This window comes from Conger conger, chromosome 18 (assembly GCF_963514075.1).
Source record: "Conger conger chromosome 18, fConCon1.1, whole genome shotgun sequence".
NCBI lineage: Eukaryota > Metazoa > Chordata > Actinopteri > Anguilliformes > Congridae > Conger > Conger conger.
In genome coordinates this window covers 24,842,611-24,986,789 of record NC_083777.1, presented here as the reverse complement: position 1 = coordinate 24,986,789, position 144,179 = coordinate 24,842,611, and the positions used below count along the sequence as shown (strand labels likewise).

Here is a 144,179-nt window from a genome sequence, read left to right as displayed (position 1 = left end):
ATAGAAAAAGGCACCCAGCTATTTTCTTTGTGTGTGTTCTCACCTCTCGCACTCTAATCAGAAAACAATCGACGGGCTGACTCATTTTGCCACCCCGCCCCGTTCACAGACCGTAACCGACGTTTTGGCAGAATGGCCGTTTGAAAACAGGGACCACTGCTGTTCAGCCGCAGGAACCTATAAAGTCAACACAATGCCAAAATGGAGTTTATATTACAACTGAGGAATTACAAAGCTTTTTTTTAAAATATGGTGTAATGGTGACTTGACAAAGTGTTCAATGGTAAGATGGACCAATCAACCTGACCCCAGCTCTGATCATTTTATTGGACAGAATACAACCATTACCTTATTCCAACTTAATTAACAAATATTAGCATAAATGTAGTACAACATAATTACTCATTTGCTCCACAAGGAATTTAAATTGCCGCACTCTTTATGTCCACCTTCTCAAAAATGTTCATCTTAATCTTTGAGAATCTGAGAGGGCCCTCCATCATCATAAATCCAACTTGTAAAATTGTACAAAATCTGCCAGAAAAGTTCATGAAGGTTATGTAAGAAAGTCATGAGGGGCCTAGCCCTGTGATAAAACTTTGTTTAAATTACATACAAGCCGTGGACCTTAAGATTACTGGTGAGAGGCATCATGAAACAGACAAGAAGACAAGTAAAGTCTGAAGGTGGGAGTGAAGATTTAAAAACAATCTCAGTTCAGGAGTGTAATAAAACAAGGAAAGTCTAAGCTGTGCCTGAACACATGACGACATTTTGCGAGCTGTGATGAAAGAAGTCTGCGCCTATTTACGAGGGTGGTGCACAAGGTCCTAGCTTTTCCATTTGCTTTACTGCAGCCAGTGTACAAATCTGGTTTCAAACTTCATATGGTTTGAAAAAAATGCACGATTTCGCAATTGGAACAACACAGAATATATTATTTTTCAATTGAGTTTTCCATGATATGGACCATGCTTGTGACCATGGCTCAAATAGTAGCATTCTATAAAGCAAATTTAATGAAGTATGTTCCATTGCTGTCCACATGCAAAAACATCTATCGAGCTGGACTTGATCCACAACATATCAGAGTGGGCAGAATGGATTCTTCTTTATGAGACAGAATCCATCTGGTTCTTTCATCTCTTTGGTTCAAGAGGACATCAAACGCAGCATTGTGACAAGCCACTATTGTGGATGTCCCTGTTTTCACAGACAAGCACAGAGGGTGATGAGCTTTGGTCTTAACAAGATCCTTGTTTTCAGCAAGTAATGGACGTGTTAAAAAAAACAGCTGTCCTTGCTGGCCTGTTGATTTAGGATGGTGTGATGCTACTTGCTATACGGATAGTTAATCCTCTTAGGTTTGTTTATTCTTCTTGCAAAGTGATGGACAGGTTAATGTTAAGAATGTCTGAGGAACAAAATGCATGTTAAAATTCAGTTGTCATTAAAAGAGATCATCTGTTGCACCAACAGTCAACAGACAAGAGCTCTGTTGTTCATAAAAGAACATGCAATGTTCACACACTTCAATGGAGTTAGAGTCCTATTTTGCATTGAATGTAGAAATACTTCGCATACATAGGATGAAAATATTATTTTACGATGTTTGTCCTATGGGCTAACAGTACAATGTTCTTACAAAATGTAAGTGCCTGAAATGGAAAAATGCTATTGAGAAAGTTATGAAATGAGACAAAGTGAGCCAAAATCCTGGCATGCTTCAGACAGTAATACATTGTGTCAGATTGACAGGTCAAAGAGGGTGTAAGGCTAAAGGCTACAGTTGTACAGTGAAAGTCTCTATTACTATATAACATTATAGACAGGCATACACAGTATTTACCCTTGGGGTAATTGTTCCTGTGTTTGGACCTGGGCCTGCTTGATATATTTATAATATTTAATTTAATTGAATTACATTTTGTTTCCCCAGGTACATCAGGCGAAGTCGAACCCCCTGGGGTCTGGCCTGGGCTACCTGGAGCACATCTGCCAGCTGATCGAGAAGATCGGGCAGCTCCAGGAGCATAACCTCCGGCTCCAGAAACAGATCTGCTGCCTGCAGAAAGAGGGCAGGACCCGGAGGACAAAGGAGGTGCGATGAAAAGAACAAAAAAATATTCATTATTTAATTTTTTTCATGTTTATTTGAGTTGAGTTGGCAATGCCAAGAGACACAGCACCATTACTGCCAGTTTACACCAGGTTCATGTAGCTGGTGTCCTGCACTCAGAGATTATGGCTATTGCTAGTTTCCAACTCCTGTCCCGAGTTAGGCTTTTTTATGAGAAGAAAGTAAAAAGATTACAAATAAGACACAAAGTGTTAAATGGAAGATGTTATTCCCAGACATCCGTATAGAAATGGAATATATTGAATATATACTGTATATTTATCAGGCTATACTTAATGCGCAAATTGCCATATTTGTAGATTAAAATATATGCAAGATACTATATTTATTGTTGCTTTTACATTCCATTTTTATAAGGAACCCCAGCAGTAGTGTCAACCTGAGGACACATGTGGATTCCAATGAATCCAAGAATGTTTGTTTCACTTGGATAATCATCATTATTTAAACTGGACAAGTCAAAAAGCAGCAAATAGAGTTCATAAGCATCTTATAGTTTTCAAAGAACTGCCTTTGGTTCTCTTTTAACATACAATTACAGTACAGTACACTGGGCATCAGTGCTGAACGCGTAGGTTCACTTTGGGGAGAGGAAAGCCTCAACATTTGTTGACTGGCTGTCTAGGTGGGCCAATGTTTTACTGTTTTACCCTGGAGCGAAATGGCCATGTTGTTGCCTTATACACCCAGCTGCTTCTTTAAAGTGGATTCAGACGTCGTGAGTCACCCCAGATGAGTGTCAGTCAACTGTACAGCAGTCAGAGCGGTTGAGCTCACCCCACTCCCAGTCGAAGCATGTGGCCTGCACATTTTGGCCGTCCATATTCCCAGGCGGTTGTATAGCATGGTGTTGAACAGAAACAAGCGTTTCTTGTTGACACCAACCGGTCACACATAGCAAGCAGCAGGGTCTTCATTTCCCTATCTGCTGAGAGAGGGCCTCGTAGGGGTCCTTGTAGATTTCGGCCAAAACCTACAACCAACGCAGGATGCTCAATAACAATAGCGGAAAAACCCTCCAGAACACAGCTGAAATAAAATGATGTCATCCCAGCTGAATCGCTTTGAAGAAGTCAAAGTCTTGGTTAGCTAATGGAAATGTTGTTTGTCAGCCGTGGCTTCGCATTGGATTTTAGACTTGTTATCATCCATAATCAACGGTATGTTTGAATAATATGGAATTAGTATTTCATTATTTTTTATTATTCTTGAATTGTCACTTTCTTGGCAACATTTTGGTGTGATTTTGAAGATAGCTTGTAGCATATTCAGCATAACAATATGTAACATACAAACAGAGTCCTAGCTCTCCTCACATATTGTTTTTCTTTTCAAAAACAGGATGAAAAAAAAAAAATCAGTCATCCAAGCAAAGCCAAGAGTGAAAAAGAACATTGGCTTTTCATCACTTTTGTGAAGTTATGGCAGCTTGTCGCAGGCCATATTGTTTTCAGCGGGCACATTTCAAGTGTCAGAGGGGAACATTTTAACACTTCTGAATGGGGACTGAACGCCCTTCGATGCGATTGAGCTTGGGCCGCTCACAAACATTTCTGTTCCAGTTAAGATTAACAGGGGTGAGATGTTGGGTCACGATTCACGTTGACCGTCCATTTCCTCAAAGATTTTCAGTGGTAGGCCTCAAGAAAACCCAGACCATGAAATTAGATTTTTAAATCTTTGATTCGGGCCTCCTTTGAGAGCTACCTCAGGTGTCCCGCTGTTCTGGATTAGACCGCACCTTTTCACACGCGGAATTGGCAGGCATTCCGCACCTTTTATCGGACAGCGTCGTGCGGCATTCACCACCGACGACCCGTGCAGATGTCTCCCTTCCGTTTTTTAGAAGAGGGCCTTGTTAAAATACTGTGTAAAAAAAAAAAACCCCCCAAAAAAAACGCTCAAGGTTTTCAAAATGCCTTTCAAAACCGGCACTGTCAGATGGGTCCAAGCACCGGAAAAGCTTTCCCCCTGAAGCTGTGGGTGAGCCCAGCAGGATTCCTCACTTCAAAGATTTCAAAGAGAAGGGGAAAAGGAGGGAGAGGGAGAAGAGAGAGGGACAAAAAAGAGAGGGATGCCAAAATGTGCTTACTAAGACAGCCCGGGCCACTCCTACGAGAAAAGGCTTTTGATTCTCAAGCTGCACCCTTTTTTCTGAGAGCTCAAGAATCAAAATACACTAGCCGATCTTCAGCTGCACACTCCCACAGCCTGTGGAATGTTTTCTTATACTTTGAAACGACTCTGAAAGTTGTAACTTTGAGTAAATACTAAAATTCGGGCAGCTTCGACAGCCTTGGGTCTCCTGTAACAACAAGCAATAGCAAGAGATTGGCTATCTCTCTGAAGACTAAATGTTCTACTTCTGAATTTCCACTATTTTTCCACTGATGTTTTTGTGTACATCAATTAATTTACACAAAGGAAAATCCACCAAGGGTCGAGGCAATGAGTTATCTTGTGATCTATGAAATCGCATGTTAAATACGGACATTGCAAACACTTCTAATAAACCGAATTATCCGCTTCTGCCTCAGCAATAAGATAAGGAAAATTAAAAAATAATAACCTCTAAAGCCCTGTGCCTAGAATGTTTGCATTTCCTTAATTCAAAACTACTATCAATACCTAAGATCAAAAGAAAATCAGGCCTGATGTATTTATTTGTTTTACAGAGAATTTAAAAGGCCGGCCAGCTTGTCTTTTAATTGTTTCCACGGGCACGTGAAAAGCGGGGTGGAGGAGGGCTAGCCCAACAAAGGGTATTAAAGCAGGAAAAAGCTGCCGAAATCAGACCACACATCTTGGGCTCCCCAGGGCCAGTAATTTTACCCCGCTGAGAGTTTGTTCAATGATCGACCCTAAAGCACCAAGACACAGACGACACTTCAAACACGGGGAAACCCCACCAGAACTTGTCTAAGCTCGTCAGTCGACCTGTTTCCGACGCTCAGCGCTCTCATCCTTAACCCTTTTATCTCTGGGGTTTTTACCGCCCGCAATTACCGAAAAATAGCCCTCGGACACTGGACAATAGCACCCGCACGACCCCCGCCCCACCGCTCACAGACCCCACTGATCCCGTTCCTTCAAGGGTCACCATGTTTTCATTCTTCTCTGCCACTGAATCACACGCAGAATGTGCAGAGACTGAAGGCACTTTTAAAGAGGACTGGTGGTCACCGTGCTGGTGGAGACTCAGTACAGAAATGTCTTTGGGAGCCTATTGAAGGCCTCGCAGTGAAGTGGCCTGCTTCCTTGATTAACTTGTTTGACTCCACGGTAGGTTGACAATCCCACGTTGGGATGTCCGTACCTGTGGGATTTTTCGTGGGAATTTCCACCGCGGTGGGAAGGCTTATTTTGGCATCGACGCTTAACCTGTGAATATGAAACTATGAATCTTGCTCCGGTGGAGGGCAGCCAGGCAGTATGAGTAATGGAAGCACCTGGCTCGTGATTCCCCCCCTCAGCCCCACAGCGCAGACCCACCCCCGCCCCCCTCTCACAGGAACTGAGCAAGGCCCACTGTTGCTGGAGTAAGGATTATTAATGAACGGGATGTGATCGAGTGAACCCATCCCAACCAGAACGGCAGGACCCAACTCTACTCCAGAGAGAGCCATGTAATGCTTCCCCCGGTTTTAATCGTTGATCCGAGGATTCAGAAAATCCGGCTCTGTTGGGTATGGGGGGCGACCTCACTCTCGCGAAGGTGGAGTGCCCCCTTTGTGCGCTAAGCACACGCAGATGGGGAATGCCCAGAGGAGAGCAGGACCACACTGTCTACCCAAACTAAGGCCCGGCCAATACCCAAACCCAAGCCAAAAAACCCCCTGTGTGGACCGGCCATGGCTTCTCAAAGGTTACAGCTGGGTCACTGTTCCAGCAGGATGCACAGATTTTATCCCATGTTCCCTAAAACAAAAACAACCCTGGGGTGTCAACGGTCATCGTGTTCTGTATACTCCTGCTCTTTTTTTAAAGTGAACGCAAACTCGACAGCACAGTTATGTAACCAGAGGGGGCCAGTTTTGAAACAAACCGTGGAAATGGGGGGTTATTACATAAGATGTACAGTGGCAAAGGGGCTATTTTGTCTTTATATTCAGCATAGCCATGGCCAGGCCAATTGTATATCCCACCACTGTGAGGTCCAAGTTGTAGGTAGCCAATGACATGGCAGAGTATTCAAACTGCACCAAATCAGCAGTAAAGGTCACATCTCCTTGTCTTTAACGCAGATCTGTTCTGCGGCACGTGAGAGGTAGCCTTTCTACAAAGGACGAAAACAAACAACGCGCAGAAAAGGAAATGACTTCACACCATCCTCAGTAGCCATTTTCAAAACCCGCCCCCTTGAAGTGTGCAGATGGAGGTCCGTTACCCCCCCCCCCGCTTAATGGAAACCCCTCACAGTTAGTCAGAAAGTGCCTCTTTCATCCCTGGGCTGGTAACAATGGAACCGGAAAAAACATTCCTCCCTTTCAACTTGTTCCCGTTGCGTTGGACCATTGTATCTGCGTCACCGGAATGAAACATCCAGAAACTAAGCGGGATGTCAGAATTTCCCTTGGCGGGTGGAACGGACCCGGTCTTTAACAGCGGTTCAAAATGCCTGCACAGCTGCTCAAGTGAACTCGTACTCATTCGTGAACCTGACTTGGGTCTTGGAACGAGGCGGATTTTTGCATTCCTTTAGACCCGTAACTGTGATAAGATTTCCCTAAAAGTAATCAGAACCACTGAAGCCATGACCTGTAACGATGACAGGCAACAAAATATAATTAAATTCTGTGCAATGGACCTGAAAATAAACTTTCATAACACTGATTCACTAAAAAAAAAAAAAAAAAAAAAAAAAGGAAAAGTTTTCCTGGCATTCTCCATCGTGGTCCATGCCAAATAATACTAGTGTATGATAGCCAAAGGGCCTTTTCACTACTTCTGCTCGATAATTTACAACAGATGCTGGATCATGACACCAAGTATGTACTGTTATAGGACATTCCACTGAGACAATAGAGGGAACAACAGCTAAACAAACAAAATGCTTAAATAGGCAAAAGTCATTTGTATTTGTGTGCTCTTTTCTAAATGGAATTATGCAGAAGGTTTGCACCAGTTTATTTTGAATATCATAACTGTCCCTTGTTTGACCGCCCTGCAGGAAAAAACAAAAAACAGCTGAAGCTAAGTTTTGAAACAGCTGGTAGCTGGTTGATCAGTTAAGACCAGCTCCATACTCAACATGGTTTGACCAGCTCAAGCTATTGAAGTAATTCCAAGCTGGTCATAGCTAGATTTTACACTAGGGCTTTGCTTATCGAAGTGCTTTGTCTTTTTGGGAGTACTGGTAACATGGCAACACAGGTCCTCACCCCATCTCTCTCCTGATGTGATTTGAGAGAAAGAAAGACAGACTTTGTGCATGGATTACGCAATCTGCTCCCTGGGGGAAATTTGAGCTGATATTTAATATTTGATTTACATTTAAACTGTTCTGTTTTTGCTCTGCTGTTCACCTTTGGTACCCCCGGGTTAAATGTCCAAATAATAGATTGTCAAAACCCTAACTCTCCCCTCTCCCCCCCCTCCTCTCCCCCAGGACTTCTTCCTCCAGCACTGCTGCTGTGGAGCGGCTAGCCTGGCCTTTCAGGAGCTGAAGAGACACTCCAGGAGCGAGTTCTACAACCTGAGCGCATCCAACGCCACGCTGTCCGACCTGTCCACCATCCCAGAGATCACCCGGCAACCCCTCGGGACGGGTACGCAAGGTTCGTACGACTGACCCGGCTTATCCTCCTCATTAATTCACGCCTATAAAAATGGTAGCAATTTATAGTCAACGTGTTTGACTTCACTGCAAATTATGAATAAATGCCAAAGTTATTTTTTTTGAGATTGGTGAGTTCACCAATCGAACAAATTAAAACACCAAATGGTCTTTAGGCAGAATGGTCTCACAATGTACCCTGTTTAGTTGTTTTTGGTTGCCCTAATTATTTGGCTTCCATATTGTTTGACATAATGACCTTGTAGGTTGTTTTTGATAAAGGTGTTTGTTACATCTCGGCTATCCCTCAGTCACCGATAACAAAATCGTACCATGAGAGGTTCTTCGTTTTCAGTGTGGTGCAGCCTAAGTTTCTAAGGTTACCATGTGGGGATGTTTATCATTTTTGTGAATTGCTAAATTGTAGACTAAGCTGTGGCAGATGACTTATTTAAGTCATATGGATGCACTGCATTCTCTTATACTTACACAACACCCATTTACATATTTGTGTGTATATTTATGTATGTGTAATGTGTATGTGTGTGTGTGTGTGTGTGTGTGTGTGTGTGTGTGTGTGTGTGTGTGTGTGTGTATGTGCTTCTAAATGAACCATTGTAACATACCAAGCTCACTTTCACACAAACATATTAATAACGCCCTCCGGAGAGCTTTGGGTGTTATTTCACCTTACGTTCACCTCTGGATTCACATTCTTCACACCAGGTAGTCCCACCAGCTGTCCCTCAGCTCCCAGTAATTTCCCCCCAAAAAAACGCTTTCGGCCCACTTGTTTTTCGAAGCGGCTCGTGTTCTCCTCAGGTGGGCGGACGAGGGCAGCGCGTCTCGTGGGACGGAGAGTATTACCTTTAGCGAGAGGGGAATTCCTGGTATTCCGCTTATTGAAGCAACACATAACATCCCACGGATTCAGGAATTCCTTGCCCCCTTCAGATTGGCAGGAAACCAGAGCTGAAGAGGAGTGGTCGTCCCTGCGCTAAGATAACAGCAGGGTTTTTTTAGGGGGAGGGGGAGCACAGGGAGGGGTGTGGAGAGGAGTGTAGGAGGTTATTCGGGTCTCCTAGGTCCACTGATTCATATCACTGTATATCATAGTCAATTTTCCTTCTGAGAAAAAAACCCCCCCCGGAAATTTCCATACTTCCATCCATGCTCATCGCTAACAAGATGCTATCTTCCATATTGGGCATTTCAGAGGGGGAGAACGGATGCCACCCCGCCGTGTCGCTGTCGAGGAAAGGCTTGAATCGCAGGAGTTATGCCGAGGGCGAGGCCCGGTACCTCTGCGACAGCACGGAGGCGCTCTCCGTCCCACACAGGAGGGTGAGTACCGAACCCCGCTGGGCTACGTTAACTCGCACCACGATAAGCCATAGCACATACAGGGCCAAAACAGCTACTCCCGAGAACATCTGATTCCAGATCCCAAAACAGATACCACTTCTATCTTCTAGCAGCCATTGTTTATGAGGGAAACGGTTCCAATGATCAAAATGAAAATCTACAGTATTCGTTATAATGTGGTGCAGTAAATCCATATCACTTAAATTACTGGACGCAATTTGCCAAATTTAGCATGTGTGATAAATGGTGCATCTCCGACAAGAACTAATTTGTCCTTTGGGACTCCTACTGGAAAAGGCTACATTTCGCAGAATCCATTTAGGATGTCTGTCTTTCAGCTTGTGAATAACGGCGTTGTGACTTTTTCATGGTTTCTGCAGCTGAGTGAGAACTACACGTGGGGCAGGGTGAAGGAGTTGGTGAAAAAGACGAAGCTGAAGAACCAAAGCAGGCTTGGCCTGACGTCCAACTCCCTCAAGAGGTCCTGTCCCCAGCTCTACCGGTATGTTCCTCAGCCAGTACCGCAGTCTCGTTCCTCGACCCACATTTTTGGGTATTTTCGGGGCGGAGAAAATGGTATGCAGTCAAAACATTGTTGTGAAAAACAGACTTTGTTTTGTTTGTCTTCAACAAGCACACCATGTTCACCAATGTGTTTTCACATTGCAAGCATATTTAACTTTAGTCTCCCTTACACTCTATTTTTGCCACTCTGGCAGTTAGTGATTTTGTGGGCAGCAGAACAACAACGAAAGACAAAGTAAATAAAATCAAAACGGTCAATGATATACCACTGAAAATGAGCCAGCCTAATTTCTCAAGCTATGGAAAATGGTAGGCAACCATGAGGGGTTTAAAGCCTCTCTATGCTGTAAGCCAAGGAAGGATTAAAATCAAAATGGGGCTTTCTGCATTTACCAAAAAAATAAATAAATAAAGAAAACAGGGCACCACAAAGATTAGAGCAGTGTTCCATGCAGCTGAAACATTAGACATGGAACCACTGGCAGGGGAGATTTCTTTGGCAAAGGTTTTTCGGAATTACGTGGGCAGCATTTGCCTGAATCCAAGCGGACAGACTGTCTCTCCCATTGTTTGAGGTTTTGGGAGCGGGTGGAATCTTGTGGGAGTCGGGGCCGATTGCAGAAACAGCCATCCCTCAATCCTCCGACCCTTAGGACGGTGAGATACGGCCTTCTCGCGGAGAGCCTGGCCGGGGTCCAGAGGAGGACAGGGAGGGGGTTGCAATGTCAGTCTGGAGGTATGCTCGGACGGGTTGGGAGAGTTCCTGAGTATTTTAGAGCAATCAGCGCAGATATGGCAGCTATGCGGGCTCTGACACAGGAAGGCTCCTCCCTGCACTGTACGGAGCCGCGAGAGAGCGGCGGGGGAGGAAATCCTCCGAGACCGTCACGTCGAACACGGCGTGCTGCCCAAACTTCTCACCTTCCTGCCCGCCCCTCGCCCGACTCGACAGGAGGTTACTATACGGGCTTTTGTTTGGCTTGAGGGTATTTAATACCATCATCCTTCAAGGAAAGAGGAATTTGCAGCTGCGCCGCTGAGCTCCCTGCCCTGAGACGGGGCTACACCTCTTTATTGGACACTAAAACTTCCAGTGCTGTACGTGACTCTGAACGAGCTCTTGGAAGGAACACAAGAAACTTTGTTTACAGTTTCGCGATGGAAACCAACTCCCATTTTACGCACTATGGGACGCAGTGTAGCCCAGTGCAGTCAACACTGATGGGATCAGGTGCACTGACAACTGCTTGTGTCCCATGACTACCCTGCCTTTCCACGCAAGAATGAAGAATAGCGATAATCCAAAGAACTCGCGTTGACCTGTTGAGAAATTAGCTCCTATCCCTATAGGAGTTTGTACAAACTTTTGCTCTTAAAGGTACAATAGGTAATTTCAGACTTCTAACGGTCAAGAGAGGAATTGCAGCAACAAACACGCTCAAACCACAACACTGTTTATCCCTCCCCCTTCTCTGTGAACGCGCTGATGTTGAAACCCCATTGGCTGTGGCAATTAGAACCAATTTTCAACCAATGAGCTTGAATTATTGTACAGGTATACAATGCTTTGGTACAGAGTGCCGGCCTGTCAACTACATATTTCGAAACCTGAATTTAAGGATAATACATGCTTGGCTGGATTTGGAGTCACCTGGGAGCTATTTTGTTTTATTTTAGTGACCCTTAGTAGAGCACAAAGCAGGGTCTATGGGTTCCACACTGTTTAATAAGTGTCAATATTTGATCTTGCTTGAAGAATTTCAGCTCACTTCTATGCAGCTGTACTTCACACAAAGGTGTCCCTTTGCCTCCTTCCTGCACCCCCTCCCATAATCAGCCACTCAGATTCCTCTCTCTCTCTTCTACAGACCTGACCTGGGACCGGTGGACCTCCCCAAGAGAGACAGGAACTCCATGATAGCGCTGGGTCACCAAAACAAAGCTGACTTCAGTTGGCCTCAGTAGCACCAAAAACAGGTGAGTTACGCCACGGTCACAACCCTCATAACATCAGTATGTTTCAACGCCTGCCTCCCTTAGATGCTTCATATTTTCAGCTTTGCTTTATTTTGAACGAAATGAAAGGAAAGCCAGGTAATGAATTTAGGAATGTATTCATACTGTTGAGCCACAAAAAGGATATTAAGCCACATAAAGAAAGCTTAACCCTGCAAGTATTACATCACATAATATTACATCCCAGTATTATTGTTAGCAGTAGATTAATGTATCCGACACAGTTTTAAGAGGTCATTACTGAGAGCGTATATATGACAGCTCTCAGGCTCTTCTATATTGACCCTAATTGCCTGACCTAGCACCCCCAGAAATGTATTTCATCTTTCTGGCCATTTAGCTTCCTCCATTTTGACAGAACCATCTCCTAAACCTAAAATGGATGTGTTTTTTTTATCTTCATTGCCTTTACAAATACATAAATCGCCTTTATTATATACATTCACAGAATAACCGAGAAAGCAGACTCAGAGCAAAAGGGTGTGAGCAGTTAAATGTAAAGACTGATAAGTGCCATTCAGCTTCTAGATTTTTCCCTCAAAAAACATTCTGCTTGGCCTTTATTTTTTCCCACCAGACAATGAAACAGAGTGCACCATTATCCTTTAATCGACTTGTAGAAACAGTAACGTGCAGGGCACCGCAAGCTGTGCTTTGAACAAGTGTTTACCTTCGCCCCAAGCAGCGGATTTATAGCCACGGGGTCGCGTTTTAAGGTCTGTGGAAATAAAGTGGTGATACGATTCGGGCGAAGCTCATAACCTCTGCTTTCTTTTTTCCTCCATCGCACGCAGAGCGGACAGGCCACCGGGGAGTGGGGCGGCTCAGAAGACACGGACCAAGTCAAGTCGTACCGAGGAGGGAAAGCAAAGAAAGGACAGAACGTGGGAGTGATGGAAAATGTGTAAAGTCACACGTTTTAGAGAATGAAAAATATGTAAAGTGTACAAAGAAGAGTTAACGCAAAGCCAAGCGTGAAGAGGGAAGGGGGCTTTCAAAAACAAAGACCTGTTCATGAAAGGTTTTATTGTTTTATATAAACAGGGAAATGTAGAAGGTATAAATACATGTATTCCACTTTTTAAAATGATGTTTTGTTTATAAAACTTACGCCAGTATTTCTGGACATCCAGGATTGCTCCACAACAGCATCCAGTCCTCAATATTGAGTACATGTTTTTGTTTTTTTATTAAAACTGCTGTGTTGTGTTACACAAGTCTAAAATAAGCCATAGAGCACAAGGTCTCTTTTATGTCTGAGCCATTTATTTTTATAGTCATACTTTTAATCATGTGTGTAGATTGTGTGAATGTGTTCAGACATAATCTGAACAAACTTCTTTTCATAACACTCATGTCCAGTCTATCATATGCATGCACTTTCCCTCTCAGTTGTCATTTCCAGAAGACCATCTGCCGTCCATAAAGCAGAACAATAAGAGATCCACTAAATCCTGCCACATTTGTTAATAATTGTTGATAATTTACAGATCTGATTCTATATTGACCTTTAAGGAGCTTCCATACCACTAGTTGGGTCATGCACTTTATTCTGTGTATTTTTTTCATTTTTTATGCATCTGGCAGCATATTTCTGCAATCTGATGTTTTGATCTTAAGATCAATGAACTTTCCTTCCCGAATTCTACGAGGGCTCAGATACGCATTAATGTTTTGGACCGACTGCAAAGAAAAACAGACTGCTTGTACAGTGCTAACGTGTATCTTCAGAACAAATGTAAAATCACACCAATGTATGATACCATAATAAGTGTGTCCTTTACAAATGTATCATTTTATAAATGCATATTTGGAGAATGATAAATGTGCTTGTTTAAGTGTACTATGTCTTGATGTGGGTGGCTACTTGCCTGCATGAGTGTTTGCAGTTTGACATACACACATACACAAGCATGGAACGGGGTTTGGAAAGAACACACCTGTACGTTCCCTTGTGAGAGGAAACATAAAGAATGGAAGCTGAGATCACATATTTAACCACTCAGCCCTTTAAGGGTTGTGGTCACCTTTCTGGGATGAATACACTTATTGCGGCCCCCAAGGCTTGATTGCAAATTTCACAATACATTTTTCTGTCTCTCGTTTGGTTTAAAATTGAATTAAAGCTCGCAGAAGGGCAATTCTTAGAGGCCGTGTCTTCAATGGTTTTTCCAAAGCTAAGGGTTCAAACTATGAAACTGATAGTGACTAAGAGCAAAGCAAGCCTCAAGGCCTGTTCCATTCAGACAAATCCACTTTGTGTTTCAGACTTACAGTCTGAAAGTGCATTTTTATTTTCTCGAAAATAAAAATGTAAGCCATACCACGTACAGATAAGACAGCAGATGTTTCGAGTTTTACCATTTTAACCATTAACCATATCTTAAAGTTGGACAAGAGTCATCCATCCAGATACGATTTTTTTCTTAAAACCATTTACACCCGAAAGGCATTTCTCTCACCAGGTTGAGCACAGATTAGCATCAGAATGGTTTACATGTCGGCTCTCCACATGAAATCCATTAAGTCCCACTAAATCCAGTTTAATCAGGCGTGAAATAATCCGTGTTTGCTAAGCACAATATTGGAAACTAGCCCCATTTAAGCCGTCGATACAACACCCAGAGAAAATTACCCAGAGAATGACCAAATTACTTAGTTATTAGATAAAATGGAAGAGGAATGTCTTAATTTTCATGGGCTACTTTTGGCCTCAAATTCTGCTTTGCTTTTGTCTGGAAAACTCAGTTTCAGCAAATTAACTGAATCTTTCCAATATACAACATATGTTTTGAAACATATTGTCTCCCAAACTCTCCAAAAAAAATTGCAGTTTTTTTTCAGCATTTCTGCACCATGATTAATTTGAGATATGTGGCACCAGTGGGAGAAATGGCAGGTGTGGTATGGAAATAATGGAAAGAAAGAGCTGGTTTGTGGGGCACAGCAGGCTAAATGCTCTGAGTGGAGATTTTGACTGTTATCCAGATTTCACTTTGTCACTGCTTTTTTGGAAGGGGATTGTCTTGCACAATGACTAGACTTTAATTATGGGCAATACTAAAAGTTGCCTAGGAGCTAAATCTCCTCAAATGCATTCGATGAATTATGCCAGTCTCAATAACCTGCCAGTGAGAACTTGGGTACAGTAGTCTAGGATATAGCCAATGAGTACATTCCAGTGTACAGGGTTGATGGAGCCGTCAACGACCACTGCAGAAATGCACACTGAGCCCTAATCCCTGTTAATCAAGGCTTGTATAACACGGCAAAAGGGTTACATGCCCTCATATGGCATTTCACACAATACTATTTTAATAACAGTGAAAAGGGTAAATGAGAATGAATGTGAAGAGATCCGTTTTAAACTGTAAAATGATATTACTTATATATGAAACCGGCCTGTATTGTTAGTAGGGGTACAGTGTAACACGGGGTTTCAAAAATATTAAATATTAAATATACATCATACTGATATTTATCTGCGGTAACTTTTTCATCCCAGCAGATGGATGAAAAAACGCCATGTTTCCTATAATGTACACTCAAGCTAATGAACGGAAGGTTCCAATGTGCATATTGCGCATTGTTATTTTTAATAAATATTAAAGTAAGTAGAAATATTTCTTAACTGCATGTGTTCTTCCATCTTCTGCAAGCATGTTTTTGAAACACGTCTTCAACATCAAAAGCACTATTTAACAATTAGTACAAATTGTTTTACAAGCAACACTCTCCATTACGCGAAGCTTAAAATAGGCGATTTTATTTTTTAATAGGCTTTAAATTGCCCAAAACTACTCTAAAGCACCGTTCCAATTTTATCACACTTGGAACGTTCCCCGGGAACCCCTCTATAAAGGGACTTGGAACACCCCATGTCTGATCCGGCTGTTCGGAGTTTAAAAATAGAAGATTACTAAACTGAGAAAGAGATGTAACAAACAATTGCAGGAAAAAGAATGTATACAACAGCATTTTCTACACAATTCTGTTGAGTGTTTAGGTCATATACTCAATAAATGAACATTTTCAAAAAAACTGCTGTTAATATTGCCAAAAATCCAAATTTGCGCATGTGTAACGTACCAAAGGCGTATTGAGCATGATATTTGCTGGTAGGCCTCCCGCTGCAGGAAGCGACTTGTAGCATGGCCAAGCGGTGTCTTGAAAAATCACACTATTAATTCTATTTAGTAGGCTACTCGCTCTTGTTTTTTTTTTGTTGTTGTTGTTGTTGTTGTTGTTTTTTTTAAATGCAAGTGCAAAACCAAATCCTTACTTCTTCGATTGCTCTAGAAATATACCACCCATAAACTGGCACTACGACAGACCTGCGTCTGAGGATATGTAAGCCCCACTCGCAAGAGAGGTAGCGAATAGGCCTATCTGGCTTTAGGAAGATGAATGAAACGACGTGAAAGAAACAGTGCCACCACGAGTTACACACCACGAGTAAGTCAACATGATCTAGAAAAGAACTACTCCGAGAAGGGAGACGATGCATCCACAGAGTGTTTGAGCCTGCATGTCTAAGTAATCCTTCCACTAAATGCTTTTGTTTATGTTAAAACTCTATGAGAACAAGCCTTATTTTGAAAATGTTGAATAGAGATTAATTGATCATTTAATTTTCTATATTTTAATTGTTTTGTCATCTATAAATCATTGGCATCACAATTTGCTAATTTCATTTAGTACTGTTGTTATACTGTAAAAATATCAGTTCATGGTGAATAACATGCATCGGTCACTGTGTAATTCTAACATCTCTTGTTTAGTTAGACTGGTTTAAAAACCCTTGCGATTTGGACAGTGGTTTTGTGGTGAGCACATTTGATTTGTAATCATTGGGTTAAGTTAGGGGTCCAAGTTCACTTGTAGACCATTCATCTTTACTGGTCTTCCCTTTCCTTCACTCTCCATGGGATTTCAGTGGGTTAAGAGAGATGGACACATTGAATTGCACCTATGGAGATTCTCTGCTGTGAAAAGTCAAGATTTCTCACTAAAAGTCAAATTTGCATATATTAATGCTGAATACCGAAATGCTAAATTTGTAGATTTAATTGAACAGGCCTGGATGGCCTAGTGCTAACTGTACTGTAGCATGCTATATGACCTGCATTGTTTGAAAACTACTGGCTTGTGAGTGAAGGCTTGTAGCAGGGCATGCAGTCTGTTTATGCACCATTCATGTTGTAAATAAAATAAAAGAAAATAATTTTATATTTTTGCCTTAGGTGTATAATCATGATTTAAACAGTTCTCATTTAGGTCTGTGAATCATGTGGATTTTCTTTCCAGCTGTAAAAATATATTGATTTATTTTTAAAAGCATGAATATTGTCCATGTCAAATAAACACAGTAATAAACAAATAGATAAATGCTTATTAGAAACCCCCTGCAGGCAGCCACACTCTTTGGTCCTGCTCTGTGGTCTAAAAGGCCACCCACAACTACACATCACTGGATTTGTGTAGCTGGACAATTTGTACAGATGGCAGCAAAGTTCACGGGGTTCCTGTGGAGTAATTGGGAGCCATATGTTAAAGCTAGGTCCAGGAGTGCATGCAGGATTCACGGTTCCAATCACAAAAGCTGTGGAATTAATCTTTCGTTAAAGCTTCAATAAAATGTTGTTACCCTGATGGATTTCATTTTGGACTCTACTAGTCGTATATAAATGTTTCCTGTTTCTAGAATTTGTAACACCATAGCCGGTAGCCACTTCATCTTTACGCAGAAGCTTTCGATCAGTTATTTCTGGTGGTGTTTGGTCGACCGTGTGGTCCTTAGTGACGCCTTCTGAGAAGTGGTGGTATTGCACCATTTCAGGTGCTGGAATTAGGGCATCACAGATGCATCAGATGCTTAACCAGATGCTTTTGAAAACCGAAGCCTTGATCCACATAACACCCCTCAACCTCTTATTTCCTACCTTATATCAGTCGAGAATGCACCGTGGATATTTATCATCCAGAGCAGCAGTGAATTATTAAACATTAATAGCAGCGTAGATGACATCCAAACCATTAATTGGAGGCAGTGTTAAAATATAAATATTCTTTCCATTTCATGTTTAGAAATGTTATGTTTTGAAATATTCATTCATTCATTCGTTCATTATCCTAACCCGCTTATCCTGAACAGGGTCACAGGGGGGCTGGAGCCTATCCCAGCATACATTGGGCGAAAGGCAGGAATACACCCTGGACAGGTCGCCAGTCCATCGCAGGGCACACACACCATTCACTCACACACTCATACCTGTGGGCAATCTAGACTCTCCAATCAGCCTAACCTGCATGTCTTTGGACTGTGGGAGGAAACCGGAGTACCCGGAGGAAACCCATGCAAACACTGGGAGAACATGCAAACTCCGCACAGAGAGGCCCCAGTCGATGGAGATTCGAACCCAGGACCTCCTTGCTGTGAGGCGGCAGTGCTACCCACTGCACCATCCGTCCCGCCATGTTTTGAAAATATTACATAAATATTTTCTGTTTAGAATCGCAATTCAAATATGCAAAAGTATGAATTGATATGCTTCTAGTGTACAGCAATCATTCATGACTCAAGAGTATGGCATAACACCTGTCGTAACCAGTCATAACACCGTACTGCAGCTTTCGACAGATAGCATAGCATTCATAGTGTACCGTATGCGGTGAGAATTTTGTAATGGCTATTTTGACATTTGTTTTGTAAAATTCACGGCATAACTTGCATTATGACACTGTTTTGACATTGCCGTGAGCTGTGTGTCTGGGTATGGTCTTGGGCGGTGGACATGCCTTTGGCATTGTTGTGTCAGATGTATGGGGTACAGTTCTGCAAGTTATGCAAGTAGCGCTTTGAAACCCATCGGTTATGTCAAAACTGGCATGTTTCTGGGTAAAAAAAAAAAAAAAAACAACAACTTTTGTATCAGTACCCTTTCATTCTCGGTCTTTATTGCATTTTGAAATACCGGACACACGGAAGAGGACACATTTGTGTAGTAAAGCCTGTGGTTTCCGTGTGCACCGCGGTCCGAGAGGGCCGGTTTGCAGGCTAACGGCACGGGCTCGCCCCCTCTCATCCTTTGCACAATGAGCCCATTAAACATGTCACAGAAGCCTAGGGCCTGCGTGTGCAGATAAAAACGGCCAGGGGCTCTGGGGCTGTGCTGCTGTGATATATGGGGCCCCATTGTTCTGATCCATGATTTACTGCAGGGCCCCTCCGTCTGGCTCCTGGAGGGTCGCAATCTTGCAGGTTTTTCGAGACCCTCTTATAACCACCAACAGTTATGAAATTTGGCGGAGAAGCACAAGATGGATGGCTGGCCAGCTGACCCTCCTCTACGGTGGGGCTGAGGGGCCCCGGTGTGGTGGTTTCCTGCGCCCATGCCAGAGACTCTCACTGGACGCAGTGGTGCTGGGAACTCAACATTTACAGGAAGTGCGCAATCCGTGATAGATTTTTTCGCAAAGGCGGTACAAATTGTGAGAATATTTGTGCTTCGTTGACCTGTATATGCGTTGGGGTGACGTTAACGTGAACGGGAAATATGCAACAAGAAATCTTTTGTCAGAACACAATGTGTAAGGAATTGTTTGCTTTTCCATGGACCAAATGGGGTTTTCCTCTGGACAAGGCTGATCTCACGACCTCTATGAATTATTAACGGTCATTCCAATCATTATTCATATAAATGTACAGAATCGTTTGTATGGGGAATTATGCAGAACTGTTTGCGTCAGCAAGAATCTCCAGCTGGATGTTTTAAAGTCGAGTTTGTCAGGAAAGTGGCTGAGTCCAGTCCTAGCGCTGGGCTGAGAGGCCCCCTATGGACCCCCAGGAGGGGGGTGTTTCAATCCTGGCTGTAGAGCGGGGACAGAGGAACCCCCCAGAGCCCACCCTGAGGAGGTCTCCTCAAACCCCCGAAGGAGACCCTCCGATACGGGCTGGGAAGGACGGCCGCAGCGTGAGCAAAATGAGGAAGAGGAGAGGTGGATGACGAGTGCGAAGAAGCAGTGAGCAACAACGATGAAGCTGAGCAGTTTATAAGGGTGATTTGCTTAAAGTGATTTGGTGTTGGAAGAATGTAATGTTTTCTTGGGTCTGTAGGTGTACAACTTTCGCCATGGGCAGGATGCTACACTTTGTGAACCAATTTTAATTGGTATAAACATACACCATTCACTCCATATATTACCCAATCAGAATGGACATAACATACGACATTCACTCCATGTATTACCCAATCAGAATGGATATAACAGAAGCCATTCACTCCTTGTATTACCCAATCAGAATGGACATAACAGAAGCCATTCACTCCATGTATTAACCAATCAGAATAGACATACGCCAGTCACTCGGCGCATAGCACCTGTCCTCACCTGGTAGGCTAGCGTACTGTGAGCCCTGCGTACTGCACGGCTGCTTAATCTCTCCTGCTTACTGTGCGCTTGGCCTTCTGTGGGAGGTCCGTGCGAGATCGCCATCCTTCCCGGCCAGGACCGGCGGGCTTCCCCGCAGCCAGTCTTTCCTGTGCTGTTCCGGAAACCTCCAGACACCGCGTGTCTGCCGATAAGCTCTGCCAGGCATTCGCAGAAAGGCCCAGGCCTCTGGGATGCCTTAGTCTTGGCCGACATTCACAACTTGACTGACCGTGTTTACCCTGACCTTGAGGTTGGCGTTCTTCCTCTTCACGGTCTGGCGGGCTGTCATAGGAAATCCGCTGAGGCTCTCACAACACCTAAAAATACTGCATACTGCCATAATATCCGTTAGGGAAATTTATAGATATTTATAGATATAAACATATAGATATTTATTTGTCAATTAAACTATTCTCAATTAAAGGTTCTTAGAGCTGCACACATTGTGGTTTGTATTTTTGGCCGAATTGCTTTCAGACGCCTCTCCCAAATCATTAAAAGTTAGAACATAATCTTCTGTAAGGTCATGAAGGAACAATTGAAGTGCAATATCTACATTTGCAATACATTGATACTGTAATGAAATGTGTATATCAACTTAATTACAACCATTACACCAAATCATTAAAAGACCTCATCTAATTAGAGGGCATTCTGTGTTCTATGTCTATTCTGCCTTTCATCCAGCAGTGAAATGTAATGGACAAACCTCTCAAGTCACTCCATATGACAAGTGCTTGGTGGGTTGTACAATGCTGGGGTAACGCACATCATCATGCACTAGCGCCCCCTGGTGGTGTGTTGGGTGCCTGCATGTCTGTCTGTGAAGCTGCATGTTTGTAGTACTGTGACTGTTCACTGTGTTAGCCAACTTCAGATCTGAGGTGTAATAAGAAGCGGTGTTTAGTATTTTTTTAGTGTTTTTTATTTTAATTTTATTATTTTATTTTATTTATTTGCTGTTAAGAGCATGGCTGGTCAATAGCAATTGAATTCATTATATTTGGGAAATGTATATTTAAGTAATGAATTGAAAAATAGCCATAATATTCATGAATTTAATTAGAATTCAACAATGGTTTAAAGCATATTTACTGGTTTCCTCTATAATGTGTGTTTATCCTGTGAGTTACCACAAGAGGGAAGCCTTACTCCATAAGACATGAGGGCTTCACTGACTATGCTCTGAAAGCTTGTCTCTAACTGCATCTAGGAGTGATGCTCTGTAGGAAAAAGTAAGTTATTTCTAACATATTAGAAATCAAAAGAAAAATAGCTAAATTCTCGTTTCCTCCTTTGAAGGGGGCTCATATAAAAGTATTTTCTGAAAGCGTTCATAAAATGTGCCTCAATACATATCAGTGTTTACACTCATATATTACAAATATTTAAGCTGATATTATTTCTACGGCTGTGAGAGTCCTACGGGCAGATTAAAAAATAAAAAATAAACATAATCATCTGGGTCCACTTTAGTAAAACGTTTGGTTCTTTATTATAAATACAAAATATTAGACGTGATGTCGATGGACATCTCATATTTACAAAAGCACAACAAATGCCACGGCCCAACATTACAGCAATTTCCGCTGTATTTGTAATATAACGTTTCAGTGTAAACCGTGAATCAGTACTGGTGTTTAAGGAAATGTATTGGCTGCCAGTGCAAGTTCATAAGGCAAAGCCACTGAAAATCCTCCGTTAAGATGCAAACGGGAGAGAGTAAAATATTATCCAGGATTTGTTTCCATGGTCTCATGGTCCATCATCCAGTTCCCAATCCACTGCCTCATAGATCTGAGTGTCCAGGAGAGAAGGAGAGACAAACCGATTATCTGCTCCACTAGTCGGTGGGAACTGGGTGGTCCATATCTATATTCTATTACACTACACATAATTTTTCAGTGTTTCAGGGTTCTGGTGCTCAGGTGCTGTACATTAGAACACAAGACTGCTCGATGAGCAGGCCCTGCTGTCCACCTGGGCTGTCCGTTTGACTACAGGACTCCGCTAATGATTTGCCATTCAGTGCAGTAACAACTGCATGTAGAATAACTAGTATGAGTCCAAAATGGATCCTACTATGCCTGAAATGTCTCTTATCCACATAGAAGTCGATATTATCATTACTGTACATAGTAGTGGTCTCCTGGAAACCCAAGTATTTAAGTTTTTATCTAAATTTTATCTAAAATTCAGCATAATAAATAGGTATATGTTTCAATTCAACCAGTTTCAGATTTGACAGACCTGCGACGACTAGCTGCGATTGTAACTAAATGAGTCACACTACATCGCTAAACATGCAACATCAAAGCTGAATTAAATTAATTCCATTACGGATATAAAGCCATTGCAATGATATAATATTAGAATATGAACACGTATAAATGCCAGTGGTGGTTTCTGGGCCATCCATATCAAGCTACGAAAAACTTCTGTACACATAGAAATATGCACCCATATGTGAAAGAAGCCTACTGCTTATGAGGAAGAACTCATTTTTGATCTTGCAGCAACTTTAGACGCATTTCACTTCAGAGAGTCACGGCGCCAGGACCCAAATAAAGGAGAAAGAGTGCCGCCACAGAAATTTTCCGATGCTGGCGATGAGTGTGATCCGGTCCGTTTAATGCGGTACCCGTGCCAGAACTCATCCCATACGGCCTGTCCTGAGGCTAGGCATTTGGATACAAAACCGTACTCAAACCCAAGAGTCTCCGATGCCGGGAGTGGTTCTCTCTTCTGCTCAGACTAAGAAGCCAGCGTCTGCTTTATGAATGGTCCGCCATTGGTCCTCCCAGACAGACAGGCCCTCCGCGCCGGTCCCCGTCCAGTCAGACGATGACGGGAAGAGGTGCTGGATCGGAAGATGAAGGCTCCTTCTCTGGATCGGGCCCCCTGTGCTGGCCCAGCTCTCAGAAGTCCTTATCCCAGCCAGACAGTTCATCCGGGGGCTCCTCCACCTCCGGGGGAAAGATGTCAAAATGGCTGTGGTCCAGCGGGCCCTTCAGCTGGAACAGACGCCACAGCAGACTTCATGTTAAAATGCTGGCTTAAATAACAATTGTTCATTTAATATAACCTTATTGTATAATACACATTCACTTTTGATTGACAACATGAGCTGACCAAAAAATATTTTTTTTACATTGGATTAAAAATCAGTGTGATTCTATATGGCTTTATGTTTGTGTATATGGTTTCACTTTAAGCTCAGAACTGGAACGTAAAGAGAGGAAGCCGGCTTTATGTAGCTTAGTGTAAATGCATGACTTAACATGAACACTACATCCATGCTTACGTATGACTAATAACATTATCTGGCTAAGGTACATGGTCTAAGGGCCAAGGTTCCTTCTATGCTGTGATGAGTTCTACAAGTTGTCATAAACATTTTTTGGTATTCAGGAATTATGAATGGCATAATGATATCACTGCTAAATATGCTGCCATCAGAGCCCCTTGATATACAATAACTATGTGTTTAATCGATCTTTATTTGATATGTGGCATTTCTGTTTGAGGGAGCTGGGTAGAAATCCTCTATGCAGAATGAAAATGGTTCACATCTCTCTTTAGAGGGGATATCAGCTTCTGGCATCTCAGTCCATCCCAGTTGAATCCCTGGAACCACCTAGATGAAGCATTAACACTGTCAGGATCCTGGTCTTAGCCCTCACCCAACCATCAAATTGCACCCCCCCCCCCCCTGCAATTAATTAATGCAGACAGCAAAAAGAGTAGCACTGTACATGACCGGAGAGAAGCACTATGGAGTGTATTTAGCAGTCGAGGCTAACGCGTTTACCATTATTTTAAGAGCAATGTCATTAGCGAGTGATGGGAAGCGTTTTCATCTGGGGAACGTGCAGCTGTCCATTGTTGTGCCTGTGTATTGTTCGGTGACACGGACCGTGTGCTCATAGTCCTTTCTCTGTTTTGTATTCTGCCCATCAAACCCACTCAACACATCCTGTCTCGCCAGGTAATTAAATCTTGTTTTATTCCTAGAAACATCACAGCTGCCGTATTGCATACAAAGCCCATTACACACACAATGTGTCATTGTTACAGAGATTTCAAAACCCACATTAAACTGAATGAAACACCCTTTGGACTCGCAGGAGCTGACCAGCTGAGCACCAAGAAAACATTATATTTTCACTGAGCAGGCCAAATAATATTAGGTTATTTACCTTTTGATAAATTACTAAAATGCGTATACCTCCTGCTTTTTACTACAGTTAATAGTAGCACAAAGTTTTGCATTTGAACTGCCTGGTATCGAAGCCTTTTTCAGTAAAACAAGTTATAGTAAAAATAAAAATAGACAGTTGTGGGACTGATAGGATCTTTTTCCAATCTTCATTCTACAGATTGTACTACATGGCTAAATGTTATAGCCATGTTATATTGACTGACAATATACAATATAATCACATCAAATGTTTGTCATTCCATGTGTATGTGCCTTAAACACAGCCGTACGGCAGCTTGTCGTGGGTGCCATACGGCTGATTTGGCGGAGCTCAGACACAGGGTGTGGATTGTAGGGGGCCTTGAGGTGAGCATTTGGGAAGCCGTGCGTGGAGTGGTCTGGGTGATGCGGGCAGGCCTGTAGCATAGTGGTTAAGGTAAATGACTGGGACATGCAAGGTCAGTGGTTCTAATCCCGGTGTAGCCACAATAAGATTTGCACAGCCGTTGGGCCCTTGAGCAAGGCTCTTAACCCCACATTGCCCCAGGGGAGGATTGTCTCCTGCTTAGTCTAATCAACTGTATGTCACTCTGGATAAAAGCGTATGTCAATAATGTAATGTAATGCAGGACGTACTTGTGCTTCTTGATGTCGATGATCCCGTTCTTCTTGTTCCCCATCCTCTCTGCTGGGTTGAGCCTGTGTGTGAGAGAGAAACATTTTCAGCAGCACTATGTACCACTAAGCCTATGTGTGTGTGAGAGAGAGAGAGAGAGAGAAACACAGCACTACTACTATAACACCTGCCCAAACCACTGTCTTTTAACCTCTTTCGCTTTGGGGTTATATTACTGATGGTTCTCTTCGTGACTGTGGTCCCAACTGCCTTCAGGTCATTAACAAGCTCCTCCTGTGTAGTACTGGGCTGATCCCTGACCTTTCTCATGATCATTGATATCCCACGAGGCGAGATCTTGTGTGGAGCCCCAGACCGAGGGAGATTGGTGGTGACTTTGTGTTTCTTCCATTTTCTAATAATTTCTCCAACAGTTGTTAACTTCTCACCAAACTGCTTGCTTATTTTCTTGTAGCCCATCCCAGCCTTGTGCAGGTCTACAATTTTGTCCCTGATGTCCTTAGACAGCTCCTTTGTCATGGCCATGGTGTAAACGTTGGAATCTGATTGATTGTGTGGACAGGTGTCTTTTATACAGCTACATAACGATGTAACAAGTTGACACAGGTGTTTTGGGTAATTGAGATTAGGAGTGCTTCTTAATGGAAAACGAACTGGTCTGTGGGAGCCAGAATTATTGCTGATTGGTAGGGGATCAAATACTTATTTCATGCAAAAATACGATAATAAATTTATAAAATTTATATTATGTTGTTATTCTGGATTATTTTGTGATATTCTGTCTCTAAATGTTAAAATGTACCTATGATTAAAATTCCACACAGTTCCATTCTTTGTAAGTGGGCAAACCTACAAAATCAGCAAGGGATCAAATAATTATTGCTCCCACTGTAAATCAATATAATTCAAGTTACAAGCTTTGCCCTTTTCGTTGATATTGTTACACAATGCTATATAACCACAAGTGGGCATCATGCTGGCGAAAATACCACAGAGAACAATCAGTGTTTGAACATAAGAATGGCAATGCCACATTACGATAGCATTGTATTTAACATGCCTGTTCATGTTCAAACAATATTAAGATATTTATATTTAAATACATTTTTAATTAATATATTCTGGTTTAGATTATTTGAGAGTTTGCAGTTTGCTACCAGGTAACATCACAGAACTAAATTCCATGGAGATACCTACTTCCTTTGACCTGAACTTGCTATAATTAGTCACCCAACACTGTTAAATCAACAGGGAAATTGAACAGCATTTATGGAGAAACACACTTGCACAGTCTTCTAATGAGGTCCTCTGAGCGCTTGCTGACACGCTTGGGAAAGTCCACTTTCTCGATCCCCTGCAGAACGGTGGTGTAGATCTTAATGGGGTCTGAGCCGGAGAAGGGGGGGCTGCAAGGCAAACATGCAAACGAAAATGGGTTAAACCATTTGTGTTAAACCAATTGTAAAATCCTTGTCACATTTAGAGGCCCATCGAGACCATAGATCTCCATAGACTGTGCAGTCACTGCTGTTATCAACCTTGTACTCTATAGTGTTTACGTTACATTCCTGTTGTGGTCTGACCCTAGACTGGGTTGTATCACTGCACTGGATGAGTACTTGAGCGAGGCTGGTGCATGCAGAACGCAGTAGCCCAACTGGCCACGGGGGTCAAGCCCCCTTCCTTGTGTAACGTTAATAATGTGTGACCCTGCACACTCAGCACTGACCCATGGGCCTCATACCTGCCCAATTTCAACAGGAAACCCACAGAATGTATTTACAAAATGAGAAAAAACGAGAACTATCCAATTGTTATTTAAGCAAGAATTCCTGTATGAGCTCCCGTACTGCACATTCAAACATCTAGTGAAAATTGGTTCTTTGATATTAATAAGGTCAAATATATTTTAGGTTTAACAAAGTTTCATGAGGGAAAAACCAATGTTGATTGATTTCATTCTTGGCACTAAGCTGTGAATTCACTGTTTAGTATAATACATAGCAATAAAATGACTAAAATAATCATCTTGGGTTGTTGATTGGGTTCTTGGCTCTAAACTGTATTCACTGTTTAGCATGATTCATTGCAATAAAATGTCTTACTGACACAATATGTACAGAGACTTTTACAGTCTGATGAATAGGTCCTTATTAATCTGGCTCTAGGAGAAAATCAGAGCCAAAACAGGCCCAGAAATACAATATCGAGAAGAGGCCAAGGCGTTTTGTGAGGGGGACATCTATTAAATGCGTATTCTCAGGACCGTGGACACACAATAGGCCAGACTGATTGACAGAGGAGACGGTAAAGTCCAGTACACTTCACCGTCTCCTCTGTACACGTTAAACCCCGTTACCGTGGCAACCTCCTGTGATCTCAGCTGCACTGGTCATGAATGGTGTTCTGATGGCTCATTCCAATTGGTTCATTTCGTCTGAAGGGCCTGTACAGACCTTGTCAAAAGCCTCTCAGTCATGCATGCAATTTCAGAGCGTTGCTCTTGCCGCTCCCCCGTGCTTCCGTTGACTTTCCGCCGCCCTTGAATTTTTGCTTTAAAAAACCCGGCGGTTGCTTGTTTATTCTTAACTGTTATTCTTAACTATATCAATCTTCATAATGAATCAATTCCCATGCTTCCTTATAAGAATGACACTAATCTCCTAATTCTAGGACCGGCGTGTCTATGCTGTGAGGGGTGCTTTCCTACCTGCCGGTGAGCAACTCGAAGATGAGGATCCCCAGGGACCAGCAGTCTGCCCCGAAGTCGTGGCCCTTGTTCATGATCACCTCGGGGGCCACGTACTCGGGCGTGCCGCAGAAGGTCCACGTCTTCTTCCCCAGGCCGATCTTCTTGGCAAAGCCAAAGTCTGCCTGGGAGAGACCAACACGGTGAGCACTTCCTGAGACATCCTGATACCACACCGAGTATTCTCACAGAACGCCTTAGTACTTCTTACTCACCTGTATGCACATAGCCACAAACTCTAGCGCAAGCTGTTTTAATTAATGGTGTAACGCATCTGTACATTTTGGAAATGGACAATTCTTGTCGGTAAATATTGCGATAGTTAATTGCAATTATTCGGTAATAAAAGATTCATGGGTTCCCTGATCTGTGAAAACATTGAGCGTTAATTAAATTAACATTAGATATGAGACCAGAATAAAAGTCTATCAGATTTTCCCTATAGGCAGTATCTGCTGGTACCATTTTGACGTAGCCCTGACTGTCCAATAGCAAGTTCTCTGGCTTGAGGTCCCGGTACACCACCCCCCGTCCATGCAGGTAGTCAAAGGCCTCCAGTACACAGCCAATGCAGAACCTCGCCACCGACTCCTCAAAGAAGCTCCTGCAAGACAAACGGACAGCAAGGTAAGTTTTATTCAGAAATACCAACGCGTTACAGTCCACAAAGCCTGCGGTAGCCCTTACGGGATCTCAGGGGTGCCCAAAACTGGCCCTGAAAACCCATACACTCCGGTTTGATGGTCTGGGTTTCATCTTTAGATCTGCCTCCGGTCTAGAATTAAGAAACCGAACGTGGCGGGTTACCTGTGCAACCAGCTGCCGTAATTAATCAACCAAGTCCTTGAGAATGAGGAAAAGCAGCACACCTGGCAGCTGTTTAGGGCCAGGGTTGGAGATCTTTTACGTTTCGGGCCTTTAGTAGATATTCCTATCCAGAGCAAATTTCATGGATTGCATTATATTTATACAGCTGGATATTTTTTCTGAAGCAATTCAGGTTCAGTACCACGCTCAAGAGTGCCGAAGCAGTGCTCCGGCCGGGGATATAAAATCTGTCCCCTTTTGAGCCGCTGCTCAAACCATTATATTACATTGCCACTCTGACTCAGTGTGCTGTCAGGTAAGAACGACATTGAAACCCCAATCTTTGAACATGTTTTTTTGCGTCAGTTAAAATACAACCTACAGTACAGTACAGATTGATGGGCAATTCCGCAGTAATCAACGCTTAAACCGCAGGGTATCTGAGTGGTAAAGTCCAATACGACTACATAAGAGACCAACATGCTTGTATAACCCTCAGGAGTGAATGACTCTCATCATCCTCTATTATGTAGCTGTACTGGGCCTTACCACCCAGATATCCAGCCGTTGTCACGTTGGTTACCGTGGAATTGCCCTGATGTGTTTTTGAGTCTCAGAAAGCATTCGCTTAATGGACCACCATTAGCAATAGCTGCCAGAACTCCAATCTGCCACTCCAGTGGTCCACTAGTGACAGGACCATTAGCAGGCTATTTTCTGCTTTCAGCAGCCTAGCTTTGACTGTGTGTGAGCAGTCCACTGAAGTGTGGGGCTTTAAAAACACGGTTGACTGACAGTCGCACGAGCAGCGGGCTGCTAATGGGCCATTGCATGCAGGCTAGCTGCGGTCTGTCATTCTGAGAAAATGCTCTTTATAAGGTTTTTAATGGGGCTTTCTGTCAGTCAAAACATTTTTTTTGCTTTATCTCGTCTTGTTCATTTAATTAATTGGTGTACTCCGTAGATGTTGACCACTTTTTCAGTGGTATTTAATCGGGTTATTCCCAGTAGGAGGTCCTTAAATTCAAAGAGGGCTGGCTTCAATGTGAAATCACACAGATTAAAGGAATTGCAGCAACAAACACTTTCAAGCCACCACACTGTTTATCCCACCCCTTCTCTGTGAACGCGCTGACGTCGAAACGCCATTGGCTGTGGCAATTTTTCAGCCGTTGAGCTTGAATTATTGTTCAGCTATACAATGTTTTGGTACAGAGTGCCGGCCCGTCAACTGCATATTTTGAAACCTGAATTTAAGGACTATGAACACAGGCAGAGGGTGAGTCAACATGTCAGTGAGCCTTTTTCAATGATAGGAAGGGATTTACAATGGTCTTGTAACAATGTTTTAACACAAAAATCGTATCAATTGTACCTTTAATGTAATTTTCAATCAAGTGTGTCATATTTACATTCTGACACTGCACTTGTAAAACGTAACTCTCTGACTGTAACCCAAGGGAATCGATGTCCACTGCGTGTACGCGTTTAGTGCAGTGTCTGAATATAAGAAAATATCTATCACACACCTGATTGAAAATGACAGAATGATTAAATGCGTACGTATATGAGTGTGTCATACTTATTTTCTCACATTCAGACACTGCACTAAAACGCAACACTCTGACTGTAGCCGTAGCGAATGGTTGCCCGCCGCATGTGCGGTGGTCTGAGCGTGTGTGTCTGAAACAGACCTACACTCACATGTCCCTCAGCGTGCTCCAGAGCTCCCCGCCCAGGCAGACCTCCAGCAGCATGTACACGCACTTGGCATCTCGGAACGTCCGGAACAACCTGGAACGGGAAGCCGCGACATCGCGTTTACCCGGTGGAACGGGAACGACGGCAACAGACTGAAGGTTGTCGCGTAGAGAGGGCGGCGATTCAAAAGTGGAAAAATAAACGCTGTGTGTTAAGCAAAATTAACAATCGAAAAGTAATCCGGCAAATTTAAAAACCTGAAAATTGCAAATGGAGTAATCTCTGGGAAGGTGATGGCATGATATGAATGCTTGAAATTTGGCACAGACATTATTTGATGTGTTAGGACAATGACTTTGTAAGGAATTTAAACTGTCAGTCCAGGGCTACATATACGGTATATACTGTACCTGAAATATAGGAAGGCAAGTATATGTGATATCCAATTATTAAAATGTTGCTCACAAGACTAGATATTGAGCTTAGCCCCTCTGTAATGGTTCTTTATTCTCACAGAATGGGTATGCGTTAGGCCTTGTATCTAACATCTTGAGCATACCAACTTAATCAGCTGCAAGCTGATCCTACACTGCTCACTTGAAAGATCAAAGCTGTTGAACATTTGATGTTCTGAGGAGCTATAAGAAAGACAGTGACCCTAGAAACAATTCTGTGATATGAGGCATTCTCATGACACAGAGGAAGTGACAGAGACAGAAAGCAAGACACCGAAAGAAAGAGAGAGACACAGAAAGAGAGATGGGGTGGAGGGGAGTTCTCCTTTCCCCTGAGTGCGATCATGAGAAGCAGTGGGGCTCCTTTGTCCTGGAATGTCACCTGTCAGATAAATCATGGCTGTAAGAATGTGACATCACTGCCTTCTAAACTGCTTAGCAACGCCCATCTGGTTAGGCTTCCCTCGGGTGAGGGAGAAGTGGTTATAACTTTGTGGTGAATGCCCTCTTTCGGTGCATAACGTTAACTGCTGTGAAAATGTAGCTTAAATGTATAACTATAGCCGTGCCGGAATTACACAAATGTGTGTGTGAGAGAGAGAGAAGGAGAGATACAGCCATGTAGGACTACTTAAATACGAAACTAATGTGCAATCTACTTCAGCAGTGGATTGTCACGTCCTTGCATGCCATGCTCGGGTGTGCAAGGGCCCAAGGGCCCAACTCAACTACACGTAGAATACAACAGCTCCGCTTCAGTGAGAATCAACCTATGGGAATGCACATCGGCCTGTCACTGTGCCAACCAGTAATCAATCAGACATCCTGCAGCTCGGGGGATAGCTGTTCCTCAGTCCCATGGTATTTCGATGTATGGAAACCGACACAGACCACTAAACATGTTACAGACAGTATTTTACAAGACAATGCCAAATGTAGGAATAGAATTACGGATGTTATTTCTGCTCCGAATAAAACTATGAATATTGCCCTGCTGAGTGACTGATTCATTAGCGTATTATCAAAAGGCAAACTAAAAGGGATGCAAAGTGTCCGGCTACGTTCACCACCTCCATTTACACCACCATTGTCTGAAACGGTTGGAGATCACTCTTTTAGTCAATGTATTATTCATGTGTTCCAACATTACAATAAACAAGAATTTTGATTATAACCACCGACATCCTCATCACCGCCTCCGCGATCCACATAACAATCAAGTCCTCCTTTCCTAAAACACTCTTTTATGCTTTGTATGGATATTAATGAAAACTTGTGTTCATTACACAATGCACTCATTGTTTGTATGCCATTTTATATAATGGTATAGTTGTATAAAGTTTATCTAAAACGCAACCCAAAATCAATAGCTAATAATGTAATATAATAAAAAACCTTTACTTTCCCTAAGTGTTGAATGTGCAAATGACAAAGACTGTGAGTAGGTTGAATTAACCATGGAAATCTCACTGGAAGAACAATCTAGAGACATTTCCATCTGGCTCCCTTTAAGTTATTGTTAGACTTGTCACCCATTGTCACTCCTTAATATTGACTTCAAAATGGAGGGTACTGGACGTAGTGAATTGCAGGTTCAATTTACAAGGCCTTCAATCCTAATTGCTTCTCTAAGTATCTTGGAAAATAACAGAGAATGTGCAAGTAAACTGGTATGACCTGATGATGAAGTGTGAGTTGGTCTGCTGCAGAATGTTCTTCTCGGAGTAGATGTGCTCCTGCTGTCTGGTCTCCACAATGTGCTTCTTTTTGATGCATTTCAAGGCGAACGTTGTGTCTTCGTCCTTCAGTTTCACCTTAAGTTGAAATGAGTACTTTGATAAGCGACAGGCAATATCTGAAGTCAGTCCATTTTCAGTTCAAAAAGTAGTTTACCTTTCAGTTCAGTTCAGGTCATGTATAAGTAAATTCTGCTCAGAAGCTGAGGATATTTCTGTGGATTGTATTTGATTATAAACTTCCAACAAAACCCAACAAAATACTTTCCTGGAGAAGCACATGATATTAAAATATATAAATATTATTGGCATTTGGCAGACACTCTCATCCAGAGCGATGTACGGTTGATTAGCAGGAGACAATCCTCCCCTGGAGGAATGCAGGGTTAAGGGCCTTGCTCAAGGGCCCAACGGCTGTGCGGATCTTATTGTGGCTACACCTGGATTCGAACCACTGACCTTGCCCATCCCAGTCATTTACCTTAACCGCTACGCTACAGGCCGCCCCCACATGAAACATCCCTTTAAAAAGCACGGCTAGCGGAGCGAGGGACAGGCTCACCAGCTCCACACGGCCGAAGCCACCCATGCCCAGCGTGGCTACCACCTGCAGCCTCTGGAACGGGGATCCGGCTGGCAGGAGGCACACCTTCTCCCTCAGCTTCTGCAGCTCCCTGCCCTCAGGGGAGCTGTCCGCATGCGGGGACTGGGGCCTGTGAACAAACAACCCAGAACAAAATGCAAAAATGTGAAGTCAAGGTATCATAAAGCTTTTTGTGTAATTTGCAGTTTTGCTTCTGTAAACCGGTAGATGACTAGATATTGCTTGAGGCACCCCCGTTGCATTAGTATTATTGCTGTATGTTCACATGTTAGGTAGAATAAAGCATGTCTGTCATTCTCAGGCATGAAAAGCAAAAAAAAAAAAAAATTAAGCAATGGTCAATGCTTCAATACAAAATATATAAGAACACCTTTATATTATTATCCATAACAACTGTCCCAAAGTCCCTGTTTATTGAAGGCACTAATTGTGCAGAAGACTCATGAAGTTATGATCCGTGGCAACAGGACAGACAGGATGTGTACAGTTCTGCACTCGATGCATTCTGTCACGGACTGATGGATCCCGTCATTAGGAGCTCTAGAAGGTTCCGTCTCGGTACTGCGCTCACATGGCGTTCCTCTGCTCGTCGCTCCGGGAGAGCTGCTCCACGTACTCCTTCAGGTAGGCCTGCAGCTCCTCGTAGGTCCCCACCATCTGGTTGAAGTTGCTGCAAAAAAAGCCATCGTGTGTGAAACTAAGAATGAGCCTTGGCTCTACAACGTAAACTTCACTCTAGCTCCAACTCAAGAGACACAGTGCTTTTTGTCCTACATTCTGAGATGCCTTTGCTTTTTTTAGATGATTGGTATTGCTTTTGTAATTATTAGCATATTTGTTTGGAAGAAAATGAACATTGTTGTTGAATTTTTCTGATGATGTACACTGTGCATAGGGTGATCTGGAGCAGTGTTGAGTTGCACCAGGGCATACATTACAATAAGTGAATAGAAGGTGATACAGGCACTCACTCTCTGTCCACCACCAGGCACTGTGTGTCGTTCTCCTTGGAGATGATGTTTGCCGAGCGGACATCCTCGCTGGAAGAAGAATCACAACCCCAGTCACATTAACATAAGTAAATAGCAGGCTTGATTATGCAGTGGTATGCCAACTATGGGTGACATTGTGGTCAAGTTGCTAAGGAGCTGCACTGCGTGCTTGACCTCCTCATGAGGCTGTGAACTTGAATTGCATCACAAAAAATCCATCGGCTGACAAGGTTAACAGGCAGAAATGTTTTATTCACTCTGGATACAGGCCTCTGACATTCTGTCATAAAAATATAACTGGATATTTTAGTAGCTAGCACAAAACTTTGAGCCAATCATTTGGCAGTAACTAAATTCATAAAAGCAGTATGCAGAAGAGCATCTCTGAACACACAATGCGACAAACCTCTAAGTCGATAGGCTACAGCAGCAGAAGACTGAAGTAAAAAAAAAAAAAAAGTAATAAATACCTAATAAAGTGCTCAGTGAGTGTATAAAAAAACATATAGGGTGTACTCTGCCTTTTATGCAGAAATAGAATCAGACTAGATTAACAGTGAGTCCCTCCGCTCCATAATGCTAAAGTTACAGTACCTGATGAGAGCTTTCTCCCCAAAGTAGTCCCCTACACCCAGGGTCTTTATCTCCTGGGGTTCCAGGTTCCCCTCTGTCGTTTGGGTAACAGACACCTGCCAAAGAAGCACAGAGACTGGGTTTATAACTCACAGGTAGGACAGTCCCAGAGGGGGCAGTACTACTGTTCCTTTTATAAAACGCCTGATGAGGCTGCATCAGTAGAATACCCTACTGTTTTTCTCTGCACAAAGGTGTCTATTAAGGGCCAAGGAGGAATGCTATTTAAATCAATTCTGGTGGTTTAGATGGTATTTTTTACCCAAGGAAAGTATTTTTCTGGATGTACACATGGGTGCTGTAAGTGGGTGGGGTGGGGGGGAGTTAAGATGATTCCAAGGGTCCTTGCTGACACGGGCCTCAATAAATATTAGAACACAGGATTTTCTTGAGTGGTGGGGACCAATGTGAGACCCCTTCATGGGGCCCAAAACCCAGAGGGCACTGTAAGGGCCACTGATTTCTGCTTTTGTTGTGCCAAGTTGTCTTACCTGTCCTTTGGCTATAATGAAGAATGTGTTCCCTTCTTCTCCCTCTCGTATGATGTATTCCCCTTCATCAAAGTAGTCCTGACGGTAGCGCATGGTAATTATAGTGCAATATATACATATACTCAAAGATGCACAAACACACTGAATAATTAGAAAAGTCACTGCATCATCATTTAGATTTTTTAAAACGGTTCTTAAATAAAGAATCATTATATATTCTCTTAAATTAAAATACTTACCACTTCTAGACAGTCCACAATCTTTGCAAGCTTCTCCTCTGGCAAGTCTTTGAGTAAAGATACACTATAGGATCGAGCCACAGAAAATAGCAATTCATTGCAAAACGGGTGTAGCTCGAGAGAAAATCCTTAACTGCTACTATAAATGTGAATGTCAGTCTATATAATAACATATATTCAGGAAAAAGAATGAAAAAGCATAAAGTATTACAAAAAGGCATCAAGTATTACACTACAGGAAATGATAAACCAAGGGATATATTTGGTTAGATGTACCAATAAACTATAAATCATCCATATAATTGCTATTGATTTGATATGTGCTTAATAACATCAAACAAACATGGTGCCCTCTCTCCTTGGTACAGAATAAGTATCTCTGCATCGATTTACCTGCGCAGGAAACTGAAGTATTCTTCATGTCGGGCCTGTGTGGATCTCATCATGATACTTTGAAACATCTGTCTGTCCAAGGCCCAGATGTGGGATTGGTAAACGGCTGTTAAGAGAGTTAAGCATGCCAAAGACCACAAACATAACTTTGACATTCTATGTTGTTTTCCCAAAAGGTCGGTTATACATTTTAACATAGCTGATGCGCCATACAGTTACATATTGGGAGACATTAATGGCAAAATGAAAAAGACTTGAAAGACAATTCACATTGCATGAAAACTATATTCATCAACCCTACATAGAAAAAAACTGTTGGCGTATGCTGTTATGCACTGCATAGTCTTCGGTGTCTTTTAGAGAATCTTTAGGGACATGTCTGCGCTCACTGTTCTTTGAAACACAAAATTTAGTATTGATTAGTGGGTCTTCAAATATCCACATGAGTGCTTTCATGAGCTGTGTGCTGTCGTGTTTCACATGGATAAGCTATAAAAATGCGAATGCCTCAATTCCCCTACACAGCAATCAAACACAGGGGATTCCTTGTTCAGGCATTCTCGCAGACAGGCTACAGCTTTAGTTAACCACTTGTGTTTTAAGTGAAAACAACAGATGTTGCATGTATTTATGTTACAGTGTTATGTGTTTATGTTATGTGTTTGTGTTGCTAAAACCAGTGTACGTGGCTGTTTCCGCAAAAAACCTTAAGCAAAAGTCATTTCATTTCCATAAAATATTCATTTCAATTAGCAGCAAATGTAGGCCACAGGTATTTTAATTGGTGAAATACCTGCACTTAAATAATTGTGTCAACAGGGGGATTTATTTTTAAACAAAATTCCATTGTTGGTCCCTCTCACCTTTAACTGAGGCAGTCCTCTTGCAGTTGTACAATATGGCCAATTCCCCAAATGCTGTCCCTGGGCGCATCTGCCCAAGTAGCTTGCCATTCTGTATGACTTCCAGCAAGCCATCTACAGTAATACACAGCAGTGCTCATCACGAATTCAACAGCAAAATAACATAATGACTTGTGTATAAGAAATACAGGCCTTTCACAGTAATTTAGTAATTTAAGAGTAAACAAGAGTAAACAACTGCAACAAGTAATAAGAGTAGTAGTAGTACAAAGTAGTAGTAAACAATAATATTATTAACCCATAATAGACACATAAATGCAATAGTAAATGCTAACTATAGCAGTCCGCTTGCATTTATCCCAAATTAAACACTAACCCCTGCCATTAGTTGCCTCTGTATTACAGTAATCTGTTTTGCAGGCTATTTAAAATATAAACAGACATTTTTTAAATGTGAAATGCTAAAGAAGCCTTTTGAAAGTTAAAACCATCAAAAGTTTTTTCTAAGTATTTTCTAAATGAATATTTCTATAGCATGGTACACAGCAAACAAATGCAGTGTGAATATAGTTTGGGCATATGTTTTGAGTGAATACCTAAAGCAACCTTCAAGTTCATATAATTTTAGTTGGCTGAATCATCCAACCAATCATCCGTGCCGTTTTTTGGAACTACATGGTGCCCACCTTTCTGTAAGGACTGCCGTCAGCAACAGCTGTTGTAATGACAGCTGGTGGACCAACGGTCTGATATGTGGTCGCTGGCTAGCACCACCCAGACCCGAGCATTATTATAACGACTCTTTACCCGGACGACTTCACAAGGTCTAGCCCAAGATAAGCCCTTATTTTGGGCTAGTCCTTGTAGAGTTGTCTGGATAAAGGGCAGCCTGTAACATAGTGGTTAAGGTAAATGACTGGGACACGCAAGGTCGGTGGTTTGATTCCCTGTAGCCACAATAAGATCCGCACAGCCATTAGGCCCTTGAGCAAGGCCCATAACCCTGCATTGCTCCAGGGGAAGATTGTCTCCTGCTTAGTCTAATCAACTGTACGTCGCTCTGGATAAGAGCGTCTGCCAAATGCCAATAATGTAATGTAATGTAATGATAAAGAGTAGTTATAGCTTGATCGTCCTGGCTGCTGAGCATCCTTTTAATCTTCTTTTATTTAGATGGCCTAAAGTGTGTTGGGCATCTTCCTTTTTCCCCAAGCACCAGGGAGAGCTGTGTGAGAAAAAGATAAGAATGCTATATGGCTGTGCCACCCATTGGTGTTCCTGCCATCACTCTGCGTGACCGGAGTCATCTTTACTTGGACTTAATAAATTTGGATTGGACATCTATGTACTATAAATCATCTGTTTATACGTAGTACCATTTTTCACAACAAGCCGGTGTCAACCCGCGGCAGATGGGTTCCCCCTCTGAGTCAGGTTCTGCTCAAGGTTTCTTCCTGTTAGCCAGGGAGTCTTTCCTCGCCCTAGCTGTACTGTTGGGGGCCGGTTATCTGTAAAGATGCTTTGTGACAAAGCCCCTTTGTTAACAGTGCTACACAAATAAAAATGGATTGATTGATTGACCTGCGGCAGCACGGATGGTACAGTAGCACTGCCGCCTCACAGCATCCCCGTCGACCGGGGCCTCTCTGTGTGGAGTTAACATGTTCTCCCCGTGTCTGCGTGGGTTTCCTCCGGGTACTCCAGTTTCCTCCCACAGTCCAAAGACATGCAGGTGAGGCTGATTGGAGAGTCTAAATTGCCCGTAGGTGTGAGTGTGAGTGTGAGTGTGTGAGTGTGTGAGTGAATGGTGTGTGTGCCCTGTGAAGGAGTGGCAACCTGTCCAGGGTGTATTCCTGCCTTTCGCCCAATGTATGCTGGGATAGGCTCCAGCCCCCCTGCAACCCTGTTCAGGATAAGCGGGTTAGGATAATGAATGAATGAATGAATGAATGAATGAATGAATGAATGAATGATTGACTGACCTGCCAGCACGTAGAGGTGGTTCCCGGCCTCTCCTTCCAGGATGACCACCTGGTCCTCAGTGTAGGTCTTCTCATACATGCAGTCCACCATCTCCCGCATGTGCTGGGGCTCCAGCTTCTTCAGGAAGTCGTTGTTCATGATGGCGTCGTTGATCAGCTTTTTGGTGCTGGTACCAGGGAGAGCAAGAACACAAGACCCACGATGCGGTCAAACTAGAACTGTACCAAGGGAGTTGCCTGACTATTTCGTGTTAAAATAAGAGAGATGTATTCAGACTGCTTTCTTACTGAAGACTGCAGAATGTGTATTCTAATTCTGCCAAAAAAAAACCAACAACTTCACAAGTAATCAAAGTATTACTGTGCTTGTATGCCATGGTTATTCTCAAATTTACAAACAGCTCGGAAAACTAGCAGTTAGACCCCAAAAGATGCACACTTCAACCAGAATTGTAATAATGTTACTTGACTCAGTATGAAACGCAAATCGAAAGCTCCAGTATATGACATGAAAAGCTCAAAAACATGAACAAATATGTGTGTGACCCTTTAAAACCAAGTCATTTCGTTCCCCCAACGACGGGCATGGTGGTGTTCACTTGGCATCTTTAAGGTGGCCTGCCTTACACCGTGGTCCACGGCAGTAGTAGGCTTCTCATTTGCACATCTAAAAGAAAGAGGAAAAATCCACGAAGCCGCCACTTGTGAATGCATTAGTCTATAAGAGTAGTGGGAGGGCAGTGAATGCCTTGTTAATTAAAGCTGTAATTATCTCCCCTATGCATATACATGGGACTGGCTTTTGTCATCCCTTCTACCTTTTTATTCCTCCGGGTTGTATTATGTTAATATCAGCTTTTAAATCTTCTCCTCGTTGGAGCCACAACAAAGACTTACTGGGATCGTTTTTTTGTTTTTTTTCTCAGAAAAGGCAATCACCCCAGGTACCCCAGGTGAAACTTAATGTTGTGATTGTAATGTTGGGAAAAACCCCTCACAATTTCCTTCTCAAGTTCTTTTATGTTTTAATTCTTGTCGAAGCTCTGTGGTATATATTTATTAAAAATCAAAAATCTTATGTTTTGAAGTGCAGACCACCACAGGAATTTTTTATTTATTTATTTATTTTTACATTTTAGTTATGTGCTGAGTAATGAGTAATGGAGCTACTAACAGCTAACAACATGCTAATATGAGCATATGGCATGTTCGGGGTCAACATATGGGCACATGCACCACTGCTCCTAAGTAACTAGGATGGGTCTGAACGCAGAGGTAAAATTCCCCCCACACGTATTTAATAACAAAGCATGTGTTCTCCACACGCGGCCCCCTCACCTGGAGTCCTTGCGGACGCGGGCGCGCTCGAAGGACAGGTGCTGGGCCTTGAGCCCGCCGCAGTAGCGGGCGGAGGTGGGCTCGGCCGACACGCCCTCCTTGGCCCTGAGGCGGCGGTGCACCTCCGCGGCCACGCGGTGGAAGCGGCTGGGGCCCTGGTCGATCGCACTCGGCGGGCGGCGGCAGGGCCGGTGCGGGGCGGGCGGCGAGCGGCCCGGGGCGGGCGGCGAGCGGCCCAGGCCGTTGTAGCCGATGGCGTCCTGGAGCTTGTCGATCTGCGACACCTTGGCCGCCAGCTCCTTCTGCAGGGCCCGCAGCTGCTCCTCCCTGGCCCGGAGCTCCTGGTCCCGCCGGCCGAGCTCCTCCTCCAGGCGGGCCACGCGGGCCCTCAGGGGCTCTGCCCCCTCCCAGGCCCCCGTCTGGGGCTCCCTCAGGCCGGAGGCCAGGCAGCTCTCCTCTAGTCGCGGGGTTTTGATCGAACCGTTGCCCATGGCACGCAGGTGGCTGGACACCATAGGAAAGCCCTTTAAGGAGGCACGGTTAGAATGTGTGTGAAGCAGGCCTACTGCAGGTATTGAGTGCTACTGTTACCAGTGATAGGGAGCAGCCTGTAGCCTAGTGGCTAAGGTACATCACTGGGACCTGGAAGGTTGGTGGTTCAAGTCCCGGTGTAGCCACAATAAGATCCACACTGCTGTTGGGCCCTTGAGCAAGGACCTTAACCACGCATTGCTCCAGGGGGATTGTCCCCTGCTTAGTCTAATAAACTGTAAGTCACTTTGGATAAAAGTGGCTAAATTCATTTTATTTATGCAGTGAAAAATCTAAGTTTGACTTATTTGGACGATGTAGTTCAATTTAAATGTATCCTAATTGATACGTTCAAACGTTCAAACACTACCGCTAGTTTGCCAAAAATTTCAATTCATTCAGTGTGTTCTTCAGTCAACCATGTGTCCGTCCCCCCCCCCCCCCCCCCATGTCGCACACAATTCATATACACTGTGAAGATTTTAACATGTACCCCTTTTGAAAAACTATTGCTAGAGAAATAAATGTCCACTAGTTTTTATTCCAGCCATTTACAGTTAATCGTTTGTCATGAAATACCTTAGCAACTGGAGTTCATTTTTAAGATCCCAAATATAATTTAGAAATAATAATATTTAGTAATAAAACGCTGCACTATAATAATGAGCTCTTGAGGTACCTGCAGAAAAATTGAAAACGGTGCTTATCAGTTGAGCGAAATTGGCTCGCTTATTCGTTTGTTTGGAAATTATTAAAAGTTGTAAGACCCGCGATACTAACGTGTCCAATCGAAGGCATGGCGAAGGTTTCGGTTGCAACAAAACCTCGGGGTACCTCATACCCTCTAGGATCGGAGTTACCAACCTGCCTAATAGGCAGTGTTCAGATACATGACAGGTGCTTTTCTACTACATCAAATCCTGCATTTCACGAACACAAATCTGAAGCCAGTGTTGATATAGCCCCTGCATGTATACTCACTGTAAAAAAAAAAAGTAAAAAATAGTGAAGTAACATTTTTTAAATCGATACACTTACGTCCTCCCGTTGTCGTTCACAAATCCTGTTTAGAAATCCATCTGGCAGTGCTGCGACATAAATAGTCAACACAATAGTCAATGAAGGGTCAAGTATTTTGGAGAGCTTCTGGTAAGGAGCCTATTTCCACTATTCCAACAAGTAGCGTCAGCAGAGCCGTGAAAGCAGGTGCATATCCAGCTATCTCTTTCTCACGCAGGCGATTTTCTGCTGGTTTGCCGTCTCGAAGGGAACAAAATCCAGCGAGCTACATGGACCATCTAGCAACCCCTAGAGGAGTGAAAAGGCAATATCACGTATATTTATCTCTGGTGTTTTTTCCACAACCCACCTCCGATATTTCGTCAGATACTTTTAAGTCAGAGTTCAACGTACTGCATGTTTTTTCAAGCAAAATACAAAGACACCCAGACTCCATTTTTTTGTAATAGGCTTCAAATGAGCATAGCCATATTGCATCAAGTGGAGTAACTTCAGCTAAAAACATTGTCCTTTTATTGGGCAAAATTTGAATGATTAAAATTCAAATACATTGTCAACGTTTTTGGAATTATCAACATGATTTTTTAATTGCACATTGCATTTTTATGTTTATTTGTTTCAGAACTTGGCATTCAGTGATTTATTCAGCTGCCTTGTCTGGTTAAAAAACACATTAGTAAAGAAAATACATTTCTGGAAAGGAAATAAAAATCTTTCTATGTATATATTTACATTGGATTCGTAAAATAATTCAACATGCATCTTACAAAGGTAAATTTACACTGATTGAATTTAACATATCACTTTCTTTCTGATCCTCTGCTTACCACTAAATTTGAATTGGTTTCATATCTAAAAGGTTCCATTAAAACTTATTTTGCAGTACTGAGGAATCAGCAAAGTCAAAAAGAAAGCAATTTACAAGGAAATCATTGTTGCTATGTTGACAGGGCTTATAAAACCTTTGGTTGAAATAAAATCACTGTCTGAAATTTGACAGTTTTTAAAAATGTAAATACAATGAATAGTGCACTGTTTTAAATAACATAACATGCAAGTGATCAGCTGATCAAGAAATTGTCATCAATTGCATTGAAATAAATGCCCTCTTATAGTTTCTCAGTCAGTAATACTGAAAATAACAGTAATAGAAATCATCACAGACATGTTCACAATATTACACATCTTTATCACAACACACATATTGTGTAGTCGACTGATATTTAAGATCAAACAAAAGGTATATTTAGACAGCGGATGTCCTATAATGCTTTGTTTTAAAATAGTTTACTCTATAGCTGTCGATATTATAGCAAAAGTACAATAAATGGTTTTGATATACAAGATCAACAGCTCATTCCATTAAAGGTTAGAATGCATTGAACAGACTGGCTTATAAAGCACATTTCAGGCAGGAGATTGTCTTCCTATCATGAAGTTTGCATAAATTATGTCATTAATCTAGCATTACAGTGATTATTATACATAAAATATTTTTTTTAAAGAAAGCAGTATGTTCTTCATAAAACAGAGCTTTAAGTCCATGTATAATTGCTACATTCAAGCAAAACAACTTTGGGCTGTGGGTAAATCGTTGCTTTTCATGTTCAACATGCAAAATGTATTTTGCATACAAAAAGTGTAATTTTGTCATTTCAATGCAATCTTCAGTGTAATTTTTGACAGCTGATATGCATACCGACCTCTGCTCAAATGGACAATTGGCAGAAATACGGTGCAACATAACTTCCTGTCTTTCAACATGCAGGAACTAAACACATGTAATAGATTCCTTGTGAATATTGTATATTTGTTCTGCACATGTTGATGTTGTTCTTGATGCTATTGGATGACTCATGCCAATTATAAAATCAAAATCCAGAATAAAATGCTCAAACCACATTGTCTGATTTGCATTCAGAGAATATTTGTTGACTGTAGAACTCATGTTACACGAAGAACACACTGCATACAAAACAACTTCTCTTGTCCACAGTACATTATTTACAGAAGAAAATAAACTCTAAATGCCTATTTGCTAGGATCCTCCTTAGGGACCTGGCAAGGAACTGGATGCTGCTATTGACATGGAGATATCACTCTCAGCAATAGGCAAATACACCTTCATGCTTTCTAAAATTGCAAAGATGTCCCTATATAAATTGCACAAAGGTGACGGGTGGCTGCTTGACTTGCTAAATACATTAATATAGGATACATCCAAATGGGTCACTTGCACTTGCTGGACTTCTGCAATAAGTTATGTGTTTACAAGTAAAATTAACTCTTGTAATATATTGACTGAAATAAAAATATTTTTGCAGGGAAGAATAGTGCTTTGTACATTTACAGCATGCACTGCTCTGCATTGGGATGCATTGGGATGATATTAATTCAGTGAAATTATAGGCAACATATTATAATGCGGCTGTCAGCATTTTTCAAAGCCCTTTTACACCAGTACAAATTAAGTGATTGCGCACAGACATACGTTAACTAAAGACATGCGATTAATAACCATTTTGGATGCTTGAATAAATGTCATATCCAGTAGGATGATGTTGGAGTACACTGAAGTGTACCTTCTCAGGAATATCATATAACTAATATAACATTGAAGCCCTTGTGATACTTTCAATTAAATGTACAAAAATATCCAAATACATTCTCTAAAGATATACCACCAAAATGGACAAAAATTGCATGTGGTGACCTTTGTATGTACTGTGAAATATAATGGAGTGTGGGGGTGGGAAATGAACTACAAAATCAGAGGTGAAGCTTTTTTTCTGTAAGTGAACTCTACTGACAATATACAATTACTTGTAGAAAGAATTTGAATTGCATTTGAACTTTCCAAATGCTGGTATTTGGAAAAGGTGCCCACCTTGCTGTATTCACTGTTCACACAGTTCTGTGTGGGTCCCTTGGAAATGTGGAAATTAATGCCAAAAAAAGTGCATCACAACTTGATTTCTATCTTAAAAACATACATGCATTTTAGTATTCAACACTGTTTTGGCAGAGAGCGCAATTGTAGAAAATACATTTCTATCATTGGCTACACTCTCCGAATTCTATGAGAACTGAACTTCCATAAGATCCACATTAATGTTTACAAACGATATAAGTTATCATCATTCATGCATCATTGTGTAGTCATTCCTTTCTTTGCCTACCTCTTAAAGTGATGTACTGTATGTGCTTTGATGTTCTACTGTAACACGTAATATTTGTGGGGAAAATGGTTAATTGTGACTGAGAATGTGATTTTTGTTATGTACAGTTATGTACAGTTTTCCTTGTTGCTGTGCACCATGATAAGTTATAAAGGTTCAAGATGAAATTGTCATGACATCAGGAATGCTTGTATGGACATCTATTAATGAATTGGCTTTTTAAACAAAAACTGACAGGTCAAGAAATGAAAACTGCTTAGAGAGATTGTCATTGCATATGAGGTAGGCAGGTCATTCTCTAGATTTATCCTTGCATATTATTTATAGACATGCCTGAATGCTTGTGTAAGTTATATTTTGGTAAAAATGTCATATATATAAACTCGCTGATGGTATCTAGTTTGAGACAACTGTCAGATGTGTTCGGTAAGCACAATTTCATAACATTTCTCTCTTTTCCAACTGATAGCTTATTCCTTGCTGTGATAAGGTAGTTGTTTTTTGGGTTTATAAATAGGGCTGTATCTATGCCCTATTTGAGTAAAAATATGTTTCTGATCAGTAAACTGAATACTGAAATGAAATCCAAGTATACTATATGAGTATGGTGCTATGTTACAGGGACATTGGACACATTATAAGTGTTAGTAAGCACAGATAACAATGATGTGTATTGTCTACAGTATACATGTATATGTTAGAGAAGAACAGCATTGTGATTGAACCTTCATGTCCTCTTCACTTATATTTAAAGCCCATCAAACTCAAATAATTAACTTTCAAAATAAGCTTTGATAATGCAAGCCCACATGCGATTATAAAAACGGTAAATTTGGTAAATGACCAAAAAAAAAATGTAATATATAATAAAGTAAATGGGGCTTGTTATTAGATAGCCCTGAGACACATACATGCTGTACATGATTGTGTGTCTGTTAATGAACTCACATGCATAGTAGCTGCCTTTCGTAAAAATTCACAACATTCCAGAGCACTCGTTTCATAATGGAATCATAGGGGTCAATAACAGGGGGAACTAGAATTTTCTAAAATATTGAAAAAAAAAAAAAAGCTCATTAAATAAAGGAGCTGGTAAACTCATAATAGCTATAATACTGTACAATTCGCTGCAAGTTAAAATCATTATTATGCCGGAGTGTCACCCAGAGAGCCTTTCTCCATTACATTGCAACGAGTTTCCAAAAAATATAATTTACACTGTCACGATAGCAAGGGAAATGCCTGCACACAAGCAAGTGTGCATGTGAATGTACAGTACTGCAAATATAAACAGGTAAAAAAAAAACCTCAACTGTATGTTATGCAAATAGCCAAAGTATCATAGTGCACATTTTAAACACCTATATATGTATTAATTCCTCGGTGATGTATATATGCATTTATACTGGTAGTTTCCCGGCCATGTACACTCAGTGAGCACTTTATTAGGTATTTATTAGACTTTTTGGTCTTGCTGCTGTAGCCTATCCACTTAAGAGGTTTGACACGTTGTGTGTTCAGAGATGCTCTTCTGCATACCACTGTTGTAATGTGTGATAATTTGCATCACTGACACCTTCCTGTCAGCTTTGACCAGTCTGGCCCTTCTCCTTCGACCTCTATCATTACCAACACATTTCTGCCTGCAGAGCTGCTGTTCACTAAATGTTTTTTTGTTTTTTGCACCATTCTCTGCAAACTGAAGAGACTGTTGCGCGTGAAAATCCCAGGAGATCAGCAGTTTCCGAGATACTCAAACCACCCTGTCTGACACCAACAATCATTCCACGGTCCAAGTCACTCAGATCAGATTTCTTCCCTATTCTGACATTTGGTCTGAAAATCAGCTGAACCTCTTGACCATGTCTGCATGCTTTTATGCATTTAGATGTTTCCACATGATTGGCTGATGAAATATTTGCATTAACATGCTGGTGTACAGGTCTACCTAATAAAGTGCTCAGTGAGGGTATATACATACGCATTTCTGTTGGTACAATATGACATCATGTCCTGAAATAAAGGCATCAAGTTACGGCCTGATGCCCCAGGTCAGTCATGGATGGCAGTGAGAGAATCAAGTCAGGAATCATCAAAATCAATTTCTGGCGAAAAAACTCACGCACTTACGCCACAAGGCGTTTGTGTTTTGTGAGCCGCACAGAATTCTGGGATCACAGTCGTTAGTGTTGAATAAACACTACAGGAAGAACACTATAAAAAAAGTTCAGGTTTCTTTCACATAGTGAATAAAATAAAAAAGCATACAAAAACTCAAGAAATGCATCTGTAACGCCGGTCCTCGATCCCTTTTCATTTGTGATGTCTTCAACAGCCAAATGAATATAACAAAAAAAAAGTATTGTTGAAGTCAGTCTGCCCTCTGCTGCCATCCTCTGGAGTGTCCAGAATTACAGGCTCGTACGTCCACTGGGAACATTCGAAAATCTTCAAAAGGGCGCCCGCAAAATGAAAATTCAACGATATCTCAGAATTTCTTCAAGTTTCCACACGCAGCATTATATGAATCTTTTCCGAGCAGTTCTTCCTTCGCCGTTACTTGGCCAACAGGAAAGGATGCTGAGGGTCCGCCTTGTGAGGACAAAAGCAGAGTTTATTTTGTAACGCCATCAACACTTTCCAAATAACCATCCTTTGGGGAAAAGCTTAAAGCAAATGAGTTTCTGATTTTTCCGTATGTGTGGGCAGCGTCTATGTAAGGAGGAATAGCGATTGAGATATCAATCTCTAACAGGTACCACTATAGGTTACTGTATGGATCAAAACGGGCTACTGGGAAATTTATAGCCTGCAGAAATATGCAAGGAAGAAACACCTTGAACTTAAGTCATCATCTTGATAATAAGCTTTGCCCCTCATTTCACACCTTAATACAATTTCATTTAGATCCATTGCATGCAGTTCGGGTGGGACTAGTAACAAAAAACTTGTGCAGGCCATATGCAACACACACAATCTTATGGAATTTCCAGTGAATAGCTAGTTATATTGTTAGCTTTTGCTAGCAAATATCAGAATGTTTGTTATTAAGTAAAAATGCAATTCATGTTCAAATAAGACACCCATTTTATCAAGCATTAACTGTTTAATATAAAACAATAAAAATATTTGAATGACTGTTCTTTTGTGAAAGATTTCTTACTTCATGTCATGCCGTTGTTAACTTCCCACATGTGCATGCTAGTTATTGTGATCATATCTCACATACATGTTTAATGCAAAATAATGTTTTAGTTTAAATGATTATTAAGTTACATCAAGCAGGATTTTTACAAACATGATAAAATTTTAATAGTGTGATTCTGAAAACATGAACAACAAGGCAGATTAAGGCACGGGTACAGGATATTATATTAAAGCACTCGTAAACAGCACACAGTGATAGTCTGACATTGTCATTAATGCCACTTTTCACAAGCTAAATTAAACACTGGATGGCAAACGGAACTTTCCACAAAAATCAGCGTTACTGCATTTCTGTAATATTTCAGCAAGGGACAAAAAAACAAAAAACAAACACATTTCCACAAACATTTAGTAATTTGGAACCATTAACATCAGGGGACATATCTATTGTGCCCCCTGGGAATATCAATAGCTGTGAATAAGTCTGAACTTTTTTAAAACTGATATCAGCGTGTCCATAAATAGTTTTTAATCTGCTATATCTAAGATTTAAATAAGTCAATGAGGTACATTTGCAGCAGGGTAGAAAAACTCTCCACAGCCGGCCTGAAAGCGAGCAGCAATTCCTGTTGCTAAGTTAAAGTTCAGATTTCTTTTGCAATAGGTTAGATTCATGACAATACTTCAAAAACAAAACGGCAAAACATAGCATTGGGAGAGCTTGATTGTTAAAAAGCAATACGTGCACAGTATTTACATTTGACCACAACATAAGAGTAGCATCTAAAAAACGATTAGATATCAAGCTAGAGCTTATATGATTTTTTTTGCATTAAAAATAATTGATTTTACTGTCAGATTTGAAAAAACAAAACAAAAAAAAACAGCCAGAGAAAGAGACTGTGACTGCTAAAATCCTGATTCAAAAAAACGGATGTCTACTGATAATAAAGGACTTTGGGCTGATTTTATGTAAACAAACAGGTAATTATACATCAAGTGTGGCATTCTGTTGAGATGGTAGGAATGAATTCCTGCATACCATGCGCACACTTTATAGTAGTATATGTGTGGAATTAGTGGGGTAGAGCACACAAATGCCAATCGCTCCTCAACCAGCATCCACAACAGTCAGCCATTTTGTGGGCAACAGGCAGAACGCAGGCTCCCGTGCATAGGGTGAGCGTATCGCAACGCCACAAAAGATTTGCAGTCGCCTCTTAAGTGCAGCCCGTATACTACGTGTGAGCACGTGACACCAGGTCGACCTTCATTTGTCCTTCAATGCTTCGATGAGGGTTTGACAAAGACAAACTGAACCTTCATCTCTCCAGCCCCACAATTCAGTGCAGCGTGGTCCATAAATTCAAAGGTACAAGCCAAAAACACTATGATACAATAAGTTAATAGGCTTATGTCCCTTCACATTATGCACAAATATCATGCAAATGCAGTAACAGCATAGTTCTTCCTTTAAACAAAAACATATTAAAATAATGTATAGGCATATTAAAAAAATCAATTACACAAACATTATCAGTAAGAAAAGTAAACGGTCTGTACAAAAAGTCCTGCACATTTTTTAAATGTTGTTTTTTTCTTTTTATTATCCATAAAAAGGAGCACAATATAAAAGTACAAAAATAAATATTCTATGTACAATCGCTTATGCTTCTCCAGAATTAGAGTCACTGCAAAAGAAACGGGGCAAGAGAAAAACACACATTAGTTCATGCGATGGACACAGGACTGAGGGATGTACAGTTTTCAAATATGCACAATCTGAGCTGGACTTCAACTTGGTATTCTTGAAGAAAAAATGACAAAACTACAACTGCAAAGGCTTGGTAATTGCTATAGCAATATTCTATACAATACTGTCAGTGTGAAACACTGATAGGCACTTTTTATATATTTTATATACTGAATTGAAATCATTTACAAGCCTCAAGTGTCCGGCCAGGCAAAAAAAGCATTGTAGTCGTTAACATTAGTATGTTGAAATATTATGACAATTGCACTCATTTAAAATATGACTCATTGACATGTTGGCTTGGGTTAGGTATTATGAAACCAAGCGAGTCAAAATGCTGGCCCTTTAGGCACATGTCAACTCAAGATGCAAATAAGCACACTGTGTAAGATGCAATGCAGGCTTCACTTACTTTATTCCAACAGCCGGGTACAGGTAACCCATCCTCACCCTGCAGAGAGAAAGGACCATCAGTAACCAGTTATCATTCATCAACAGCAATGGCCGTTCAACACTTTCTGTCCTACCAATGAATACAGCCTGGATTCAGTCAATATTAATTTAATTGTGTGTGTAGTGTGTGTGTATATGCGTGTGCTTGTGTGTGTACAAAATGTGTATGTGTACTGTATGTATGTGTGTATGTATACATGAAGCAAGTAAGGATGTTTGTCAACATATATTAAAAACTCAAACATTCAAACAAAGCAGTAGTCACCATGCGTATGACATGACATGATACGCATCTTATTCTGTAAAACTTAGAGGCAGCTAGAGTGAGGTAGAATGAGAGAATAAATCCCAGGGAAAAGTATACAATACATATTATTACATACCAGTGCCCTTACTATGGACTAGGTGTGGGCTACCCTGGGACTACGACCATTTCCCTGGGACTTTTCATTTTTATTTTTCAAGCTGCTTGATGCTTGATGTAGTCGACTGATAACTTAAAATTTGACAAGAGAGATGTAGGCACCACTTGCTCACTATAGTCTGCTCCTTACCTGACCACAAAGATCATACAGGGGGTGCCTCCATCTTTGTCTATACCGGGGGTGTATTCACACATTTTTCCCAAAATGCTCATGTTTAAATGGATGCTTTACCTATGATTTAGCAGCAGTATGTGGACCTGTCACAGTTTGCCCTAAACCTGTTATATTAACCCTGGTAACACTGGGGTCCATACTTTTCTGAAGCCCTCTTTGGGCCTTTCATGAATCTCAACCCCGACCAGGGTGGGTAACTCCTGTCCCGGAGGGCCAGAGAGGAGGTAGGTTTTTGTTTCAATTCCCCTGGCTCATTGCAAATTAGACATATTACACCAATGCTGGTTCATTTGGTAATTAGATCACTGTCAACCATTTTGTGTAGGCGAAAATCTGACGGTCAATGGGAGAAATTAATTTAAAAATCTTTTAATTTGTTTGTATATGAAAAAAAGACTGCATTTCATCCCATTTTTATAGTCTAAAGTGGTTAGCATCCTATACATTTTTTCCATTGAGAAATCGTGCTTTGATCGGGAAATCCAGTGGTGGAAAAGGTGGTATGAAATACAGAAACGGATACAGTCCTCCTCGCAATTCGGTGTACGGGAGAAAATGAGAAGAAGGAAATTCTAGTCAGAGGTACAGTCACGATGGGTCAGCTGGAGGAAGCACATTATAGCCTTCTCAAATATGAAAAAGAGGGTACTCAAATATGGACCTTGAGGCGAGTAGTACAACTGGTTTTCTTACCCGATAGTACATTTATTGATTAATGCTGCTGATTGGCCAGAGAGACTGAACTCATCTGGTGTCCCAGGTTTGAATCAGTCCTCATTAGAGGGGAAGAATGAGAACAAGCGGGGCCAGATTTGAGTATCCCTCGAATAGGGTACGGAGTGGCTGTTACGGTTTCATCCGAGGTTAGGGAAGATGCTTTGCCACTTGTGACTTTAACGTAACAGTGGTTATGCGCCATTGGAGCATGCAGCCATATCACACACCCCTCTGGGTTCTGTGGCTACCACGGTGCCAAGAACATGGTGTTAAATGAGCCTTTAAAATGTACTGCAGCCATGCTAGAGTTTTATATATATTACTTGTTTGAAGCGTAAAGAGTTAGGATAAACTAAGAGACAGTCCAAGCAGATATCTAAACTCTTACTTCTAACTTCTTGTTCGTCACTTTGGATTAAAAGCGTATGCTAACTAACACAATTTTTAATGTAAATTATTTAGGTATAAATGTTAAATATCCATTATAGATGAGTGCTAGGTAAATAGTTTGAAATTAGAATTCTAAATGGGACTGATTATATATAATATATATATATATATATATATATATATGTATATTTCTCATGAAAAACAATGGGTAATTCCAACACTGCCCATTCCTCCTAGCCTCTGGGTGGCACTAGAGAGCATGAGGTGTCAAGGAAGCCATGCTTGCGAGAGAGAGGGAAGGGAGAGAGCACCATACCACAGAGCAAGGGGCATCCAGCCCATCCAGGCCTGGTGAGCCCGGGTCACCTTTGTCCCCCTTAAAGCCACGGAAACCCTGTTCGCAAAATCAACCGACGTCAAAATCCACCCGCAGCTCCCTGCAGCCAACCCGCCGTCCACCGGGAGGTGCTAAAACTTCTCGAGGGGGCAGGGCCTGTGGTCAGAACATGCACAGACCTGTGGGCCAAGCCCCCCCTGACTGACAGGAAAGAGGCTCACTGGGACCAGGAAGTGGGGATGTCAAGGAGAAGGTCAAGCCAAGGCCTGGCTTTGGAAAGGAAATGGCCGACACGCTGAAGTCAAAGGCTCGGAGCGTGGGAAGAAAAATCAGTAATTTTGAATTCATGATTTTGACGGAAAGTCAGCTGTGGGTCTGCAGTGAAGCTCATGTTCCCATCAGTCTTTTCCTGAAAGGGAATCCCTCAGATCACGGTTCCGGGTGCTGATGTATTTCTCAGTGCAATCCGGTATCACTAAAAAAATGAGCATACTAATAATAATAATGTCTAAATGGCTGCAGAGATGAACTCTTTAAAAGCCACATTGACATATTTATTTGTAATAACCCAAATAAGTATTTAGTGTCATCTCTTTTTGTCTTCCTAGACTCAGCACTGAAAAGCAATCGGTACAGCACACACTGGTACCGCGACCTTCTTGGGTCAATCTCGTTAGTTCAACATCAGGCACAAAACGAAGGACACTTCAGTAGGGAGACTTTCAAAAAATATATGTTGTTTGAATCGACCAGATTTATCCAGATTAGGCTTTAACAGGCTGCTTAAATTCAAATAAGAAATATACGCAAATTTGTGTGGTATCTAAAAAAAATCATTAGATGAAAAACGTGGTTATATTTCTAATTTTATACACCAATAATATTAATGGTATATATAATATATAATGATATTTGAAGAACAAAATGTTGGCCATGTTCCCAAACCTCTGTTTCAGATGTCTATGGTGGTTTGATTTTTCATCACAGTGAACAGCCAGCCTGCTAGTACTAGAAGTCTACTGAGCACTTAGTACTCATGACGTCTACTGAGCACTGTCCTTCCTTTTGTCTCTGCAGCGCACACTGAACGAAGGACATACCAACGGACAGGGTGCATCTAATCCAGGCGCTCCTTGGTCTCCCTTATCCCCTTTGGCCCCCCTGTTGCCTTTCTTGCCCCTCTCCCCCTGCATTCAAAAAGACATGGTTTAGTCCTCCTCGCTCACTAACACATACGCAAGAAAATGTAGTGAAAACAAAGATCCATGAGATCGACTCAAGATCTGAATATTGTTTCAATGTTCAAAAACGATATGGAAATACTAAAAAAACGCAATGTAGATGTGCTTTTCTTTTGGACGGAATAAAAGGTTTTAAGGATAAGGAGAGGGAAGGAGAAATATTGTAAGAATTTAGTGATCAGGAGGATTAAGTGGTGGGAAGCAAAGATGGTTTTAGTTGGGGGGGATACAGACCAATGCTATTGGTGAGTGGATATTTGTGATGTCACCATGATTGTGACAAAGCATGTCTGACAATCAACTGAGCTAATCTACAAGATCTACACTGACCACTACACTTGACTCTAACCCAGCTACTGTTCATCGAGGGAAAACAAGGTCAAACAAGGGTTCTGTTTCATTTTTTTAACTCTTTTTCTGAACTCCTAAAAAAATCCTATTTCATTTGTGATTCCTATTGATGTGTAAAATAATTTTAACAGGTTTTTTGTGACATTTACTCAATTTTTGCATTTGTTGTCCACATCTGATTAACCCCTTAGGGGCGGTTGCAACCTGCATGTTGCATCTCCCTTAACAGACCGATGTGACGCCAGCGTTGTATTAGATCATACGACCGTTTCTCAAGACACATGACCGCTGAGATGCGTTGCGATTCCTCGGCCTCTCTATGAGTTTTCTATAGGGCACCTCAGTCCATAATGGGTTAACATCAGGCTAGTTTGATGTGGTCCACATTTATTGTGTTCATGAGAAACATCTTGCCCTTTTTTATGTCAGACACATAACAAATTGCCGTGTGCCGTTCGCTTAAGAAAAAGCGCTGAAGGGGCACAGGGCCTGCGCTTTTACTTCACAACAGACTCCTGGAGAGTTTTGTGGTTTCTTCTCAACCAGCAGCCATTTTAGGTCTCGGAAACAAGTGGCGAGGATCCATTAGCTAATAACTGAAGTCACACCTAAAAGTAGAAGGAAACATGGCCAGGATTGTAGTCTAGTACCTCAACTCACTAATATATGCTAAATGCTCTCACTAAAATATTTTAGCTACATAAAATATGAATTTACACATTAAAAGCCAGCCAGCCCTATTTTCTGTCATCACTTGTATATAGTGCATAACATAATTATAATATGGGAATACCAAAAAATTGTGACCACTGGCATGATCAGATCATACAATATTATATAATTTCAGGACTTTTATTTGTCAGTACTTTTTTTGTACAGATTATTGTACAGAGTTCATGAGCAGAATCTTATTGAGACCAATTGAGATTATTGTATAAAAGCCATTCGGGATTGTTTTCAGATTTAATTGTTTCAACTATTCATTATAGTCACATCCAAAGTGCACCATGGTTAGCCTAGTAAGATAGGAGAAATTTTGTCACTAACTTTCACTATTCACAAATTTTAGATCCCTCAATACTGAAAATGTACTTTCTTGGAAAACCAATAAATACAACCTAAATCTTGGAAAACACACAAACAGGAAGAAAACAAGAGTACCCTCAATCAATTGTCAGACAGCAAGAGATCCACTCATCAAGGGCAGAGGTTTCTTTGGGGTCCAGATTAATATTGAAAATAAAAAGGGAACTGATAGGACTTAGGATAGGATAGTATAATAAACCCAGCTCACGTGTAATTCTCTTATGACACTGATTTAATGTTTCTTTAGTAAAAAATTTTTTTCCAGAATAAAGTGACGAGAACATTACACGTCAGCTGGGAGAGGAGATTAGGGCAGGCTGAGTGGGAAGGGAGTTTTAAGGGAGAGGAACGGGAGGAGGAAAGGAGAGGAGAGGAGAGGAGGATTAACCCAGACTACACATTAGAATGCAGAGGTGCAGGGCAGGGAGAGAGGAGCGACCCCTTAAAGAGCCAGGTGACACACAGCAAGGCTGAGGGGAGGAAAAGGGGATAGGAAGACCTGCGGAAACAAAGGGAAACAGGAAACAGGAAACAGGAAGAGAGGAGTAAAAACAGCACTGCAGTGCCACAGCCCGCAGTCAGCGACAGCGTCTTCAACTGGACACCACTTCCTTTCTCCATTTCTCTGCTTTGAGCAGAGCTCTTTTTTGACCTCCAGGGATGTTTCCTCAGATTCTGGAACACTACCTGGTGCATCTCTCCCGTTTTTACTTTTCAATTGAATGTATTTGTTTACTTGCTACTGTGTCTGTTTTATATTACGGAGACACTTTTTTTAAAGCTGTGAGGTATTTGTATAATGCACTTTACAATGAAGGATAATTACATTAAAGTTACATTACAGACTGGTATTATGCTATGGAAATACAATATTAGCAATGGTATAATTTCAGGAGTCTGGGAGAATGTTCACTTTGTGCTTTACACCCGAGTGGTTTAGTGTAGGTGGAAATGAGAGGGAGGCCAGTTGAAGCCGCTGACGTATTCTGACTTTGCGAGGTGGGAGGAGCATTAAACCGATTAAACGTGTTAATAGGGGGAGGAAATCACACAGGTTTCAGGGAGAAGTGAGTTTCTAAATACATCATCAATTATAGTCCAGCAGCTTATCAAAAGCACACTTTTTATTTTACAGGACCATTTCATCAAATTAAATATCAGTGACAAATAAAATGTGTAAAAATGTTGTTACAAGTGTGTAGAAATGTCAACAATCTAGTCAGCAGGTATTGTTTTCAGCATTGATGGTCACATAATGATCATAATGGTCACTGGAAAATAAAGAGTGACATAACATAAAGTTCACATTTATGTATTTACAAAAAAGCACCTCATGAAAACTCTGATTCAAAACTAAACTGTCATTCTTTCACACAGGCTATAAAAGCATATTTTCACTGACGTAACGAGACATCAAGTTAAAAATATGTATTCAGGTTGATATGAAGGTGTAGGGTGGGCTGCAAATCCCCAAAAAGGGACCTAATATTTTGATTGGAATTGGAATTGGAGACCATCCCATATCTTCATATGATCACCCCAGGACCAGTACCTCAATTTACCAGTTGAGGTATGACTACTAGTGACGCCAGCGGTCCTATTTAAATGAAAACATTAATATTTGCTACTCAATAAAACAAATCCACTATGCTCCCGTTCATTGCTCAAGCAAAATGCTGAACACAACAAATGAATGGGCAATAGATGTACACAGATTATTTATTTTCAAAAGAAGCCCTTCATAGATTTTTAGGAGGAATGCCAAATAAAATAACTGCTAATGCAATGTGTTAATTATGCTTTACATGTCTTTCGGATATATTAAACTATACATTTTCAAATAAAGAACATGTCTGATAAAAATGTGCAACTAAACCTCTCATAAAATGCAACATTTGGAGCATGGGGGATTAACTGCATTTCAGCTGTCAATTTCTAGTCATCATGTTATTGATCCACTTGAATGAACAATAACAATGTTCTCGACTAAGGTATTAAATTAAAAGAACAATGCATATTTTATCTTACCCGGGTTCCTTTCAATCCATGTGGTCCTACTAAACCCTTGAAGAAAGCAATGATAACACATTTTATTATTATTCTGTTTAAATATGAACACAACATTAGACTATTGGGCTGGGAAAAGTTACATTGCTGCGATGTGGGGGCCCTGAAGCCTCTTATAGCCATTTACATTACATTAATGGCATTTGGCAGACACTCTTATCCAGAGCGACGTACAGTTGATTTGACTAAGCAGGAGACAATCCTCCCCTGGGGCAATGCAATGGCCCAACGGCTGTGCGGATCTTATTGTGGCTACACCGGGATTAGAACCACCGACCTTGCATGTCCCAGTCATTTACCTTAACCACTATGCTACAGGCCGCCCCATTTGCACTGGACTGCAGTGTGCATTACAAAAATACTCCACATAATGTCGAATATTCCGTTTCTTCTAGTCATGTCCAAATTTGAAGTCAGGAGGGACTTACAGGGAGGCCTTGTGGCCCAATTGGTCCTGGAAATCCTGTATCTCCTTTGTCACCCTGTATTAGAGACAAGAGGACAATATAATGGATCTACTGAGAATGTACACAACTACCACAAATAATACAGAGTTACTGTATGTATGTCTGTGTCTACATAAGTGCAAGTGAATGTGCTGTACTGACAACTGACGTTAAATGATTGTGCTAGTCATTGGGGTGACAGGTGGTAGTCTGGCAGTCGGAGGGTTACCGGTTTGATCCCACCCTGGGTGTGCCGAAGTGTCCCCGAGCAAGACACCCAAATGCTCCTGACGAGCTGGTTGGTGCCTTGCATGGCAGCCAATCGCCGTTGGTGTGTGAGCGTGTGTATGAATGGTTGAATGAGAAGCATCAATTGTACAGTGCTTTGGATAAAGGCGCTATATGAATTCCAGCCATTTACCATTTACCATTTAGTCATGATAACAGCTAGGCATGTAGTGACTGAACAAAGGCCTTGTGCACAATTGAATATGGTGGCAGAAGAGATGCTGAGATGCAGCACTGCTGTGTCTCTGATCTGGTGCTCACCCTCTCCCCCTTTGGTCCTGCTGGCCCTGAAACCCCCACCGGTCCAATCAGACCCTGTAAAATCAGAGAGAGAATGCCCACAAATGACCTCAGCACAAATTGGAGGGATCTGAACAATGGAACTTGAATGGAAATACAGTATATGGAGGAATACTTCAACATTAAGACCAATACTGCAGGTTAACAAGCTTCACTTTGGGTGCTGTCTAGAGCATTTGAGTAATTGCTACTTTCTAGTGATCAGCAGCATTTTGAAATGCACCACAGACAATCTCCAAAAAAACACCCAAATTGGTTGACTTATATTTTCTGGCATTTTTGTTTTCTGTCGGCATATACCAGCAGGGGAAGATTGTATGTCTACTGGGGTTTTCAAGCTTGTTGACCTTATGCCAAAATAATGAAATAAAACTTGCACTGGTTTCTCCTTGTTGACAGAATTCAGTGACAGAATATTATACATTTCACCACTGTTCTTATATCACTGATCCTCAGGCATATAGTTGGCATGGTGTTAACATGACATGTACTTTGAACATGCAGACATATCCCAGCATGCTCCATTCATGGGTCATCGCAAGGTCAGAGGTCAAAAGCTTCAATGGTACGCCGATGTAAAGTATTCAACAAAACAGACACATTTTGACACATCTTGAATGGACCTGCAAAGGCATGGTGTTCGTATTCTGACTTTTTTTGCTGACCAAATTCGCTTTATGCGCTTGTGAGCTAATGTAGTCCATTGTGTTTCCAGCTTTCCCTTGTAAGACATTGGAAACCACTTTGGACATTAACAAAGAAGTGTCACTGTATACAAATAATGGACCCCAAGGTGCTCCCAGCGCTAGAAGTAGACCGTGCCATTGCATCTCCATAAAGAGTGTGTCCATAGAATCAGACGTACAGTATATCCCGGTAAACCAGGACTCGGATGGACCAAGCTGTAGAGAAGGCAAACTGACATGCACACAGGCAGACAGGCAGCCAGGCAGTAGAGGGGGGGGGGCGGAGGAAAGAGAGAGGAGGTTTGGGGGGGGGGTGGAGGTGGAGGTGGAGGTGGAGGTGGGGGGGGCGAGGTATGGGATGTGAGCCACTCACCACTGGACCCGGCCTGCCGTCTAGACCGTGAGCCCCCTGCACAGCGTGTTCAGAGTTAGAGAGCGGAGAGGAGAGGAGAGGAGAGGAGAGGAGTGGAGAGATGGGCAGGGGAGGATGGGGGTGTGGGGGGGGTGGAGGGGTTGAGATGGAGGTGAGTGAAGCAGTGACTTGTGGGACTCCAAAAAAAAAAAAATCCAGTTTTGATGAGGAGGCAGGGGGTGATGGTATTGTGATGGTATGGGAACGACAGTAACTCCTTTTAATGTTGAATTAGCAGCTGATCTGTTGGCTGGACGAGTGGACAATATCGGGTTGTACTTAGCGTCAGTGGTCAAACATTTGCTTTCAACTTGAAATGAGCCACCATTTTAGGCCAAAGAAACCAGGTGAGGTGGGTTAACTGTGTAATCCTCTGCTTTAAATGTAACAGTTAAAATGGCTGAGTAGCAAGGAAAGGTACATAGCCATAAGCTACATTTTAACCTGTGGGTCACACTTCAGGATAGGACATTTATTTTGAATGGTATTAAAAGACAAAATATTTATCAATATTATATATTTGTGTGTGATTCGCATTCACACCTATGTTGTATGCACGCTCTGTCTCTGCCGGGTAAGCTACAATGTTTGTTGATTGATTGATTGGCTAAAATTTAAATGTCATCTCCATTAATGAATTAATAAAACGTTTGCAAATTCCAATAATATAAAAAAACACTTGTGTTACAAATGAATGATTGTCTTAATCAGTATTTTTTGTCGAGCTGTCATGATAATCTTGGCCAATTTAAAAGGAGTTACTGTGCCATTGATGATGTGGCTAGTACATGTTTATCACCACAATGATAAAACCAGACATTAGGAAAAGAAACTCCCTTTGATTCACTTTAGGCTCCTCTTATACCATGCAACTATACACCACACACACACACACACACACACACACACACATACACACATACATACACACACATTTTTGTCATAGTTAAACATTTACACACCCAATCAAAACTATAGTAGTTTCTTTTATACATTATTAATTTGCTTCACAATACACAGATGACATCATCTGGAGCTGGACATGGACATTGATTTGAAGCCATTCAGAATTAAGTACACTGTTAAAGAGAGCAGCAGTATGATACTTCCTGGATTTCAAACCAGTAACCTTAGTCTAACTCTAATATATAACTATTTCCTATTAGGTTTCCAGAAAAAAAAAATTGCAGAATGGTGTGTATTGTACAAATGATTCCACCATTGGAAACAAATGCAGATGGACATGTCTTCCACTGTGTTCTGAGCATCTCACAGTAACCTGTTCATGCAGAGAGCTGAGAAACTGTCCACCGTTTGTAAATGGAGAGTTTCACAGAGGCACACCACCACAGAAAAGCCATTTCCTGTGTAGAGAACCTCAGCAACTACAGTTCAGCAGTTTTGGTTCTGCTGCTCTCTCAACCTTGTGCTGATACCTTAGTTCAGCAACACAGCAGATCTAGCCATTAGAAATGGTGGATCTGTGTGAATATTCTGTACAGGGCAAGTGTTTAGTTCCAACTGTTCCAAGCATTCATGGCATGCTTATTGCATTCTCAAGACGTTCCCTGTGGTTCATCTTCAAATGCTTTGTTAGGCTTTCCAGGAAACAAACAACAAATGTGCATAAATCAAACATTATTCAAAACTTATGCTCAAAATCCCACTGGGAAGTCAAACTGAAAGGCTATGATTGTCATAAGCACTCTTCTTCTTGCTGTAGACATTGCAACAACAGCGCTTCATGTATTTGATCTTGCAGCAGCAAATCAGTGATGTATTAAGTAGTGGCGCTATGAGATGGGCCATTTGAAAGTTGAGAGGCAGAGCCAAAATGGGTACTCACGGGCAGTCCAAGATGGCCCCTGTCTCCTTTCTCTCCCTTCAGTCCAAGTCCTCCTTTCTCCCCCTTGATGCCAATACCTGGCTCCCCCTGAAATAGATGGAGTAGTTTTTTAGTTGTGGAAAACTGGATTGCTGCGGGTAGCTGACCATTGTGCTTTCTCTCATTTTGGGAAGAGCTTAAACATCTGAAGAACGAAAAGCTTTAACAGTTTAACAGTTGAGGTTATTGATGCATTGATTCCTGAGTAAAAGTGGCTCTCATAATTTCTTACCTTTGGCCCTGGTAGTCCTGGAGGTCCCTGAGAATCACATGAATACATTCTGTTAGATATCAAAGTCATTATCGCGTGTGTTTATTTTTTTATATCTCAACATGGTGTAATGCAAACATTTCTCTTATTCTTGTGTGCCTCTAGTAATGGTGCCCATGGTCTGGAGACACTAAAACAAGATACAGTATGTGAAACCGTGGGTATGGTGGGACACTTCAGGTCCTTCAGCGAACACCATGGGGTGGACTACGCCAATTAGGACTCACCATGGGGCCAGATGGTCCTAGTGGTCCTGGCGGCCCAGGAGGCCCATGGACCTGTCACATAACAGAAGATGTCTTCCTATGAGGTATACCTCTGGCTACATAAATTATTATTTTTTTATGAACAAATTAACCTTCCACTATCTAAAATATTCAACATCATGCTATCCATTTGCTTTAAAGACCATTGGATTTGTGTCCTGCCATCAACCATACAATACCATAATTACCAATTATGAAGTGTGTATTTATAGTGTCATAATCTGCTGAACCTATGTACAAGGTATGCACCATTTCTGTTCAGTTGATATACAAACATTCTTTTGTTACCAACATGGATCAAAGAGAAATAAATAATAGTCATAATAATCACGACAAAACTGATGTTGTTTCCTCCTTTTCCTATTAAATAACAATAATTGTTTTACATCACAATCAGATATTGAAATGGTCTTCTATGCAATGCCATCCTTAGACACAAGGCTGTGTTTTATTTCCGACCGAAAGAAGATCCTCACCATCTCTGACCTCCCTCCCTTCTCTCCAGCTTCGCCCTTCTGACCCTGCGGTGGGGAGAGTCACATGGGCGAAATGTTACAACACTTCCAACGAGGGCGTCATTTACGTTGCTCCTCCATGAGGAACATGACAAGGACACACGAGACAGCCCGCTCTGGCAGTGAAAGGATCGCAGAGCGGCACCATTGCGTACCATCGAGCCCGGTAATCCAATGGGACCGGATGGGCCTGCCACCCCCTTTTCACCAGTAGGGCCATCTAATCCCTACAGAACAAGCAAGTGGGGAAACGCAGGTTACACATAGGCAGTACGCTCAATTTGGAAACTTGCAATCCTTACTGTAATACCAATAAAAAAATTGGTCTCCAAATTCACAATGGAGGAAATATTACCGATCCAAAACGGACCATCAGTTCATCCAGGCATTCAATGTTTTTAAAAGATCTCAAACCCCCTCAAGGGATTGACTAAAATCAATAATTTAGTTAAGTGGAACTATCTTAAATTATAGGACGCAATGTTGCCTGACCCTCTCACATTCATACAGTACACAGTTCTGTTATAATATAAGATAAAATAATAAAATGTAATGTAATATTAGTCTTTGCTCACAAGACACCATTACGTCTGAGACACTGGTTGGCTTTTGTTCAGGTTTCTTTTAGGTACTGAAATCGAAATGAATTTGAATATTGCACGATTTATGCAATTGTGTGGATTTGTGCATGAGAGAATGACCATTGTTTACTTATCAGAGGTATTATTTGTATGATGAGTGAAAAATTCCAGAGCTCTCAGGACTGGAATCCCCATGAAAGATCAAGGGACTGAGCATAAACTTGGACTGCTCATCAAAAACTACATATCCCATGTAAAACTACATATCCCATGTAAAACTACACATCCCATGTAAAACTACATATGCCATGTAAAACTACACATCCCACGTTAAATCCCTCTTAGAACTTCTGACATGCTCACTGCCAACACTGGGTCTGTAATTTGAGGGTGCTTCAAAGTGTCGATGCACTCCCAGTCTAGGTGTTTAATTACAGTGCTGTGGGTCTCTGGGCAGATAATGGTGCGATGTTACTGAACGTGTTTCCCAAGGCCACTCACTGGAGATCCGCCGGGGCCTGTGTCCCCCTTATTGCCCTTCGGCCCGGCGAAGCCCCTGACACCGGCATCCCCTTTGGGCCCCTCAGCGCCTGGGGGCCCCTCAGGCCCCGTCTCTCCTGGCTTTCCACGGGGGCCCTGGTGGGGAAATTGTTTTTTTTTTTAGCCTTCTTGTTTCCATGGTTACCACATGTTACCATTGCTACCATCATCACTAGAACATTCGCAGAATGGCACTGAAAATCTCACTGGTTCAGTACAAAGGCAAGAAGCCTAGGCAATACCAAAAATTAGCGCCATAAAAAATAGAAGTGGTTGTGCACTATACCAAAACTATACGACCGAGCCAATTAACCTAACTGTAGAGAGAGGAGACCATTAGCTCTTGTAAATCGCTGAAATGTGCATTACTGGAGTGAATTGCACACACTACCTTTTCGCCATCATGACCTGGAGGGCCTGGCAATCCAACTTCACCCTGGAGGGAACAAATATTTTAAGAGAGAATTGGGTCACAAATGGCAATCTAAACTACAAATCACATTGACAATATGCTATGTGGCTAATTACAGGTCGTTTGAGACGCATCTATTTGTAAGGATAGGCCCAACTGCTCATACATTGTTCCTCAGGTAATGACATACAGTCATGCTATTAGAGAAGGACATTGTTTTCCTTAGAGATTCCCCCTGAGCAGTATTTTCTCAGCATTGGGCATATTTATTATATTATATTATATTATATTAGGCATATTTTGCCTAAGGGAAAAAACAATTAACCAACATAAAAATAAGTGTTCAGTGCACACCCATATAACAGTGTAAAGATTCAGATGCCCATACCTTTGAACCAGATGTACCAGGAGCCCCAGGTGGACCAGGTAGTCCAGGGGGACCCTAGGCACAAACAGTGGAGAGTTATATTATTATTAACAAATTGGGACAGCAGTGGTTAGCTTTCTCGTAATTCTTTGTAGCTCCTTTACACAGCACTAACGGACCAGCAGCCATGGGAAACGCCAGGTCGCTAGTGGGCTATTGTATGTTTTCTAGCTGAGTTTTCATTGTTGTCATTGTAATGCATCACTACTACTGCATTGCCAAACGGCTAGCCAGTGAAGTCATTCCGTTTGGCTGCTGTTTTTATGTATTGCTCTTAGAATTTACTTGACGGTGAAGATGAACACTTACCATTAGAGGCACATTGTGAATATCCTGAAAAACAAAGTAGCCAAAAAGATTAATTAAAAACTGTATTGAAAATGCTGCTCAATGGACAAAAAGATCAGGAAAATTAAACAAACCAGGAATTTATCGTTGAAGTTGCCATTGTAGTCATTAATTTCAGATTTCCCTGGTTCGCCCATTGGACCAGGAGGACCCTAAAAAGTAGAAAAGAAAGGTCAGAATATTTATATACAGTATTGTACGCAATGCTGGTTATTTATAAAAAGACATATATACTGTATACAGTAAATAGACTTCACTTACTCTAGGCCCAGCTGGTCCCTCTGGTCCTGACCCCCCCTATCAAACCATCAGAGAGAAAAAGTTACTTTTATCTGACTGTTGAGATTTTCACAATTAAGAGCGATGTTTGTAACAAGGACAACAATAAAAAAAGACCATATATTTCTTCATATTGAACATAAACATAAAGACCACTCCTCAATGGAAGAGGCTGTGCAATCAGGATGGCACAAATCTAGAATAACAAAACAGCAAAGTCATCATAGTCCGTTGCTTACCGTTACACCTGCATCCCCTTTGTCACCCTGGGAATTGAAAACAAGATATTTGTTTCAGTACATCTGTTTTTTCCCCCATCAAAGAGCTTCAGCCGAGCCCATTAATACTAGAGCTCTGGAAGCTACAATAGACCATATAGGATCCTGCAGATGCACATGAATCTAAGGAAAGTGTATATCACAAACAAAGGGAATGGAAATCAAAGGGAAAGGGAATCTTAATGAGCTGAATTACTGTGTATCCAGTCCTATAAGTTGTGGTGAGCACACATCCGTGCAGTGTACCTTGGGTCCCAAGGGTCCAGCAAGTCCTGGCAGACCAGGTTCTCCCTTGATTCCACTTCCTCCTGTACTGGGCTCCCCCTTCTCACCCTGAAAAAAACCCAAAAAAAATTACATCGATTTGGCAAACTTCTACCATAACTCCCAATGTTACTGGTAGCATGTGTAGCATGTAGTATAGTATGGTGAAGGCCACAATATATCCACAGAAATCCTCCTGCACCCTGAACACACCACAAAGGAAGGTTCCAGTTACTCGTTGTTATAACATTCATTTTAATAAAATGTTCACGTTAATGTTAGATTCATCTTATCTACTGTGGTTTCACTTGCAAAAAAATGGTAGCATCACTTGGACATAAAATATTCATATATAAAACATAATGTTCTGTCAATATCAATATTTTGTGACGGATTATGAAAATCCTGAAGCTGATTATTTCTTCAATGATTAGATAAAATGACGTAATCTTATTCAGAGTGACCTGAAAGAAGTGGCAGGATGTGGATGGCATTTCATAGCTGATGAGAATCTACAAATATGACTGGATCAGCACTGGACATGGGGATGTAGTTTACGGAACAGAGGGCAGCAGACTGTTACGGAAATGTACTGAAGAATCGAAATGGCATCAAACACACCTGATCCTAAATAGGACAAGCAGTTCTACTTCTGATATATAATCTTTTCATCATCAGCAAATCGAATGATAACACAAAAGTCTATATCAGTTGAGCACTTGTACTGAATTCTGTGGTTGCATTCGTCACAGGTAAGCAGGTTATGCTGACGCACACTTTTTAGTTTAATGCATTACTTGTACCAAGCAATCGGGTAAAATGCCCTCAGAGTGTTCCCTGATGTCACATCAACAGCAATCAAAGGGAGATGTTACAACAAAGGAGCATTATAATGTGCTTTCCAACAATTACACCATTGAAAATTCTAAGCAATCAAACCAAGTTTCAAATTATTCACCTACTGTGTCCCACACATGACAAGCAATAGGAAAGGACGTTTGTGTAGTCTAATCTCCTTGTTTTAAGATGGGGATGAAGAGACCTCCTGCACAAAGCCTCCGTGTTTCTGCACACAGACACTGAAACCTCTATTTTGCTCAATAATTAGACATGACTGGTATCAGTTTCATAGAGAACGCAGACTTTTCCAGTTTCAACAGATGCACCTGTATGCATTAGCATGGTCATGTGTTGACGGGTAGTTCAATGGAAAATGAGCACGTGTGCATCACAAACATGCGATGGGAGTGAATCAACAACATGCCCAAACCAGGCCTACCCTGTATCCCCTTTTTCCAGGAATACCCGGGATACCAGCTTGACCCTTAACAAAAGGAGGAAGGGTTAAGGCGTTGCAACTGCACAGTTATGGGAAGAAAAAAAAAACATATTCATGTGCACTTTTCTCATAACTGCCACTGCACACCAAGCTCTTTACCTTTCGTCCAGGAATACCCGGAAAACCTGACTGTCCCTACGGTGGCCCAGAGGGTACAAACAAAGATGGGCAGGGGAGAAAGAAAGAGACAGAAACAAGCAAAGAGAATGAAAGCCCTTTCCAATACCATGTTTTGAGTTTTAAAAAAATAGTGAAGTCTTCATAAAGTAAATGCTATTATATTGTATATACACGCACTGCAACACAGTCACATAGTTGACATGGATACAGCATGCAAAATTAACATAAAACAGGAACTTCCTCAGTTTATATGGCCAAAAAAAGAACATTAGTCAGTCCAGCTGCCTGCAAACACAGTACATTTCACCACGACTTATCATGCTCACAGACATCCACCTAAAATGGCAAGCGTGTTGTACACAAGATACAGAAATCAAGGGCCTGTATCTGTAAAATGACCCGTTGGAAAGGTCTCTTCTCCGTGCAATCTCTGGCCCTTCAAATGAACAGATTTCATTTGGCATGCAGTCCGTAAATAAACAACATCCTGAGAAATCAATATTTAGACGGCACAAGGCATTTCAGCTTTAGCGACGACTGAGGCGGCGCAATAAATCAGGGGCCCCTTTAAGAGGCTGAGACGACATTAGAAACAGACTGTAATCACTTGAACACGGAACTATACCGACTATCATCCCTTCGAGAGCTCCGCAACTCGCTGCTGCTGATTAACTGCCGAAAATTGCTCTCTATGAATAGTAAAGAATGCGCGGCAGTCATTTAATTCGGCTTTCTGTATTCCCTCCAGCTAAACGGCAGACATCATTACGGGGCAGATACAGTGGGAGCGATTGATGTACAGCCGCAGCTGTGGCTATGGGTCGCTAGGCGACTGCGAGGCTGTTGCGCAAGCCGCTCCCTGCTCTCGCCTGTGCTCGGTGTTTACACAGACGCGCCGTACCATAACCATTTCGAAATGACCGCGAAGAAATTGTCAGCACAGTTTCCATTTCTATCCATCTAGCATATTCAATCCAGTGCATACGCAATCCAGTGCAGTCCGTGTGTCAGGTGTGCTTCATTTTCAGATAAGTAAGAATAGATTTTTGAATAATAAGGGTAATAACCTTAGCAGGACGGTCAACACTCACTTCATTACTACATTAATATTTGGGGGAAAATGCTTGCTGCTGTCCTCCCCTTTTGTTTAAACTTCTTACAGTAGTCTTTGCAACCCAAGCCTTACAGTATTTAAAGTTTGTATGTATGCTTGAAGTACAGTACTCATATATAAGCTTTTGGAGGTGGTTGGCCATAGCTCACTATGAAAAAATCTAACTTGGGTGCCCATACCTATACAGCAAAAGGACTTTTGCTGACATTGCTAGCGACCACAATGCCTCTCAGTCCTTCCATCCCTAATGTACTGTAAGGGCTGAGAAACAGCACTTTAGAGAGCTCATAGGTCCACCCTGCTCTGATGAAGAGGTGGGACCAGAACGCTCAGGCCCTCAGGCAGACAATGAGGGCAGCTGCCAGGATCCGACGAGCAGCAAGTGGGTATTTTTTTTCAAGGCCACGACAGGTGGCGCGTCTGTGCCACCCCGGGGGCACAGCGGTGCCCGCTCACACCCCGGGCGCTTTAAACCGGAGCGCGCTGCCAGACGGGCGTCTGCCCAGCAAACCCCCACCCCGCCGGGGCAGATCGCGTGTCACCGCTTCCCGGAAGATGAAAGGGGCCGGGCCGCGCCCGTCCCCAAAGCGGGGATCATGAGTCGGAGCGATGGCCGCCGTTCAATCGCGCACCACTCTGCCCGAATGCGGCAAACAGGAAGAGGAAGAGGGATCTTTTGATCCTCTCATTACCCGACGGCTCTCGTCATTCCGCACATCCAGTTCATCCGTCGTCATCGCCCCCCGCCCCCCCCCCCCCCCCCATTTTCTATTTTAACACCGGCGGTACTCGCCCTCTAGTGGGCGCCCTTACATAAGGGCCCGGCTAGCATGCCGTTCTGTTGAGATGCTTTGGCGGCCTGGATCTCGACTCAAATCCTTGGATGAATCTAGAGTCATAGTGAGGTTTGTTGAAGAGGGCATTAATCAACGCAGAAGTAGCGACAGGCAGTCAATTTGAAGAGAGTGAAAAAATATCTGTACCCAGATTTATCTTTGGGACTTATCTAGACTTACTGAGAGGAATGGCAAGGACATTTGCAGAAATAAAAAAATAGTACAGGTCAGAATACTGCATCATCCTTAAAAAGGAAAATCTAAACTCCACAAATGTACCCAGCAAACCATCACATGCAGTGCTATTATAATAACAAACTATTACAATAGATCATCTGCCTGTTAAATCTCCTTCCCAGCAGAGTCCTCCTAAATGTGCTGTCGTGAATACCCCCTTTCTGTCTTCTGCACACTCCTGCACAATCACAGGGACTGCCCCCACAGCCAATTGTCCATGGCAACACACAGTAAAGTGGCTTTTAAAAGGTTTTGTTAAAAGCACTGACCATTCAAAACTGGCCAAGAGGCGTTCCCCCATCAAAAGTTAACACTGATGCCCAATAACATGAGCATATTTCACAAGCACAAAGTGCCCAACCAGCAGCAACTAATTCACAAACTCTAACTCTTAAGGTGTCACTTGTCTAGTAATACTGAAATACAACAGGCACTAAAATGTTGTTGTGCTAAAGCGGGAACAATGGCAGTATTTAAAAGGAAATAAAAAGGGTTTTTGGCAAAACACAGCGATTACTCTAACTTCAATAGCATTAAAAGGCTTCTCTGTGAAAGCAGTGTTTGTCTATTTAAAAAAACATTCGCAAAGTCACTGTTGCCGTGGGGACTGGTCCAGTAATACAGCGATCCTTGATGATGTATGCATTTCCCTCAGTTCTGATCAGATAAGTACGTGGTCACCTCAGGTCACTATGGCGACAGCCCCAGCTCGAGGATGATCCACTCTGGCTGTCAGAGCCCAAGGATGTTCCAGGGGCTCCCTGCGTTACCTCTCCATCCCTCTGCCTGCGCTCTGGGTCCAGCACAGAAGGCCCAGATGCACTCATTTAAGCCTGGCCGGGGGCGATCTAGGGACCCTAAGGGTCACTAATTAAAAAACCAGACCCTTGTTTCTAAACTTGCCCCAGTACTAAATTTCCACATATTTTCTTCCACAAATAGCATGACGTTTCAACACTACTACTGCATGCATGTACTGCAAGTTCACTGTTATTTTGATACCCATATTCAACAAAACAACTTTCAACTTGGCCATTTTTATTATTGTACTATTTACACTATTATTGAACTGCATACACAGTAAGAATGTTTAAATGACAGACAATATAAATATACAGTATTTGCAAATGGGGTTGAGATGTCCTACAAGGGGCAAACTCTTTAAAGGTTTAATATAACTGACAGCCAAGAACTACAATATTAGGATGCATCTTTTTATTGTTTACAGCACACCCATGCAAGTGAAGGTCGCACACATCACTCTGCATAGCACAGGGACTCTACCTTCTCTCCTCTGTCTCCTTTCAGACCCATATGCCCTTCATTTCCCTACAGGGACAGAGAGGGGTGGAGACACCCTTGGAATATGACAGAATATACTGCAACATATTGTGAATGTATAGACAAAAAAATATAATTATATATATTTTATAACATAACATAAGGTAATGGCGAGAACAGGCCATTCAGCCCAGCAATGCTCGCCTTTTCCTACCCCTAAGTGTACCTACTGTCTAGTTTGCCTAAAAGCTAAATAGTATCTAATATATTTAAATATATATATATTATATAAATGAGAATATGTGAACATGTTTTACGTAATTCTGCAGTATTTTATTTCAGTATTTTGCAGTATATTCCATTTTACTCAGCAGCAGATGAGGTGGGCTTTAAAGAAAAGAGATTAAACCAAAAAGGAGGGAAGGAATCTCAGATTTGCGTCACCATATGGAGCAGCCAGAGCCTCAGAATTCTCCCTGAGGTGACCCCCTCCACTTTCCCAAAAAAGAAGTCCCCCGCCACTTCAACTTTGGCCTCTCTGTCGAGGAGCCTGACATTCTAGGTGGTCCGGAGGACGGGTGGAAGAAGGGAAATGAGTCTAACATAGGGGGAGAGCCAGGAGGGAGTTGGACGAGGCCGTGGTGCTTTCTGTGAGGCTGATATCAGGCCCAGACACAGGAACTACGCGCGGCCTTTTCCCATTTCACTTCGACTGACGATAAAGGCTCTGGGCTTGTTTTCAGATATTTTTTTTACAAGTGGTCGCCTGCACAAATATTTTCAGAATGTTCAGTGTGGATTTAGAAACAAGAAAACTGATTCATAAGGAGATATTATCTGATGCTTTAAGTGTTTTGTTTGTCATGCATCTTTTTTTTTTTTTTTTTACAGCTATAGCAGGTGGAAAGTTAACGGGCTGCCAACATTTCAAACATACAAGTTCATTATTTAGAAAATTAGAATATTCCCAAAACTAGAATAGTGATTCTGGAATAGCACTTAATGAGTAATGAAATTCCTTCCAACTGTTGGTGGAAACATTCCATGAAAAGCACTGCTATGAAGAGAATAGGCCAAAGGCTTGAAAGCAAATGATTATTTCATTTGAGTGATAAGATGAGAGATATGCTTCATACCTTGATGTATATCAAACATTATGGAAAAAATGATCCATACACTAAACAAAAGAGGGCAGACATACAGGACTACTAAGAATAAAAGATGTGTCTTAGCACCTTAGAGAAGGTGAGCCAGGGTCTAACTAAACAGACAAACAGCTGAGAAACAATGTATGCTGTGTCCACATTATGCAGTATAAATTAGACTACACAAAGTGTACTGTCTTCACAGACTTCTGAACAAAAATGTCATGCTGATCCAGGCCCGTGCCAGCACCAAAGTTTAGCCAAAGTTGAGTCCTCTGTGCAGTAAATCTGTAGTTTACTTTCAAGAGTGTAAACACACACGGCCGGAAGCCAGAGGGGTGCTCTTACCTTGAACCCATGATCTCCCTTTGGTCCCTATCAAAGGGAGAAGAGAAAACACAAACACGAGGCATTAGTCACACACCATCAATCACAGGGGCTTTCAACCACCGCGCCGCACCAAAGGCTGGACTCTAAGCCCCACAGCCATACCAAGCAGCTCTGCACTTTCAGGGCCTTAGCATTGAGAAAGGCAGACCTTAGGAGGCACTCGTTTCTTTATCAAAGCAGCACAACGTTGTCCCGTAACAGCATTGTAACTTATACAACGCTCATTGCTTTTCTTTAATAAAAACATAATGAAAAATCCTGGACATAAAACTGAGAAATGTACTGTGCACTGACTCCCGTTTGTAATATTTGAACAAACACATTTAGAGGGCGTTTCAGCATGTGGTGTGTTCTGTTCTAGCTTCAGAAATTGTTGTCAGATCAGTTATGAAACCTGAAGACCTGAAGCCAGAGCAGAGGAATTCTGCACTCTGTGAAAATCATCCCGATTCCCTTTAGAGGAAATGAGTTGTTGGCATTAACTTTCTCAGTGAGGTTCTCATAGATTTGTTTTCAATGCAGATGCGTAGGTTGCCAATTCAACTAAATATTCTGGAAGTGCGTTTGTCCTCTTACGATACGTGGACCAAACTGCAGCTCTTTGGACTTCCACAAGGTGGTGCCATAAATAGCTCCAGTTCGTTCGCCATCGACTCTGACTGTGACATGTCGCAAACTGCAAGAAACAAATGACCTCAGAATATAAAATGACTCACAGCTCTAAAACAAATGTGGCATCTTCTATTGTTAGGGCAGAACCAAGATTACTCACAGGCCTACTATCATCGGGCACTACAGCACCTGCTCTGCTTCAAATAAATCAGTTAAGCAAATCCGTTTTAAAGGAAGCCTTTACAGCAGAAAAATTTCGACAGAACACCCAAGTTCAAAAGTCCAGATTCCAGAGAGGTTGAAAGCGGTAACGTTAGAGAGTCTAAAGAAAATGGGAAACTAGAATAAATGGTTTTAGCGATTATATCTGAAAATCACATTGCCAAATTTGCCATCGGTTACTCAAACATAGGGCTGTCATCGCGATACAATACCATTAATGATAAATCGCTTATACTATTAGAGCCATAGAAAAATGGACTACAGACAGTTGACACAGCTATTTATTTATTCACTATCACGGAAGTACGTATTTTCGCCGTGCGGTCTCGTTCAAATGTCTAATGCCAAAAACTCGTCATCGGACAGATGGCAAAGACATTAACCTGTTCGAAGACTCGCCGAGTGCCGATCCGCTTTTGTGAGGAACAGCACGGCTAAGTTGATGGAGGAACTTGGCGTTTCTAACGTTACACCCCACTGCGCCCTGTCTGAACCTGTGGAGCAGTGGGCACTGTGGGCAGCCCTCGCGAGTCACCGCTTCAGAGGAAACACATTAGCCCGTAAGCTATTGAGAACTGGAGCGGTTGACAGCCGGGGAGTTTAAGAGCTCTATCCCGCTGTGCTTCAAGGCTAAAAAGTGAGCCGCGTCTGTGATGAATGATGGACGAGAGTCCGGGTTGCAGCTTTTGTCTCAATAGACCAGAACAGGGCTACTTTAGATTACATTTTCGATAAAATAGGCATTCTCCACAAATGCTTTCTTTTTATCAGCATATTAGAAGCAGGATATGTAGCTTAGGCTTATTTGAAACTGTATTTGGGTTTGTATAGGCGAGGACTTATAATGGGCTAAGTTATATTAAGACCTTTTTCCGAAGTAGGTTAGCAAATTCAATTTTGAATAAGCTATATAAGGCTACAATATGTTACGACTTTGAACCCCAATGCGCAAGTTTCAGGTGTAGCCCACCCCACTACTAAAGTTAGTTTATCAGTGACCTCGCTGATGTCGGGTTCAGTCCGCTCTGGGCGTTGACGCGATATTCTACTCAAACCAGCTTCAGGCTTCACCCATACAGTATAACCAACACTTGAGTCTTGAGGTAAATTTGAATGGTTAACCCCAACTTTTACTATTAGGAAGCTGGTCAAGTGTGTGTTCTGACCATTCGTTTTAATATTAGGTTTAATGCGCAGTGTGTTTTTTAAAGCATGAAACGTGGCTAGCTCGCATGTTAATGAGATAACGTGAACTAGCACTTTCCCTACACGAGTCTTCCTTTTTTGCAAGAATGTTAACAGTGTGTCTAGTGTCCACGTAGACTGCAGAATATTTCATTGAAAAACTGTTACTGATACAACTGCAATATTGCAACCTTGCTGTAGGCCTATTGGTAGCCTTCTAGCTTGCTAAAACGTGTTTTCTGCTTCCGCCCCAACAATGTTTGTCAGTCAACATTAGCTAGCTAGCTACCTTGATTATGATTGAATAAAGATGACGATAATATGTGTATTAATCTATCTGTGAGAAAGTTATACGGTTGCACATGCTAACTAATTATTTGCAATTTGTTCTCAATTTAAAACACTGAGATGATCTTCTGAATATTCTGGATTGACATCGTTTTTCAAACGTCAGCAACAAGGAAGAGCCACTACAAGAATAAGGCAGGACAGCTATGTTTGTCTTTGACTTAATATAGTACTGCTTTATGGGAGAATATTACAGTATGTAATGATTTATGGTCAGACTATTTGCTTATTTATTTACATGTAAAATGTGGCAGCCTGGCTGCTTATTGAAATTGTGAATAACATGATGGTTTACACCACTGAATAACTTGAGCAAACAAAGCCAAAACTAGCTGAATACACACATATACTATCAGGTACTCTTCTGAAGTGATATCGTAGGTTGTGGCAGTGAGTACAGTGGGTATACTATTGGGCATTTCTTGCAAAATGAGGAGAAAGGGGCATTTAAAGATTTACAACCAGGTGTGCGGGCAGGTCTTACCTGAGGACCTGGGGGACCTTCGGGGCCAGCGTCACCACGGTCTCCCTGTGACGGAAGAGCAGGTGGGTGGATGAGCAGGGAGCAGGACAGAGATGAAAGGAGAAATAAAGAAGGTAGTAGCTACTGAGAAACGGCAAGGAGAGCCCAGGATGGTTTCATTATACTCTGCAGGGCTCTCGTCTTTCCTCACAGCATGTGCATGCTAAGTTACTATCTCTTTTACTTTCTTATAGTGAATCCCTATGCATATTCAGAAGGGGGACATGGATGACCAGAGTATTGATTGTTCTTGTTTTGAAAATCAGAAAATGTGGAATATTCAATGTCCAATGTCTCTTTCATTACGCAAGGACAAATTAAGGGAATCCTGTGCAGATGTGTTCATGAAATATGTTTTCTAATATGTACAGTAAAACATAATTGAACCATTTGTCCATATGCAGTATCAAGTCTATATTAAATCAATCTGAGCAATTTCCTCGAGAGGGTAGAACGCAGCCGGTTATTCTCACAGAAACCTCATCGTGACTCTTCGTGAACACCAAACCTACCTTCAGCCCTGGTACGCCCGGTTCACCCTGAAATCACAAAGGAACAAGCCACCCTTAGCACAGTGGCCATGGAGAGGCACAGCCCCTTCTCACACTAGGGCCCCGTTTCACGAAGCAGGATTACCTGGATAGCTGCACTAGTACAACCAGGAAACCCTCCCAAATCTTGAACAGGGACTGGGACTGGGGTTTACTTGGCGCTGTTATTCTGCAAACTCCGTAATCCTGCTTGGTGAAAATCCCCCAAATCTATCCAGCTAGCAAGCATGTAATGGCTGACAAGTGGCCTGCCATTGGCACAGCTGTGGGTCTGGCAGCCTTTTTTCGCGAATCCGCACAACGGCCGTGTGCTGCTGGTAATGCAGTGGAGAGATGATGTTCAGCTGTCACGAGAAGGCAGAGTACTGTTGTTGTTGGATCGCCCGGCCGTTACTGTTGTGTGGATTTGAAAAATGCTGCTATGTGTAGACAGCTGCAGCTGACTGGTCAAGTGGGTGATCATTCGCTGGGTAGTTGGCCAAAGCCTACCGGAAAAACTCTGCAGTCAATCAAAGTGTGTTCCTGCTATTTATTACTATCCTGAATTACTTGCTTAACAATTGCCTGCTTATCTGTGCCCTAGCCAAGTAGCCATTCAGAACTAATGTAGTAAACATTGTGGTGCTGCATGTTCCATCCAACATGTGGAGCACTTGCTGAACATCCATACGTGTAAACGCTTCGGCAGTTGGTATTCTGTGATTTAAAAAATGTGCATTTGTTTGCGTTTCAATGGCATGCGTTGACCTCAATGGCTGTATCTCAACACAACCCAATTGAGGGACGTAATGGCTATTTTTGGAACGGATCAACCCTCAATCATTGAACCCTCTTTCATGTTTCTCCTGTGATACAACCTTGCTTTTGCTTTTTATCTGAGCCTGGGTGTGCTTATTTGCTTCTCTTTAGTGTTTAATGTGGAATGATTAAAATTCCACTCTGTAAATAATCCATTTCGGTTGAATGTGGGGACAACCCTTCTGTCCAAAAGCAACAGGGATAACAGACGGCAGTGTGCACTGTACTTTTTCCAGCTTTTCCCAATGTTCTAAAGGTGGGATAAGTATAGTCACTGGACTTTTACAGTATGGTATTGTATTGTATTATATTATATTAATCTTTAAATGCAAACGAATGAACCACACACTATAGTTATCCCAATGTGAGGTGTTCAGAATTTGTCCACGGACCCCTAATTGGACAGTCGTGAGATATAAACAGCTCCACAGTACAATCCCAAAGCTTCACAGCTGTCTAATTGTACTAATAGTAATAATCATATCCAAATGAATGTTTTGGCTTTGTCATGGAAAGGTGCAGCTGCAAGCCGCCTGCCCAAGCACCAGCTTTGATAAGTCTTTGGAGCAAGGTTTAATCAGAGGTTCCCAAATCATAGCCTATACATTATCCTTTGTAAACAATTTAGCAGCAACAGAAGGGCACATTTCACTCCTCATTATATCGAAATTATATGCAACCTGGTGTTTGTGAGCAGTGCGGGAACATGAAATAAAATAAATTAAATTATACCTTCAGTCCAGGTAACATCTGAAAATAAACAGAATTAAAAATGTGAATCAGTATAGAAATCTGAATTCTTATAAAATGCTTTGATTTAGTACCATCTTTATGTTTTTTATGTACTACAGCAATTAAGAGTGAATACACGTAGTAGAATCCCAGCATTGGTTGCAACAAGCGTTTTTCCTTCATTGTGACTCTTAATGTTTATGTTTATATTAATGTCACGCTTGTATTTTTCGAATTCAAGTAAGTCGTGCCGGCCTCTCCAAACTGTGCTCACAAGGCAAAACTACTTGAGCATTTGCATTTAATTGTGAATAAGTGATGTCTGGGCCTAAGCTTGGCATCGCGTAATTCAGGGCTGCGAAGCGTAATTGTTCGGAAATGGCAGCGTAACTCGGAAGTGATTTAGATTCCTAGATGGGGCACTGCTGTTGTACCCTAGAGCAAGGTACTTAAGCCGAATTGCTTCAGTGAAGTAGCCAGCTGTATAAATGTATGCTGTGTGATCTGCTCTCGGTAAGACCGCCTGCTAAATGCCCATATGTAAATGTTAACCTGAAGCAAGCTGGACACCATTTTGTGCTCCAGTTTCACTTACCCTTGGGTCTTTCCCTGGCTTTCCTGGTTCACCAGGTTTTCCCTAAGCAAAAGAAGAAGAAAAAAATCAGACACACACGCACACACACTTCCAGGCTATCTGTGAAAACAATACTTATCACTGCAAGTATTTCAATAAAATACTTAGACCAAAGGCATTTTATATTAACAATAATATTAAGACTGTTAATGAGTCATCCTCAAAGCGAACCGTAGACAAACTATCATTGTCGAAACCTTCCCTGATGGCATGAGAGCTGCACCGTGCCCTTGGTGGAACGTACCGGTAATCCATTCGTGCCAGCTGGCCCTGCGGTCCCTGGGGGGCCCGGAGGTCCTGGGGGCCCTTGCAATCCGGGCTCGCCCTGCTAAGAAATCCAAAGTTACCAACTGCCATGATGTCTTTCACAGGTGTGAGCATTTTGAATGATGCATGTTAATGAATGGCAGTATTAGCAGGATTTCAAAGGGGGGGGATGGGGGGAGGGTTAGAAGGCTGGGACAGTTTTTTTTTTTTTCGTTTCTGGAGTACCATGTTTGGAGAAGTGAGCTGTACATTATTTAATCCCTATGTAGCATGTGATATGTGAGCAGTTAATCATACATGATAAGAGTACTGGTCAGCTTATCAGAATCATTTTAGCAGTTGATAAGCTTTTCACCAAATTTTTTTAGGTTTCAAATGTGGATGTTTTTGGCCATCATATAATGCCAACTATATAACAAACTGTCTTTTCCACACAGAAACAATTCTTTGATCCAACATTAGTCTGGAGGTCCATGGGTGCACTGACCAGTGTGTGGGGTTCAGATTTTGTGCTCCTATAGGCTCTTATGATGTGATTCTAAAACAAAATGTCAGGCCTGTGGCCTCCCGTGCTCTTTCAGAGATGCTTAAGTTTTGCAGCAACAAGAAACACAAAGATTAACATCAAAGGCCCTTTCGTAAACCCTATCCTTGCAGACTGTTCGGCATTACCCTAAGGTAACACCCAAGTGCAGCCAGGAGACTAAACAAAATCAGATCACAGACACAGCGCAAAGAAAAATAAAGAGAGGGTGTTGAGAAATTAGAAAACACAATTTAAATATATAAAATAATCTGTGTGTGGACGGACATCAATTCACGACCAAAAATTTGGAAAAAGTCTGGTAGAACATTAGAATATTTTGTTGAGATACATCATTCTTGTATTTCAATTGACACCTGCCCTAATAGTTTTCAGCACCATGACTTTTCTAAGGGTCGATGGACTACGATATTACTCAGTTCCTCTACTGATGATCAATACAATGTTTAATATAAATATTTGTATGTAAGATGTCAAAAGTCTCATAAACAATTGCTATAACCACATCTTTTATATCGACGTAATATTTAATATTTCTGCTGTATTCTGAAGTATAAAGTGGTATACCTCAGGTATACCTCTGCATCATGAGGTAAGATATGGAAACCCAAGGGACACTGAACTTAAACACCCTTAAATCTATATTTAATTATTCATTCCATGGCAGGATGTGTCTCGGCATGGCTTATCTTCCTGGATGCAGTTTTTATAGGTCTGCATTCCACAATGCAATCCTGAACTGTGTCCAGGATTTATTTTTTTATTTTTTTTAAAGCAGAGTCAACAAGACCAACCTTTCCCCCCTTTTTTTACATCTTAACTACAGTATGTATCATTGTCTCCAAACATGATATCCTATTCTGGCAAAAAAAAGACTGCACACCTGGAGAAATAAGATGGAGGGTGGATGCCAACAGAGTAAACCTGTGCCAAAAAGCCATTTCTCTTAGCAGGCAGAGTGCATTCTGGGTACCAGGGACACTGAGGCTCTTTGAGAAAGTGAGGGGGAAGGAATGGAAGATGGAAGCCACGCATTTCTGTTAGAATAGTATTCATTATCAAAATCATAAGGGTATAGGCAATTTTTTAAATATTCAGATCAAAATTCTGGAAAAAGCTGGACAAGATCTGCCCGATAGCTTTGGTAAATGGTGCTAGGTCCAGTGGAATTTAAATTGAGTACACTGTAATAGAGTCCATCTCATTCTCCCCAGTCTTTCAAACCTCTGTGGTCCATTGTGCATTCAACATCTTTCTCCATCCATAATCAAGATGAGCATTCCGTTTCAAGAGCATCGGTGACGAACACCAGTTCAATTGGCTACGGTGTTCCATACTCATTGCAGTTCGAATCAAGTAAGCAAGTGTGTCTGGCATGGCTCCAGCTTAGCACACTGCAAAGAGAACTCGCGGGTGGGAATATGAGTCACGTCAGATGTTAAGAGGCCTCTTTCAACTTTCTTTTCTGCAGTATCCTTCACTGCAAACTGCAGATGTTAGACTGCAGATGCCAGCCTCATCTTGCGTAAGACAGAGGAAGTTGTGCACATCACAGATTTGTGTATCTACCACAGCAATCAAACCAGATTGGCTGCGCCCTATCCTGCATTTTGCCACATAGCAAAAACGTTGTCTTTGGCACAGGAACTACTAAAATGGTTGACGCTGCCACAGTATAAAATTACATGCAAACATTTCCTATGTAGTGGCCCAGAGTTGTAGAATTTAAAATAGCTAGCCGTTCAGCTTTTTAACAGCAAGTCTGTGTTTGCGGCCCATATTCTGAATGCAACTGGACCATGTACCAGCCTATATGTAGTCATTCACTTTACTACATACAGCGATTCAACCCATGACAGCATGCCGCCCACTTAAATGAGCACGTTTCCTTTTTTTTCCGTGTGTGTTTCACTGCGTTTCATGCGCTCCTCCATTTTCCATGTTTAGGAAACACGCAGGTGCCAGAGGAGGTTAAAACGGGACTCTTGTCAACAACAGTTGGCATCCAGGAAACAGCAGGCAGAGAGAAATGTACCTTGAGCTGGTGCTTTAGCATTAGATGGTTTATTGGGGGCATGTTGCGTACGGTGATGGGCAACATCTGCTGCGGCCACACAGCACAGGTGGCCCGCCGGGGCAACAAGGTCACAGGGGCAACAAGGTCACCGAGAGGGTGGGGGGAGGGGGGGGTGGAAAAAAGAAGGGAAAGGGTGTTGGAAGGAGAGGGAGAGAAAGAAATAGAAAACAAGTGAGAGTGAACAGCTGGGAAGTGGCAAGGCAGGCAGAGAAAGGCGGGAGAGAGAGAGAGAGAGAGGTAACGACACCCCCAACCAGGTTTTAGGGAAGACATTTGCATGGGGACAGGAGAGCACTGAGCACAGCACTACTACAGTATGTCACATTTAGGCTACAGCTATTGACTGTTACCTTGTGGCTTTTCCTGGTATTTTATTTTTTCTGGTAACTAGGCAAATAGATTCTGAGACTCACTGTTGTTTTCGGCCTCCTCTACGAATTCAAATGTTAAAATGAAGCAATGTGCCAGGACCCATAGCTGAAAGACTTGCAGCTACTGTAAGGGATCTGCCAGGTGCTAGTATGATGAAAGCACTGTCGGACAACTGGGAAACTTGGTTTATGGGCATGGCATGCATGCATATAAATCCAGTGCTGAAAAGTATAAAGTGAGATCGAGTCTATATTGTGGCTCATACGTTTCCAAATTCCCCCAGCAAATGTGCTCCGCTGCCCCTGATTCAGTGGTGCGGAGATCAGGTCGGACTCAGTCTTGCCACAAAGAGAGCGCACAACGACTTACTGTGGCCACTCCTCCGGCACAGCTGTGCACAATGCGCCGTTTCTGTTGAAATCACCAGCATTATCAGATACAGCCTACGGGAGCCTTCCCAGCACGGCCCTTTAGCTTAGCCATCAAATAGCATGTGCGTTACCTGGCAACCTCACCTGCCTTCTGATAGCAGTTTGCAAAATGGCTTCGCTCATATACGTAAATGCAAATGAAATATTGAACATCCGTGTGAATCTCGCATTTTGTTTGAATGATACAGGTATATATGTCTGGAGTCGCAACTGCTTTTTAGCACTTATTCAGCCTTGAATCCCCCGTGATCAAATTGAGAAGCGATATGGCAGTTGCACGTTTATTGGCAGGTCGGTTTGGATGAGTGGCTACAGATGTTAAAAGTTGGTAAGCCTGTTTTGTTTTTTCGTAGAGCTGTAGCCTAACTGTCCCCCTGATTCAAGCTTTCCTATGCCACGATGTGCACTTTGTGCAAGGAAGGTTGCAGAACCCAGAACTTGAACCCAACACCATCGATTTAGAAATTGAAGAATTAAAAAGGGGGGTAGGGGATGGGGGTGGCAGAGCACCATACTCGAAGAAAGCCTTTAGGTAATGCGTCTGAGAATGTAGCCTTCCTATGTTTCGGTTAAGACAACCCTTGTGTTTCATGCGGTTAAGCCGTTCGGACATACAGTGAAGTGTGGCATAGGAAACGTTGGTGAATCAAAGGGCCAAAAACATTTTTTTGGTAAAGGAGAGCAGACTGATCCTCTTCCGTCTTAAACAGTCATATGACGTCTGAAATCGTGCTCCAAAATGTGATGACAGGATCTAGCATGGTCAGGGTATTTTTCGCTTCCTCAGTAAACTGCTGGTACAGCTGCACTGCCCAGATCTAAGAAGCTTGGGATCCAAGCTGGGAGCACTGGTTCTCTTTGCGGCACGACTGGAGGGAAAGGGGGGTGGAGGGGGACCGTGATTTGGGAGGAGGGGTACCCACAAACCTTGAGCATCAGGACCTGACTGGAGCGTAAGGCGGCCAGAGTTTTCAATGGGAGGTCCTGCATAAAGCAGCCCCAGTCACACACACACACACACACACACACACACACACACACACACACACACACATACATACACACACATACACGCATACACGCACAGAGCAGGGGGTGACTGTTTGACCCGCATCTGACAGGAGTGAGTCTACCCCCCAGCAATCTCCCTCAAAACTGGACAGCGGACAGCCCTCTCTTAAATAGCGCCGTGTGTTGTCCAGTTACACTTTCTGATACTATCCCATTTTTAAGGAAAGGAACTTTTCTACCTACTGTTCCTGAGCAGAAGAGGGGAGTTGTGACACACATTTAAATAAAGAAAACTTGCTAAAATCTGTTTTACACAAGGGTGTCAATGCTGCATTGAATTCTCTAAATGAATATCCGAAATACTTGACGATATTTAATGTCTTATCTAGGAACCCCATCGCACCCGCAGGTCACCAGTAATCGCCTCATTTTCACTCCGACAGTCATCCCCTCTGCGATAGTGCCTAATTTCCATCAAGGTCAGCCTTCTTGTACATATGCTACCAATCACACTTGAATTAACTCAGTTTGAGCGCTTTTCGAAACATTTGTTTTTTGTCAAAGTTCGGAATTTCCTGTCGCCATTGTAAGGCTGTCCCATCGTTGCTTTCAACTACTTCCGCCAATTTAGGAGAGCACAGAAAAGCGAGCGGGCGCTCCAAAGTCACAAGGAGCCAGCCATTGCTTTTTTCACTGCGCAGTCCACCAGCTGAGCTGCTCAGCCTGGCACTGGGGGACTATGACTGTTACTCCTTGAAATCCTCTGGCACGGTCTCCGTTTTGGGCTGTGAGGAAGCATCAGTACACCAGGGGCTCGTGCTTCCTCAGGACAGGAAATTATGTGAGGAACCTTGTGTTCGTACCAGTGATTTAATGGACAATTACTTCATTTATAATGTCATGCACTGCAGCTATTGGACTTTTGCCTAAACACCGTTTGCTGCGAAGCTTACATAAGAATCATAAGCATGACTTAACACCTGCCATAACCAGACATGATGGAATATTACAGACTATGACCAATGTTATGAAATTATCAAAATGTATACAGTTAATTTCTACAAATAAAGATTTAAAATAGTGGGTGCATCCAATGACATGATACAGTACACCCATATGACTGTTCACAACTGGCATTATGTCATACCTATGGCAGCGTTATATTGGCATTGTGGCATATAGTTCAAGCAAACTGTCACCTAGACAACACAATTTTATCATTGTGTAAATAACACACAGGTCAGAATTTACCTACCTTGCATGCATTGCTGCATGTAACTGTTCATTGCTAATCCAATGTATTTGACATGTTGACTGGCTTTGATTTTGTTGCCTTGCTATAAAAATGATTAAACTGCAGTTTTATCATAGTGTAATTGTCACCTTTAACAATAAATACATTGAAAATGTATGTCAGATCTTCTCAAATGCACAACATTACAATGCGCAAATCTGTTGATGCATTCTATAATTGTGAAATAATTTCAGCCACGTCATAAAGGCTGAACCACATAGCAATTTTACAATACAACGTGACATGTAAAAAAATAATTCACCTACCCTGTGAGAATAATCTCCGCATACACCCTAGAAAAAGAGACATGGTCAGGATTTTGTTATTTCTGTTTTTCAGTTCTCAAAATGACATTGAGTTATTAATAAAAATGACACTTTATTCCACACAGCACTACTGTACTTTCAGATACTGTGGGCCTGATTAGCTAGACAAAGAAAACTGGCAATGTAAAGCTATGAGGCATAAAACCATTTTTGACCTCCGTCTAAAGGTCACTAAACGTGCCCCGTCCTATAACACCTGCAATGAGATGCAAGATTTTCTTTTGGTCTTTTCCAGAATGGATTTCCACGTTTAGGCTACTCAGTGGGATTGGACTGAACCTCCTTTCAGCTTTCAAGGATTTAGTTCCAATTGAATTCATAAACCTGACATGCACAAGTAGTTCAATAAGGTAATTGGGAACAGTGATCTCACCTTCTCTCCCTTAGGGCCTGGTTCACCCTGCAACGCAAAAATATGGTACGTAATTAATCACTGACAGAGAGCAGCAACACAGTGAAATAACAAAAGCAATAAAGAAAACTCCTTTCTAAAGAAAACTTACTGGAACTCCTTTCAGACCTCGTGGACCCTTCCGAATAAAAGGGAAAAAAAGATGGAAAATGTGAATCTCTAACATCTGAAGTGTTGAGACATTTTCTGACCAACTTCTTTATAGCTGTATTACAAATGTCAGAAGTACGCAGAATTATTATGCCATCTTCGATTAATGCCACACAATCTTTTCTACATCGCCGTGTGCTGACAGGTTTACGGAAGGCATGTCATGATTATTTGGATGGTAGATTATTTAGGTTGATGAGAAGGAATGTTTCCACTTCAACAATTTGGAAGGCTCAATTAGGATGTGTTCTTTGCCACACTTTGGATTTATTGAGCTTTCATGGACCAGCAAAGTGGCTCCCTTGCTCTCCCTTCCAAGCTCCCTTGAAAGTTGGCTCCCGTTAGTTTAGCGTTGTCGGGGGGGGGGGGGGGAGAGCTGAGGAGTGCTCATTGCAGGAACATTAATCTTGCAGTCGGAAACAGGCGAGCCGCTCCGCCGGACCCTGGCGTAATTGGGGTTTGGCCCCGGCTCCCTTTGCGTGAGCTTTGGCGAGCGGGGCCCTTCCAAAGCCCTTCTCCCACGCGCTCCTGTGACATACGGTGTTAATCAAATACCGCGATGAAACGCAGCCCCCCCGTCCGACCGACCGACGCGTCTAACAAAGAGCGATGTGTTAGGGAACAGACACGAAGGCCTCTAAAATCGGCAGCTGGGCCCCGGGTGAAACTCAGATCTCGTGAGTCCAAAGAAGGCGCGCAACGTGGAATCGATTTCTGACCGCTGTAAATTTCATCTGAAAGATTCATCGTTGCGTGGAAGAAAAAGATGAGTCTCGTTTTGGACAGGAAGCTAATCGATAAAACGGTAACCCGTAAACCCCCAGATGAAGTGTTGTTAGTGTGAGTGGCCTGGAGGCGTGCATTCGAACACCGGGGTGTCTCCATTAATGGTCCATCTGGGACTACTTGTGATTGAAGTAGGGTCATAAGTGTGTCAGAGTGATGCACTGAATCTAACTTTTCCAAGCCGCTACTCTGTAGAGATTGTAAAATGTCTGTTTGTGTTACTTTGACCATTAAGTCTGTGCAATACTCAGCTTCTCACTTGAATTGTTTTAGTCCTGAAGAGAAAAATATGTGAAAAAGTCATCCTTTTAGTCTATACTAAAAATACGTCCTTTAGTATTGAAAATAAATGTACTCTTCTTATTCAAGAACAAAACAAAACACAGGCAGCACAATATTTTTGAGAGGTGCACCATATTTAATTTACGACATCTAAAACGGCTGTTTTAGAAATTAAAGTACTAGAAAAATGTCAACATTTCCCCACAGACCATAAGAAAACATGCGTCCCATGTCTATGTTATTGTTTCTTTCCAAATATATCACTTGGTTGACATGAGAAAATGTTTTCTCACATTCAATTTCAATCCCCTGCCAGTAAATGAAACCATAGCATTCTGTCCTTAACACATGCAACCGCAAAGCAAGCCACTGTGTCATCGGAACCTGCTGAACGTACATGGCCCTATGACATCATTTCATGAGAAATGTGTACAATTTATGAATAGTGCAGGAAAGAAATATCAAAGAAATGTGAATAAGGAAATAAATGTGTTTGTTTTCGTCATTCTCACCAAGTCTCCCTTCAGTCCACTTTGGCCCTGAAACCAAGGGATGAAACAAATGTAAAAGTTAAACGTGAGTGCCTGAACGTGCGCGACATTAAATTAATCTCATACAGCTCACTGGTACTAATGCCTCCATTTACTGAGGATAACATTTATACATGTCACTAACACCAATGTTATTTTCATCTTACCCTAATAATTACCTCATTACCATAATTACAATAATTACCGGCATCATAATTATCCTCATCACCCGTAATTATCACCATCATCTCCAATTACTGCGCAATAATTTTACAGTTGAAGGTCTGGGCTCTGAAACGCTGAATTGCAGCCTATTCAGCGTTTGTCAGGGACTGGTCGAGACTCACCGGCTTTCCGTCCAATCCGATTGGCCCCTTTAAGGAAAGAAAGGGAAGGATTAAACAGGTCCAGGATGCCCATATTGGCTTACTGACAGGTAGCCTGATGGAGGGGGAAAGGGTATTTCCTGGATAGCTGAAGCCAAGATCTACATGTGTCCAGCACACCGTGGGGTACTGAGAAAACACTACCAATGCGATTCAGACAGGGGCCTCCAGGCACATTTCCTGACCAGCAGGGAGGACTGTTAGTCTTAGTAAGAAGCTGTATGGTATAGGATCATGAAAACAGGTCTGGACAAAATCCCAGACTAGGGGGACGCCAATGTAATTTTTTCCGATGTGGATTTATCATGATAAGATGCAGTAGAACATGAAATAAGGTGACTAATTTCACAGTTACAAAATAGTGATCGATTGCCGTTATATTGCATATTTCACTGATCTTAAATAAGTTCATTGTGAGTGGGAAGATGGATAATTTGCAGCAGAAAATTCACCTCACATTATCTTATAGAGGGAGCAATCTGCAAGCAAGATGGTAATCTTTAGAGTTCCAGATTGGGCCAGGATTTGGGGGAAAAGCCTACTCTTTGCAGAGAGTGCCATGGGATCATAAATGATTGTAGTGAGTCAGGAACAGGGTTTGGAGTCTCGTCTAAAAAAGCCCTTCTGTGTGTGCTTGGAGGATGCTGAAATCCCCTCCGGGGGATAAAAAAATACTTCATCTTAATCTGAAGGAGCTCCAGGACCCTTTTGAACAACGCGGCATCTCTTGATTGTGTTTATATGAACTCATACAATGCATTTGTACAGCCATTAGCTTGGGATTAGCTGGGAAAGATGCGGCAACTTACCGGGAATCCGGGAAATCCTCTTGTTCCAGGCTGTCCCTAAAGAGGAAGGGAAAATGACAGATTTTCCATGGAGTGATTTTTCTAAAGAGACTTGACGGGGATCTGCTGAAAGGAGGTCGTAGTTAAAGGCACAGTTCTCCCTGCTAATAGGTGATGCATTCAGGCAGCTCGGTAATTGGCTCTGACAGACGGAGTGATATGGGAGACTGGAGGGAGCACCTTTTGTGTGGGTTTACAGGGAAATCTGAGCCTGGCTTTCCAAAACTGAGGAAGGATTGAGGAGGGAGAAATCCGCGAATGGGGAGAAACACGCCAGTCCTCGTTCTGCTAATAAAAATAGGCTGTCCAAAAAATATATATATTTCGGTCCAATGAACATACATGCACCTCTTCCATGTAAATGTTGCATACAGCCTCTGGGGGATGAGGGGGTCATTACCTGCCGTAAAAGTAAGGGAAACGGAGAGACGAACAACTAAATTACAAGCAACCAAATGCGACCGTGAAAAAAATGGTATGTCTGGCCAGTAGTTTTTGTAGATTCAGCGTGTCTTTTCTGTATGAGAGGCAGATGGTTGGCGAAGCAAGACCAGGAATATGTCGATATTTCTGAACCCTTTGCCTTGTTATGAGTGGTTTAAACGGCCTGCATAAAAGGTCTGCATGTCTGAGTATGCAGTCTAATAGGAAACCGTGTCAAGGGTAGCGATTTTGAAAGCCGTGCTTTAGTCTCCAACTCTTGTAACTGATATTTTCTGTTTTTAAAACTGGCCTGAAGTTAGCATATTTTTTGGACTTATGCCTATACATTTTTAAAAACATGATCTGATTTTGTTTTTACATCACATCTTACTTTTTTGGCATGAGATTATATTTGGGCTGAGACACTGTACAGTACGTTTATACTTTGAAGCCGTATGAGAATGTCCGAGATGACAGGTTTTATTTGGTCTTCTGCGCTGGTGACAGGGTGTGACGGGGTGTGACAGGGTGTGACGGGGTGGACACCCCCCCGAGCTGTCATTCCCACTACAATTCCGCTCCCCCCCTCGAAGCTGACCTCTGGAAGGTCAAAGTTAAGCCCCTCTTGTCATCCTCACCTGGCCTAAAAGATCACCTTGAAAGAGCCCCTGCTTGGCTGCGCCTCCATATATCACAGTGTGGGCTGGGCCTTTGCATCCTTGTGGGTCTGGTGTTCATTAGTGATGCCTTATTACAGGGGGGAGTTGGGCGGGGGTATTGGTGGGGGGTGCGGGGCTGTTATGCGATCGTCAATTTGAAAAACAGATGTCAGGTCAGCTTAAGTGGGTTATTGGACCTGTCACTGGGTCACCTCCACCGGCCGAGAAACCCACCGTGGAAAAGGAGCTTGAATGAAACGCAGCCCGCCCTTCGCCGTGGAATCAGAAAGGAAATTGCATTTCATAGGGTGGGAACACTACATCTTTGTCTCGCTGTTACTTGGCAGGAGACAAAAACCAGTATGGTCCCATCATCTTGAATCATGATTACCTGCTACAGTAGAAGTAAATCAAGTCTTGGCAAATTTAGGGCTGAGTAATCTTTATTGCCTGTGATGATGTTGATTCAAGAGAACAAAACATTTCTGAGGACAACAAGGCCACGTTTGATGACTAATTTTGGCGGGAGCAAGTTTGGCCTTTTCAGTAATCCTAAATGGCAACCGTATACAACCTTTGTAATTACAAATGAAGTTTAATTTCTTTCCATGAAGTGAAATGAAATGAAATGAAAATGACATAGTTCACATATAACCGTACATTGATGGAAATTATTGTTGAATAGAAAACCATGACAGAGCCGTCATTATGCCTCCACAGAAACAAAATGTTGACCTTTTGCTGTACGTTGTCCAGATTGGATAACATACCAAAAAAAAAAAAAAAAAAAAAAATCTAATCAGTCAAAAATCTAAGAAAGTATTTGATGTGTTCCAAAGCTCCCCCTGCACCTTTTGTCACCTATCATCTTATAAACATCACAGAAAACTGTGGAGACACATTGATGATGTGAATGGAGATGAAAGGGGTAAAAGTCACTTACAGGGGGTCCTCGTGGGCCAATGATGGACAGGCCTGGCTCCCCTGGTGCTCCCTGTGGACAAAGTGAGAAAGTGAAGATGACCAACTTGGACGACCTTCTGCTCTCCCTTGCCCACAACCGCAGCCACGTTCTAATACAACTTTTGTGACAGACGGCAAGTTTATAAGCAATGCAATGCAATACACAAAGCCCACCGCTGTTAAACATAACATATATACTGTAAGTTCTGCAAAGAAGCCACGTATGTTTTTTTGTGTTGCGCTAATCATATGAGCATAGACGTTTCGAATGCAGCAAGTAAATGGACTAAGACCATTGGATTCTCTCTGAAAACTCTTTTTGAAATATTTTTGCCGGATGTGTAATTTAAATAACAGAAGCTAAAACAAATTTTTCAGCAGCTGTTTTTAGGAGTAAAATGAGGACATGCCTTTTCATCTGCGCTAAAACTTGTTTTGTTGACGCTGATTTAGTTGCTGCTACCAGGACTATTTAATAAAAGGCCAAACGATAAAGGATCCTCTGTTTCTGGCTGGTACGTTGAAGCATTGGCGTGGTGAGAAAGCTGCAGTGTTTGCGCCCGCAGCTTTTTGACTGCATCTCTTGGTCTAAGTGGATGATTTGCATGGTGTCAGCCTTTCCATACCACTCAATGGACCCTCTCACCACAATCAAAAAACACAGGAGCCAGACGGGCTGCGCTCAGGTTACTGCCACTTTCCCTGATTAGCTTTCCCCCCCCTGAAACTCTACCTTCCCTCTGTCTTTGATAGGCAACGATCCATCAAAAACCCTGGTGATTTTGAACGTTTTTGAACAAGGAGGTGGATATTTGTTTTCACACAAGCGCACAAGTCTGTCTGCCTTGGCTACTGGGAAAAGCGGGGCCTTCGCAGCTACAAAAAAAACTGCTGAAGTCCAGTGTTGGATTTGGAGTTGCCCCCCCCCCCCCCCCCCCTAAAGTGGTTAAACGACTGAGCATGTCCAGATATCCTCCGTTTGGGGGCTCAGTTACGACCACTGGACTGTAGGATGAGGATGGTGTGGAGGTATAAGAATGGAACAATCTTATGCATATTAACCTCAACCTCAACCTCAGATGGGGGAGAAACCCACCCCAAAACAAACAAGCCAAAAATTCCTGGATGTGAAACACGGGAGAGAGAGAGGTCTGTCGATTTCATTTCCTCCCAGCGCAACCCATTTATCCCCGCTCCAAAAAGAAGGAAAAACAGCGAGGTTAAGCGAGCAGTCCTCCTTGGACTCAACCCCTCCATCCATCATGGGTTTCATGTTTTTGCTCTTCCCCTGGCACTCGGTACACATGCTTCCCGCCACCAGCCACAGGGTTTTATTTGCTTAAGAGGAAGAGGAAATGTCCAGAAATAATCTACCGCTAGGTCTTCTACATTATGCGGTGCCTGATTTTTTCCCTCATTGTTCCACAGATTAAGTTTAGTCCTCGCGACTACATTGAGTTTTGTATAGAGAATCTCCACTCAGAGTTGAATTCAATCAAGGAGTAGGCTTACTCTGCCCACAGAACTGTCCTTTAGTCTTTTCAACCACCATTTTCCCCTCAGTCCTCGACTTGAAATGACAATCGCAATGAGCTCAGCAAGCAAGTTAGCAGCTTGAAAAATGTTGCTAAAACAAAGGGTTCCGTTGAACATTGAGACAGCAACCGCTAGTTTGGTCTTTCAGCAAATTTACGGACTTGTCTGCTTCTACCGACAGCATCATTATTCTCATCAGCATACTGTACATAAAGCCAACTACAAGCAATGATGGATGTCTCTACGGTATTGTAAACAACCACTACATGAGGCAACATGGCCCAATCATTTTCATTTGGTGGGAAGAGTATCAACAAAAGTGCATAGGTGAGAATGCAGAGAATCCAACATGTTTGCTTTGAAATTGATGAAATTCAGCAATTTGCCACTGCAGAAAAACTTTTGTCAACTCATGCCTGGAGTTGTGAACCGTTACATTACATTACAGGCATTTGGCAGACGCACTGATCCAGAGCATACAACAAAGTGCATAACTATAAAGTGCATACCAGTAGAACTTACATAGACCATGATGTAATACTATCTTGCTGTAGACATCATGTCAACATGATGTAAACAAATTTAATATTATGGGTGTTGAATATACTTTAGGTGTGAAATGTTAGCCATTACATTGAGAGGAAGGTTCTTGGCTACAGGCTGGTCATATTAAATATTCAGACGTTTGTGATCCCCTGGTGCTCCACATATGGATATTCCGTCCAACTTTTAGAAACCATAAAGTCTTAGAATCTTTTTAAACCATAGAATTTTGAAGAGTTTTAAAAACAACTGCCCAAACAGCCAACATAGAACAACCTCCCGTTAGCCTAAAATAGTCTCTCTGTGGGGACTGTTCAAGTACTTTGCAACCCCCATGAGACCTATTTTACTGTGTTGTTTTATTAGGAATTAACTCATGTAATCTAAGCATGGTGGGAAACTTCTTTAGACCATAACCTTCGAGGATCTTTCTGAATTAAAGTCTCGGGCTTCTGCCAAAATCACATTACCTGTGCAGTGGGCAAGGATTCCCCAAACCCTTCCCGTGACTCCCCCTTGCACCCCCCCCCCCCCCCGTCCCTACCCCCTGCGAGGGTCTCAGCCTTCGCCCCGCCGCCCACGGCCCAGGAGCGCGAAAGCCCTCGACTTACCTTTTCCCCAGCGTCGCCCTTTAACCCCTGGTCAGTCACAGCAGACACAGTCACATGCAAGGTGTGAAGGAGAGAGACACAGAGAGAGGAGAAGGGGTTACAGAGGAGACGGGGCATGCGGCAACCTCGCTCAAGCTTGAAGGGTGGAGGTAAGGGGGGCGGTGGGGGTGGTTGGTTGGGGGGTTTGTGAGGTCGCTGAACCGTGGGACGGTGCAGTGGCGGACATTCGGTGCCACTTTCTCACAGATGGATTTGTGAGGGGACAGAATGGGCTGGGTGGAGGTAGGGAAAGAGGGAGGGAGGGAGGAGGGAGGGAGGGAGGACAGCTGGGATGGGGGGATCAGCTGTGATATCCTCCTGTGTGGGTCTGCCACGGGACCCGATAGCAGCCGGTCTCTTTACAATGTGTGACTGCGGTGAGTGTTCAGCGTGTCTCTTCAAGTGGGTGCAAAAAAAAAAATCAAGTCAAAACATCCCAAGCTCCAACTTGCTGCATTATGCATTAAAACACCCCTCACACGAAGGTTCCACGTAACACACTATAGTATTCTGCCGACGTCATTTATCGCAAATATAAAAATAAAGTATCGCAACTCAAAGTGAAAGTATGAGGCATAATCCTTTTGTGGTGTAATGTACATAAATTATAACAAATTACAAAATGAAATTCACTGCATAACAAGGGATTAGGCTGTAAAGATGTGACCTGTCTTTCTAATTTCATAAGTGTATACACTATTTGCTCCCTCTGTAGCCTCTGAGGTCCATGGCTTTCGCTCCAAAAAGCAGTAAGGCAACCATTGTGTGCAACCTCTTCTAGGTATTTCGAGGACGATATGATTTCTGAAGCAAAAGTACATTTATTTGTGTGTAAAATCAACGGCTAATGTTGATGAATAGACATGAAATGAAATGTGGCGAGACTGTGCTGCCATTTAACTTGGTGGTAAGGTGTAACTTATTGGACAAGAATTGTATAGGGCCAAGAAAACAAACCAAGCCTTTTTCATCCTCAACAGAGTTGACATCTTAATATTCCAATACTTATAACAGAGCTGTAAATCAAACAACTTTATACAGACAGATTAATGGCAAAAATTTTATATTAATTATACTTATTTAGGTTCAGTTCAACTGTAGTGTGATTTGTCGTTAACTTTGAGAAATGTCCCCAAGTTGATGTACAAATGTTTTTTAATTGTGCAGCATTTTCCATTTCTGAAATTTCTGCAACTAATTTCTTAAAAAATGAAAAACCTACTTATCTGTGTTACTCAAAGTTACAGGCAAAGACCACCACAACTGGATATACAACCTAAGTTAAAACTTTGACAAACCCAACAATCACCTGTGTAGATGGGCATACATTAAAAGTCTACCCTTAAAGGGGACTTGAAGCACTCAATAATGACTGATTCATTTGACCCATCACCCCCGTCCCACAGGTGGACAGGTGGCCATTGCAAAGCAGCCAGCTCGCGATGCAGTCTTGTCAGATTAATTTTAAATGTTTTGTTCAGTATTACTCATTTCTGCATCACAGGCCTTTGTTTTTTTCATCACAATTCATCATTGAGCTCTTTGAAAATCATAGGAATAGCTTACGCAGCTGAGACAAATCAACCTAGTGATGTCACAACCGATCGTGTTCCAAGATGGCTGCACCCTAGTGCTGGCTGCAAAGAAATGTACTCATTTCAGATTTCAGGTCTGTTTCAGATTTGAATGCAGGGCCATATCTTATCGAAAGTGAAAAGCAAATGAACCAGGTTCATATTGCCAAGTGCTTTATGGTACCCTTAAAGGGCAATTTTCCTTATTGCCTCTTGGGCTGAATCAGTACAGTTTATTTTGATTGGTATTGCTGGGTCAGTCAAAGCATTGAAATCTGACCATCATTATGACTGGTTACAACTATAACATGCCACTAAACTACAGTATTAACCCACTATTACAGGAGATATAGTTTTTCTACATACTACGTTTTTTTGCCGTGTACATTCCCAATTCACTCACCATTCTTCCAGGAATCCCCATTGTTCCTTTGTCACCCTATTGATCAATGTAAAGTCAAAAGGAGGGTTGTAAATAATAATTTTAATAGGATTTAGTTCTACTACTAGGTTAAAACAATCAGCTTAACTTTACAAACAATTAACTGCACTTGGTTCTTTTGTACTGCATATAACTTCCCCATATCATTTCCCCAAAATAAATCTAAAACTTTTTGTACAGATTCATAATTCTTATGGCACAGATGACAGTTGGTCTGGCCAAAGTCAGTAAAGTTAAGCTGACCACCTGGTGGCTACTTCTAAACTACTTACAGCCAACTAGGGATTCCCAAGCATTTCAAGTGGTCGAATACTGTCAATGCAGACATGCTACAAGGTTTGGGTGTCTCAAGACTGACTACCATCTACGCAAGGCCTTGAGAGAGGGTGCAGGGAAGAGCAAGTTGTAGTCAATGAGCTCCGAAAAAGATTAATGTGAGCCCATTGTGAATTTAAGGCAGCAAATTTGATTCCTCTGGCATACCTGTGGAATCATTTGCTTGTAGCGCGAGCACTAGAACAGATTGCCACAACATAAAGAATATCTAAGGACTATTAGTAGAAAGTAGAAAGTAGTGAAGTTAAAATTAGATTTTAACCTGTATATAAAATGTGCGCTAAGAATTCAATCTATTAATTCATTTGTTGGCAAAGTCAATAGTTACCTCAAAATGAACCCCTGAAAAAGTTTTTAGTTGGTTACATTGAGCACATACCAATCTATAGCTCTACAGTACTGATTAATACATTAGTTATAAGTATGTATTTATAAGTGTTTATGCTCTACCAGACACATTCAGCGAGTTATGCTCTATACCCCAGCACTGTGATCGACCTTGGGAGCGGAAGTAAAACTGCCTTTGTATTGTAAAGTGCCTTTCTCATTTAACTGAGATGAAGTCCATGAAAGCCCCTGCTATCTCCATATGCCTATAACAATCCACAATGTGAATAAAACTCCGATCCAGGTCCATGTCCAGACCCACACACACACACCCACACTCAGCCATTTCTCACTGTTCATGACAGCCGTAAACTCCTGTGGTGTTGAAAGGACTCGGCGTACGGAGGCGTTCGTTCCTCCGCTCGTTTTTTAAAGTGCGTACCTCGCCGTTAAGTCTAGCGATCTCACAACCCGCTGCGTCAGTGCGCGGGAGTGGGCAGCCGATGACAGCTTTTTGACGGCTCACTCTGAGCTGCGGGGAGGATTCTCAGAGGCTCTGGCCAGACCCATACGTCAAGGTGACACATCTACTAAAAACGTGACCCCTAATGAGAACTGAGGAGGACTGTCCAGGCTTAAAACTAAAGTGGAAGAGGAGAAGGTCTAGTGTGCAGAATACAGTTGGCTGTGTTGTCCGCAAGTCCCAGATGCACTTCAAATCTGTTGTTCCCGAAAGGGCAAGAGAGACTATCTTTAGCGGCGAGTTTGAAATACCCGTGCACTAACGCTGGACGGGCCAAAGGCTGGTCTAGCATAAATATACATAATTTTGGCCTCAGCGTGATGAAGTTAATCCAGTGGTGAGATTATTATTCTGTCCATTCTCATTCAGGGGAATGATGTCAGCGGTTTGGCAGGGGGTCACAAGGTGTGAGACCACCACGAGCACCAGGCGTGGGCCGTGGCTCGTTCCTAACACATCGCTGAGGCCTCCCGGGACAGCGCTCAGAGGACATCTCTGATAAACCCTGTCCAAGGTGCTGATCCCACCCAGCCCGTCATACGGTTCGTAGTCATGCGTATAAATATACTGCCCTTTGTTCTGTAACTCCTGTGGCCGAGCGCAGTGCGACTGAACAGGAAGTTCAATCTGTCGCTGACGTCCCCCCACACCTCCGCACACCAGTTCCCTGTCGTCTGCCCCCCCCCCCCCCCCCACGATGCCCTCCTCCCTCCAGTCGACTGGGGCGTGACTCACTGGCCAGGTCTGTTAATGTGCTCCGGAACATTCCGAGAGATCTCAGACAGAAACTCGATCGGCCCAGGTCCTTTGCCTCACTACGTGTCTGCTTTAATACTGCTTTTGTTGAGCCATGGCCCACAAAAAAATGAAGGAAAAAAAAACACCAAAAAAAAAAAAAAACTTCTGAATTCCCATTTTTCGGCTCTTCCCTGTTTGGAAGAGGCTCACTTTTCAACTGACTGCAATTAAACTGGCCTCTGTCACTGGTAGTCCACTGTGGCTTTAAAGCAGCACTGAGCAGCTTTTGAAATATTGACAGTAGCCACTGTATTTTCATGGATGTAGCAGGTTTAGGTGCTGTGTTGGGTCCACATTGATAACTGGTGTATAAGACATTACGCATAGTCATGAAATACTGGTGTCTGAAGATCCTGCATTGGTTTCTTAGTTAGATGGTGACAGGTTGTAGTGTTGTAGTTAATTACTGAGGCTAATTCTAGGAGATTTTGGGACATTGTCTTTTCATCTGCTGATACTCTGAGGATTGCCATGCTGTCTGAATGAGTGGTTAATTACTGCAGTTACAGTATAATGAGAAACTACAACTGAACTGCCATTTACATTCAAAATGCAGCTAAACTAGTAAAGTAGATTAGGTGAATGCAAGCACGATTTTATTTTGTCCTACTTCACATAAAAGTCCTTCTGAGATCTGTTTCTGACATTCATTTTTCAGTTTGTTTCAGTGTATTCAGACTTTGAACTCAGTGCTTTTGCAGTTTCACTGAAAAAAGATCTTCAAACAGTAAATCTTGACATAAATTGAGTGGATAGCTGATGGTTTGGGGGTCTGAAAATGCAGTGCTCATATGCGTAGCAGGAACGTTGTGTTGATGTTGGATGAAAATGACATCATTACAGAGGCCCTTATCCAGATGAAAAAAAAGCAATGGGTGGCCCTCTTCTGCAAATCATTGGGAACTGCTGTTATGTAAAATAATATATTTTATCAGGTCCCCTACAATTCTAAAATATTCTTGGACAGGAAGAAGACCAAGTCCTCCACAACTGTAAAGAATGTGAAAATACCAGATGCTGATGATCAAATCCAAGTGGAAGTAAAAAAAAAAAAAAAAGGGAGCACCACAAGGTGGTCATAAGTAATGTCCATGAATTACTGTATGGGATCCAGTTTTATCTCATAACTCTTGATAGCTGCAGAAATTGAATAAGAATTGTAAAATAAAAATACCCCTGCAATTCTCATCTGACAAACGGGGTCTATCCTTCGTATATTCTTCTCCTTTCAAAAAAGGAATTTCTGGCTTCCTCTTGCAGGACCCTAAAAACACAATCCTAGACCTAGGCAAGGATTATATCCCAGTTTTATCCCACCAACTACTCTTGGAATAAAAAAACTAAAAAAACTAGACGTTTCTCACGCAGGTGGAAAGTGTCAGCCAAGAACCACGAGCTTGCAAGCTGTGATTGACAGCTGGGTGAAAGGTCACATACTGGGGGGGGGGGGGGGGGTCTCCAGCCCGAGTGCCATGCTGGGGAGCCTGGGTGTGGTACTGTGTTAGTAACAATTAGAGTCAGGCTGAGGGGGAACTGGAAGCACGGCAGGACAGGGGAGATGGTCAATTTAGTTCTGGCTCATTCAGTTCTGCATATAAATCTTAATAAAAGATACGGCTAATTACAGTACTTATGACAACTCAAATGCATTTTTTTAAAGAATATTATGTTGAAAACATACAAATAATTCAGAATTTTAAATTTAAAAGGGTAAAATCCTCCAGTTGTTTTTGTTTCAGCTCAATCTCCCGTGTCCTTTTGTTAACAGAGTGCCTCGTAGGTCAGTTTCTTCTAAGAAGCTGTTATCATCCAAATCCAATACTCGCGCATATGAGGCTGAACCCCCTTGCTGAAAAACGTTATCATGCGCTAGGAAATATTGTTTTACAATCCTTAATCCCTATTGATAGTCATTTGACAACCAAGGGGAGATGGGTGTGAAACTGCTTTATCGATGCCAAGACCACAGCTTCTCAGTAGAAGAGCCAGAGACGGAAGAGAGAGCAGCACACAGACAGGACACACGTGAAAGAACAGTTACCGGAAAGCCAGCTCGTCCGGGAGGGCCCTGGAAAATGGTGAGAGAGACGGGCATAAAATAGAGAGAGTGAACTTTACAGCAAAATAAAAAAATATATTATAACATCACACAGAGAAAGCCAACACACAGCCTGCCCATAGTAAATGTGGCATGGGAGAATCTCATTCGAGTTTTTGGAGACGGTTGGTCGTCTCTGTCTAATGAAATTTTCAAATTGCCCTTTATTCCAGCTTTATTACGGTCAGGCTTTCAGTGACACACAGACAAAGGAAAAACAGCATTTGGCACAAAAACCCAAGGCACTGCACCCTTTCCACGTGGTTTACTTGACATTTAAGCACCACAAAGCGATTACAAATAAAATGCCATGCTTCTTACCATAGTGCAGGAAGATTTTTTTTTTTACTATCCTAGTCTAATAAATCTTTTTTGAACCAATGCTGGCATTGGTTATATAAAGGGCTTTTTTGCTTCTGTTTTTCATCACCGGTACAAAAGATAGATTTACCTGAGTTTGGGAAACCTGTCGTAATATTTTACAGTACATCATGTCTGCACTGCAGTTTATGAAATATGTTTTTGATAAAAATGGTGGTAAAATTGTCCACAGCCTGGTTCTTGAGATCTACTTGGACACAGATGCTCACCTTAGAAATGTCTCTCACATTTGATGTATTGTACCGACTATGAACCAAATATACAGTGGCTCATCTTTATATATTTTTTAAAATATAGTAAAAATATAGTTTTAAAGGGTTTATATGTAAGATGACTATAGCCCCAGAGTTTTTCCGGTAGTCTCCCAGCCTCATGTAACTCTTGCAACAAAACTTTGAAGCCATTTTTCTCAAAAACACGGTTTGGTGTCCCTCAAAATGAAGGTGGACACAACTCCCTTCATATCTGGAGTAGAGAGTTAACTTTGATATTGTTAGAAAGCTTACATTCTCCTATTTCGATTTTTAAAACTCAAAATACATCTTGGGGTCAATAAAACTGATTATGATAGAGCAGGTCACATATACAGTGGCTCATTTTCTTTTCTTTATCATGCTGAAATAAGAATGCGCTGCACGACTACAAGAATGGAGAAGAAAGGGAACATTTGTTGTACGAGTTGAGCTACAAGCATGAGGCAAGTTTCCCAATCTACACAAGTGAACAAACATTTTGAGTGTGTCACAGGGTCACAGAAACGGAATCAATGGGCCTTTGTTAACGGCCTACTCTGAGAGCCTGACGCTAATTGCCGGACAGGCCGGGCAGGAACCCTTGAAATTTCCAAAGCCGTTCCACATCGGACCACGTGACGGTCCTAAAAAACCTCGCTGGTAGGACTGGGACGAGCACGCTGAACGTTTGACACTGGTCTCCTTTGAAACCCAAGCGGCCGGGAGGTATGCAACTTTTTTCTTCCGTGCAAGTGCGTGGGCTATTCCTGGCCCGCAGTCACGAAGAGGAAGTAATTAATCCCACAGCAAACCGCGGCCAGCCAGGACGTTGTGCAGGAGAGGAATAAACCTGCTCTAACTCTAATCCTGCATCGCTTTGATCATCTAAACGTCATTCCCGACGCGAGATTGCTGGTTGAATCCCGGTCTTATCGTGATGCTGCGTAGCAGGGAGGAGAATACATGGAACGTCCTGTGTCTGGGCAGCCTTAGTGAAACTCTTTGACTGAAGTGCATCACTAAAGATGGTACATACGGTCAGACCGTGGGCAATTCCTGGGCAGATCTACCAAAGTTATCACGCTGCTGTGTTAAGTTCATGCAAAGTAAATTGATTACATGCTTTTAATGAACCCCTTCTATACAATGTTCTATGGAACCTTTGAAAGATGACCTGTATGCTGGGGGACCGGGTAGCCAGTCGCACCCTCTCCAGGTGCTGAGTGAGGAAAAAAAAACGGCACTGGGTGTTTTCAGGTTGTTACGGTTCCCTGACCTTCGGCTGTGGTGAGGTGAGTGTCCCGTCCTGACCCCTCTGGCAGAAAAGACCCTTCACCCGAATTACACAGTAGTGATCCCAGGTCGACACATCTGGGTGCCATTAGGCAGACTACCCCTGAATTAATGAGGTGCTCCCCCCCAGGGGAATTCTTGCACCACTTTGTCCTCTGTGACCCCCTCTTCGAGTAGGGGTGGGTAGTGGTAATGGGGGGGGGATCTTACTGATGCGCTTTGATTCCACTCTTGGAGCCTGCTATTGACACACCAGAGCTCTGTTCTGATTGGTTAGTTGGGTATGAAAAGAAACGACTCACAGTCAGTGTGACTATAACCCCAGTAGAAGCCCTTTTTTCATTAATCTGTCAGAAAATGACATCTTAAGTGCAAATAAGTTTAATGGCTTTTTCTGTAATGAAACCTCATTAGACCTTGTTTAAACTTCTCCGAACTGGTCAAGATAGGGGAAAGATCAATGCTGTATTGACACTGAGCCGACCATACTACATTTGCCTCATTACACTACACTGAGTAGAAGTCATGCTATCTTAGGTCACCTTCCAGTTTAGAGTGGCATGAAATTAGCGGACAAAGTTCAAAGTTAGGTCCCCTCCTTACTGGCTCCTTACTGGAAGACGTGTTAAACTCACAGAAAGGTCAGTCAGACGGACTGGAAGCGGTGAAACCCTGCTAGTTGACCTTGGAAGAATTATACACTATTATGCTTTAAAAGGCTAGACTCACAATCTCGGAGAACAGGAAAGGGCCAATTTGACGTAGTTTTACAGTTGCAATTACACACATAATTACGCCGTCTTAACTCGCCTATGTAAATAGCGGCACGGAATAATTTATACGAATCACTTCTTCCCTGCTCACGGACCTGTCCACAGCCCAGTGCAAACAGCATAGCAGAACCATCCATCATGGGGAAAGGGTCATCTCATTGCTTCTAACCACCAAAAACCCAAACAGTGGTGTTTAGTTTAAGTGTGATTAATCGCAAATAAACCCTTGATCCTGATTAAATAATGAGGTGCGTAATGCAAAGGGCTCTGAAAACAGGTCTCCGATACCCCTGTGCCCATTACCACCACATGTGGAAGAACTAATGATCCCTTACTATGGCACTCTACGTAAAAATAATAGAATAGAAAAATGAGATGAAACTCGATCTGCTGGCCAATTCATCCATGGTTTGGGAAGCAGAGAGTTAGCAGGTGTTGAAATAAACCAATTTAAGAAAGTCGACATGGGGAAGCACAATTTCTGATTTCTTTGTAATGTTTACAGTGGTACATTGATCTTGAAAGAAAATTTTATATGTAATTGATGGATGTAGCTACTGGCTCTCCGTCCCCAATAAAATAAATAAAGTGGTTGGAAAGCTGAGGGAAAACTGGGAGGATTTTGGACTACAGTAAATTGCATGAAAATAGGATTCAGAAATACTCCCAATCACTGTGTTTCTGCAAGTTTCACTTATTTTTAAAAAAATGCCTTTTCCACAGTTTGTAATGCTCAATCATGCTCACACTGCAATGCTCATCAAAGCTGGTATTCTCACCGGCCAAGCTTGTGCTCTCCATTTAAGCATGCGATATCAGTGGCCTCTTAATAAACCCTACTGTACACTGCAAGTCACACAGACAATGAGACGTTGTCAATCAATCCTGAGTGACTGAAACCCTGTTATCACTCAGTGATACTACACGTAGTTTTGCATTGTAGTTGGCACTGGTATGGTACCAGACCGTGGGGCCCATCCCTGTGCTGGAACAGTACCTTAGCATGATGAACTGTCCAGGAAGTTCCTTTTTTTGTTTGTTTCTGCCACATTGAAAAGTGCTAACATTTCAGCTGGCAGACCTTCAACAGAAAGACCCTGAAGGAGGCCTGTTGAAACATTTCCTTTCCAGGAAATAGACTGAAATGTACAAGAAAGAAGCTTTTCAAGGTTTTTTTTGGGGGGGGGGGGGGCGGGGTTGGGGTGGTTTGTGTTCTCCATGGATGTATTTGGAAAAAGGTGTACAACAATGTTGCATTATTCTTTTGTTCATTTTAAAATGAGTATTTTACACAAATTCCTATATTCTGGGCCTTGGATGATCTGCACAGGTGTGGCGTGCGGCTGTTACGTTCCCGTCTCACGCCCGCTTCCTGCTCTGGGTGTCCCGGCCCGGGCTGCAGCGGGGTAATTAATCACGGTCACGGGCCAGAGAGGGGCGCTGACCTTCCCCCCCCTCTTCGCGCAGGCCACTGCTCCGGCAGCTGCTCCTGAGTTCAGCCCTCCAGGGGGCATCGTTCCCGCGAGAGGCGCGTCATTCCCGTGAAAATAACGGCGGCCTGGCCAGGTCCCCCCACAAGGCAGCGGATCGCTGGGGTTTCTGGGCATCGTCCAAACGCGGAGGGGAGGGAGGGGCAGACGCACTTTTTTACGCCCCGGCGGGGTTCGCAGTTGTCGGGTGGAAGCCTGACAGACCGGGGGCGTCTCGAAACGAAAACGGAAGTTCGCCCGGTGTCACTGGTGGGATATTCGACCCCTGGCTTCCTGCTGCTCTTAGCTCGTCTTTAAGCTCCTCTGTGGACGTACTCCGTATTTTTTTTGGGAGGGAGATTTTGGCAGAACCCCTTGCGGTGTCACATTCTGTATAAATGTCTTATGCTATGCGGTGCATCTGCGCTGTCTGACTTCCACAATGTGTGCTGCCGTTTTTGGGTAACATCAAAATACAGCACTGGGGATTTCTCATCTGCATCACTCCCAAGGTTTCGCAATAAATGGTCAAAGTTACCAATAGTCTGTCATTAGCCTTTGTAACCAAAGATTTTTTCAAATTCTGCCTGTAACTGCTTCCCAAATTATTACTACTTTTAAATTATTGCTAAAACAATCCACCAAAAGCTCACACATGCTCAAACAAAACATGCTAGTACGGAACACACACACGCGCACGCACACACACACACACACACACACACACACACAGATGCTGTCACTTTACCACACTTCTGTCACCCACGGCACGTCTGGTACTTACAGGAGGGCCTGAAAAAGAGAAAAGGGAGAAAAGGCATTTACTATCCAGTAGTTATCTAATAATGACTGAAACCACAGTATTGACAAGGGGAAAACATATCCATGGGAAACACCATCTTGTTTGCGGTTTTCTGGAACATTGAAGAGGGAAAATCCACTTTATTTGTGATAATATACAGCATAATACAATATACAGTTGAGACTTTGTCCTAGATTGTAGAACTTGAGACGGCGAGTTAAATCTTGCTGGTCTTCCTGTCTGCTATTAAACTTGGCCTCTTCTTCAACTCATCCCACTCCCTCTATCAGGTGTATAGTTAAAAACCATGACTCAAGTCTGACACTTCTTTATTGGGTAGAACCATTTTCTTCATTTTACAGTATAATTGTCTTATACTGTAAAAGTGGTCAAGCTGGCCTTAGAGACTTTCAGTGCCTGGGTAAAATAAATAAAGCAAGTATCTCTGATCATCTTTGTGTGTACATCCTTGCTGGAGATGCATCCTGTGCAGGCAGACGCTGTATTTTAATTTCGGAAGCATGGTCGGTGCATTAATTTAAGGGACCATACACCCGTGCTTCTGAAAAACCACCTAAATTCCTCTGCCCACACCGACCGACCGCTCTCCAGACACCCCGAATCCGGCCTGACAGCTCTGGCATCCCCTGGAGCCTGCTGGTAATGCGTGAGATTGATGAGGGTGGGGAGAAGGGGGGCGCTCAGGGCGGTAACGGGACACCGTGGTCAGGGCCCCCAAAACGGGAGTGTGCCCCTCAGCCACCTCCCCGCCCACGCCCAGCTATTAAATCCAATAAAAACGATGTGGCCCTTTTTCTTTTTTTCCCGTGTGGAGATGTGTACGGTCTGGGGTGGGGGGGTGGTTGTATATTGCGTTACCACCATCTCAGATCAGCTCCCGGTCATTTCCTGAGGCTCTCATTCATTATGACAAGCAGAGGGTGAAAAATAACTGCCATATCCCTCAGAGAGGGTCGTGACTGTTTGTGTTTGTGTGGCGTTTCGGCCAATGAATGAAAGCTTGAGCACCTGCCATTTTTCAAATGTGACACAGGACTAAGTGCGCAAAACATAATACTCTCTCAGTCCACGTATTGGTACGACAGCAGGTAAGGTCAAAGGGCTAAACAAGCTGTTGGGGAGGATGGGTGGGGAGCATAGAGATTTAATGTTATTTTTACAAGTGAGCTATGTGGACATCGCACTCCATCTTATGATGAGAAGAAACAGGAATGGTTTTGTCATTCATTCTGTTGCACCCCTTTGAGTTTCATATACATGAACAGAAATGCAAAAATAATTGGTCAATCAAAATCAGCGAGATCAACACTTGAATCAAAGCACCAGCATGTGCAAACTCATAGCTTTCCCTCCGGCCTCTCAAGACCAGCTGAGAAAGCCAGGAAACCAAAAGCAATCATCATTTAAGTCAAGACGGGGTCCACAGAAAGATCAGTGTGTCCGTATTCTGAATCGCGATGCATTACGGATGACAAATAATTTCCTCATCACGTCAGGTTAAATCCTGGCACTCTGGGCCCAAGATTCCAGCTTATGTAGGCCACGAATAAGGCCTTCTGTCAGAAAAATGACAGCTACCGCTGAAACTATAATCAAGCTGCTGAACTTATGTAAGAGGGCAGAAGGGTATAATAGGAGCTCCAGACCGTTTGAATTAAAAAGAGCATGAAGAATCTACAGTCGGTCCGTGAACGCATGATTGCTTCTGTCAAATGGTGTGGAGCCGGCAGAGGGAATGGCCAGAGCCGGCAAAGACGACGGGAGCTTTCCTGAGGAGTGATTTAATCTGTTGGAAAAAACCCTGCGGTGAATGTCCCTGTGATTTAGAAAGGCAAGGTGCAGAGGTTTCCTAAATATCCCCGATTTGAGAGAAAGGAGCGGTGGATGGATAGTCGTCCCGTTCCACAAAGTCTACGAGCAGGGCAGAACGGGGCTCCTTCCTTCCTCCCTCCCCGGCTAACGAGCCAACGAGGACCCCCGCTCGACGTGACCAATGACGCGCTCCCGTTTCCCGTCGTTTGCAGAAAAACTGCCGTTTTGTGTTTCTACTAGATCTTTCCTGTTATTGCAGGTATGTTTTTGTACTGATCCAGGCGAGCATGTTTCAAATGATTCTGCTGAGGTGGCAGCTTGTGAGCAAATGTCAGAACCAGGCCAAATTTTGGGTGTACAGCGGACCCACCCCCCCACAATGCCGAAGGGCCTGATTTCGAAGCAAGTGTTTTTTTTTTCCAGCGTATATTATCAGGAAGCTGGATGGAAGTATAAAATGTCTAAAAACAAGATTGTTCACAAACCTGTAGCCATGAAAGGAACTGATGCCAACAGAAAGCAAACCACACATTATTTAGCTGAAGACAATGTACATAACTACTTTTTAAGACTCTATATTGTATGTTGACAACTGGGGATTACTAAGGCACTTTTAGTAGGCGGTTTTATCAAGAGCATAGCATAAGTGAGCCACAAGGATTCTAACCAGCAACACTAAGTTCAGCTCCCTAACCACTACGAAATGGAGCCACCAGTAACCAACAACAACAGAAGACCTTCAGCTGCTACTAATTCAGTTACAGCCACCAACCAAAGGTCGTAATGAAGGATCACATTTATGACAAAATCATATATTCTGGTCAATATTAAGATAAAAATGGACCATATTCCCATGTTGGTCACTTTCTGACCACTACGTAAGAGCTGCACAAAAAAACAGCTTCACATCCAAAATGTGGAACAACCAAAATAAGCGAAACCGGGTCAGTTCCACACCGCTACTGAACGCTGCAGGCAGGACATGGACGAAAGGAGGGCTGGGAACCTACCTGGATCCCCATTGCGACCTCTCTTTCCCCTGGACCCAGGAGGCCCTGGTTTAAAAACAACGTGTAGTTAGTCAAGGGGTTGAACTACACACGGACTGAGGCAATATCCCTTTACTCGAACTAGGCCTGCCTGGTGTCAACGGTGTAAGCCTATGAGATGTACCTCCGTGTACCAACAAGGACAGATCTATGGTCTAGTCAGGTGGTGCTTTGTGCCGCTATTTCATTGAACAATTGTTTCAGCTGAATGTTTTTTTTTTTTTTGTTTTTTTTTTTCCTCCTTTTCCTTGTATCTCTAGTATGCTATTTTCATTTGATGAAGAAAAATTGTGTATTTGTTAAGAAAGGTATTGTATTAAGGTATCCGCATTAACCAGAAAGCTCTCCCTTTAATTTATATTTTGGCCTATAGCTATTGTAGAGGACTTCTACTGCGGTATGTTTAAAGAAGTGTCGTTTCAAGCTGATTTTCCGTCAGTACTTGAACTGCCGCTTGAACCGATATCCACCATGCTACTGTCATTATGAATATGACTAAATAAATATGTCCATAAAACAGTGTTACCAAAGATACACTTGCAGATCAAAGTAACATTCTGAGCCATCATCTACAGTATGTAACACCTGGGAGATAAAAAAAAACGCCTGTGAATATAATTTTGGACTACATTTCCCCTTATAACCCTGAATTCTGATGAGACGGCTGTCTTTGACACGCATCAGTAACAGACACGGCATATCCGTTACTTTTTCACAGAAAAGATGTGCTATAAACTGGCCAGGAAAGGGATATTGCCTTACTCTTGCTTAACCACTCTGTGCTTTATGCGGACGGCCTCCCTGCTGCATGCAGCCTCATAAAGATCATTGCAAATGGGACGTCGCAAAAAACCCCATGCAAAGCAAACGGCGGGCGGCTCGGGTCTCCGTAAATCACACACCCGCCCAGGCCAGCAGTGGGCGGAGGAGAGTTTCGGGGAGGGGGGACTCCGATGACTCTTTGGCCGCCCGGCGCAAAGCGAAAGATTACACCCCCGCACACAAGCATGTGGAAGCGTGTACTCGAATTCCTGCCGCATACTAAGCCCCCCCCCCCCCCCCATCACATCCTGTTACCCGTCCCACTCCGGGACATCTATAGACAACCTTGGTCCAAAGGCACATTGGAAGGTCTTCAAATATAGTCCAAGCGATGATGCCTATAAGACTCCTCTCGTCAATGGGCTTCACACGCCATGGCCCAGACACCACACATACAGTGTAGGTTACAGTATTCTGACAATAGTAATTTGGTTAAACAGTATGTAAAAAAAAATCTCTGTTCAGTTGCTGTGGTAAATTTGGGTTTAATCTTCAGGTCTGTACACCTGCCAAAATCAAGTTTTATTGCTGGTCATTAAACCCACACGTCTTTATTATATTACTTTAACAGTCTTGTGTGTAGTCAGGATTAATTAGTAATAATAGTTGAGACAAAAAGTCTGAATACTGAAAATCCTTATGGCTTTTTGTATCAGTGGTCATATTCCACTACTTACAACTATACTGAAACTTGTGTCAAATCGAAACCCATGGAGACCAAGTCAAATAAAATAAGTTAGAATTTCCCCTCTTTACTATATTGATGCAACCTTTAGTGTTGTTTGAGTACATTGGACCGCTGGAGGACTCCGGGCAGGTGGGACACCATCTTAAGATGGCCGGCGTTCTGCGATATATACGTCTCCAGGAATAACCTGTGGAATTCCGGTGCTGAAAATACTCGCCGTTCACTTAAGATTCCCTGCTCCTCCAGTTGTCCCTCCGCACCCAATGAACACAGTACTGCCCTGGCGAAATGTGTCAGCTTTCAGGCTTCCGTATACTGTAAGTGTCGAGGAGGAATGTCATTAACCAGGCTAGATATCAGAGCCAAAGACGCTGCTTGATGTGATGCAAGCTTTGCCAACTAGAAATTTTTGCCAACATAGGCCCGCTCTCAATGCTGCTGTACAGTCCACATAAGTGTTAAGAAGCTTTTAGACCAAATTCTGATTTCACTGTGAGCTTTTCACATCTAATAAAATGATTGAACGGTGCTTGGCCGAATATGGAGTATTGATGGGACATACCCTCTAACTATATTAGGTAAAACACACCCTCCTGGTGGCCTATAAAATACTTTAGCTGTCAGTAATTTTTTTGGATGAATTCTTCTAGTTTCTTTTAAATATCTGTCCTACTGTTTATGAGCGAGAGGGTTATGTTTCGGCTTGCATCCTATAAAAAATCTATTCTTTTATTGCCAAATTCCTTTTCACTTTACTGATTTACCCGATACCACAAAACCGCAAGCATGTGGGTACAATATCATGAGTAGCATTAAAGTCTTTAAACTATCAAACTGGTTGATAGCTAGAAGGCAAGCAAGCAAACACCAGTTAGTTGGTTAGTCAGCTTGCTAGAAAGCTAGATATATGCAAAAAATGTTCCTGACATGTGACAACAAAACCTGGATTGCAAATGAGATTAGGTTGGAAACGAGAATGGAACCATTGTGTTAACCTTATTAATTTATATGGAATGTTATAAACTGTTTTGTATTGAATATATCAAATATTTCAATGTTAGTGAAACTGTCATATTTTCAATATTGGTTTGAGCTTCATATCGACAAATCAATATATTAAACTCTTGCGGGACCCTACATTGTACCGTGACTAAGTTCAGGCTGTTGTTTTAACCGGATACTTTGCAATGACATCAGTCAGTTGATTCTTTTCCTGCGACAGCCATTTCACACTTGGAGGGGTTATTCCTGTGGTTAAACAAACAGAGGACTGAATTTATGCACGTTATTGGCCCATCTGCTGAGAACACAGCAAACTGAACTTTTCCACTTATACTGTTTGACAAAATTCCATGTCTTTTATTCTGATCTGGAAAAGTCATTTAACAAATTCCATTCCTTTTCACAACTATTATATATAACCTAGTCATATATAAATCTGCTTGGGTTCCAAATAAAAGCATGGATATACAGTGTCTCCTAAAAGACAAAAAGATTAGTTACCTTTTAAAAGACCGATATCCTTTTGCACACACCTCAGCCATCTGCAGGGAACCAATAAACACTAACAGAGGGCTGATCAGATTCTCAGTCTTCTGCAAAAATATCACGTCTAGACAAGTAGACAAGTTCTTAATTTGGTTGCCTGCCATATTAATCTAAAATGGCTGTGCGAAACTGTTCCTGGTGGGAGATTCCCACTTAAAAATGTATGTTATATTGAGGTTGTAAGACTCCAGTCCTGGTGGGCCACAGTTGCTTCTGGTTTTGATGTGTTTGGCACATAGTCTCAGATTGGCCATACTTTGTCTCCAGTTTCAAATTGAACAGAAACCTCCTGAACTGCAGCCATCCAAGACTTCAGTTAGACACCTGGCTAAATAAGGCTGCCATACATCACCATGATGTGTGCACTACATGGTGTGTGCGATCATTCCTTACACAAACACAGTACTAGGGAATGCTTTTAGATCCCAGTTATTATTGTTGCCTCATCAGATGCTGAGGTTAAATTTGTGTGAATGTCCACAATGGACAGTTATTGCTGATAAGGAACTCTTAAGTAATTAGTTGTCTTGTAGTATGACTAATTGCTTGAGTTGAATGCAATTAATACCACGCAAGAAGCATTGTTTTTGGAAACGTTAGCTGTCCATTCATGCCATTCACTAGCTTAGGCAAATTTCTCAGTATTTCTCCGTTTTTGTAGCAGTGGTTCGCACCAGGATATTAAGGAACAGGATATTTTCATCCTCCTGGCTCTGAATACATAACCATACTGGACAAAATGGAGTCAGACCACTACCATAATGGAGAAAATGGAGTCAGACCACTGTACCATACCATCTCTACATGCACCTGGCGGTCGAGCTGCACGTTCACGCCTGTTTTCCGTTCTGGTTCCTCAGTGGTGGAATGACTTGCCTACCACTGTCAGAACAGCAGAATCCCTCCCCCTATTTCGACGCAGACTCAAAACCCACCTTTTCAAACTCTACCTTAGTCCTCCCTCCTGATTTCCCCTGCCCCTCCTTTCTGATATCCCTATCCTTGTCTAACCCCCCCCCCCCCCCCCCCCAAAAAAAATGCACTTATGATGACGACTATGTTTAGAACAGCATTTCATGTGTATTTTGCTAGTTCTGGATGTGATGTTTTGACTTATGGTAGAACCTATGCACTTGTAAGTCGCTTTGGATTAAAAGCGTCTGCCAAATGACTAAAATGTAAATGTGAATGTAAAATAGAGGCATCAGCTACGGTCCCCTTCGTCAAACACGGAAACATCTCCCATTTTTGTTTACTGTTCCATGTGACAATGGCCTTGCCAAAATGGCGCTCTCAGTGAGAGGGAGGGACGTGGAGCCCGTGCGCTGGTGCTCCGTCGCGTGTTATTTTTATCCGCCGTCCAAACAGCGCTGAAAGCGAAGCTTCCTGGAAAAGCACGAATGGCATGACAACACCTCCTCAGAGCTCCCGACCGCGCCTCCCTGTCCTGTTCTCACTGGCCATTTTGGGCCCGGGGTTTTTGGGGATGATCCATGTGACCACCCCGGACTCGATCGTACCTTTGCACGCAACCGAGCGTCCTGTGCACACCCGCCCTGTTCCCCTTCAGTGGGGAACTGTCCCTTGTCCAAGGCCATGGAGGTTTTTGAGGAAACGTGTGACATGGAGCTCTTAACGTAAAAAATTAAAGGTCAACCTGTTTCTCTTCTAGACCCCTATGGGTTTCCTGTCGAGGTCAAAGAGATAAAGCGATGGAGTATTCATTCACAGATTACGTACTTCTGGTCTACCGAAAGAAGGTGGATCTGTTCACGCAGTTTATCGTGTTTCCTTTAATAGCCTGAGGATGTACATTTTTTTCTTGTGATTTATATGCTCTTGTCTAGCAAATCTAGGCAATTCTAACGTGTTGCGTGACTTGGTATCGTTACTGAGGCATCAGCATAGCTCAGATATATTTGCTGTTCAACAAAAATCTTTGTTGGTTTCAGCACAATAACCAATGCAATAATTATAAAACTTGATTGCTGGCACAAGTGCAGAACTCAAACCTTCCTCTCCTTTCCACAACGCATAGATTGTGAATCACGGTCGGTCTGAGGCAGTTCACCCCAGAACTTTACTCTGGCTTTTGACATGAGGCAGAGTGCGTGATGATATAAATGCCCCCCATCGCTGTGCACTCTGCTCATTTTCAATAGCTGCTGGTTCCAGGATGTCTGCAACGAGAAACCTGGCATTCTCCTCATCGCTGCACGATGCCAAGAAAGTAGGGCTGGTAAAAGCAGAACTATTGCCCCCTAGCAGCCTTGAACAAAAAAACAAAATCTAAATCCGAGATTAAAAAATTGCGTTAAATAATGCACTGCTTGCAGGAGATCACCACAAAGCCTACATTGTCTTTGTGCCAGAAAGGCCGCCATTAGCTTGACTTTGCCATTATTCTCCTAAATTACTCTCTGGGGAAAAGTGTGCATTAAAATGTTGAAGGAGCTACACTGGACAGAAGAAAGGGTCCCTACTTCAGTCCACAGGACTAGGGAGCAGGGAGAGGTCCATAAATCTTGCTTTGTTGCTGCGCAACATTACCTCCCCGATTTAAATTGTGGACTTCAAACAGTGACAACTGAATTTTCGCTCTACTGGAATTTAATTACAATTACACAACTCTCGGTGGCCCATCAGCTCGCGTTACTGCATGTGGTGAAACGCCCTCAGTCAGACTTCTGTTTGCTTTCTCCTTTCAACTTCTGTTGCCTGTGTTATGTGCCATTTCCATAAAATGGCAGTTGAAAGGAAAATCCTGTTTGGAATTAATTTAAAGGTCAGCGCTTTTTAAGAGCTTACAGACATCCAAATGGGTCTCGCAAACCCGCGTGAAAAAATTAATGAGTTAATATATGTTAAAATATGGGAAAATGTACTTTCAATTCATGTCAAACTCGTATATTTATTTATTGACCATCTGTTCAAGAAATCCCACCCTTAATTATGTTGTGAGACTTAAGAAAGTCTGTGGGACAGCCAGCGCCAACGTTTATTTTCCCCCCCTCTCTGACAGTTCACTCAGACTATTCACGTAATCATTTGAAATGCGTGGTCAGGTCTTTGCATCCAACTTTTGCTTTTAGCAAGAATTTCCCTTTCTCTTTCATCAGGTAAACAGTGGGCTTTGCATTGAAATGCATGTTCCTTTCATTGCTGGCTGACAGGTTGGCTTTGTTTGCTCTGGGCTGTTTGCAGTGCCTGGGGCAATGAATTGGTGGGGGCACAAAAGTCAAAGGGAAAAGCGTTTGAGCTCACTGGCACAAAAGGTGTCCTTTGAAGAAACAAGAAGCTGGAACATCGACAGAGACATAAAGGACAGTTGTTTTTCCAACCGGTGGCATTTGAAAAAGCCCCCTTACACCCCCAAGCCCCCTGGCCCCGGTCGAAGGTCAGGGTATCTTTAGTAAATAAAGCACAGATTAAAAAGGAAAATGGTATTAACACCTGACAAAACCTGACAGATGCTAAAGCCATTCGGTTTTCCCTCTCCTAACTTTGTACCTTATGAGGAAAATGTCCCATGCAGATCCAGCCCATTTGAGGCTGCCTTGTTTCTGCTGGGCAGAATTATGTCTTAACAGCAGATGCCAGATGACCTTGCAAATCTTCTCAGGATGTTCCACGCGCAAACACTTCAGGCGCCATTGCGATAATTAACTGTCCCAGCCCTGCGCCATGAAAAAAGGCCAGATTCTCAACTTCCTAAATGGTTAGGCGTCAACCGAATTAAACAGTGTGTTGAATTAAGCACATTGCTATAATAAGTCATTGTAGGGACATTCCTCTTCTCCTGTTTGGATCCCATCCCACAGACGAGGAAGACTGAGTGTTGTTTGAGAAGACGGGTTGAGAGGGCAATCAAAACGGTTTCCACCCTTCCTGTTGTGACCTGTATGATTTACCATTTTTTTTTAAAGTACAGCATTTATCAATTCAAGATACCTTTATCTAAGGAGGTAGCTTTTCAGAGTGCACGCAATAACTAAAGACAATTATTCAAATAAGGTACACGCCGTGCTTCCACTTTATGAAAAATCATTGCCTTCCGTTATTTTGCAATATGACTCTGTTTCAATGCCAAAGGTGGAAGGCACTGTTGTCTTTGCCCATTGTCTGAATGTCATAAACTAAAATTATTTTGAAAAATCATCTTACACTTTTCATTATACACACATTTTTTTTATATTTGATGTAATATGTATCTAATATTTCATTTTAAACCATTTTAAATCAAATTCAGAACAAACCTAGAAGCAGGAAAGACTTACTTGAAGCCCCCCTGACTTAAAGGAAAATAAATCCACCATTAATATCCATCCGCTCATTTTCTACACGCTGTAAAGTGACATTACTATTAATATCCGTGGAGTAGGTGTAGCGGGTGAATTCTGTCATTGTTTGACACGGGCCTGATTAATGTCCTTAACCGCATTGTAGGCCTCAAAACGGAGGCCTGTGACATCAGTAGCAGGCAGTAAATGGACGCCTGTTCCTTCCTCTGCCCGCACGCCAACACAGGCGAGGGGACTTTAACAAGGGGAGGCTCTGCTGATTTATAGCCCACCAACACGTTATTTACACAAGGCAAATGGCAACATGCACGGTATGAGGTTAAAACAACAGTATAACCAACCATACAGAAAAAAACAGCCCCCGACGTATTTTCTCTTGCGTGGTTAATGCTTTAACTGAGCCTGTGCTAATCGCATTGTGCACGCTTGCATTTCAGAACCAATTAAAAACATAATGGAGAAGGCCACGCTGAGTGAACAATTTCAGACGATGGCGGCAGTTATCGTATGAAGAATCTGTAAGACTATTCGGAGTTTGACCTTTGACAGAAAAAAGAAATCACAACCACACACAAACACAGGAGAGTACTTTCTTCCCTAATGCGTCAGAACAGTTCAGTTGGTATGTTAGAATAACAAATAACAGATAACCAGAGCTAAATCAGAAGACTGTTTGAAATATTTCACAGTTATGTACACATGACATGAACATGTGTTGTTACACTTAGCGGAATAGTGAACTCAAATCAAATTAATAATAATCTATCCTTGAGATCTTTCCCCTATGCCCTGAAGCACTTCAAAGTCACCATATGCACAGTAATATTTCAGTGTTTAGCGTTAATTCTGCGTGCACTTATTTATTGAATAAAATCACTGTCACAGCACAGAGTGCTGTCAGTATGGTCTCTCATTGGCCAGTGATTCACTTCTGTGTTTCCACGCTATTGCGACACACCGCAGACACCACAGTGATAGAGACCACTACCACGCACGCAAGGAACCCGGTTTCGTAACACGCCCGAGCGGCCAATGAGGTGTGACTGGGGGGGTTTCAGTCGATGCCTTTAATATAGGGTTACCGGGATCGGGGCGGGGGGGGGGGGGGGGCGGGAGGCGTCTCGCTGGGCCGCCGTCATTAAAACAGAAGCTCGGAGGGAGCGGAGTTCACCGCATTGCTGAAATAAACGAGGGGAACTCGATGCCTTCTCCATGTGTGGAGCTGGCCTCGGGCCAATGAACACTACGCAGCATCCCGCCTTTAAGGGAAAGCAGACTGGACAAGTTTAGGCCCCATTAGGTAATTAGGAAAGCAGACTCTTTTGGAATAAATATCCATAAATATCTTAAATGTTTAGAGGCTTTCAACGGTGGACGGCTTGGTTTTGATTGAGAATGAGAACAAACGGGTGGTCAACCACTTCTTCTTCAGAGCCTGGAGATGTATACCTCGCTGTCCCACTCCCCTGAAATCACGCTGTGCCTAATGTCTCAAAGCCTAATGACTGGCTGCTTTGACTGAATTCAGGGGAGAGTCCATTGCTTTGTTATTTTCCTTTGAGGTCATCTTCATAGATTGAAAGAATTTGAACCATTGCCATGACCGTTAGAACCACTGTTGAACCCTTCGACCAAGCAAATATATAAACATACACTGAATGGCTATGGCTGTAAAGATTACAGACAGTATAAAAGTGGCTGGAAATTGGCAGAGGACAAACAATGCTATTTTATTGGTAATGCTGACATATTCTGATTTAAACCTTTCCCCATGGTGCTAGCCAAGCCCCTTGATCAGTAAGGACTTGAAGCACCCCTAGTCCATAATGCATGGGGGGGAGGTTTAAAGTAGTTCATGTTTTTCTTTTCTAAAGTTAATTATTTCTACACAGAGAATCGGCCTACTTTTCTTCCATTAAAATACCATTTGATTGAAGAATCCTGTTTTAAAATAGTTTTTTGCTTTCTAATGTAATTCCCATATGCAGCTCCCTGGAAAATGTATGAATTTCCTGCAGAATTTGGGGCACTTTAATTCTGCTATAAATAAACTCTGCTGTATATAAAAATATTACAGTATTCCAATAATAAACTGTAAATTTGGTCCAGAGGATAGTGTAGCTCTTACACCCTACAAAGAAGCCAAGCCTGTCCAGCCGATTGTCTTCTGTTTGGCTAAACAGGATATGAAAATAAACTGCGCCTGTTGAAGGATGACAAGTCTACTAAAAAGACAAACAATGTCAACCGCTTAAAAAAAAAAAAAGATTCAGAAGAAAGTATTGGGTTTCCTTGAGAAGGTGGGGATGAGAAAGGTCCAGATGAGAAAAGCAGACTCTGCCACAAACTCTAGTCTCAGTCCAGCAGCTGAATGGAATTATGACTGACAAGACTTTAAACCCACCAACCCCCCCCCCCCCACCCCCCGTCAGATGCAAGAGAACGGAAGTCAGGACTGAAATCACGTCTGCCGATTGTAAATTTGCCGCTATGTCCATAGATGCGCCGTGCTTAGTTAAGGACTGTTGCCGAGGACATGAGTGCAGTTTCCTCTCCTTCTCCTTTACATCTCAAAATAATCCTGTGTGCTACGGAACTGACATCCCAGACCACGGCAGGAGCATTGCGTCGGCGTTGTGTTACAGTAAACAAAATCAATAAAATTGCCACGCATATGCACTGCGTTTTACTTTTCAGCTAACTAGTAATTTGCCAGATCTTTTCGAAACAAAATGTTTTCAAAGTTTTTTCAATTATTATAAATGGGTACAACATATGCAATCACAATACTTCCGAGCGCTGGGATATGTCTGCATAAAAGTAGACCATTATTATCAAGTGTGAACTGTCATCTTCTGTTTGCAACCTGTTGCTGTGGCAATCCGTAATAAAGGAGGCACTCAGTTTGAAATCTGCCGAGACTTTCTCTAACCCCTTTCCAGTAAAGCTCTCTCCGCTTTACTCCGCGGTGCCAAATGCCCGGAGCCCATTTCCCTAGCTGCGTTCCGTCAACGTGAAACGTCCAGCCTTGCACAGTTTTCCAGATGTCCGCACTGCACTGCACTGCGCACTGCACTGCACTGCACCGCACTGCACTGCACAGCACTGCGCAGACAGAACCTTCCGCTGCCTGGGATTTCCTCCACATCCACTTCATGGAATCCGCTAAGTGATCCGATCAACTTCACCGTTCCTTTAGAGTTTGAAATCCAAACTCGGCCTTTGATTACAGGAGTGCCAAGCACTGGCTGCTGGGAAGCGGATTCCTCCAGCCATTCAAAGCGTCCCGTCAGCGGCACCTCGTCTGACTGCCACCTCCCCGTGCCTCCCACGCCCCGGCGTCCTGACGCTGCTCGCCCTGGCAGGTACGGTTTCGGTTGGCCCGCCGGCCCCTCTGGCAGCTGGTGTCCCTGGGAGCGGATGGCACGGTGACAGGGGGGGAGGCAGAGGGGCAGAGGGGAGAATGGGAGCAGCGTTCCGGGGGAGTCAGAGAGGGGCAGACCGCTCAGTGGCACTCCCTGTGGGAGCAGGGTCCGGCTCCGTTTCCGGCTGAGAGAGCCGGGGGCTTGGGACATTACACTGACTTCAGCTCTTCCATCCCTCCAGGGACAACCTTGCCTTACTGACAACTGGTACTTTTATAAGCAGTCGTACATTATTAAAGGCTTCTTTTTTTTTTTTTTTGGTTTGCATTCAAGCAACAATTTCACTTGGAAACGAACACACATTTTACTTTTGTTTCTTCGCTTTTAAACTGTTTTTGGAAAGAAGAAAATACTAAGACCTTTGTATGATCGTAAGTCAAGTTAAGGACAGCACTTGATCGAATTGCCGCAATTTGGATGTAGGAATGTTGGAAATGTGTTTGGAAACCGCTCCTTAAAGCCGTGCTTTTGGGGATGTACGATGAAGACGTTCCAGTGGAACTCATAAAAACAAAGAAGAGGCTGCAGTATTTGAAATCAAATCCTCCTGATTAAAACAATCACAGACATTTATAACGAACAGAGAAAGGCAAAACATTCAGCCCCCCATCCCCCAAAAGTCAGTACATTATTACAAAAACAAAGTTTGTTTTTCTTCGGTCTCTCAGATGTGAGCATCACCAAGTCCATATGGACTTTTTCAAGTTTCAGACAAGAAATTAGGCCCGTCTCGCCATCCCCCCCCTCTAACACTAACACTAGCCCCCTGTCTTCTCTGGTGGAAATACACTCTTCTGAGCAAACAATCATTCACCCCGCAATAGTTTTAGCAGTCGCCCGTTTCTGCGGAAAGACTGGAAGATCAAACTTCAACCTGGTACAACCTCGGGCTACTTTCTTTTTTGCAAAAGGGATATCTTTGCATTTAAAGTTAAGGGCAGTCCCCAGTTCTGAATACTGAGTTGGTGGTTTTCAAATGGAAAGGACTTGTGCTCATTGGAAAATTCAGCAGAGTTTCATGCAGGTTTCCGTTTGGCCATGCAAACATGCTCTCTTATGTGAGGAATACTGTACTGGCCTCTGTACTGTGTGTATGCACAGCACAGATACCCTGGAACGTGTCCAACCCTGTTCTGAATGTGACTTATAATCTGTGGTTTATGTGGTATACAGAACATGGTGTTTTTGTTGATGCACACTAGCTTATATGATTATTAACACCATTACCATGACGATGTGTGATTTTACCACACTACCAACTTGGCAGTTATGAACTTTAACTGGCGGCCTTTGGTGAGGTAATTCCCATTATCCCAAGGAGACCCTCAGAACAACCCTCTCCATAATGATTTGGGGTGAGTAACACCAAGGTGGTCACTGGTCAAGCACCTCAGAAACAACTTCAAAGCACAGGTGCCCCATGAGGCATGACGAAAAATCCAATAAAACTCCAAAAATGCACAGGCTGCTATGGGTGCTAATTACAATCGAAAGGACTAGTGGGGGGCGGATGTGGAGGAACATCTGCTGTGCGTGTGTTTCAGATACCTCCAAATCATGAGTGACCCCCATGAGATGAGCGTGCCCACTCTCACCCACGGCCCTTCAGATCATTCAGGCGGATCCCCAGGGGTGGGGTGTGTCCGGCTGTGCTTGCCCAAGCAGTATCCATGGGACGGCTCCCTCTCCAAGCCTCCCAGAAGGACTGCTTGACCACTCCATAAATACCTTTATAGCCATCCATAAGGAACAGTTTCAAGTCCCCCCCCCCCCCCCCCCCCCCAAAAAAAAAAAACTTCTCAGTCTTCATATTTTGTCACTTCATTGCTCCGGTGCTTTTCGTACAGTTACGTATTTCATCTTCAATCATTCTGGGAAATTGATGAAAATAATTAGAAAGTCCACAGAAGGGCCACATGTCAAAATGCTGAGTCATACAAGCATACTAACCACTTGGGTTTGGGTGAGATGCTATTCCACAGTCTTGCTGTAATCAGACTCACGGTGGGAGGAGTTTCTCTTTTTAATTAGGTGACAAAGGCCGTCCACAGATGTCTGGTAGCGACCTGGAACGTGGTCGTGTCATAACTCAACCCTGTCAGGGCTCGCCCTGTAAAATCATCTCCGTAAAATGAACCTGCTGCTAAACGCAGGTGTTTGTTTAATTCTCACATCCCCCCGGAGCTCATTCTGGTGGCACGGACACCCGCAAACCCGGGCCAAGCGTTTTGACAGGCTGCAAATCACGGAGGCGCCAGAGGACAAAAGGCAGGGGGAGAGACTGCACTGGACCCAGCCGTGTGAATCGGGCCGGTAGACCGTGCATCGCTGCTAATAAAGCTCGGCGGTACAAACCCGCTGTTTTCGGGGTTTTGTTTTCCCCGTGTTTAGCTCTGTGGAACTCCCATAACTCCTGGTGGAGTGCCACTTTTGTTCAGATACCCAGCAAGAAAGCACCTATCGGGCTGTAGTCAGTGCCAGTTGTTGGCCTGCCTGCTTTTAGCAAATTGGCATTATGCCTGCCCAATTGTAGTAGTAGTGCCGATATGACACCCACTAGTGGTCAAACGTCATTGCTGATTGGTCAGTGGCCGCTCGTTGGGCAGCCAATGGCTGGGCAGTTACCTCAAGTGCACAAACTGGCTGCAGGTGAGAGATGTTTTATAGTAGTATGTCCACCATTAAGTGACATACTACTATAAGTACTGTAGTCCCTAGCTAAGGCTTTATTTTGAGAAAATTAAGGTACTGTAGCTATTTGTCACATACCACACATGGTGTGTGTTAATAGCCACTATCTTGTCATATAGCAAGATGGATGAACAAACTTCCTGTTCTCCGGACATAAATCATGTCCAGGTGCCTAATCAGTAACTCCATCTTCCTCCATACCTCTTGCATGCTGTCAAAACACCCCTTTAACCCCCCTCCAAAAAATACATACATAACTATACCTAATACAAATTTAATGCATGTCTCTAGATCTCACGTGTTGAGAAACTTAATCGGACTCCGGATACAGATATGGATTACGTTCTCATTTGCTTGTATGGTAAATCAAATGGATGGTTTGTGGCTTTGTAGATATATCCCCCCCCTTCATACGCTTTCCATCACTTCTGTCATACGCATACTGATTCACTAGGTCTCAGGGAGCTGGTATTGATGGGCGGTAAACAGGAAGGCCTCCATTTTGTGGAGTTTGGTATGGCACATAGAGACCTCAAATCCTGGATTACCGCCGTGTCCTTGACAGGTTGATGGGTCCCTATCCCTGGCCTCTGAAAGGCACCCCGTGCTTGGCGTACTGTAAATTATGATATCAAGTTTGGTGCTCGGGAGAGCTTCTTTATCTGGAAGGTCTTCGTCTTTCACCAGGGGCCCCACAGCTACAGGGGTAGGGGCGGGGTACGTGTTTTCACTCACTACTCCGATTCAGTTCATGGAAGACGCATGTCGAGAGGCGACTGACCGATTCCTAAAAAGAGGGTGAGGAATAAAGACCTACCTCAAAATCATACCGCATTATGAAAAAATAGCGTTTGTCTTTTGAATTGTATGTCCTTTCTCCCTTATGGATTTGGGAAACGGAATGATAATTGAAATAACTGACCACAAAAAGAAAGAAAAAGCTTCTTTTGTCACAGTCCCACAGATGTCACTGTGATAAATCACAGTAAAACAGTAACATGATTGCACAGCAAACTACTGCTGCCCATATTTTAACTGCATCTCTGTTTTAATGTTTCCTGAAAGGAATGTCGCAAATGATTTAATCACCCCCCCCTCCCACCTTCTCGGCAAACAAACCATCGTTTGTTGAAGTGGCCTATTTGTTTGAAATATGGTGCAGCGCTGCTCTTGGGGTCAGAAGGGCAAGCTGAGGTTGCAGCATTCCTGGTGAGTGACTGGGACTTGTCCATCCGCACTGGCCTCTCTTACATGGCGTCGCTTGGGAACGAACCGCAGAACCCCCCCCCCGCGCCCCCTAACCGTGTCATCCCAGCGTGCGTCTGCTTGGCAACCCACAGAGGGTCCTGTCCTTAAGAGGATCCTGTTGGCTCGTAAAGGGGCCCTGGCCAACAGTAAATAACCCTGTTTATCTTGGGGACATCAAACAGCCACCGAGCACCTAGATGAGCAAACCAACTGTCCGTGGGACCTTTTTCTGTCCAGAGACCGTGTTTGAGATCTGCGCTGTCCCCCCCTGCCCCCCCCCACATCTCTCCCCCCTGCCACATGCACCCATTCTCCCGTTTCACAGCTGGGGAAGCTGTTCCAACACTGCTGCCCTGCTCCCTCCCCGACCCCCCCCCTACAAACACCTCTGATACCACAGCACCAGTCACCCCCGACAGAGCTCAGATAAGCTGAGAAACTGATGATACTGTACAGTATGGGCTAGACATGACGAGGGACACAGTCATGTGGTAACTTTGGGTATTTGGGGGCTTCGCAGAGCTAATTCTGCTAATTCATCATTAGCTCAGCCTTATGAGAGCCTCTAATACGAGAAGGTCTGGAAATGTGGTCATATTTGTATGCTGCAACTCTGCAGCTCCTTCTGAAAATTGCTGTTGATTGGGCTTTGCTAATTGTTTTTGTCAATTTTGTCCAAAGTACCTTATCAGCGCAGTAGCCAGTAAGCTCTGCCATACTTCAGTTTTGCACCGTAGGCGAGTCGGGAACTTTCATGACATAATCATCTTAGCTGCAGATGCTGACCTCTTCCTGCCCTCCCACACCACAACTGCCTGGAGCGCTGTCAGCCTCCTCTTTTTTCCACAAGGCTCTGGCGCGTTCATTGGACAGACAAGACGGACAGACGGAACGTTGGGGCGGATCTTTTTCCGCAGAGACGGATTTGGCCGCCGCCGCCGCCGGAGTCCGGAGTCGATGCGGAATGCGCGCGGCCCTGCGTGACCCCTCTCGTTTCGGCAGTGCCTGGACGGAACACCGCGGTAACCAGAGGACCCGCTCAACAACGGAATCCCAGCAATTCCGTATCGGGGCCCCTCCTCTTCCCTCTGGAAGCCAAGCCCCAAAGTCCCAGCTCTCCCATTTCTTGTGCAGGCGAAAGGCAGGATCCAGTGTTCCTGCTTAAAACGCACAGAGCTAGCCCATCCCTGCCCCGAGATCTCAGGCTGGGAACCTGTTTTGCAGAGACGGAGGAAGAGAAAAGTGGTACGTCCAGTCGCGGGAGTCTTCTTCCCAAGTGGAATTTGAAACACTCTTCTCAAGACTCAAAACTGCTGCACAGTATTCAACTGACAAAGGCTTTTTTATATAAAGAATCTAAAATAGTCGCTCAATAAGAGATGGGTCTAGCTAATCAGATTGGCTGACTATTTCTGGGTTACTCTAGCCTTGTGGACCTATTTCAATGGCTCCTTAGAAACAAAAGCATTCCTTTGACGGTGAAAAGGTACATTCACTGTCTGCCACAGCTGTGAGGGAACTAAACTAGCAAACACAAAGTTGAAGGATTATATCACTGATGAGGCTACATTGCTATAACCCCTGAAAAAGGTACTTAAACTGTGTCTGGAGATATTCAGCCATATCTTTATATCTGCCAACCAAGCTGATTTTAATAAAGTGAATTATCTCCAAACTAGACCGATAATGGGGAATACAAACAATTTAGCTGAATAAACTCCAGTGAGACTGCCCAGTCTATTACACAGCAGAGACTTCCAGTCTGCCTCCGACTTACTGATCCACATCTCTAGCAATATAGTCTGGTCCATACAGATTTCAGTGGATAGTTCACATTGGAATAATGTGCAGCACTAATCCTGAACTACTGCCACAGACTTCACCGAGGCACTGAACATGCATAACCTCCAAAACAAATTATAAAACTATTTCTGATGAAAAACCAAACCACTTAATTTACTCCTCCTTGTCATATAAGCAGACCCAGAAGGTTAATACTGACGTAGAGTGGAGGGTTTCAGGAAACAAAAGAGAAAACCATAATGGTGATGAATTAAGATATGACCTGAACTTGTGGTTTCTGCACAGCCAGAAAGGACACATTTATCATTTTCCAATGCAAGCTCATGGATGGGCCTAATTAAGCTTGACACACAAATCAATCACACAAACTCTCTGCCACTGAATTTTATTGGCGAAGATAAAAGGCATTTCCTGAAGAGTAAAAAGGTTAATTCTGCTACTGTGCTGCTACGTATATCTTGAAGCCATGACTCTAATCTCATTATAATGTGTCATTAACTAAATAGCTGTTGACAAAGAAAAGTAAATGCCTCACTGTGAAGGGTTATCTGGAAAATTAGATCACATATCAATGCAGTGTTTTGGGCACCGTTCCAGGATGATAAAGAATTAAGTGTGACAAAAAGGTCAACACTTCAAGTTGGGGGTAATTCAAACATTTAGCCTTTTTTTAATGCATCTAACGTGCTACCATTACAGGAAATAGGAAAATAAACATAAATATGTACATAATTCCCTCATTTAAAGTAAATAGTTAGGGTGGTTGAGAAGGCAGTCTGTAGAATTGAATGAATAGGGGGGGGGGGGGGGGGGGGGGAACGGGGGAGGGTGCAATCAGACTGGAAGAACAGCGAAAGTGACGGGTGACGGGCGTCCCAGTCAGCCAAGGTAAACAAAGGGGAGGAAATGCGGGTCTATCTGTTTAATGGGCCTAATAAGCTCTTTAGGGCTCCAGTGGGAGGGGGGGGGCGGGGGGGCGGTTGCCAGCAGGGGGTCTGGTTGAGCACGAAAACATCCGTTCCGAATCCCTGCCCTGTACTGGAGAGGGAGGAAACTGCGAGTGCCCCCATCTCCACAGCTTTCCTTCCGCTAAACACACTCTCGCTCCATTTATACATTCAACAATAGGAGGGCAATTAATTTCCCTCCGACCTGGCTGTTCCAACATCTGCAAAAAGCGACCAACACCCTTTTTTCCCTGAACTAACCGCTAGAGGATGAAAACCCACGCCGAATGCAACTTGGGTGACTTAATCTGACATCTCTGCACGAGAAACCTAAAGCCTGCCCACATCTTTGTTTTGGAGAGGCCTCGGGTGACTTAATAGCTTGCTATAGCAGTGAAAGATTAAGGAAGTTCTCCCGTCTGTCTTTGGTAGTGGTGAAGACTTCATTTGCACATGTCCCTCCACTGCCACTGGACACACACACACACACACACACACACACACACGCCTCTGAAGCGCCGTGTCCTTGTCAGGTTAAGCAGTGCAGCAGATGCCATTGGGCAGGAACATGTGGAGAGGAAGCCAATCGGAGAGCTTCACTATCCATTCCCGCGAGCAATAAAAAAAATAAAAAAAGCTTTCAAAATGATCATGGGTAATCGTAGGAGTCAGGAGTCAGAGGTCAGGGCGAGCTGCTGGAGACTCTTTCTGCCTGTAATCGATCCCACCTCCCCATCACCCGTCCCCCCCCCGTGGGGGATCGTCGGCGTCCTTTGGTGTCGCCGGTGACGCCATTCCTAACCTTCCCCTCTCTCCCGTACCACAATGCTCCAGGAAAGGACACGGTTCGGAGAGGGGCTCCATTTTAGTCTCGTCCGCGGGCTGGCGGAATGTGCCGGGGAGAAACAGTTCCCTCCTGAACCCCGGTTACACCGCACCGGCATTCTCACTGCAGTGCGTACGCTGGTAATTATATCTCAGGTCAACCTCTGGAGAGGCCTGCCTGTCGGAGACTCTGTGTTTTGTGTTGGAGCAAATGCAGGCGCACTTTTTAACCCAGTTGGTTGACTATGCATGGCGATTGCTGTATAGAGTTTATTTAGTCTCTATGTCGGCACTACAGATTTCACCTCCGCATTTAACTCACGTAAAGGAATCATTCACCTAAACGTGTACATTTTAATAATCTAGCAGATGCTTTTAATCCAAAGGGACTGACGAGAAGTGCAGAAGTTCCTTAACAAGGGAAAAGCATCAAATCGATAAATAATAAATAGCAGAATACGTTCATGTAGCACAGTCATAAGCATACACAATAGTCTTGGTTAGTGCGGATTTCTCAGGGTGCAAAGCAGGGATGTGGGAGAGGAGAAGGGCATTGAACACCTGGCGAGACAGAGAAAATCCTTTTCCTGAAGTTCAAATAAAGCCATCAATTCCTCCTAAAGGATTATGCTATTCTATTATTCAGTCAAATAAAATTACAAAGGTTTAGTAGCAAAGTCAATACAGAAAATGGCCCAAGTAAAACCTGTATTTCATTGGTACGGTTTCACATGAAAAGCCCATTTTATTTAAATTGGAAAATCATATGCTGAGCCCTATGGCAGATTAATGAAATCACTACCCGCTGTTAACACAGTAAGGTACCTCACCTACGTAATATTATTAAATGTTTAACATCTGCGAAGGTACTTATTTTCAGAAAACCAACAGGAATGCCAAGATTCTATAGACAATCTTCAGTCCTTCATTTCCGCAACGATTTGGCCTTGCTTTACCTTCCGAAGGAATGGTGCTCTTAAGTGCGGAATGGAAATCTTAAGTGCTCTCTCTGAAGCACTTTTTGCCATTTGCATTTCTCCAACTGGATTTCCTCCCTAGCTCATAATAAAGGCACAACCACAAGGCGATATTGTTAGCCAGTATATCTCTAGAATCTTTTTTACATTGGCTACAAACAAAAGACTAAAATAATTCAGAAAAAATATACAGTAGGTTCTGTTCTCACTGTGTTTAAGTGCATTAAAAAATGTGTTGAGCATTTTCTTCCAAGAAAATTACTTGAAAATAGATGAAATCTCTGATTGTGGCTCTCTATAACCTCATTAATTGCCTCAGTATTAGCAGGAAAGGCACTGGCTAGCATCTTGACAGATGACATGGACTTCCGATGGCACAGACTGAAGGGTACACCTTCTTCACCAGTGAGAACTGATGTGAAACAGATGGTCCACTTCTTCAGCCCCCTTTGCAAAAACCATGTTTCCGTGGATCCATCTTTTCTGCTGGAATTGTTAACAGCCTCAACATTAGTGGTTTCTCTCTTGCAGTGTGGAATGTATAATAATTGTTTAACAATTTGCTTGTGAACAAGAGATGTCAGTTCACGACGTGCACTTTTCCAGTGGCAGGATGCCATTTTCAGGATAGCAGCGTCCCTTTTGGCCAGCACTTCCTTTCCCCCCTAATTAGACAGAAATCCAGTGGCGATACATGACCCTTGGAAACTAGCTACTGCAATTCCAACTACTGGTTGCTTCCACTTGGCCACTGGGGGAAAAAAAAAAAGATTGGGTTTTTTTGGCTTTCTATTTCAATAAAATGTGTTGTCTTTGGCAACTTTCCCAGCCCTGTTAACATTAAGGCTGCTCTCCACGGGCTGAGCGAAACGACGCACACTGGTGCCCACAGGAAGTCTGGAGCGAACATGGGACACGCACAATGCCGACCGGAGGTTTTGGGGAGGTGGGAGCGGGGCCACACACTCACACTGTGCCCCCTCATAAGCAGGGGCTTCAGCTGTGGTAAACACCCATTGTCAAATTACCTTGACGACGTTGACAGGGTTGACTGCAGATGCGGCCTGAGCGTTTTAAAAAAACTTTTTTTTTAGGACTTTCATTAGATTATCAACAGGCTCCTATTCATCGTGTCCAAAGAGCTGGCTGCTAATTCTGCAGTACAACAGCTCCTCTTGAGGTTATAGAAACACCACAGAGTGCACCTTTTTAGACACCTACGTATGTACTATTGCAACAACAAACCGACTTCATGTTGATGTCTCTTTGTTTGATGTGAGATTTTCTTAATCATATTGGTTTGAATCTTTGTCTCTGGAAATTACTTGGAATTACAGGCTGTTTGCTTAGTTTCTGCAGGTGTGCACTTCCTATTGGAGGTTGAGCTTGTTATTATGGGTTTTCTTTCAAATGCAGCCCCCTTTTGGCACATCGTGGAGGGTAAATGACTGCACAGGTTTGTTGAAGAGGCTTAAGTTGAGAAGCAGGTTTTCTCATGTTCTCACAAATGGTTTTGGAAAGCAACAGAGACTGAGTACATTACAGCTAACTGCTCTGTTTTGTAGCCAAATGGCTTGAACAAAGAAATATGGAAATCTGAAAATCTAAGTTACAGGAAATGTGAAAAAAAATGTTTTAAACCCAAGCTGAAATGTACTAATCAAGAACTGGAAAACAAATCAGAGGAGTGGGCAGTGTTTTTAAATTATTTTTTATCGTAAGGATTGAACGTAGCCAAATATTTGTCAATGCATACAAAGAACAGGCATCATATTGTTGAAAGTAATTCACTGTGAAGTGTATGTAAGTATTAATTTTGGCCAGGATTCTGTGACATCTGTCAGCCAGGAATGGTTCATTCTGGCACATGAGCAGCAACTTTTAAACCACAAAAGCTCTGGTGCTCAATTCATTGCGATTAATTATGTGACGAAGTCTGTACTAGACAAACACCCTACAGACACATGTATACGTACTGTACATGCTTCCAGACTGACTACAACACCTTACTAAACCACCTAAATTCCGGGGGTACCAAGTATGTGCAAATGCACACTTAATGGCATGATGAACGGTGGTTTGTTAATCAAAGAATGGGTTGTACAATAATAAAATGTTCAGACGAAAATAATAAATGAGATCTGCCCCTACTTTGCATTATTTACTAGATTTAATGACAAGAATTAATGATATCTTGCACAAAACATCTAACAGCTTGCATTTTGTATCTTGTATATTGTGGGCATTTTATGATTTTAGCAGAAACTTTGAATGTTATTGTGCCAAATACAGGGGGGCTCATAAGCCATGGGTTGTCCATCACTTAACTGGCAATCTGATTGGACAGAAGTGTTTAAAGAGACGCAATGATGGTGGTATCTCCCTGAGGACTGCCGCACCCAAGGGCCTGCACTAATTGGGCTGGGATTAGCTGATCGACATCAGCATCTTTATTCTGGCTGAAGCAATTCATAGAGTCTATTATATTTCATGCATAACCTCCGACGAGTTAAAATTGCTCTGTGGAGCTGAAGTACTCAGATATGACCGATAATCCCTGAAAGAAAAAATATTATTTTGATTATGATTAAGTTTCCCCATGTCAAATTTTTCTTCACTTCTCACACAAGGAGTTATTTCCACCACTAAAACCTGTACTCAGTTTGATGTTTCCACCACTAAAACCTGTACTTGGTTTGATGTTTCACGAAAAGCGGAGGCGGGATTGAGAGGGTCCAGTCCATTCCCCATCCCTGCACTCTGAAACCTCATGTTTGGAGAAGTTTTGAAAGTTTTAATGCCTGCCGGTACGTGATTTGCGTCTCCAGACTTGTTTCTGAAAATCATGTCCCAGAAAGATTCATTACATCCGAGTGTTTCCAGCAGGAAACAGAACATTTTCTATGTTCTATATAAAAAATGTGTCCTTTGAAAAAGAGCCCACCAACATTTACAAAGCATTTTTGTCCTACATAATGTGCCCCGTCTCAAATTTTACATCTGCAATCATTTGCTTGCATGTAGATCAAGTATCGGGTGGCATCAATAGCAAGACTATTAGAAGTACAGCTAATTAATTTACTGATTATATTGTTTGCCTCACAGACGCACCACACTCCTGATTTCCAGATTAGTGAAGTCATTATAAATACTGACTGTATCCAGCAATGGACAGGAATCTACTCTTAACAATGTCGTAAATATACATGCCAATGAGATTATGCTTAATTCACCGTCTTCTTAAATGTGCACGTCACTGTCATAGTTACGCTTAATTCACCATTGCTTAAGATTTTATTGTAGGATCGTGTAGTTGGAAAGGACATTAGGAGCCATACATCAAATAATACATACAGTATGTATGGGGGGGGGGGGGAAATGTTTCGCCTTTTGGCTTCTCCAGGTCTTAGGGATGTGAAACTTCAATTTTTGGCACAAAATGTGCTTCATTACATAACATCTGGTATCCTAGCTCAATTTAGAGTGCAAAATGTTGGTATGTTCCGTTGGCTTATAATGCCATCTGGACAACTACTCCCCCCCCCCCCCCCCCCCCCCAAACCCCTGCCACAGAATAAAAATATGGCATAAAAGTTTGTTTTTCATTGGTTAAAAACATGCATGGATCATTTGCACAGTGGACTGGTGTATTTTGGAGCAACCTACTGGTAAATGATATACTGGGAGTTCTAGCTCAGAGCAGAATTGTCAGGAAGAGATGGAGATTCAAGTACATTTTATTTGTATCGCGAACTGTCACAAAGATGTATTAAGAACTAAAGAACTAAACTCCATTAAAATGGTAACAGTAAATCTCAAATCTGTACAATTTTGTGTGAAGGACAATTCAACGTTCAAGAAAATGTCTGAAGTAAGATTATGGTATTCACAGAGAACAGTACACTCAACCAAATGAACAGCAATGTTCACCAACAATGCTGTATCTTAACTGCTTCTTCCAAGTGCATTGCTGGTTTTGGCCCGATATGTTTAATCAGTTTTCCATAAATTGAGGCATGTAAATTTACTGGACTCTTTTCAGCATTGCAACGCATATGTAGGAAAACTGCTCTCAGAATCAATTACCATTATCTTGGTTTTGGCAGTACCGCTGATCCAAGTCAAGCAAAATATCAAATGTGGCCCCGTCCAACCACAATTGATGTTTGAGGAGCTGGGAGACCAGGTTTGCCAACAGTCCCGTAATAGCCAAAATGTCCCTTATTTTCGCCAAAACACCCCCTTGTCTCATATAAGATACCCATCAAATCCCCAAAAATCCCCCCCAAAAAAAAGACTTTGAAAAAGCATTGCATATTTTGTATGGCTGCCATAGTTCTAAGAAGTGATACAGCTTTAAAGTTATAAAACAGGACCTTTCTAGTCTTATTTAATTTTTGAAACGAAGACCATTGTCAATCTAACTGAACGTGTAGCTTAATACTCGCACCAAAAGAGTTGCATTGCAAGTCAACAGCCAAGCGCTTTTAGAAAAGATTTATTCAGACGACATGCATTTTATTTTGAAACGTGAAAGAAAATACGCATTCCATTATTTAGTCGATGCATTATTTAGTGATTTAATTCCTTGCAGCCAAAAATGACAGGTTCAATGTTCTCAAGTTCACCCCCTGAACTCACTTGCACTAACGAATAATGGAAAATACATAGAACTTTGAAAAAGCACATATACCAGCTATAGGCTCCATTTACACTGATTAACACAGACTGGGGTCATTATGACATGTGAACCCGGAGTAGTAGAGGGAGTGATAGAAAATCACAAGTCATACTGACATGCACAGTCGGTACACAAGCTCTCTCACGATCATAAATTATAGCTAATACCTATACCGTTGCACACAACTTCATTCAGCATACCTTTTTTTTTTTTTTTCCAGAATTTGTATTTTTACATTTAAATGTAATCAACACGTGTAACTTAATAAGTGGCTAACCACGAGACGATGAAATATCAGATGTAATGGATTACGTTTTGACTGCCGCCCACCCAGGATTTCGAGGGTGAACACAATCCCTTTAGATGTGTTTCTCCCGTCGCGGGCACAGTGCCTCGGCCCAGTGAGTCTCAGCACCGGGACGCTAACAGGTTTAGGATGTGCGTGTGCTTTTGGAGGAGCATCAGAGGGCGAGGGATCAGGTAACGGCCAGCTCTTTGGTCAAGCGGACGTGATGTGCAAACCAGATGGCCGACTCCCTTTTACTGTACGTCCCACCTCCTTTCCCCCTTCCCGCTCATTCTCTCTCTCTCTCTCTCTCTCTGTGAATCTCTCCTGCTCTTTCTTCCCGTCTTCTCATTCAAAAGCACAGAGGGGATCTTTTTATCTTTTTTTAGGTCTTAGTTGATATCTTCCATCATTAGTATCATGCAAGGTTTGTTTTTATAGTTTTTTTTAGATACCTTTCTCTCCATCATCCCTCCTTCTCCTTCTATCACTCTTTTTCTCTCCCTCCATCTCCCTCTCCCGCTGTCCCTCCCTTTCTTTCTTGCTTTCTCTTTCTCTCTCACCCTGCCTCCCTCTCTCTGTCTTCCTCCATCCCTCTCTCCTTCTCTCTATCCCCTTTCTCCCTTGCTCTCTGTCCCCTCCATCTCTCTCTCCCTCCCTCCATCTCTCTCTCCCTCCGTCTCTCTCTCTGTCCCCTCCGTCCCTCTCTCCGTCTCTCCCCTCCATCCCTCTCTCCCTCTCTCTCTCCCCTCCATCCCTCTCTCCGTCTCTCCCCTCCATCCCTCTCTCCCTCTCTCTCTCCCCTCCATCCCTCTCTCCGTCTCTCCCCTCCATCCCTCTCTCCCTCCCTCCCTCCCTCTCTCTCTCCCCTCCAGCCCTCCCTCCCTCTCTCTCTCCCCTCCAGCCCTCTCTCCCTCTCTCTGGGTGCAGTCGCTCAGCCCTAGCCTCCTCTCTCCTCTCTGCAGCGGTCAGCTGCTGCCCCAGTATGGCGGGTCTCTGGCAGCTGCTCTGAAAGCTAATCGCAGGCGGGTGGGGGGGGGAAAGGCGATCCACCGTCCCCTCTTCCTGTCAGCAGGGATGTCAAGGTGAACTTGGGGACTCCTTAAATAACCACCCCCACGACCCCCGTGACCCGTCCCATCGTGAAGATTAGAAGAAGCCTCTTGTTTACAAGGGCAATAGGGCCTTTTTAAACTGCATTTACATCTGCAGGGGGGTATTTCTTAAAAAAAGCCCCGGGATTAACAGGCTTTACTGCACTGGGTTAATTTGGGCAGCCCCCTCCCTTCCTCCCACCCCAGGCCTTCGCCCTTTGATCCAGCCTAGGTGCTCTGCTGCTCTGTCATCAGAGGCCACCGCAGGAGTGCACTGCATGGATAGCATGCCAGCGACCCCGCCCGCAGCGCTTCCCCTCCAGACACTCTGACACGTACTTGCACCTTACGCAATGAAAAGTCACAATGTTTGGACTGGCCTGGTTTTCCACGGGGTGGTCGGTGCATATTATTCATTATTCATTTTTCCAGTTCCCAGTGCTGGTGACCGCAAGCACACATTAGAAGCACATATTATTAGTCCTAAATTTGGCCGTTTGATATTTTGGGTCGTTCCCTTTTGCGATGAAAAAGCAAGTGGTTCTGAAACATGGGAATTATGAAGTTTATGGGAAACCATGACAGTCATGTAATAATACACACTGAATTGATCAAACAGACCAAATCTAGGCTTTTCGGCGTCATGGCATTAAAAGATCCGACTCGCATGCGAAGATATGTCCACTAGTCTTCTTCTATCCTCCATGGTGTTCTCTGGGCTCGAGCATGTGTGCCACAGCCTTGCCTACAAGCAGATTATTTATAGGGCAGCATCTACAGCAAGACTTATCAGTAACAGGTTATGAATATATACAAATATACGGTACTGCTGTATCAAACTCAATTAATTTCATTTGCATAGCGCTTTTTACAGAGAACTGTCAGAAAGACACTTTACAGAGGAACGTGGGTAACTGAAAATTGGGCGGCAGACACCAGACCTGAACTCCCAAAAAGCAAGCATGTGAGGTCAACACTCCCCAGTGGCAAATAAAATCTATATGTGAAGTATATTGCTGGAAATTTCATTTCTATTGAGAGACATTGTCTCTGCCATTGGCTCAGGCCTCCCCTTCATTCACCCAGCAGAACACCCTCTCTGACTCCCTCCATCCCACAGACAAAATACGGAGGAAAAGCCTTCTTAAAGCAAACAAAGAGTGATGTAGAGGAGGTCCTGAAGTCTGACCCCAAAACACAGCCTGCCAAAAATCCACCTTTTCGTGAAAATAATTTTTTTAGAATGAAATATGTTTTATATGAACCGGGGAAAAAGAACATTCTCTTCATCTTTTGGGCTGAAGTGCAGGTACTGCACATGTTAAACCTAAATCTTAGGGCACCATTAAAATCCTTCAAATTCAAAAGTACAGTCTCGGCACTTGAAGAGTACAGTCTTGGAACCCTGTACTGTGTTTATATTACAGCTGCAGGCTAATGTACATATACCTTCAGGTATTTATATCTGCCACCTCCTCTTCCTGCTAGTACCCGGTTTCATACGTGCAGTATATAAATACAGAGGCTTAAGTGGCTGTGCCCATAGCAAAACAGGTGGCTCTCTGCTGGAGGGTTGTGACACCATAACGTGTTAATTGGGGTCGTTCTTGCTGCTTTTCAGGCTGTGGACACAGGGAGACTGGGGCCCTACACCGGTGCAGGTGTGAGTCTGTGCTGTGGACGCCAGTGCAGGTGTGTGTCTGTGCTGTGGACGCAGGTGGAGGTGTGTGTCTGTGCTGTGGACGCAGGTGGAGGTGTGTGTCTGTGCTGTGGACGCAGGTGGATGTCTGTATCTGTGCTGTGGACGCAGGTGGATGTGTGTGTCTGTGCTGTGGATGCAGGTGGAGGTGTGTGTCTGTGCTGTGGACGCAGGTGGAGGTGTGTGTCTGTGCTGTGGACGCAGGTGGAGGTGTGTGTCTGTGCTGTGGACGCAGGTGGAGGTGTGTGTCTGTGCTGTGGAAGCAGGTGGAGGTGTGTGTCTGTGCTGTGGACGCAGGTGGAGGTGTGTGTCTGTGCTGTGGACGCAGGTGGAGGTGTGTGGTTGTGCTGTGGACGCAGGGAGGAGTCGTGGGGTGGTGCAGGCTGCGCTGGGCTGTGCTCTGTGGGCTCTGGGCAGGAGGTATGTACGCTATGCCAGGCTGCCAGACCCCGTCAGCGTCTCAGGTTACCGGAGCGGCTGGGTGCATGCGGCTTTCCATCGGACGCCGTCCAGGTAAACTGTCAAATCCCACTTCCGCCCTCTCGGGGGTCCGGCTTTAAAGGCCTTTACCGCCCCCCCCCCACCCCCCGCCCCCCTCCCCCTGGGACCCTGCTGTTTTTCCGCTCCCTGGATGTAGTCTCCGTTTCCACAAAGGCATAGGGCTGCCCCGGGCTGGTCTGAGAGGAGCCGTCAGAGGGGCCCAAGGCTCACACTGAAGGAAAAGCCATTAGACCAGACTTCTCGTAAAACTACGCGGCTCCTGGAAGTGCGCTGGAGTCAGAGTCCTTGCGGTGGGATTGATGAACGGCACGTTAGGGCTGTTGATGTTCTGCGGTGTTGGGATACACCACGTTCTGCCAGCCCAGTTTGATTTCCCACGATGACAACACAATGAAAACGAACAGCATTAACGACGCCCACTCGACGGGGTGGATAAACACACACGCGCACAAATAAATCAGGGCCTGGCATACACAAACTGTATCCTTGATTCCTAAATGCACCCGGCCCAAAACAATACCCCGATTACAAATATATCTCCCTCGATATATATAACCGCAACATAAACATCCTGCCATCCTCCTCATTCTTCCTGAAATAACAAAGCCGTGGTGAGAGATGTTTATGTGCTTTTCCCCGAAAGCACCCCAAGGAAAAGGCTTCCACAGATTCACACCCCTGCATAGATTCACACACTGCCGTTTTGGGGACTGTCGTTGCAATACATGAAATCTGAAGCAGTGCTGATCCTATTTGAACGTTTACCTTCAGCCTTTAGATTTTTTAAATGAGATTTACACTGATGTGTTCTGGGTCTAGGCATAGAGAACACTAGGTGGTTGCCTAGGACACTGTCCATCCAGGGGGGCGCCAAGCGAGTTGCACCCTCAGACCTTTTTGGCTTATTTATTAGTATTAATAGCAATACAGTTAGTAATAAGGGAGTAATACAGTAATGCAGGGTCAATTAATTGGTCACTGAGTAGTTGACGCATTATGTGAAAGATGAACAAGCTATTAATTTCCTGCCGAGATCAAATATCAAGCGGAGCGGGAGGGCCATTGCACACGCCATTCACGCTGAGGAAAAGAGACGTTTAAGGTTGCCAAGAGCCCTTCTCTGAAACATGAGCTCAGTATTACAATATTAACTTAACATCAACAGCATAGGTTTTCTGGAAAAGGTATTAAAAAATTAACTCCAGGAAAAACTGGAGTAAAACTGCCGCTGATCAGCGCTTTTCCAGCGTGATTTATAAATATAGTATGTCCAACCAAACACTTTTACTGGGTTTACTGCAGCGTAGAATCGTGGCAGGTGGCGTTTAAAGCTTTTCAGCATTCCCCAGCCTGCTCGGATGAAAGCATTATGAAGCTGTAACTTTTCCAAACGCAGATTGTAAACACATGACACCCATCGTGAGGTAACCAGTGTGTGACTCACTACAAGTACAACTCATCCCACCCTGTTTAGACATTTACAGAGCCATGGATACCCCGACACGCAGCCAGAAATACACTTATTTTTGGTATGTTTTGAACACCATCTTGCCTCATAAAGACAACTGCAGAATTAAATAATATAAAAATGTTGTTTGCAATATGCAATATGCACTCAGCAAAAAATCTAATTTTAAGCTTATTTGATGTTATGGAAACAAATATAGCAGAAAGATACTCTGGTGCTTTTCTTGCATATTTGGACTTTGCCAATTTTGGTTTCATTTAAATCCAAATATTGCAGTGACGGCTTGGCTTATGTCAGTGAATCATCTTGGGGGGGAGAATGTACTGGTGTTGACAGCGTACGAAAATGAACCCTTTGCCACTGCTTGATGGGGGGAAAAAAACAATCCTCGCAGGTACGAAATAAAGTAAGCAAGAGCTGAAATGTTTAAGATACATCGCTCCGCACCTCCGCGGCCGGTCTTGCCAAAAGGCAGTCTCTCACCGCGAATCGCAAACATGTCCGCCCTGGAGCGAGGCCCTGTCCTTGAAGTGAAATACGCGCAGACGATAAAAAGGCCCTCCACGCCACCCCGGCGTTCGCGGCATTCGCCCCTGCCTCCCCGGAAAACAGCGGAGCAGACAGCCCGGCGTTTCAAAGGGGGCTTACGCTGGTCAGGAGGTTGTGTCAGAAAATAACGAGCAGGTAGGCCGTTAATCAAGAGGCCCCCCAAAGAGCTGTCCGAAATACATCGGTGTTGTTCAGGAATGGGGGGGGGGGGGATAGGGGGTGGACAGGGGAGGAGGAGGGCGATTTAAACAACCTGAAACGCAGAGGCGGGATTTGTCGCATTCGCCGCCGGTGATCAAACTAAAATCCGGCGGTTTGCTCGCATTTCCAAATATATTTGTTTCTTCAATGTCACCGAACAATGCCTCGGGGTTTGTGTTTCTGCGGTCGGGCCCCGGGGCTCCGATGGGCCAATGGTGGGGGGAAGCTATGCCCCGTCTGGCACTGAAAATACACGGAGGAATGAGAGCCATCCGAACACTGTGTGCTGGGGCGACTGACAGGGGGCAGGTGGGCCCGGAGTTCAGCCTGTGGCTCCGCCCACCTCGGGAGCCCGCCCAATGAGACGGCGGCTAAGGCCACAGTGCAGCAGGGGCCTGCCATTGTTCACCCCCATTTATAGTCAGGGGCCTGAGGATCAGACGGCCGCAGACAGGTGGCAGGACTGCTTTGAGGAGCGCTCGTAAAGTCCTGAGGTTTGAGTCCCCGGGCCAGAGAAAAGGTACGCGAGCACATCGCCCGGCAAGCTGCGAGCTGGGTCTGCCCCGGCTGCGATTTAAAGGTGCGCTGAGGGTCGCTGTCTGAACGCAGTATTCGTAGTCGGGCCTTGCTGTTGTGACGCAGCATAAAATCTATGAAACAGGGCTAATTAATGACGGCCTTAATTATAGATTTTAACGCTCATGTAAGAAGTTCTCATATGAAGGTTACCAACTTCTTACATGAGTTGGTAACCTTCTTACATAATGGGCCAAATAGAGATTTTGATGCTAGTACATCACCACAGGTGAACAAGCCTTTTAAAATATATTTGAAAATACTTATTCCAACCCAGCAGTTGGTTAAACATTATGGTGCATTTAGTAAAACATTTATGCAATTAATACAATTATTATTTTGTGTATTTCGATAATGTAGTTGAAAATGTAATCAGCACATCTAGCGGTTGTGGTCTCTCTTGGGACTATACTGTACTTTATCCTCTGGGGAATTATTAATCCTTTATTTTAATAGGTGGTCACATTGAGATAGGTATCTCTTGGAAGGAATTACTGCACTTAAATCCCTGATCTTTGCACTTGCGCTGGCAATGCAAGTCATTCTGGACATGAGCATCTTGTCAATGCAAGTTAAAGCCTTAGCCAATGGCTCCATTTAGTTTATGCTATTCCATGCAATACTTCTACATTTGTTTCCTCATACGACCACTCTCTGGTGTTTACTGCATTGTTTAGTCAGTTTTGCTTCATTATACCAGTCGTGTTTTATCCAAGATTAGGAACCCCTTGCCTTAAAAGATAATATCCAATTGCTTGATCCTATGCTACATGCCGTGTCTTGCAGTTAGTGCTCTGTGTGACAATTCCAGTTGTCACAGTGAAGGAGGTTGCACAGACAGAGTAAATTATACCCCCTATACCCCCTACCAAAAAAAAGGGGTGTTACGGGACCTCCACCACCACCACCAAAGTAAATACCAACAGATTCTTAAGAAACGAGTTTAAAGAAGTCAGAGGAGTGTGACAAGCATCCTCCAGTGTTCTGCCCGGGGCTGTAAACCAGCGACGGCCATCTGGGATGCTGACTGTGGAAGGCTCCCACACCTCGGAACAATGACAAGCCCACAAAGGGGCCTCCGAGTCCCCCCTTAATTGGTTTTCGGTGGATGTCTGAAGACACTTACCGGCCAGTTAACACCCAGCCTCCTATTGACGTGCCGAATTAGCACTGGGGTGTGTGTGCTCCTGTCCCTCTGGTTCTCACAGGTCTCTTTCACTCCGGAACAAACACACGCAGTCTGACACACACACACACACATACGCATACGCACACACACATATGCATACGCACACACACATATGCATACATACACATACTCACCCGCATGCACACACACACACACACACACACACACACACACACACACACACACACACACACACACACACAGGAACACTTCCGCATTGTGTAATTATTTAATGGTCAGCACCTGGGGGCTGGCGCTGGGAAACAGGTGGGACTGGTAGCCCAGGCCAGACAGGACCAATTAGGCTGGAAGTTGTTCACTCCCTGCTCCAATGTGTGGTGTGAATGGGGCAGGTCCCTTCGGCAGCAGTAAAACGGCCAAAGCTGCTCATCCGTGCTGCGATTGCTCCGCATGTGTTTGTTTTTAAAATTGAATCATGGTTTGCACAGTTGCATCGGTAATGACACGGCCGATTTGCAACACGTGTTCGGTTGTACAGTATGGTACACTGTGGTTATAATGTAGCCTTTAGAAACACAGGTTTAAAATGCAGTTCCTTCGCCATTTAACACAACTCTTTCGCACTCCTGAAATTAATCTCTGGATTCGGGGCAGAGTACAGCTTCCAGTTAAGCAAAACCATGGTTAGAGCTGTACATTAGCGTGGCCCACAGCGAGAAACAAAGTGGGGCTAAGTAGTCTTTGACGGGCTACTTTAGTGCCAACCGTAAAACGCTCTCTCGCCAGGGATGCGAGCCACGCAGCGGGACGGTTAAGTGGGGCGGGGTCGGATGCGGCTCATTAGCCGATGCCTCCCGCGCCCAGGAATGCCCTAATGACGGCGCCGCCGCGATCTTGCATCACGACCGCGCCGTGACACAAAGCACCGCCAACAACTCAGCCAGGCCCGAAATACACCCGCACCTGTCGCTCGCCCCGGAGAGGGAGGGAGGCCTCGCGCCGGCCTGAAAGCCCACCGAGCGGCTCTGTGTGCAACACACCGCAGCGCAGAGAACTGGCCTCTCGCTGAGCGCTAAAAACTCTGTACAGCGCAGAGAACTGGCCTCTCGCTGAGCGCTAAAAACTCTGTACAGCGCAGAGAACTGGCCTCTCGCTGAGTGCTAAAAACTCTGTACAGCGCAGAGAACTGGCCTCTCGCTGAGCGCTAAAAACTCTGTACAGCGCAGAGAACTGGCCTCTCGCTGAGCGCTAAAAACTCTGTACAGCGCAGAGAACTGGCCTCTCGCTGAGCGCTAAAAACTCTGTGTACAGCGCAGAGAACTGGCCTCTCGCTGAACGCTAAAAACTCTGTGTACAGCGCAGAGAACTGGCCTCTCGCTGAACGCTAAAAACTCTGTACAGCGCAGAGAACTGGCCTCTCGCTAAACGCTAAAAACACTCTGTACAGCGCAGAGAACTGGCCTCTCGCTAAACACTAATAACTCTGTGTACAGCGCAGAGAACTGGCCTCTCGCTGAGCGCTAAAAACTCTGTACAGCGCAGAGAACTGGCCTCTCGCTGAGCGCTAAAAACTCTGTACAGCGCAGAGAACTGGCCTCTCGCTGAGCGCTAAAAACTCTGTACAGCGCAGAGAACTGGCCTCTCGCTAAACACTAAAAACTCTGTACAGCGCAGAGAACTGGCCTCTCGCTAAACACTAAAAACTCTGTACAGCGCAGAGAACTGGCCTCTCGCTGAGCGCTAAAAACTCTTGTGTACAGCGCAGAGAACTGGCCTCTCGCTAAACGCTAAAAACTCTGTGTACAGCGCAGAGAACTGGCCTCTCGCTAAACGCTAAAAACACTGTGTACAGCACGGAGAACTGGTCTCTCGCTGAACGCTAAAAACTCTGTACAGCACAGAGAACTGGTCTCTTGCTGAACGCTAAAAACTCTGTACAGCACAGAGAACTGGCCTCTCGCTAAACGCTAAAAACACTGTGTACAGCACGGAGAACTGGTCTCTCGCTGAACGCTAAAAACTCTGTACAGCACAGAGAACTGGTCTCTTGCTGAACGCTAAAAACTCTGTACAGCACAGAGAACTGGTCTCTCGCTAAACGCTAAAAACTCTGTGTACAGCACAGAGAACTGCTCACTCGCTAAACGCTAAAAACTTTGTGTACAGCACGGAGAACTGGTCTCTCGCTAAATGCTAAAAACTCTGTGTACAGCACAGAGAACTGCTCACTCGCTAAATGCTAAAAACTCTGTGTACAGCACAGAGAACTGCACACTCATTAAAATGCTAAAAACTCTGTGTAAAACCTGTACCAATTGCACAAAATGTATTAGTTATACTACAAAAGCTCTTGAAGAAGACGTAATCACGTAAAAGCCACGGAGAAACCTGCCTCCACTGCTTGTTTCACTTTCCTCTTATCTTGAAAATAGAGCCAGAAAGCCGTCTACACCCTGCTTCTGCACTTCTTTTATCATATTTTTTTTCCCAAAAAATGTCTGGCTCTGACGTGGTACAAAACGTAATGTGCCTTTTGTTCTGTGTGTGCCGTTGCCAGGATAAGCCCATCGCATTCATAAGCCTTCCCCACCGGCAAATTGTTATCAGGTGTTTTAAAACCCCCCCCGGTGGTCGCTTTTGAAATGTTGAGCGGTCGTGTTTGGGTCATTTATGCGCTCAAACTGTCACGTCACGCACTGGGGAGATTAAGCCTCTTTATCCAGCAGGTCATGCCTCCTCAGCCCACAGTAGCTGTTGCGCAGATGGCTGAGCCTCTGGCGAGTCGATGGCTGCTCTCTAATTCATACGACCTGCCTCATGAAACCCACAGCGGAGTAAATAAATAAAATGTTTCCACGGCTGCAGAAAATACCCAGAAGCGCTCCGGAGGAAGGTTTCTGGAAAGGGAAAGGGACACGGAGTACTCGGAACTCGGCTTGAAGAGCGGAATGATCGGCCGATGGAAATCGGCCGCTGCCGTAACACGCGTACATTCTGTTGGGCCGTTTATGTTTCGGTACGGCCGCAGTGCCTAGAGCTGCTCACAGCTCTCCCCCCCCCCGTAGTGGAAGACCAAGCCCGTGTGCGATTTTAGCAGCGTGGATTAGTGGCAGCACCACAACTCTCCACCACAAGGGAGCACGATTGGCCGAGGCGGGGGCCTACCTGGTGGACAGACGCAGCTGTGAGGGGCTTCTCGAGCTTCTCGGACCTTGGGTAGCCGCGCTGCCAGTTTCTGTAGGAGGAAGAGAGAGCGGACATGTCTGAATATCAACCGGCAACATTTTTTAACCTCTGTAGTTCAGCCTAATGCGTGTGATTCACGTAGTGGGGTAAAGTGAAGAGATTGAGCAAGAAAGAAAGCAAACTCCAAACAACACCTTACAAAACGAAAAATGTTATAGTTCACGCAAAGTGCTACTGTAATTCCACAATAGCATGGGTTTTCAGGTTGTGTAATATACAAGGTGTACAGTTTAAGAGAAACGTTCACCTTTTGTGATATGTATTCATTATGTAAAACCTGAGTGTAAACTGACTCACTCCAAAAGTAAACTCAGAGAGTTAAAAATGTACCACAGTGAATTAAAAATCCCCCCAAAGAGTGTGAATGTGCACCTCTGGAACTCCACTGAGGAATGCGGCAGAGATAAATGTTTAAAGACTTGAGAACAACTTAAGTCATGCGGGAGACAGGCTGAGGTAAACATAAAATAACCTCAGATCTCCCACTGCCAAGGTGGTAGCTCCAAGAAACTGTCCTATATTAAATTCAGTTTGTATTGCACATTTTACAGACTTTCACAAAGACGCTCTACAGAGTAACAGATGGGCAAGCACCAAGCCTATATCTATATCTATATCCTTTCTGAAGTGATGTATCATCCTGTTATAAAAATATTCCTCTTCTGTCAGACAAACATATAATCTGCATTACATCTGTCTCTTTCCTATCCCTTTTAAAATGTATAATTAATATAGTGTGATTAAGACAGATGACACCCTCACTGGTTAATAGCAAAACACGAAATACTTAGGCAAAAAGTCATGTTAGTGTGCCATTGGACCTCTCTCTCTGTGAAAGTTTATATTTATCATGATGGCTTCCTGGGCCTGGTTTGGTTTATGCTGGCAAGGCTTCAGCCCAGCTGCAGTACTCTTTATACAGGCCAGTCTGAAACTACAAGCTTTCATTAACTACCCACTATCAAGTGCCTGTTTTTCCACCGAGCGGAGAGCTTTGGAACACTGCAAGGGTGGTCTACTAGGACTGTCGACCGTTGACAGCACAGCGAGAATGAACATAGTTTTATGTCCAGTGAGCTGGACCCTTGGCAGAATCTGATACATTATAAATATATATTACCTGTCTCTGTCCAACCCTCATACTTCCTAAACATTTTTCTTTGGCTTCTGTTAAATCTTGCTTTTCTATAAAACGTGGATGTTGAAAAATGTTGAAAGTATGAAAGTAGAAACATTTTCTGAAAATGGCCACTCAAGTAGAGTCCGTAGTATAGTGGTGACTTGCACTCAAAGATTAACATAATGACTTATATTTTCAAACTGAATGTTCTCCAACTCTGCTGTGACTTATAGGCAAAAAAAAAAAAAAAAAAACCTCATAAAGACACAAACGCAAGGTACAGCTGTACTTCAATCTCCAAGGCCGACTCTGAGACAAAACCCCACCACAGCCACATTAAGGTGCGTATGTGAAAGCCCAAAGCACCTTTTAAGCGGCCTGGGATGAAGCAGTCTGCCAGGGAAAAAAATAAACAATGAGTAATGACAGGGCCTCGGAGGCCCGTCAGTCTCACACTGTTACACACCTGTGACTGTATTTGCATGAGCGTTCAAAGCCACCATTTTGAGAGAGAGAGAAGGCTCCTAGCTGCTGTTTAATTAAAAGGTAGCTGCTGTTGGAGACAGTGACAGAGCTCTGGGCTGATGTAACGGCAGGAACGTGCCCTAGCAGCTGAGGCGCTGTCTCCTTTTATTTGGGGGGGGGGGGCGGGAGGGGTGGGGTGGGGCTGGTGGCGAGGAACATTCCCCGCCTCTCTGCCTCCCCTATTTAATGGTAACTCGATGCCGGAGGTTTTGATCTGGTTTTAACGTTCTATTTTAAAAGGATGACAAAACGTTTTACAATCCCAAAGTCAGATTAAAACTTAAGACCTCGGTGTTTGCCGCCCGGGGGGCCCCCAGCTATGGTGCAGCTCGGCGCCCACCGTTCTCCCGCCATGCCGCCTCCTTATTGTGGGGCTATATCACAGCTTGCTGGAATATTCCATAAACCATTGTGAAAATGCATAAATGTCACCGAGGACATGGACCTTGACTTGAAAATAAATACTTGATTGCATTTTTATTTGAATAGTAATGCTGTAGGCCTATCGTTGAAATACTCATAATGACTATGACTATCCACATAATCAGATCACACTGCCATTATGCACCATGTAGTGCGTGCATACAAGCCTACATTAACTAGTGACCCCATTTAGAGACCAATAACTCATAATACCGTGAATCTACTTGGTTTCTTTATATGTAAAGTACACGTGTGTTTTATTTTGTGTCATTCTAAGAAAAATACTACTGTGTGTTTCTCCAAGTGACAAAGGGGTTTAATTATCAGAGGTACACCCCAGTCACACAAGCGGGTATGTTACTTTGTGGGACTGTAAATGTTTAAAAGGCAAGCCCAAGGCTTTATTACTTTGTGTTCTGAAAGGCAGGAAAATTGCCATGCTTACAAATTGAGAAAATACACCTTGTATAATCTACTTAAGTGCTGGTTACATTTAAAATACTTAGGAAAATTACAGAGGATTATTCCAAATAATGGAGGACAAGCCAGCTGTTCTGCTCATTTTGTATTGTTTAGGCTGTGGCAGGATGAATGCCTGTTTTGTACTGCAAAGTGTACTCAGAGGATTTAAACTGCGTGAAAAGAACTCAAACCATTAATCAATTTTTACCATTATTTCTAATTATATTTAACCAGTGTTTCTATAAAAGCGGTATGAAGAATTTAAACCTGGATTTTGAGGACCCCTTCTGGCTGTAAATAATATTTGGTGTGTTTGTAGAGCAAAATGTTTTTGAACTATCGTTAGCTTTCTGGAAAATTAACCAAAAATGTCTGACATGTTTGGAAGCAATTCTTAAAACTTTGATTATGTGTCAAATTGTCAATAAAATAACTTTGTAATGTCCCCCTCCCAATTAATTCTGGCAGCTACAGAGTTGTGTAATGGCTGAACCCCCCCCCCCAACCCCCCTGTACACAAGCAATGGGGGGTCCACGAGAGGGGCAGACACACACAGAGGGGGAGAGAAACCGTTTAAGGCGTCTTGAGTATTTCACTGGTGTCATCTGCTGTCCAATACCAGCCACGTTAGTCCCGTTGACATGCATCACCTCATGTACCACTTTTAATTCAACACTGGAGCCAACCTGCTCTGATTCACTCTGCCTACTCTGACCATACATGCTGAGTCACAGCTCCCCCGTTGTGACAGTCTTCCGCTCCTCACAGTCCTGCACAGCAGCCAGTTACGAAAGACCCCAGTCAGGTAAACCATAGCTGTACAAAATTACTGCAGTAACAACATCCAGTATAGGACTTAAGAGTGCGGTGTGTCAATATCCCTGATGGAACCACCATCCCAACCTAAAATTTGATACGGAGGCTCTTAAGCTATAATTGAGCTAGAACCCCATAATTCTCCTCTGTGGTCTCCATTAATCTAATTTCCAAGGGCATTTACATGAGACAACCGTTTTCGACATGCAGGAAATAGTGTGTCAGGCTTAAGAAGTGGTTCACTGTCAGGCGTCATGGTACAGTATAAGGTCTGTGGAACAAAAAAGACTGGCCCCTGGTCTGTTCAGGTAAAGACAAGTTCCTGTTGCCACAAGCAAAACATTACCATTTCTTTGCTAAAATAATTCACCAGAGTTTTCCAGTCCCCAATTGCAGGTTCGGAGCCTGCTTAAAAAACAAGTAGCTGTCCAAGCTGAGAAGGGCCAGGCAGCCAGGGCACCGATCCAGGGCTG

The 144,179-nt window shown here is 43.1% G+C and overlaps 3 protein-coding genes across 5 annotated transcripts in view; 1 reads left to right on the top strand and 2 right to left on the bottom strand.

The window, feature by feature from the left end:
* Positions 1-13,647, top strand: part of si:ch211-250c4.3 (uncharacterized protein LOC100535981 homolog) — a 45,775-nt gene extending 32,128 nt beyond the window's left edge. For both annotated transcript variants that reach the window (XM_061228152.1, XM_061228151.1), the window contains exons 3-8: positions 1,940-2,101; positions 7,749-7,917; positions 9,133-9,260; positions 9,662-9,783; positions 11,675-11,783; positions 12,617-13,647. In XM_061228152.1, the coding sequence (XP_061084136.1) occupies positions 1,940-2,101; positions 7,749-7,917; positions 9,133-9,260; positions 9,662-9,783; positions 11,675-11,771 (678 nt within the window). In that variant the 3' untranslated portion in view covers positions 11,772-11,783; positions 12,617-13,647. The remainder of the gene's footprint in view (positions 1-1,939; positions 2,102-7,748; positions 7,918-9,132; positions 9,261-9,661; positions 9,784-11,674; positions 11,784-12,616) is intronic.
* Positions 13,648-22,600: 8,953 nt separating this feature from the next.
* LOC133118386 (cGMP-dependent protein kinase 2) lies at positions 22,601-40,591 on the bottom strand. Its single transcript, XM_061228344.1, has 18 exons — positions 40,077-40,591; positions 38,739-38,905; positions 36,757-36,870; positions 35,894-35,999; positions 35,501-35,564; positions 35,262-35,339; positions 34,732-34,826; positions 34,117-34,185; positions 33,717-33,815; positions 33,104-33,254; positions 32,483-32,619; positions 30,354-30,443; positions 28,305-28,446; positions 27,804-27,967; positions 26,377-26,499; positions 25,093-25,155; positions 23,826-23,892; positions 22,601-23,269 (listed from the first exon to the last, which is right to left on the bottom strand). The coding sequence occupies exons 1-18, from the start codon at positions 40,589-40,591 to the stop codon at positions 23,174-23,176; spliced, it is 2,340 nt and encodes a 779-aa protein (XP_061084328.1). The 3' UTR covers positions 22,601-23,173.
* A 5,986-nt stretch (positions 40,592-46,577) lies between these two features.
* Positions 46,578-97,762, bottom strand: col13a1 (collagen, type XIII, alpha 1). Of its 2 annotated transcripts, XM_061228154.1 has the most exons (36): positions 97,744-97,762; positions 93,680-93,715; positions 91,664-91,690; positions 88,954-89,004; positions 86,890-86,925; positions 86,042-86,068; positions 85,677-85,703; positions 84,038-84,064; positions 83,908-83,934; positions 83,475-83,501; positions 80,842-80,883; positions 77,457-77,540; positions 77,174-77,215; positions 76,579-76,596; positions 75,010-75,036; positions 74,459-74,503; positions 71,566-71,592; positions 65,128-65,214; positions 64,843-64,869; positions 64,586-64,621; positions 64,399-64,476; positions 64,286-64,309; positions 63,938-63,991; positions 63,529-63,573; positions 63,099-63,233; positions 62,172-62,243; positions 61,978-62,022; positions 61,463-61,513; positions 61,197-61,223; positions 60,926-61,012; positions 57,943-57,996; positions 57,376-57,429; positions 56,909-56,944; positions 52,182-52,259; positions 50,119-50,157; positions 46,578-47,398 (listed from the first exon to the last, which is right to left on the bottom strand). In XM_061228154.1, exons 2-36 carry the CDS (start codon positions 93,698-93,700, stop codon positions 47,363-47,365), a joined length of 1,620 nt encoding a protein of 539 aa, XP_061084138.1. In that variant the 5' UTR covers positions 93,701-93,715; positions 97,744-97,762; the 3' UTR covers positions 46,578-47,362. The 2 variants fall into 2 exon arrangements, with proteins under 2 accessions (XP_061084138.1, XP_061084139.1); XM_061228155.1 differs by lacking the exons at positions 83,475-83,501; positions 83,908-83,934; positions 84,038-84,064; ... (5 more) ...; positions 93,680-93,715; positions 97,744-97,762 and adding an exon at positions 81,831-81,865.
* Positions 97,763-144,179: the final 46,417 nt, after the last annotated feature.

Excerpts from the sequence above, each read along its gene's own strand:
- col13a1 (XM_061228154.1), bottom strand. The coding sequence starts at position 93,700 with ATGGGGATTCCTGGAAGAATG. Across the intron at positions 86,926-88,953 it reads TTGGCCCACGAGGACCCCCT|GGACAGCCTGGAACAAGAGG; the intron begins GTAAGTGACTTT and ends CTTCCTCTTTAG. Across the intron at positions 62,244-63,098 it reads CAGGCCCCGGCGGATCTCCA|GGATTAGATGGCCCTACTGG; the intron begins GTGAGTGGCCTT and ends CTTGTTCTGTAG.
- LOC133118386 (XM_061228344.1), bottom strand. The coding sequence starts at position 40,591 with ATGGTGTCCAGCCACCTGCGTGCCATGGGCAACGGTTCGATCAAAACC. Across the intron at positions 38,906-40,076 it reads CGCGTCCGCAAGGACTCCAG|CACCAAAAAGCTGATCAACG; the intron begins GTGAGGGGGCCG and ends CCCTGGTACCAG. Across the intron at positions 35,565-35,893 it reads TACTTCAGTTTCCTGCGCAG|TGTATCTTTACTCAAAGACT; the intron begins GTAAATCGATGC and ends TCGATCCTATAG.